A 144,179-nucleotide genomic window follows, 5' to 3' on the forward strand; every position below is an offset into this window, starting at 1 on the left:
TCTTGAAAGCGTTGAGCGGATACAGGCTCTTAATGAAAGCTGTTACCATTCTGCTCTTTTCGAGAAGTACGTCCCCTTATGTGTCACATTTGCCCATAACCTGTCAAGCTTCAAACCAATGGATTTGGTATCAAAATTGTATCAGAAATTTTAGATGAAGCCTTGCTGAACAAAAGCCCTGACTGCATCAGCAATACCGTTTCCACGTGTCACACCAATGTAAGTATACTTCCCCAACTCTAAATAACAGCAATCAGCCAACAACTTCTGCTAACCCAGCAGCCATTAACAGAAGTCAATCAACAACTGACCTTAAAGTTGGTGGATACTATAGTCAGGATTATGGCTGTCTATTATTAATCTTAAAATATACATATGCTGAAAATTCCTGTCTTGTTCCGAATGATTCTCCCGACATAACTAAGGAAAACGCAATAAATACTTTCAGCTATGGAATGATCATCATGACTTCAAAATGCAAAAGCACTTTCAAAGAATCAGCAGGATTAGTATGTAACGAGGTGGTGAATTTTCATACTCCAATCATCCACAAACAGGAATGAAAAAACAGTTTATTTGTTTTATTCAGGATTATGTTGAATAATAAATATTTTTTGTACACCGTGGGAAACTTCCCCAATCTGCATGAAATAGCCGCGGTCTATTCTCTGGTCCAAGATGGCACATGGAACTTTAGTGTAACATTTCGCCTCAAATGAATTTGTATCTGTTTCAATCCGTCATTGTTAGAACAGAAATACTTGCAACCCAGAGTTGGTTGGAATGTACAAACGAAAACTTTAGATCGGCTGGCTTGGTGGATTGAGGGGATAGTGGAATTGTCTTGTTTCGGAAAACTGAACAAAACACTTTGGCTCGGAGGGCTTGAGAGTCTAAGAAGATACTGTGGATATGGGGCTAAGTGGGCTGAAGCAAACATTGTGTTTTGAGAGGAGATAGGTTTTGTGGCTGTGGATAACTGGGCTGGATGGGCTGTGTGGTCTGCTCTGGACAGCTGGGCTAAACGGACTGAGGGGATCGCTGTGAATAAGGAGGCTAGAAGAACAGAGAGCCTCATTTTGAATAACCAGGCAATAAGTGAACACAATGGATATGTGGGTCAGATAGAGTGAAATCATTGTCTCCAGAAGTGAGCTGGATAGCGCAAAAGGAACATCGTGGATGCGTTGGATATATGGTCAAACGTGAATGCTTGGCTACTTGTGCTTGATGAACCGAGGCAATACATCCATGTATTTGGCTAGATGACCTGAGGGAATATTGCGAACAGATATCTTTGATTGCTTGAAGTATTACTTTGTATATGTAGGCTCGGAGAGCATAAAGGAAGATTACTGATTATTTGATTACGTAGACAAAAGGGAAGACATGGATTGTTATCTTCGTGGTCTGTAGGAAAGCCCTTGCTCAGGAAGATAGCTGGGTGGACAAGAACATCGAGGATCGGTGAAGATGTTTTGAAAGGAATTTCATCGGAAAAAGATTAAATATCCTGAAAGGAACACTCCCAATTGTTTGGCAATATAATCGGATGCTCATACCGAGGATCCTGATGGGCGTGCGTGGACCATTATGGAACGTTCTGTCGAGGAGATTAGGTGTACAGAAGGGAATCATGAGTTGAGAACCAAATGGACTAATGGTGAAATCGTGGATAAGTTGTTGAATAGACTACTAAGGGGGACTTTATACAGAATGGACAATGCTGGCTAAGAAAATAGGTGGAGGGAAGGGTAACACTTCAACTAGTTGGGGTAGATAGGTTAAAGGAAACACTATAATTTGGTAAGATGTACGGGAAGAGGGGAATTTTGTAGAGAGTAATTTCAGTCCAGTTTCCGAAAACTATCCACCATCGACAAGGCACAGGTAAGGAGCTTGAGGGTGACTATGACGATGATGCAGATATCCTACAGCATGATCTGAACAGGTTGGGCGAGTGGGCAAGTGAATGGCAGATGCAGTATAATTTGGATAAGTTTTAGGTTATTCACTTTGGAAGCAAAAACAGGAAAGCAGATTACTAGATGAACTGTTACAAATTGGGAGACGGGAGTGTGCAGCGGGGTCTGGGTGTCCTTGTGCACCAATTGCTGAAGGTAAGCATGGAGGTAGAGCAGGCGGTAAAGAATGCTAATGGTATCTTGGCCTTCATTGCGAGAGGTTTCGAGTCCATGAGCAGGGATGTGCTGTTGCAATTATACAGGGCACTGGTAAGGTCACACTTAGAATATTGTGTGCAGTTTCGATCTCCTTTTCTGAGGAATGATATTCTTGCACTCGAGGGAGTGCAACGAAGGTTTACCAGGCTTATTCCAGGAATGACGGGACTGTTATATGAAGAGAGATTGACTATGTCAGGATTGTTCTTGCTGGAGTTCAGAAGAATGAAGGGGGATCTCACAGACCTATAACATTCCAACATGACTAGACATAGTAGATGCAGGGAAGATGTTCCAGATGGTTGGTGTGTCCAGAATCAGGCGTCACAGCCTGAGGATTCAGGGTAAACCATTTCAGACAGAGATGAGGAGACATTTCTTCACCCAAAGAGTGGTGATCCTGTGGAATACATTACCGCAGGAAGTAGTTGATGCTAAAACATTAAACATATTCAAGAGGCGCCTGAATATAGCACTTGGGGCGAATGGGATCAAAGGTTATGGGGAGAAAGCAGGATTAGGCTATTGCGTTGGATGATCAGCCATGATCGTGACAAATGGTCAGCAATCTAGAAGGACCAAATGGTATTCTCCTGACCCTATCTTCTATTTACATGTATGCATCTTACAAGACTTAATAATTTCGACACAATCCAGGGCAAAGCAGGGTTATCTGATTGACACGCAACCACCAGCATCGACAGTCACTTCCTTCACCATCGATGAACGCTGACAGCACCGTGTACCATCTAAAATATGGACATTAGGAAAGCATTAACCCTCCTTCCAAAGCAACTTCCAACTTTCCAACCTCTACACACTGGAACGACAATGGCAACAGATGCACAGGAATACCACCAACTTCATGTTCATCTCCAAGTCATACGCCATCCTGTCCTGGAGATTTTTGACCGTTACGTCATATCGCTGGGTCAAAATCCTGAAACTACCTTCCGAATAACATTATTGGTGGTCCAAAAACATATGTACTGCATAGATTGAGGAAGGCAGCTCACCACCACTCTCTGGAGGACAGTGAGGGATGGGCAATTAAATTCTGGCCCAGCCAGTGAAGCCCACAGCCCCTGACCGGATAATTTATAAATTGGTTTCATGGACTGCAGTTATTACGATGTACAACTGGTGAGATTGGCTGAATGCTACGTTGTTAATTGTTGTGATATTTGTGCTAAAGGGCTGATTCGATATGGACTCGCTAGATGCGTAGAAACGTAAGCTTACAGATAGATCAGATCTGTACAAGACATACTGCAGATATCATACTTGGTGGTTCAAAGGGACAATGTAGATAGATGGAAGAAATGTAGAATAAATTACTTTGGAGATGTAGACGAGATGGAGTGAAAAATATTCAGTAGATATCAGGATAACTGCCCTGAAAGGAATACTGTAGATCGGTGGGCTAAACGGATTGAAGTTAACACTAGGTTGTTCAGGTAGGGTTTGTGAATTGGAAATTTTGGTGGACTCAACGGAATGCTCTGGACAGGCGAGCTAGGTATGGTGAAGAAAACATTGTAACTAAGTGGTCCAGGATGGTTGATGGGTATGCGAGGCTTGCTGCGCTCTGTTGATTAGTTTTATGTTCTGAAGAGAATATCATTTATTGCCGGGCGAGATGAGCTGAAGGGAATATTCTCGACAGATGGTATGACGGGGAGATTGTCATACTGTGGACAAAGGGCACGACAGAATGAAGGGAATACTGTGGATATATTGTATGTCAGGCTAAAAAAAATGCCGTGGATCTAGATAGAAGGGTGATCTCCTTCCGGAAACAACTTTAGAGATTTGTCACCAATTATGATAAAATAATGCCGTTGAATATGCTCTCAGGGCAAACGCTTGCCAAATGAGTTGTGCAAAACCGTAATGTTGACTTCCTCAGCGTCTAATTTTCAAAGCTATCACCAACTTTATTGAACTATAATAATTTGAAATAAGCCATTTCAGCTCTATTGATATCAAGAATCTTCTGCTAAGATGCTGTTCGGGATCCGCAAGTTTTTTTGCAAGAATACATTTACTAGCCAACCCTCATTACCGGGCAGCATTGATTGTTTCTCCTCGAACCGTTGCCGCCGGTAACGTTCTGATGCTGAGGCAATTGCTATATGTATATTCATATCAGGGTGTAGGATTTTATTAGCGCTGTATATTAATGCTCAAATTATTTAAAGCCAACAAGACTAAACGATCATGTTTTCCATGGAGAGCCTGTAAATCAAGTAGGAGTTCAGAGCTGTGCACACAGTCAGTAGCGTGGCTGTAACAGTGGCTTGATTGCTACCGGCACATTTCTTTTTTTTCTGAAGATATGTCAAAACAACATCATTAAATTGAGTCGATGTTTTCCTCGGATTTTTGTTAAATCACTGTAACTAATTTTTAACATTATGTAACCAGTGAACTAATCTCATCAGGGAATTCTCTATGAATAAATAGCGGCTTCTTCAACATGCAATGATATTTAATCAGTAGGAGTTCCGTTAAACTTACCTCACTGAAAATGGGATACTCAGTGATCTTCCATATAGAACGCATCTACTATCCCGTTCTCGCAGCTATTGGCATTATCGGTAAGGCAGTGTTAACGATGTTAACCAATGCTGAAATGTTATTACTCTTGCTATCTGCCTTGCACTGTAAGGGCTTCACGTTGTTCTCTGCGTGAAAACGTCGCTAATTCGGTTTTACAATTTCTACTAAGAATAATTTTACTGCATGTTGTGGGAGGATTATGGACACACTATACATCTTCTTCAGTGCTCAGTATAGTTATTGTTGCTGAAATTCCTCTTTAATAACTTTTGACATTTCCACTTCACGAGCAAATGCTCCAATCAGAGTATAAGTATCGAGGAACGATATTATCCTGTTTTTAATTCTTATATAATGACACGTGGGTTACATGTCCAAGCTAGATCAGTGAACTTAGTATGTTAGTTTGTATTTTGTTGTACAACTGATCTAAATTAATCCCTTTTTTCCTGGCAAGGTGTGATTGAGTGAACGTCCTTTAATTTTCTTGATTAAATTCCTCGGCCACTGATCAGTAAATAGTATAATATTATATGGTGTTATCGTGCACGGAAATGGAAAATTAATTTCAGCACTATTTTGGTGAATCAGTATGTTAGCATTTCCAGTTGAGCTCACGTATCAAATGATGTTTCATATTTTCCGATGAAAAGTTATATTCCATATTTTCTCGATGTTCTGTGTACTTTTCGACTTTGATTGCTGTACGTTTTTCTCAGGCGAGTCTACAAAATTGAAGGTATTGCATCAGCTCGCTGTCAGACGTTGCATTAGATATTTAGGACCACTGCTCTCAATGTAATTGAATAACCGGTATTGCTTGCAGCGGGCGACTGACAGGATAGTGTTCATTTTGTGCTACTGTCTGAGTTCATTTTCTACCCATCAGTATTTAACATACTATAAAAATACATCAATTTTTGCTTAAATAGGGGCAAGGCAAATTAGGAAAATGAAGGTATTCATCTTTATTTAGTGTACATTGTCTATACAAGGACGAGGAACCAAAAATAGAATGTGCATAACAGAGCAGTGTATAGTGCGTAACCACTCCACATTTAGCCAAATACACAAAAGTCAATCGAAGTTGAGATCTACTGTCAATACTCCAATCCAGATTGAAAGCTTTCTCCCCATTGTGACACTAGGTATGACTTTGACAACACACCTCATATCCCCAGTACCATGAGTACAAGTTTCATTGAATTGTGACCTGAATTCAATTCATTTGAATACGTTTGATGTTGCAAATATTACCTCAGTTGATACTTCGCAGTTGTGTCAGCAGTTTATGTATTTTGATCTGAATAGAGGTCTCGGGGACAGAATAAGGGCCCAAATTTCAGTTGGGGATAAACACAAATAAGCACAGGGCAGCGAGTTTTATTTCAGTGATAGGCAAATTATTGGAAAAATATCGGTGGAACAGAATTAATCTCCACTTGGAGAGGCAAGGATTAATATAGGACAGTCAGCATGGCTTTGTCAGGAGGAGGTCATGCCAAACAAACTAATTGATTCTTTTCGAGGGCGTGACCAGTTGTGTAAATGAGAGTTATGTAGTTGATGTGGTCTACATTGACTTTGGTAAGGCTTTTGATAAGGTCCCACCCGGAAGACTGATCACGAAGGTAAGAAACCATGGAGTCCAGGACAATTTGGTAAATTTGATTTTATAATGACTTTGTGGCAGAATGCAGGGGGAATACCGAAGGTTGCTTTTGTCACGGAACCCCGTGGCCAGTGGTTTTCGGCAGGGATCAGTGATTTGTGCCTTGCTGTTTGTTGTGTGCATTAAAGATGTAGATACACATCTGAGTGGGATGATCAGTAAATTCGCACATGACGCGAAAATTGATGGCGTGACAAACAGAGAGGAGGAACCCCTTAGATTACAGCACGATAGAGACCGGCTGATCATCTGGGCAGACCAGTGGCAAAATGAAATGAATCCTGAAAAGTGTGAGTTGATGCATTTTGCGAGGACGAACAAAGCAAGGGAGTATACAATAAATGATAAGGTTCTAGGAGGTACAAAGGACGAGAGGGAATTGGAATGCATGCCAAACGATCTCTGAAGGCAACAGGACAGGTAGATAAGGTGATTAAAAGGCATATGGGATATTGCCTTTATTTGTGGACGCATAGAATTTAAGAGCAAGGAAGTTATGAGCTAGCAATATAACACGTTAGTTTGGTCACAGCTAGAGTACTCTGTGTAGTTTTGCTCGCTACACTATAGGACGAATTTGATTGTACCAGAAAGGTGCAGATGCGATCCACCTGTAAGTTGCCTGGGCTGGAAATTTTCATTTATGAAGGGAGGCTGGTTAGTTGGGGTCGTTTTCAGTAAAGAAGTGTAGGTTGAGCGGGGCCTCATCGAAGTGGACAGCATTTGGGGGGGGGGGGGGGGGGTTGGATAGGGTAGATGGGATGAAACGTTCCCCCTTAGTGCAGGGGTCAATAACCAGGAGTATAGATTTACAGTAAGGAGCAGGAGTCCGAAAAGGGATTTGAGGAAAAAAACATTTTCACCCAGATTGTGGTGGGCATATGGAACTCACCATCTGAAAGGTCGTAGAGGCGGGATTCTTCACAACACTAGAAGCATTTAGATGAGCACTTGAAACGCCATAGCATTCAAGGCTATGGTCAAACTGTTGAAAATGTGATTAGTAGAGATCGATGTTTGATGGCGACAGAGGCACGCTGGGCTGGTGCTTCTTTCCTTGCTGTAAAGCTCGATGACTATTACAGAAAAAGGAAATTTGGTCCATCTCCCAATAGACGAATGGAATAGTCCCGCCCTGCTGACATTTCCCGTAGCCTAAATGTGTCTGTTTTTTTAACGTAAATATTAGGTTCACTTTTGCATTACACATGCGTTTTGGACCATGGCAAAGTGTCTAAGTAAATAGAAAAACATGTCTGATCCTTGCCGTTGATTAAAGTATTTGCCAGTTCTCATCGAACTCTGAGTTGTGTTTCCTGATCCTCGTGCCACAGGGCCTTAACTGTGAAAGCATGCAATCATTTGAAAGACCTCTATTATATAGACTTCAGCATTCTCTACACGAAGAAGAAGAATGCCAGTTTCTCCATATGCTCCACATCGTGGAGATGGTCATGGGTAATTTTGAGGTTTTAGTCCACCTGCTCTTCATCCTGTCCTTGAAGGCCTCGCCATCTTTCCTGAAGCATATTTCCAGAATTCCAAAAAATACTCTTGTTCTTATGTAATCAATTATTTTAAATACTTTCAGATATAAATTTGCATTTATTCTCTGTGTTCATTTGTAAAGCCCATATGTCTTCTTTACTGCTTCTCAACTAGAGCTCCCATCTTCAAAGATATGTGTTCATAAACTGAAGGATTCGACTGTCTCATTTACACGTGTTACACGGAGTTAATATGATCTCTCAGAATGCATGTTCATGATGAATCACCATACTTGCCAATGTTAACTTTTATATGCCATGTTTCTTCAGATTTTCCTCTCAGTCTGTGTCCCATTTTTGTCACATTTTTCCTCCCTTATCACTGCAATTTCCTGCCTGTGCGAATTTTATATATTCAAGTTATTCGCTGCATATTTACATTCACTTGATCAGTCTATATAAACACGATAAGAAGTCTTACAGCACCAGGTTAAAGTCCAACAGGTTTGTTTCAAATCACTAGCTTTCGGAGCACTGCTCCTTCCTATCTTCCTGAGGAAGGAGCAGTGCTCCGAAAGCTAGTGACAGCGAAACAAACCTGTTGGACTTTAACCTGGTGTTGTAAGACTTCTTACAGTGCTCACCCCAGTCCAACGCCGGCATCTCCACATCATATATAAACACGAGTAGTGGTCCTAAACCCCTAGGTGAAACAGCGGCGTACACCTTTACACTTAACAAATTCAGAATGTATTACTATATTTATTACTATTGCCAGCTGTTTACTCACACGATGAAGGTCCGCCTTCAATCTTGTCCTTCGCGTCAGATGTGGTTATCCTCCGGTTTAGTCAGCAACAGACTGCCCTCCTCCTCAAAGGGGGAAGCAGCCTATGGTCATCTGAGATCATGACGTCTTTACCTTTGATGTGGTGATGCCGGCGTTGGACTGGGGTGAGCACAGTAAGAAGTCTTACAACACCAGGTTAAAGTCCAACAGGTTTGTTTCGATGTCACTAGCTTTCGGAGCGCTGCTTCACCTGAGGAAGGAGCAGCGCTCCGAAAGCTAGTGACATCGAAACAAACCTGTTGGACTTTAACCTGGTGTTGTAAGACTTCTTACTGTTCTTTACCTTTAATCACAGCTAAACTCCTGTTCGCCCTACTACACCCCTTTGGTGTCATTGGTTTCCATTCTGGGAACAGGAAGTACTATTAAGCGCACTTTAACTGTGAAACCACCATTAATCTTGGTCAAATCGCAGAAAATAGGCTCCACATAACCTTCCCTAATACATTCCATCAACTGTCCTCAGCCACCTAACAGTAATTCTGAACATACTCACCTCACATTCTGAATTTCTTTATCTGTCCCTTGCTCCAATATTGTCATAATACATGCCCCAGCACTGGAAAAAGGAATGAAGGAGGTGGGGGCGAGGCGGCGGCGGGGGGGGGGGGGGGGGGGGGGGGGGGAGGAGGGGGAGTTAGAAAAAACAAAGGGAGGAAGTTAAGATAGAATAAATATCATAAGGAATGGTGAACAACGGAAAGAAACGGTTAATCGTAATGTTGTTTTTTATGCTTACAATTCTCCTCGAGACCCATCTGAGTATTTTTACCTTACACATTTATCTGTCAGCCCGTTCACGATCTGGTGCTTTATTATTTTGCTCTCGTCCCCCAACCCCCTAGCCGTGCATTTTTGCTTAAACGATGTCGCGTCTCTAACTTGGTTAAGAAGATGAGGAAGATCCCTAATCTTTTCAATTCTCATCCAAAGAGAACGATTTCAGATATGGAAGTCATAGAATCATAGAATTTGGAAAGAGCGCCCTACTTAAGCGTACAGTTCCACTTTATCCCCGTAACCCAGTAACCCAACCTAACCTTTTGGACACTAAGGGTAATTTAGCATGGCCAATCCACCTAACCTGCACATCTGTGGACAGTGGGAGGAAACAGTAGCACCCGGGAGAAGGTGCAAACTCCACACAGAGAGTAACCCGAGGCCGTAATTGACCATAGAGCTGTGAGGCAACAGTGCTAACCAGTATGCCACCGTACCATCCCTCAAGTTAGGCTGACAATTAGATCAGACAAACTCTCTCTGGCTGGCAAAGAGCCTCGAAGTGCTGAGGCACCTACACTTTCCCCTATTTCTGATGTTCTTTGATACACGCAGATCTGCGGAATGCCTGTTATTGTTTGTTTACCCATGGTTTAAGCAAATAATATGTTTTAGGCTGTCAGTATGGATGAAGTGACTGCTTCCTTGTCCTGAGAAGATACGGAACCAGATCTGTTTTTATGTCAAAGCACAGTTGTACAAGTTTGCGTCTCGTTCTACTCCATGCACAGCAACTTTATTTAAGTACTTCTTCCAGCTTAAGATTTGCAAGTACGATCATGACCTGGTGAATTATTCAGCAATGTCATTCTTCAAACAAGATTATTAATGTAATTATAGATCTCTGCAACATTTGATCTAATTATTCCAATTTCTCGATTCCCGACTGACAGGTACTACTAATTTACATTTAGTCCTGTTGATTTCATTAAAGTTCTGTAAGCTTTGTGTTTTTATCACATTACTGTGCATTGCATTGCTTTCCATTTTTATATTGAAACTTGGTGAACTGAATATCCTTTTCTCTGTGAGTTTGCCCACTAACGTATTACTGTTTAATTCTGTTTCCGACAGTTAACACAGTGGCGATTGTGATCCTAAAACGCGGAAAATGTGGCCTCTCCAGATGTATCACTCAGTACCTAGTGGCAATGACGACAGCAGATATATTCCTTGTCATCACTGATGTCATACTGAATCGAATGAATAACATTTATTTCCCAATTAATTTCTTATTTATTACTCCTGTGTGTGCACTGAAAATATCTTTGTTTCTTGCAGCCACAAATTGTTCTGTTTGGTTCACAGTGGCCTTTACGTTTGATCGGTTTGTTGCCATTTCTTGCCAGAAGTTGAAATCAAGATATTGCACAAAGCGAATTGCGACTATAGTTGTGGTAGCAGTTAGCTTTTTCAGCTGTGTGAGGTGCATTCCATGGTACTTCGTTTTTACTCATTCAATGATTATCGATAATGTACCATGGTTTTGCATTGAGAAAGAATTCTATTATACTTCGCCCTTTTATATAGTGTATGAGTGGGTTGACAGTGTACTAACACCGTTGCTACCATTTGCCTTGATTTTGTTGTTCAACACTCTGACTGCCAGGAACATCATAATCGCCAGTCGGCTCCGGCGGCGCCTCATGGGCCAAGGCGGAACAGAGAAACATATTGACCCAGAAGTTGAGAACCGAAGGAAATCCATTATTCTACTCTTTGCGTTGTCTGCCAATTTTATACTCTTGTGGATTCCTTATGTTGTACATTCGTTAACGTGGCGAATTGTGAACTACAATTACACAGACAAAAGTTTTACCAATCCGATATATATCGCCCAGCAAGTAGGATTTATGCTGCAGCTTCTGAGTTCGTGCACCAACACATGCATTTATGGACTAACACAGAGGAAATTTAGAGAGGAGTTAAAGAACGGTATTAAATATCCATTTATTCGAATTGTTAAATTATTTAAACGGCAAACGAATACTGTACCGGAACAGGACCTGCATTTCTAGATTTACAACTCAGTCCCCTTTCAAACTTCATCATTGTCACTTTACAATTGTTGCAGTAAAGCATATTCGATTATGATTGTGACCATGGCAGATGTTTTTCATTCTCACCCTGCGCAACCTTGTAGCCCTAAAAGTCATGTGCACCGCCCATCTGAAACAATTATTTCCCAATGGGTAGCTCAGACACGTGCCAGCCCAGTCTTACATATAGATACAGGGTCAACGTATATCTTTCAATAGCATCTCGTCTCGTCGCTGCAGCTGCGAATTTATCCAATGATCTATACTTCCTCATCAGCAAACTGCAACTGGGCGACATCAACCCAATCAGGGATGATGATACACTGCTGGACACGGCTCTCCATCTCCACCACCTTTCTCAACATAAACTGTCTTTGGGTTGTCGAGCTGTGTGTTAAACATCGGATACTAAATGTCGCTCAATTTATTCCAGTAAAACATTGTAGAGGCAAAGTTAGCGTCCGCTACAAACTCAGTAACCTTACCGCGGATCCTATCTTCTCCATGGCAACGATCTCATGCTGCCCCAGACTGTTTACAAAGGTGGCATCCCGTCTGCCAATCCACTAACATGCTGGTCATCACATCCGCTTCATCACAGAGACTTTCTGCTCTCTAACATTACCTGTACCAGCGTGAGTCCAACTGCTGACTCGCACAAGCTCTTCACTGATGATCTCCGACCTTTATGCTTGATACACAGATAGTTGCAATCTTCTGTAGTACGACAGTCCACACCTAGACCTCAGGCATTCGCTCTTATTTCCTACTTGATATGTTTTCTTGTGATGTATTAAAACAAAAACATATACTGCCGCTGCTGGACATCTAAAACTGAAAGTCCTGGACACCTTCAGCCTGTCTAGCAGCATCTGTAGATGGAGCGGCAGAGTAAACGTTTGGATTTCCATACAACCCGCCTTCAGAACTAAAGAGAGGGAACAACTTGGTGGATTATGCTCTTTATGGAAGGTGTAGAGCTGGTGGAGCAGAGAAGGAGGTTAATGACGAGTGGGGGTAAGAAGAGTTTCCATTAAAGATATGTGAGGCAAATGACGGAAGAATGTCAATGGCAGTAGGAAGGACTGTGGAGTTTGCAGAAAGTGACATAAAGGTGTGATAGAATAGTGTGCTAATAGCACAACAGAGTTCAGTGCTTAGTGCAAACAAAAACATATAATAATTGTCTGATAGCCGGGAGGGATTTTGTGACCACAAAATAAAATAAAGGCGATAAAGGAAGGATAAATATCACTAAATGTTAAGCTCAAAGTTCGGCCCCAAGGTTTGCAACGAGACTTATTGAAAGATGGGGTGCTGCTCCTCCTGTTATTATTGGGCTTCCTTGAAACATTGGAGCCGGCCAAGGACTCGGCATGAGAGCAAAGCATTTGTCTGAAATTGTAAGCACAACGAAACTTGGAGTCATGCTTCTGGTTTGAGTGAATATGTCTTGCAAAGTGCTTGCCAAATCCGTGTTCAGTTTTCCCGCGTAGAGAAGAGCACATTGTGAGCGGGGAATAAGTAGAACAAATTTCTGGAGATGCAAGTGAGATTCTGTTTCACCTGAAATAAGTGTTTGTGGCCTTGACCAGTGAGGAAGGAGAAGCTGAAGGAATAGTTATTGCGCCTTATGTAATTGCAAGTGAAGGTTCATTGGGAAGGAGTGAGGGTTTGGACTGATGTAAAAGTATGCCATGTTGCCAAAAAGGGAGCAGTCCCTGCGGAATACCGAAGGAGCTGGATTGAGAGTGGTGAGGGGAAGATGCATTTCGTAGCGGCATTCAATTGGAGTTGTGGGAGTGGTGGAGGAAGATTCTTTGAATGTGGAGACTCGTGGGTGAAATTCAAGGACAAGAGTGACATTGTCATGGTTCTGGAAGTGCACTACAGAGTCCAGAGCACGCCCTGTGGTGAGAATTAGATCTGCTGGCGTACATTCTTTCAAAAGGTACAGAAAAATAGCTTTATGGTTAGCAGTCTGGATGATGGTTAGCATTGAGTAAAACGATCAAAGTCAGTAACTTTATGGATCAACAAGTTATTTGATGCAGGAAAGTATGACGTGGGCTCCAGTCCTACATGCCCTTTTTCATGGAGGGCTGAGATTACAGCACGCAGTAGTCTGGACAAATCTATTTGGATCAGGTGCTGAACACAATAATTCGTAGCAGTTTCAATCAGTGGGTGGGAGATTTTTAAAAATTCAAATAATTCTGGATTAAGGCAGGGAGGCCCTCTCCCCTCTGCCTTGTTTCTGTGTTGCATAGAGACACACCACTTAGCTGAGTCTATCTGGAAGGATTTACGAAAAAGGGAAGTTACGATTCCAGGCAGTAAAAGCACTCAGTTCAATTCATCCGTGTAATGAGTAATGTCACATCATCTACATACACGCACAGTCTGATGTGCATCTGCGACCAGGTCAAACTTCCCTATTGAGCCTAGAGAAGTCAGGAAAAGAGGGATGCCATTCTCTTTGGGAATAGACGCAGCAAACAATTTTCCCGCCTCATCGTCCAATTAGATTGTCTGAAGGTGCAGGGAATATGGGTTTGAGGGAATGGAACATGCACTGGAAACGAAAAGGAGCGAGCAGCTCTCTTGAATGAAAAGGTGGACATGTGGGACGGCACAGCTTGTCGCCTGCAAGTCGGAACGCAGAGATCAAGTTTCTGTATGTGGCATTGGTCTGACACATTCCACACAAGTACACCGTGGCAATAACCGGAAACGAACTTTCACTTCATCAAGAGTTTGGAAATAGACCATGTTGTAGGGAAACAATGTATAAACCTTTAGAAAAATGGGGAAAACGTATCCAACATCACTCTCAACAGAGGTGTGTGGGTGAATAAAACTGATTGCAGACTTCGCTGCCCATGTACTAAGATTCACGATTTGCTAAGGTTCTACCTACCCCTAGTAGTGGGAACGATGGAAACAATTACGCTGCCGTGGAAGACACTAAGTAGCTGGATGGTCCTGTACCAGCTACCCTCCTGCAAATATTTATGCAGAGAAACATCTTTGACCACAAGTCCATTAGGCAGTTGTCTACACGTAACATACTATCAGCCCTGCGGGAAATGAAGATGGTGGAACCTGTCGATGGTTCCCTGAACTGACTGCAAAGTTAATTGGCAGAATCTCTCATTACCAGACCTTTCAAGCACGCATCAATATATCGTTTGGTTTGTGGTGAGGAAAACCCGTCCCAGCGGTCTTGCCGGCACACCTGGAGTCACATTCCCTCCACAAGTGGGGAGGCCGCGACGTAGTAGTATTGTCGCTGGCCTAATATTCCAGAGACCCAGGATACTGATCTTGGAACCGGTGTGGAATCTCACCACGGCAGGTCGTGGAATAAAGATCTATTAAAATATCTCGAATTAAAATTCTAATGATGACTTGAAACCAATTATCGTAAAAACCCACCTGGCTCACTGATGTTCTTCAGGGAAGGAACATGCCATGTTCCATAGTCTGGCCTACATGTGACTCCAACCCCACAGCAATTTAGTTGGCTCTTAAATTCACTTGTATTCAACCACTACAAAAACGTGAAAAAGAAAGACGCCCAGATGGACCGGAAGTGACAATGGAAAACCCAACACTATCGTCCCTGAAAAGTCCTCCTTACCAATATCTGGGGGTCTGTGCCAATGTGAGGAGAGCTGTCTCACAGAATAGTCAAGTAACGGCAGCGGTAGTACAGTGGTACATTGGGAAGGGATTCCATGGAAGTTCTCAGCATCGTGTCTGGACACCATGAAATCCCAGGTTAAAGGTGAGGAAGGAAACCTCCAGCTGATTACCACCGTCCACTATCAGCTGGTGAATCAGTACCCCTTCATGTTGAATACCACTTTGAAGAAGCACAGAGGACGGCATGGGCACAGAATATACTCTGGGAGGGGGGACTTCAGTGCCCCCCACGAGGAATGGCCGGGTCGTGCGACCACTGACCGAGCTGGCCTGATCCTGAATTACATAGACTACAAGAGGTGTAGAGTGAACAACCAAGAGGGAAAAATATACTTTACTTCATCCTCACAAATTCGCTGCTGCAAATGCATGTCTCTATCACTGTATCGGTAGAAGTGACCAGAGGATAAAAAGCCACGTCTTCACATTGAAGATTCCCTCCATTGTGTTGCGTTGCACTAACGTCGTGCTAAATGGGAAAGACTTGGAACAGATGTTGAAAGTCAAGACTAGGCAGCCATGATGCAACGTGGACCATTTGCAGCAGCAGAATCGTATCGAACAACAATTTGCAACTACGTGGTCCGGCGTATCAGCCACTCTACCATTACCACCAAACCACAGGATCAATGCTGGTTCTATAAAAGATGCAGGAGCGAATGCCAGGAGTAACACCAGGCATAACGAAAAATGATGTGTCAACCTGGTGAAGTTGCAACACTGTGCCAAACAGTATAAACATCAAGTAATGGAAGTGCTGAGCGATTCCACAACAAACCCACAGATCTAAGCTCTACGGTTATGCCACATCCAGCTGTGAATGGAGGTGGATAATTAAACAATTCACTGGAGGAGGAGGCTCCACAAATATTCCCATCCTTAATGATGCAGGGGCCCAGCACATGTGTGTAAAAGACAAAGTTGAAGCATTCACAACGACCTTCAGCCTGAAATACGAAGTGGATGATCCATCGCGGTCTCCTCCGGAGATGTCAGTCACAGATGTCAGTCTTCAGCCAATACGATTTAGTCCACATGATACGAAGAAGCGGCTGAAGGCACTGGATCCTGCAAAGATAATGAGCTCTGACAATATTCCGACAATCGCCCTCAATACTTGTGCTCTAGAACTTGCCGCATCCTGAGCTGGGCACTTTCAGTACAGCCAGAACACTGGCATCTTCTTGGGCAAAATTGCCCAGGTGTATTCTGTACTCAAGAAACAGGACAAAGCAAACCCAGCCAATTACCGCCCTCTCAGTCTGCAGTCTATAACCAGAAAGTAACGGAAGCAGCAATCAAAGGTTATAGCAAGCTGTGCTTACTCAGCAATATCCTGCTTCCAGACGATCAGTTTGAGTTTGGATTGGGACACTCAGCAACTGACCTCATTACAGCCTAGGTTCATACATGGGCAAAATACTTGAATACCAGAGGTGAGGAGAGGGTAGCTGCCCTTTACATAAAGGCCGAATTTGACAGAATATGGCATCAAGGAGTCCTAGCAAAACTGGAGTCAGTGGGAATCAGGACAAAAACTCTCCGTTGGTTGGAGTCAAACTTGGCAAAAAGGAAGATGGTTGCAGTGGTTGGAGGACAATCATCGCAGCTACAGGACATCACTGTTGGAGTTCCTAAGGGTAGTGTCATGGGCCCAACCATCTTCAGCTGCGTCACCAATGACCAGCCCCCCCCCCCCCCCCCCCCCCCCACTTCCATTATAATGTCTCCCAGTGAGCCAGAGAAGACAGAGCCAGGAGTGAGACACAGCTAAGAGTGAGTTTGGGAATTTGAATCTAGGTGGGAGTTGAATTAAATCAGTAAGGCAGCTCCTTTTAAATTTCAGGAGTTTAAATTAATTTAAATTAAGCTAGTATTGTGCAGTGTGGGTTAACAAGGGCTGTCCCACCCACTCACATAACTGGTTGGCAGTTAAGTGTCAGTCACTTAAATCTACCTTGATCTAAAAGCAGGTGGGGGAGGGGAGTCAATTCAGGACAGTTTAAAAAGAGCAACTTGTAAACTCACTCCCAGTGAGTTCTCCCAGTGAGCCAGAGAATACAGAGCCAGGAGTGAGACACAGCTAAGAGTGAGTAGGGGAATTTGAATCTAGGTGGGAATTCAAAGCTGGGTGGGGAGGAAGTGCTTTTTATCCCTGGTAAGTGACTGATAAGTAGTGTTTCTGTTTTTCTGTTTCTTTTCATTGGTATATTTATTTATTTTTTCTTTGTTGTTTTTTTTGTTGAAATTGTAGTTGTTGAAGTTAACCGAAGGTTTAAGACATGGCAGGAGATCTCAGACCCGTGTCATGCTCCTCGTGTGCGATGTGGGAGCTCAGGGACACGTCCACTGTCCCTGGCTCCTTCACGTGCAAGAAGTGTGTCCAGTTGCAGCTCCTGTTAGACCGCTTGACGGCTCTGGAGCTGCGGATGGACTCACTTTGGAGCATCCACGATGCTGAGGACGTCGTGGATAGCACGTTTAGCGAGTTGGTCACACCGCAGGTGAAAGGTACTGAGGGAAATAGAAAATGGGTGGCCAAAAGACAGAGCAAGAGTAGGAAGGCAATGCAGGTGTCCTCTGCGGTCATCGCCCTGCAAAACAGACATACCGCTTTGGATACTGTTGATGGAGATGGCTCACCAGGGGAAGGCAGCAGCAGCCAGGTTCATGACACCGTGGCTGGCTCTGCTGCACAGCTGGGCAGGAAGAAGAATGGCAGGGCTATAGTGATAGGGGACTCAATTGTAAGGGGAATAGACAGGCGGTTCTGCGGATGCAATCGAGACTCCAGGATGGTATGTTGCCTCCCTGGTGGAAGGTCCAAGGATGTCTCGGAGCGGCTGCAGGACATTCTGGGGGGGGGGGGGGAGTTGGGGTGAACAGCCAGCTGTCGTGGTGCATATAGGCACCAATGATATTGGTAAAAAAACGGGACGAGGTCCTACAAGCTGAATTTAGGGAGCTAGGAGTTAAACTAAAAAGTAGGACCTCAAAGGTAGTAATCTCAGGATTGCTACCAGTACCACGAGCTAGTCAGAGTAGGAATGTCAGGATAGAGAGGATGAATGCGTGGCTCGAGAGATGGTGCAAGAGGGAGGGATTCAAATTCCTGGGACATTGGAACCGGTTCTGGGGGAGGTGGGACCAGTACAAACCGGACGGCCTGCACCTGGGCAGGACTGGAACCGATGTCCTGGGGGGGGGGGCAGTGTTTGCGAGAGCTGTTGGGCAGAGTTTAAACTAATGTGGCAGGGGATGGGAACCGATGCAGGACGTTGGAAGGTAGTAAAACAGGGACAGAAATAAAAGGCAGTAAGTGGGAAAGTGTAAGGCAGCGAAGCCAGAGTCAAAAATCAAAAAGGGCGACTGTACAAGGTACTGTGACTGAGGGGAGCTCAGTGAATAGGACCAGGAATACTAAAAGAAATAAAATGGGAAGTGAAAACATTAATGGTAAGTGACGCGGCAGGTTGTTACATGAAGATATGGGTTCAACGGCAAGGAAAATTAGGAGAAAGGTTAAGAGGAAATATAACTTAGGAGGGGTTACTGATTGAGGTGTTAAGATTCAGAACAGAGGTAAAAAAAAGCCAACATAAGTGTACTTTACCTGAATGCTCGTAGTATTCGGAATAAGGTCAATGCGTTGATGGCGCAAATCATCGTGAATGACTGTGATTTAGTGGCCATTACTGAAACATGGTTAGAGGATGGTCACGACTGGGAGTTAAATATCCAAGGGTATCAAACTTTTCGGAAGGACAGAGTGGATGGTAAGGGAGGTGGTGTAGCTCTGTTATTGAAGGATGACACCCGGGCAACAGTAAGGGATGACATTGGTGCTATGGAGCACAAGGTTGAATCCATTTGGGAGGAAATCAGGAATAGTAAGGCGAAAAAGTCACTGATAGGAGTAATCTATAGGCCACCAAATAGGAACATTATGGTGGGGCAGGCAATAAACAAAGAAATAACAGATGCATGTAGAAATGGTGCATCAGTTATCATGGGGGATTTTAATCTACATGTTGATTGGTTTAACCAGGTCGGGCAAGGCAGCCTTGAGGAGGAGTTTATAGAATGTATCCGCGATAGTTTCCTAGAACAGTATGTAATGGAACCTACGAGGGAACAAGTGGTCCTATATCTGGTCCTGTGTAATGTGCTCCACATTCAGCTGCATGAGGCTTAGCCTTCGCAAGAGTTTGCTGACTGCTCACACCAACTTTCGTCCTTACTTCCGTCCCTAATCCATCCTCCCACTCTGCCTTGCTCCGTCCAGTTGTGCTCTCCACTTTCTAAGAGTCGTCCCCATATTTCCCTTTTTCCATACTGTCCACATCCCGTAGCTCCTCGAACATTGTGTCTCTCGCCTCGGGTACCTCGTCAACTCCTTGCCGAGAACATTTTTGATTTAAAGTTTTCGGAGTTCCTGCCCATTCGGTAGTTGCAGCCTCTCCTTCAGCTCGTCTAAGGTTGCAGATCTGTTCCCACGTGCACGTCCCTAATCGCTAACGTCCCACCGTCCTGTTTCCATCTCTTAAAGGCGGCGTCTAGCATGGCTGATGACAACCTGTGGTTTCCGCTGATGGGGGCCATGGTGGTCACCTCCGTTAAGCCAAAGTGTTGTCTCATCTACGTCCAGGTCCACAGGGATGCTACGACCACTAGACCGGATGTGTTATTTGCCGGCGGGGATGGGAATGCTGTCTTGGCGAGGACTTTGAGGGTCGTTCCCAGGAAGACTCTTCCAACATCACCCATTACCTGTTTGGTTCGCTTCCTTTACCCATCCCCTCACCAACCATGCTAGATGCCACTTTTAAGAGTTGGAGGCATGATGGCGGGGCACCAGCAATTAGGAACTTCTACACGGAGAACAGTCTTGCAACCTTAGAAGAGCTGAGTGGTAGTATAACAAGTTCAGAAGAGCCTGACCGCCCAGGCTTCTCCTCTTCTGCAGTATTGCCTTAGGGATTTTTGGACTTTCTAGCCCACAAACCACAATCAGTAATGAAAGGCAACAATAGCTTCTCCACGATCATCCTCAACACCGATGCCCCACAAGGTTCCTACTATACCCAGACCCCTACTATACTCCTGATACACCTATGACTGTGTGGCCAAATTCCCCTCCAACTCGATTTTCAAATTTGCTGATGACACCACTGTAGTGGGTCGGATTTCAAACAATGACGAGACAGAGTACAGGAATAAGATAGAGAATCTGTTGAACTGGTGCGACGACAGTGTTCTCTCCCTCAATGTAAAAAAAGGAAGGCGATTGTCATCGACTTCAGGAAGCGTAGTGGAGAACATGCCCCTGTCTACATCAATTGGAACGAAGTAGAAAGGGTCGAGTGCTTCAAGTGTACAGATAACCAACAGCATGCTGGGGCAGCACGGTAGCCTTGTGGATAGCACCATTGCTTCACAGCTCCAGGGTCCCAGGTTCGATTCCAGCTTGGGTCATTGTCTGTGCGGAGTCTGCACATCCTCCCCGTGTGTGCGTGGGTTTCCTCTGGGTGCTCCGGTTTCCTCCCACAGTCCAAAGATGTGCAGGTTAGGTGGATTGGCCATGATAAATTGCCCTTAGTGTCCAAAATTGCCCTTAGTGTTGGATGGGGTTACTGGGTTATGGGGATAGGGTGGCGGTGTTGACCTTGGGTAGGTGCTCTTTCCAAGAGCCGGTGCAGACTCGATGGGCCGAATGGCCTCCTTCTGCACTGTAAATTCTATGATAATCTATGCCCTGGTCCCCCCCCCCCCCCCCCATGCGGACACTATTGTTAAGAAAGCCCACCAACGATTCTACTTTCTCAGAAGACTAAGGAAATTTGGCATGTCAGATACCACCCTCACCAACTTCTACAGATGCACCATAGAAAGCATTCTTTCTGGTTGTATCACAGCTTGGTATGGAGCCTGCTCTGCCCAAGACCGCAGGAACTATAAAAGGTCGTGAATGCAGCCCAGTCCATCACGCAAAACAGCCTGCCATCCATTAACTCTATCTATAATTCCCGCTGCCTCAGAAAGGCAGCTGGCATAATTAAGGATCCCACGCACCCCGGGCATACTCTCTGCCACCATCTTCCGTCAGGGAAAAGACACCAAAGTTTGAGGTCACGTACCAACCGACTCAAGAACAGCTTCTTCCCTACTGCCATCAAACTTTTAAATGAAACTACCTCGTATTAAGCTGACCTTTTCTCTACACCTTGCTATAACTGTAACATTATATTCTGCAGTCTGCCCTTCCTTCCCTACGTACGGTATGCATTGTTTGTACAGCATGCAAGAAACAATGCCTTTCACTCTATACTAATAGATGTGATAATAACAAATCAAATCAAATCAAATCAAAAGCACTGCTGCCTCACATGTCCAGGGACTCAGGTTCAATTCCGGTTTCGGGATACGATCTGTGTGGAGTTTGCACTTTCACCCAGTGTCTGTTTTGGTTTCCTCCGAGTGCTCCGGCTTCCTCCCACAGTCTAAAGATGTACAGATTAGGTTGATTTGACATGCTGAATTGCCCGTTAGTGTCCAAAAGGTTAGGTGGGGTTACTGGCTTACGGGGATAGGGTCAAGGCGTGTGCTTCAGTAGAGTGCTCTTTCCAAGGGCCGGTGCAGTCTCGATGGGCCGAAATTCCTCCTTCAGCACTGTAAATTATATGACTCTATGTTTAAATTCGTCTGCCAGAATGATCAGATTCATTTTGTGGATCCAAGTCCAGGCGTGCCTTCTGGATCCCCATGTAGCGAAATTTGTTTTGGGTAATTTAAAATGGGAGATATTCCAGATCTGTCTCTCCTCTGTTCCGGTCCACGGGAAAAAAACTCACCTTATCCCAGGCTGACTTCGTATCCCGAAAAGTCCCGAACTCTCACAGGAGCGTTATGATTTCCTTTAATCCGTTCTGCGGGTCCGAGATGTAGAGGTGCAGATCATCCACACAGAGTGCGACTTTGTGCTCTCTGCCTCCTGGTCGGATGCTCTTCCAGCCTATCGCGTCTTGCAGGGTGATCATCAAGGATTCAAGTGCCTGGACAAACATGACCGAGGACAGCGGGCGTCCCCGCCTTGTGCCTCATTGCAACTGCAGGTATTCAGAGCTGAGAATGTAGGTCCGAATGCTCGCCTTGGCGGCATTGAACAGGGGTTTGACGGACGATGTGGTCCCCGTCCCCAGCCCGAGCCGCTTCAGTCGCTCAACGAGGAACTTGCATTCAACTCTCCAGAAGGCCTTTTCTACGTCCATAGAGACAATCACCTCTCGTCGGTTCTCCATCAGCAACCGTCTGATGTTCGCATTTAACCTTGCCAAGCCCAACTGGTCCTGTGTGATCACTTCTAGTACACAGTTCTCCAGTCTCTTGGCCAGCATTTTCGCGTGTATTTTTGCATCTACTTTCTTTATGAAAATGGGTCGATATTTTCTGCTTGCAGTCGGTCTTCAGGGTCTGTGCAGTGGGTGGGAATTTCGTATCTCCCACCTCCCCGGGTCTGACGTTGAGCGGAGGAGGCGGCTCGCCATTCAGCGCGTGCGAGGGTGTGTGTGGCAGGTGTGGCTCTTCCACTGTCATCACTGTCAACGAATTATCCCGTTAATTGCCTCTGCTGAGCACGTTCTGGCGGGTACTTGGGAGGCATCACTAGCCAAAAGCCGTAATATTTCACGCAGCGGATTCCACTCAAAGGCACATCCACCTCTCTACAATATTTTTAAAAATAAATTTAATGCATCCAATTCATTTTGTCCAATTAAGGGGCATTTAGCATGGCAAATCCACCGACTCTGCACATCTGTGGGTTGTGCGGGCGAATCCACGCAAACACTGGGAGAATGTACAAACTCCACACGGACAATGACTGACAGCCGGGATCGAACCTGGGATCTCGGCGCCGGAGGCCGCAGTGATAACCACCGCGCCAGCGTGCTTCTCTACCTCTCTATAATGTTAATTCATTTGCACGTTTGTTCGGAACAACAACAATCATTGTTCGATTATCCTGTCAATTGCGCTAATCTAATTGCCAGACTGCCTACTTTGTACACTGACCATCCAGATTGACAGACTACATGAGCACCCTCCCTACCCCCCCCCCCCCCCCCCCATCTAGAAGACAGTCTACTCTTTCTTGATCACCCATGTCAGATCATGGTGGCACAAGGTACAGATGATCATTGTCATCTCCGGACTAAGTGTAGGGAATTCCCAGTATCGGATAAGCCTCTCGTGTAAAGTATCTGCAAGAGCATGTTCAAATTTAGTGTAAATGTTATACAGTACCAGTGCCATGAATAGATATTCTGCAACTGTTTGGATACGACTAGAAACATTGAAATGCAGTGTCCACTATTACTAAAAGAGGTGTCCTTCGCAGTATTGCAAAACCTATCTAATTGCTTGACTTTGGAGGGCGAGACAATAGGAGTGAATTAAGCGCAGGCCATAGACGTTTCGTGGAAAAGCAGTTACCTTCAGCCGCTCTACAAGAATACTGGGAGATTAATTCATGTATACATTCGCAGAGATGAACATACGGTCTGAATGAAAGTGGATTTCTATTGTACCATATGTAATTTTACTAAAATAAAGCACATTTTATGGACAGCAGACCAGTTAAATGCCTCTTTTTGTAACTTTGAATTTGAAACATGATTACAAAATACTCTTTCAAATTGATAAATAAAATGAATTCTTGGAAAATAAAAATAAATTGTGTATTTTTAACAACCCAATAAAGTGCTAACTGCATCTCAATCTAGTACAAGCTTCATAACTAGTAGCTTGTTTAAATTCATCTTTTAACTGACTAATTACATGCTAACTTGCGCACTTAATCTAACACACCAAGCTAACAAAAAACATTCCCTCTGTAAGCAATGATAAAGGTGGCATAACCAGATTGCACGCCACGAGGTTTGATGGATGTATAAATACAGAATTCCCTCCAGTTTCTCAATCGTGCTTTCCACTTCTGCATTGATTAAGAATTTTAAATCTTGCTGGTGGTCGTATCAGATGCATCTACGGATACCGAAGGGAAGTAAGACTCAAAATTGCTGAATAACTGCCCATAGATTTCCATCGTACAGAGACTCAGTGCTGATGCCAGAAGCGGGAATATTGCAAATGTGGCGCATTTATTGAGAAAAAAAACGGTAAAGATAAGCCCAGCAACGATAGGCCAGTCGGTTGTACATTGCTAGTTGGAAAACTGTTCGAAATTATAATTTTGGACAAATTAATAGTCACTTGGGAAAATGAATTTTAATTAAGGAAAGACAGCGCGGCAATTCCGCTCAAGTACTTTTCTGGTGTGTTTTTTTCTGATAGACTTTCTGAGAGTTACAAAGCAGAGAAGTGATGTTAACCCTGGATGAAGCCTGGACCCAGCCTCGACTGGAGTATTCTCTCCAGTTTTATGGATCGTCTGGAGGATGAAAAGCCATTTTAGGGAGCTTAGAGACGATCACCGAGAATATCTTAGGGAAGTGGAGCTTTAATTTCATAGATCGGTTGGTAAAGTTGGGACTGCTCTATTTAGTCAACAGGTTAAGCTAAGCCTTGCAATGTTAATGGAGGGTGACATGATCGCGGGGTGGCGCCGGAAGGGGTGGGTTACGATTTCACGTAGCAAGTGATTAGGATCTGCGATGTGATGTCTGTGAGAATGTCGGATGAAGCATCAACCGAGGCTTTAGAATGGGAATGGGATTATTATCAGAACGTGTGTGGCGTTACAGGGAAAAAGCAATGAGTGCCTCTGGACGAATTCTTCCTTGAGAGAGACAGGCTGAATGGCCTCATTTAGCACTGTAGCCCCAGACAGGAACATCCGCCAGTTTAGGTCGTTTTGTTCTCCGGCTGACCTTCCATTTTTATAATAGTTTTGCCAGACTTTTAGCTGGACAGGTTTCAGCTGTAGTTCTCGCTTCATTCCCTCCTCCTGGGAATAACTGGTTTTACCACAAGTTCATTCGCACCGCCGTTTCGCTTGAATTTTAATATTCTGTGGGTGGGTTTCCTCTTTTTTGTGAGTGTTCAATTAAGGTTCCCAGTAACAAATGATATTGTAATTTGTTATTTATTGCTGCTAAATGTAGCACAAAGAATCTGGCTGTAATTAACCTAAATTGTGATCTGGTTAAACAGTTAAAGCTGCAAAAGTAATTAAAATAGCCTAAATAACTATGGCTTTTAATTGGGGTATTCAATAGCTTCCAATAAACAATTGTTGGGATTAAAATGTAATCATCCACTGCTCGTGTTGGTGCAGGCACATGCAACGTGGACCACCCTCTACTTGTTGGCACCTGGTGTTGAACAGGTATCCCCAGGGCATAGCTGTGTACGTGGATTGCACTACCTCCAAGCAGGGTGCCCCTCTGCTTGCGTATCTGTAATTTTGCCAACATTGCCTCACTTTTAGAATCCTAGTGTTGTTTAGTAATCTCACATATTCTACCCCCTCCCTTCCTGTGAAATCTCTTCCACACTTTACCACCCCTCGAGGTTCTGCTCCTCTAATTGTGCCTCATTTATACTCCTGATTCTGAGGTCTTTACCATCCACGGTTGTGTGTCAGCAATCTCTGGACCCTCTCTCTGGAGAGTTCTTTGACGGTGCCACATTGACACTGAGTTGGAAAAGGTGAAATTGATGCCACCGAGATCTCAGGTCCTACGTTTCTCAGTATCAACAGAAAGTGAACCCGCTATTGTGACGGCTGTAAATCAGGGCCACCATTACAATACAGTCCAGCAGAGTTCAACATTGGGTGATAGCAAAAGGGCGATTATTTTAACATTTCAAACAATACAATTTTTTGAGCCAATTCAGGCAAAAGGAAGCATACGAGATCATGTTTCAAACCATGTTCCTTTCTTCTATCAATAAGACAATTGGTTATGTGTTATGGGTCAGGGTTTAAAAACTTCAAATTGTATTATGGTGTTCACCTGACGTATAACTCTTTATGTTGAATTTGGCTAGGGTGAGCACTAGAGCCGAACCTCCAAGTGTTATTTAACAGTCTTCCCAGACACTTTAATCAAAATAAGCTTTATTCTAAGAACTGAGTTAAGATTTATATAAACACACAGCAAAATTGTTATCAATTACAAACATAAAAGCACACGCAGCTACAGTAATCTATATACAACACTGAATGAATTCTCCCTTAACTGTTGAAATTCAAAAACAAAATCCCCTAAACCAAAATCCCCTTTCCAAGAGTGGCCCAGCACTCTGCATTCTTACTTGAATACGACTGGCTTCGCCTGAGATTATGACCCCGTCTCACAAGCAGGTTTACCCCGTCCAGAAAGAAAACTATATATTTTAAGTTACCAAAGCAGCGGGTAGTTATAATCAATGCGTTTTTACTGGAACAAATATTTAAAATTAAAATAGAGAGACAGGCCAAAACACTTCTTTCTCCAGTCTGAGTCCTCAGCAGCCAAATACGAAAGCGAAACCAAAAAAAAGCCGCACAGCCTCAGCTCAGCCCCACCCACAAAATGACATCACTGAAGCCATGTAATAAGACAAAAATCTTTCTTAAAGGGACACCCCCATCACACCTTCCCCAAGGAAAAAAAACCCCATCGACTTCAATGATGGTTTCATTATTCACCTTTTCGCTTGCCCATTCCTGACACTTGACAATAAACATACATACATTTTAGAACATCAACCGGGCAAACATTTACTGTTAAACAGTCCATTTTAATTGTTTGTCTTACACCATCGAATCTGCTTCTCATCATCACATTCGTCACAAAGCAACGGCTATCACGTTTTCTCGTCCTCCCACATGTATACATTTTAAATGAAATGGCTGCTCTCATAAACTCCATCGAAACATTTCGGCATGTTATTCCTGAATCTCTACAAAAAAGTCAATGGATTATGATCAGCACATATAATTGTTTCAGATGAATTGCTGGCAACATAAATGGTAAAATGTTGCAAAGCCAACACCAAGCTCAAAGTCTCCTTTTCAATCGTCGAATACTTTCTCTGGTGATCATTTAACCTTTTGGAAAAATATCCATTTTGCCATTATCTATTCCTTTGCCGTCTTTTTCAGGAATATCTATTCCTTAGTCGTCTTCTTGCAAAAACACAGTACATATGCCCACATCCTTCACAGTGATAGCCACCTTGAATGGTTTTGTGCACGTTGGGGTGGCCAACACAGGAGCAGTGGTTGGCATAGCCTTAAGCCCGTCAAATGCCTGTTCACACTCTGCCGTCCACTGAAATTTGCTACGCATCATCAGCAAATCCGTCAGTGGAGCAACCACGCTGCTAAGTTTTGGCACACATTTACGGTAAAAATCACTCATGCCAAGTAATCTGATTATTTTCCTCCGTATCGAGGGGATTGAAAACTCCCCAAAAACTTTTATTTTCACATCCCGTGGGACAATGTGTCCATGTCCACTTGTATGGCCAAGGGACGTGTCTTGGACTTTTCCAAACTCACTTCTCGTAAGGTTTACCATCAAACCCGCCCCCTGAAGTCGATCGAATTACTGCATCAGATGCTTCAAATCTTATTTCCATGTCTGACTAAAAATGGCCAGATCGTCCATGTACATCGCACAATTGGTAACCCTGAAATGACTTTGTTACTTAACCGTCGAAATGTGGCTGGGGCGTTTTTCATGCCAAATGGCAGAACGTACAATTGGTATGTACCATTGGAGTCACAAAAGCTGAAATCTCTTTCGCCCTTTCGGATAAAGGTATCTGTCAATAACCTTTAAGTAAATCCAGTTTGGAGATAAAAGCTGATTCTCCCACCTTCTCAATGCAGTCCTCCAAGTGTGGAACAGGATAAGAGTCTGTTGTTGCAACTGCATTAACATTTCTGTAGTCCACACACAACCGTTGGGTACCGTCGGTACCATCACGATGTGTGAGCTCCATTGGCTGCAACCCACTTCAATTATGTCATTTTTAAGCATACTTTCAATTTCTTTCCGAACCTGTGCCAAATTTACAAGGTGAAGTCTATATGGATGTCGTTTAATTGGAACAGCATTTTCCACATCTACATCATGTATAATCATTTTACTACTTCCCAACGTAATTCCACAAACTTGCCCATTTGATATTAATAACTCTTTCAGGTCAGTTCGTTTTTCCTCTGGAAGGTAACTCAATAATTTATCCCAATTTTTAAGGACATCCTCGATATCCAATTTAATTTGAAGAATGGTAAATTCAGAGTTGTCTGATTCGGTTCTTCACTTTGAGTTAGAATCAAAATACCTTTTAAGCATATTCACATGACACACTCGGTGAGATTTCCTTCTATCTGGCGTTCTTACCAAATAATTCACCTGGCTCAATTTCCTTTCAATCTGATATGGGCCACAAAACCGTGCTTTTCAAGGTTCACTTACCACTGGTAGCAATATTAAAACGTTATCTCCACTGGCAAAACTACGAACTTTTGCTTTCTTGTCCACTACCTGTTTCATCACATGCGGTGCAGCTTTGAAATGTTGTCTAGCCAATTCACCTGTTCTATTTAATCGTTTCCTAAAATATGACATGTAATCCAATAGTGTAATTTCAGACTGCTCACTTACCAATTGCTCCCTAATCAATTCGAGTGGTCCTCTTACCTCATGACCAAAACTTAGTTCAAAAGGGCTTAATTTGGTTGACTCATTAGGTGCATCCCTAATTGCAAACAGTACGAATGGAATTCCTTTATCCCAATCCTCTGGATAATCTTAACAATAAGCCCAAAACATTGTCTTTAACGTATGATGCCACCGTTCTAACGCTCCTTGTGATACTCGTTGGTAGGCAGTTGATTTAAATTGTTTTAATCCGAAGCTATCCTTAAACTCCTTGAATAACTTCGAGGTAAAATGTGATCCTTGATCCAACTGAATTTCTGTGGGTAGTCCATATCTAGAAAGAAATTTAAGGAACTCCGCCACAATCTTTTTAGCTGCAACATTTCATACTGGAATCGCCTCTGGAAACCGAGTAGACACATCGATTATAGGCAAAAGATATTGATTCCCATTTTTCGTTTTAGGAAGCGGTCCAATTAAGACCCTTGTAAATGTTTCTTCAAATGCTGGAATGGGTATTAAGGGCGCTGCTTGTATCACCACTTGAGGTTTCCCTATCACTTGACATGTGTGACATGATCAACAAAATTTAACTACATCTTTATGTAGTCCATGCCAATCAACATTTTTGGTTTTCAGCTTGACTTTTGATTAGTCCCAAATGACCTCCTTCTGGTACATCATGTGCTATTCGCAACACCTCCTTTCTACACCCTGCCGGTAATATCACTTGATGAAATTCTGCCCACTTTTCATCCACCTGCAAATGTAAATGTCTCCATTTTTTCATTAAGACATAATGTGTAAGATAATAACAGTCTGGGATATACTCAGATTCCACTTCTGTGAATTATTTTTTGATACGTACATTTTATTTCTGTATCTTTCTGTTGTAACTCCGCCAATTCAGTTGTTTGATTTCCACTGGCTTAACAACCACAGTAGGCATCATTCCCAGCTGCGATCCATCAAAATCCTTACCCGAGATAAACTGTATTCATGGACAAGATAGTTTCTCATTACTCCTACTGCGACTTCACCAGTCTTCACTGGACACTCCAACCTCACCTTATATAACGGAACACTACTCTTCTCACCCTGAATTCCATATATTACCACTTTTTCGGGCATCATTCCTCACAGACTACATAAATCCTCATTTCGTGCATCAAAGATTGACTTGCTCCTGTATCTCTTAAAATGTTTATTTCTTCCCCTACACCTTCTGGTACACATGAGTAAACTTTACTCACACAAGTAAATTATTTAAAGAGATCTGGCACCTTGAGATCAGGCTGTACATTCTTTTGCAACTCCTTAGATTCAATTGGTTTTTCTTCACCACTTTAACAAACCACACTGGCGTATCCCGTTCTATCATATCAGCCTTCCCAGTGGTTTTATTCAACCCCCAACACTGGGACTTTACATGGGCTAGTTTATTACAGTAAAATCATATGAAACTTTTCATTTCTCATCCACCCGCTTGGATTTCCTTTTTAATCTGAGGGGCACTATCCTTATTATCTGCCATCAGATCCCCTTTACCTTTGCCACTTGAGTATTTCTCTTTTCCCCAGTTTCGATTCTGCACATTCTGGAACTAATGTCGAAAACACTTTGATTTGTTAACTAATTCATAATCACCTGCCATTTCTGCTGCTAATCGCACAGTTTTAACGCTCTGCTCTTCCAAATGAGTTCTCACTACATCAGGAATTGAATTTCTAAACTCCTCCAACATTATCATTTCTCTGAGAGCTTCATATCTTTTGTCCATTTTCAATGCCCTGATCCACCTATCAAAATTACTGTTTGATCCTTTCAATCTCCATGTATGTTTGACCAGGTTCTTTCCTTAAATTTCTAAACCTTTGTCTGTGGGCTTCAGGCACATTTCATATGCACCGAAGATGGATTTTTTTCACCCCTTCACACGTCTCAGATACCTTCTCTGATAGTGATGCTAACACTTCACAAGCTCTACCTACCAATTTTGTTTGAATCAGTAATAGCTACATATCCAGTGGCCATTTCATCTGTTTAGCAATCTTCTCAAATTAAATGAAAAAGGCTTCTACATCCTTCTCATCAAATCTTGGCAATGCTTGGAGATATTTAATTATATATCCACGAAGCCTTCGACTATGGTGCTCATGCTCACTATCTTCATCACTATCCTCAGACTGTGCGTTTATCTTTACCTCCGCCAATTTTAACTGACATTCATATTTCATGGCCATTTTCTGAAGTTCAAAGTCTCTTACTTTTTTCGCTGATCTGTACCTCTCTTTCTCTCGCCTTTTGTTCTCCTAGACCTATTCTTTCTTTTCCTCTCATTTCGAATTCAAGGTGCTTCGAATATTTTTCATGTTCAAGCTGTTTTAATTCTTTTTCATGTTGAAGTTGCTGGGTAAGTAATTGACTTCTTATCATTTCCAATGATTCTGACTGTGTGTCAGGCAATTTTAAATGCTCAGCTACTTCTTCTTTTCGACTTTTTCAGGCAATGTTAACTGTAATATTTTTGCCAAATCTAAAAGCCCTGTTTAAATCTCCATTTGTAAGGTACTGCGTTTGAACTTCCTTATTCTAAGAACTGAGTTATCATTTAAATAAACACACATACATATTTTTTACCAATTATAAACATGAAGCCACCCCACAGCTACAGTAATCTATGTATCACACTTAATGAATATCCCCTTAACTCTTCCAATTCAGAAAGAAACTCCCATAAACCAAAAAACCCTTTTCAAGGGCGTGGCCCAGCACACTGTATTCTCACTTGATTAAACCTGGCTTTTCCTGAGATTCTGACCCCGTCTCACCAGCAGGTGAACCCTTCAGAAAACAAACTATATATTTTAAGTTACCAGAACAGCAGGTTGCTATAAGCAATGTTTTTTTCTTACTGGAACAGATAAATAATATGAAAATAGAGAGAAACAGGACGAAGCATCCTTTCTCTTGTCTGAGTCGACAGCAGCCAAATGTGAAACCAAAACCAAAAAATAAGCTCACAATCACAACTCAGCTCCACCCACAACATGACATCACAGAAGCCATTTGATAAGACAAAAATCTTTATTAAAGTGACACTCCCAAGCCATATGGCTTAATTACCGAAAGTATCAAAGTAACAGAAATTAATTTAAATAAAGGAAGCTCAGTCGATGTCATTGACCGGACTATGATGCTCTGTGCTGGGGAATTCCCACTTCATTCTGTGTTGGGGAAGGTGTCAGGGAGCAAAACCGACATTTACGCCTCTACATTCTCACCTTGTAAGAATGGGATATTGTGAATGTAAACGATAAGAACTACAGAAATTGGATCGGTGTAGGCTATAAGATGACAATTTTAGAAAATCCAAATATTATATGGGAACTTGTATTTGCAGAGAGCTGGGCTCTTCTTACTGGACACTGGTAAGTTATAATGAGAACCTGGGGGCGCCACACTGGTCAGCAGTGCTGCCTCATGACTGCGAGGACCGGGGTAAGATCCCGGCCCCAGGTCACTGCCTGTGTGGAGGTTGCACATTCTCCCTGTGTCTGTGAAGGTCTCACTTCCACCACACAAAAGATGCGCACGGTAGGTGCATTGGGCATGCTAAATATCCCCTTAAAAGAAAATAATTGAGCACTCTAAACTAAAAGAAAAGTTGCAATGAAAAACATTTCTGAAGTAATCATATTTCGCGAATTACATACAATGTAGTTAACATTCAGCTCGCAATAGGGCTGTTTATACTGCGCTCTGCTATATATTTGTCTGACCAGATTATTTAAACATATTCAATTCAATTCGCACACATATTGCGAAAACTGCAGGCAGTGTGATATTAGTAGTAATTGAGATTACGTGCGACTCCAAAGAAGGCAGTAGCTCGGGGGCATCCTCTTCATTGACGGCTGCATTTAAAATCAAAGCTGTTCTTCGCTCCTGCGGGCTTATGACCAGCACAGTTGGCTAAACAGCTGGCTTGTAATGCAGAACAAGACCAGCAGAGCGGGTTGAATTCCCGTACCGGCCTCCCCGAACAGGCGCCGGAATGTGGCGACTGGGGGCTTTTCATAGTAACGTCATTGAAGCCTACTTGTGACAAGCGATTATTATCATTATTATTTTACTTGGGACCACCTTGTACTCCTTGTGGACAGCAACAGACTTTTGCAGTTAAGGCAGTCTGGTTTACAATGCTGATGGGGCCAATGTGTAACAAAGGGAATACCGATCGTTTGATGAGAAATCGAAACATATCTAATGTCCTGCACTGATCAAAATGACCATGCATTCAATAAATCAGGTCCAGCCTTGTAAACCATTCAATGGTCAGAATCGCGGACTCATAATTAAATAATAAACAGTCTGAATGTTTAAGTTTAATCTCAGTCATTACTGAACTCAAAACGTGCTAACTGAGCAAATTACCACAGATGTTAGAAATCTGACATAAAAGCATGTGTTGGGACATAATCAGCAGTTTTGGAAAAAATTGTGAAACGAAATTCAGTCAGCATGTTTGGTCAACGATGACACGTCTTCAAAACATATGATGTTGGTTTGCTACTTCTGTTTTTAGTTAATCTCAATGCGTGAGATCCACAATGTCAGTCTTTCTCACACTGGGCCCCGAAAAGGTCTGCCGTCTGTTAAGCCTATCCGGCGGATCTGAAAGTTTTGTCAACTTTCCGGCAGTCGACTGAGAAACGCAAGATAAGGAGAGAATGAAACAAAAGACGACATACTCCTTTGTACAATTGCCTACAGTAGCTGACGCGTTGCACATCGTAAAACGTCTGAGTCGTCACCCTTCTTCTTACTGATCGACAAATCGCCTGCCAAGGTTTTCAGCGGTGAGTCTCATAGTTGTTTTAGGGTAGGGGAGATAAAATATTCCTGGATTAATAGGAGGATATATTCAATTTGGACTCACACAGCAAGTAGGTGAGATTACAATGACGCGTGACCTGCTGAGTGGTCGAACATTTTCTGTTTATATCCATTTCTTGATCCTAGTAAAGGTGGAAAAACTATCAGTTTGATTTGCATCGTCATTACAAAATTCTGGAAGATATCTGGCAGTCACCTGAGGCCTGTTAAGGGGCACAAAGGTACACATTGTATTCTTCTCTTTGAAGTTTTAGTGTGAGTCATCCTAAAGTCGGTATAAAAGACAGACAGAAAGTGCACTTAGTAAGCATTGCGCTGGTCAAGGAGACACAGCCTGAGTGAGCGAGACACAGACAGAGTGAGAATTTGGTAATTTCGTGCAGTGAGGTAATTCGGTGCAGAGTGGGAGAAGGTGCTTTATCCCGACTGTTTTGTTCTCTCTCTTTCTCCGGGTCTAATTTCGGGAGCCGTTCGGAGGAGGAGGAGCAGTCTCTGTGAGTATAAAAACCTAACGGTAACATCCTGTTTTCCAGTTTTTCCCCTAAAAGTGACGTCAGAGGGAAGCTGTGAACTGATTGGTTGATAGCAAATCTGCCCCAAATTAAAAAAAAACACAGCTAAACTCGTAAACTTAAATTAAACTAATTAATTAATTAGTGATGGCTGGTCAGGTGATGTGCTTGAGCTGCTTGATGTGGGAGCTGGCAGATCCCATTGCGAGCTGCAGTGACCACATCTGCAGTAAGTGTTGGCTGCTCGAAGAGCTCCGGCTCAGAGGTGATGAGCTGGAGTCTGAGCTTCAAACACTGAGGCACATCCGGGAGTGGGAGACTTACCTGGACACTGTGTTTCAGGAGGCAGTCACACATGTCAGAGTAAGTAGTTTAAATCCTGCCAGTGGCCAGGGACAGCAGGGTGTGATTGCAAGTCAGGCAGATAAAGGGAACCAGCAGTCAGGAACTCAGGAGCCTCAGCCCTTGATCCCGTCCGACAGGTATGAGGCACTTGCTCCCTGTGTGGATGGCGAACAGAGCTGCAGGAAGGATGAGTCAGCTGACCAAGGCACCATGGTTCAGCAGGCCATTCAAGGGGAGGGAGTAAATAGGCAAGTTGTAGTTGTAGGGGAGTCTATTATCAGGGGGATAGATAGTATTCTTTGTGAGCAGGATAAAGAGTTCCGCATGGTATGTTGCCTGCCTGGTGCTAGGGTGCGGGGCATCTCTGACCGGCTTGAAAGGATACTGGAGAGGGAGGGGGAGGATCCAGTTGTTGTGGTCCATGTCGGTACCAACAACATAGGCAAGTCTCGAAAAGAGGATCTGTTTAGAGATTATAAAGAGCTAGGATTCAAATTTAAAAAACAGGTCCTCAAGGGTCATAATCTCCGGATTACTGCCCGAGCCACGTGCAAATTGGCATAGGGAAGCAAGAATAAGGGAAGTTAACACGTGGCTCAAAGAGTGGTGTGGGAAAGAGGGGTTCCTTTTCATGGGACACTGGCATCAGTTCTGGGACAGGGGGACCTATACCGTTGGGATGGTCTCCACCTGAACCGAGCTGGGACCAGTGTTCTGGCGAAAAGAGTAAATAGGGTGGTCAATAGTACTTTAAACTAGAGATTGGGGGGGGGGGGAAGGGAAAGTCAGGGAACCAAGAGGTGAAGTAATGAGTGGGAAGCGTAGCTGCTTCGGAATACAAAAAAGCACGAAAAGACAAAACTCAGGAGAGGTTACGATAGTCCCAATCCCACAAAATATGACACAGTGTATGGAAAGGCTCAGTAAACCAAGGTCCACCACACTAAGAAAACAAAAAGGGACGGTCAATAGAGAATTAAAGGTGCGATATTTAAATGCGTGCAGTGTACGGAACAAGGTAGATGAGCTTGTGGCCCAGATTGTGACTGGCAGGTATGATGTGGTAGGCATCACAGAGATGTGGTTGCAGGGGGTTCAGGACTGGCATTTAAACATCCAGGGATTCACAACCTATCGAAAAGACAGAGAGGTGGGCAGAGGGGGCGGGGTTGCCTTGTTAATTAGGAATGAAGTTAAATCAATAGCACTAAACGACATAGGGTCAAATGATGCGGAGTCTGTGTGGGTAGAGTTGAGGAACCACAAAGGCAAAAAAAACATAATGGGAGTTATGTGCAGGCCTCCTAACAGTGGTCAGGACCGGGGGCACAAAATGCACCACGAAATAGAAAGTGCATGTCAGAAAGGCAAGGTCACAGTGATCATGGGAGACTTCAATATGCAGGTGGACTGGGTAAATAATGCTGCCAGTGGACCCAAGGAAAGGGAATTCATTGAATGTTTACAGGAGGGCTTTTTGGAACAGCTTGTGATGGAGCCCACGAGGGAACAGGCCATTCTGGACTTAGTGTTATGTAATGAGCCAGACTTAATTAAAGATATTAAAGTAAGGGAACACTTAGGAGGCAGTGATCATAATGTGGTAGAATTCAATCTCCAATTTGAAAGAAAGAAGGTAGAATCAGATGTAAAGATGGAACAGTTAAATAAAGGTAACTACAGGGGCATGAGGGAGGAACTGGCGAAAATCGACTGGGAGCAGAGCCTAGTGGGAAAGACAGTAGAACAGCAATGGCAGGAGTTTCTGGGAGTAATTGAGGACACAGTACAGAGGTTCATCCCAAAGAAAATAAAGGTTATCAGAGGGGGGGATTAGGCAGCCATGGCTGACAAAGGAAGTTAGGGAATGCATCAAAGCAAAAGAGAAAGCCTATAATGTGGCAAAGAGTAGTGGGAAGTCAGAAGATTGGGAAGTCTACAAAAACAAACAGAGGATAACAAAGAGAGAAATAAGGAAAGAGAGGATCAATTATGAAGGTAGGCTAGCCAGTAACATTAGGAATGATAGTAGAAGTTTCTTTAAATACATTAAAAACAAACGGGAGGCAAAAGTAGACATTGGGCCGCTCTAAAATGACGCTGGTAATCTAGTGATGGGAGACAAGGAAATAGTTGAGGAACTAAATAAGTACTTTGCGTCAGTCTTCACAGTAGAAGACAGGAGTAATATCCCAACAATTCAGGAGAGTCAGGGGACAGAGTTGAATATGGTAGCCAACACAAAGGAGAAAGTGCTAGAGAAACTAAGAGGTCTAAAAATTGATAAATCTCTGGGCCCAGATGGGCTACATCCTAGAGTTCTAAAGGAGATAGCTGAAGAAATAGTGGAGGCGTTAGTTATGATCTTTCAAAAGTCACTGGAGTGTGGGGAAGTCCCAGAGGATTGGAAAATCGCTCTTGTAACCCCCCCTGTTCAAGAAGGGAACAAGGAAAAATATGGAAAATTACAGGCCAATTAGCCTAACCTCGGTTGTTGGCAAGATTCTAGAATCCATTGTTAAGGATGAGATTTCCAAATTCTTGGAAGTGCAGGGTCGGAGTAGGACAAGTCAGCATGGATTTAGTAAGGGGAGGTCGTGTCTGACAAACCTGTTAGAGTTCTTTGAAGAGATAACAAATAGGTTAGACCACGGAGAGCCAATGGATGTTATCCATCTTGACTTCCAAAAGGCCTTTGACAAGGTGCCTCACGGGAGACTGCTGAGTAAAATTATATATACTAACATGAATTGACGATTGGCTGTCAGGCAGAAGGCAGAGAGTTGTGATAAAATGTTCTTTTTCGGAATGGCAACCGGTGATGAGTGGTGTCCCGCAGGGTTCAGTGTTGGGGCCACAGCTGTTTTCTTTATATATTAACGATCTAGATGATGGGACTGGGGGCATTCTGGCTAAGTTTGCCGATGATACAAAGATAGGTGGAGGGGCAGGTAGTATGGAGGAGGTGGGGAGGCTGCAGAAAGATTTAGACAGTTTAGAAGAGTGGTCCAAGAAATGGCTGATGAAATTCAACGTGGGCAAGTGCGAGGTCTTGCACTTTGGAAAAAAGAATAGAGGCAGGGACTATTTTCTAAACGGTGACAAAATTCATAATGCTGAAGTGCAAAGGGACTTGGGAGTGCTCGTCCAGGATTCTCTATCGGTAAACTTGCAGGTTGAGTCCATAATTAAGAAAGCAAATGCAATGTTGTCATTTATCTCAAGAGGCTTGGAATATAAAAGTAGGGATGTACTTCTGAAGCTTTATAAAGCATTAGTTAGGCCCCATTTAGAATACTGTGAGCAATTTTGGGCCCCACACCTCAGGAAGGACATACTGGCACTGGAGCGGGTCCAGCGGAGATTCACACGGATGATCCCAGGAATGGTAGGCCTAACATACGATGAACGTCTGAGGATCCTGGGATTATATTCATTGGAGTTTAGGAGGTTGAGGGGAGATCTAATAGAAACTTACAAGATTATGAATGGCTTTGATAGGGTGGACGTAGGGAAGTTGTTTCCATTAGCAGGGGAGACTAGGACCCGGGGGCACAGCCTTAGAATAAAAGGGAGACACTTTCGAACAGAGATGAGGAGACATTTCTTCAGCCAGAGAGTGGTGGGTCTTTGGAATTCATTGCCACAGAGGGCGGTGGAGGCCGGGACGTTGAGTGTCTTTAAGACAGAAGTTGATAAATTCTTGATTTCTCGAGGAATTAAGGGCTATGGAGAGAGAGCGGGTAAATGGAGTTGAAATCAGCCATGATTGAATGGTGGAGTGGATTCGATGGGCCGAATAGCCTTACTTCCGCTCCTATGTCTTATGGCCTTATGGTCTAATTTCGGCATGGTTTTGCAAACTTGTTTGCTAAATTCAAATTATAGTCTGCTCAAAATAATTTTGTGTGCCCAAAGGTTTGCTAGCAGTGATTCGGGCAATAGCTGTTTCCATTGTATGCGATGGTGTGAGGCGAATTGTATAATTCTGATACAATGATCAGCCATGTTTAAAATAGTTGTTTTATAATCTGTGAGAGCTGGCATTGAGATGAGTGGCATCCACCTTTCATGTAAAAACAAATGGTTCAGTTACCATTGGCGATGCCGCGAAATTCATGCAGACGTTTGGAAGAAAGTTCATGAAATGAGTGAATCCATGTGAGTTTATCCTTTTCCAGTCAAATTGTCACCTTAACACTGGGTTTCACGTAAATTACAGCGTCAGCAAATTTGAAGAAAATATTTACATGGGTTTTAATCTGCCTTCACCACACAATGAAAACAGGTGACTTGAACAAGGGTCACTGTTGCAAAAACTATTATCAGTGCCACGAACGAAGTTTATTCTGTGGACTGCTTAGAACATAATATTACTCTTCTCCGTCTAGCCTGAGCTCAGGATTACCATTCCCAAAGCCCTGGACCGTCTGAAACTCAATTCAGTAATATATTCATTGCTATGTTGCTATTGGCATTTTATACTCTTCATTATAACAGACTGATTCATGCCACGAGAATGCTAGTCTTGCCATACATACACTTTATCTCTGCCTTATTGTGTCCATTTTATCACTCCTAAACTAGTAAATTGATCCACATCTAAACAGCATTGCTTACTTTCTAAAATAAAACATGATTAAAACCCTTTATATATAGCAAGGCTTCACTCAATATTCAGGATCAATTACCTTCTTAACTTAAGTAAGAACATGTGATGCTGGATTTGTTACTTCCCCTTTCAGTGTTTCACAGTGAGTGAGCGAGTTCCTCTATTTCTAACGTCACGGTCTGCCAGGTCTTCGCACCAGCCGCATTGCTTCCAATTTATCTTTGACGAATCGTGAAACTGAGAGATGGGTTCGCTCAGAATGATATCACAAGGAAGTAAAATATTGATAGGGCCAGAGACAGGGGGAAGATATTTCAGTGTGTTGACTCTGAGAGGTTGGAGAGCAAATCAGCATCGGGCTTGTACAGGGAAAATAGGGGAACTCAGAGGAATGGGACAGAGGGCGATTTATTTTTACTCCGAGTGCACAGGGGTGATCGCGAAACGAATGGGAGTCAGCGCATACATGTTTCAGAAAATGGACAAAAGAGGAAATGGAGAAACGGGAGTAGGACGGAGGACACAGTTTATTCAGAGAGCGGGCACAATGAAGAGGTTTGTTTCGATGTCACTAGCTTTTGGAGTGCTGCTCCTTCCTCAGGTGAATGAAGAGGTCTGTTCCAGAAACACATATATAGACAAATTCAAAGATGCCAAACAATGCTAGGAATGCGAGCATTAGCAGGTGATTAAATCTTTACAGATCCAGAGATGGGATAACCCCAGGTTAAAGAGGTGTGAATTGTCTCAAGCCAGGACAGTTGGTAGGATTTTGCAGGCCAGATGGTGGGGGATGAATGTAATGTGACATGAATCCCAGGTCCCGGTTGAGGCCGCACTCATGTGTGCGGAACTTGGCTATAAGTTTCTGCTCGGCGATTCTGCGTTGTCGCGGGTCCTGAAGGCGCCTTGGAGAACACTTACCCGGAGATCAGAGGCTGAATGCCCTTGACTGCTGAAGTGTTCCCCGACTGGAAGGGAACATTCCTGCCTGGTGATTGTTGCGCGATGTCCGTTCATTCGTTGTCGCAGCGTCTGCATGGTCTCGCCAATGTACCACGCTTCCGGACATCCTTTCCTGCAGCGTATGAGGTAGACGTTGTCCAAACATCTACCTCAATCTCCAAAATCCTACCAACTGTCCTGGCTTGAGACAATTCACACCTCTTTAACCTGGGGTTATCCCATCTCTGGACGTGTAAAGATTTAATCACCTGCTAATGCTCGCATTCCTAGCATTGTTTGGCATCTTTGAATTTGTCTATACATGTGTTTCTGGAACAGACCTCTTCATTCACCTAAGGAAGGAGCAGCGCTCCGAAAGCTAGTGACATCGAAACAAACCTGTTGGACTTTAACCTGGTGTTGTAAGACTTCGTACTGTGCTCACCCCAGTCCAACGCCGGCATCTCCACACAATGAAGAGGAGAATGGGACTCAGGTGGAAGGACTTCCAGAAATAAAGCAGTTGACAATAGGAAAAGAATCGTGATTGAGGAGTGAATTTTTCTGACGAGAGATCACATGACCCATATGCCAATTGCAAACTTTAACAGACAAAGTATGTTTTCAGATAGATGGCACAGTCAATGGTGGCGAATTGGACTATGGGTCGAGTTTTCTCTATATGGAGTATAGGGGCGTTTGAGCTGAACGGAGAAAGAACGTGAGGGAAAGCTCTTTCGGTGACATGCCACAAGAGAATGTTCTTTCAGGAAGAAGCGAGGAGGCAATTGCAAAAATAGAGAATATGATTGAGTGGAGGGATTTTCAGCAAGTATGGGGATGATCCGTAGGGAACTGAAAGTAATCGTGAGCAATTAAGTGGTACAATCAACTGTCACGGGTATGATCGGCATCCTGATTTTCTGTACAAATTAATGATTCTGATATGATTGGATACCATACAATTAAGACATAAATAGTGTAAAGTTAAATAAATCATGAATCTTTGTATCTTTGGTCAGTTTCCAGTCAGGTTGCCAGATTGCCTCTGGGTTTCACTTCTCCTGTAGCGTTCGGAACTGTGTTGGAATGATTTCTGACCACTTATTGTCTGCCTTCACCACACACCACAATCGTCTGACTTGAACAAGTAAGCCTGTTACAAAAACTATCAGCAGTGCACAAATTAAGTTCCTTCCCTGGGCTGCTTCGAACAGAATGTTGCTGACCTCCTGGACTGAACACAGGACAACTATTCGCCCAAATCATGCGACATGGCTGGGTCATGCCATTGAAAGTCCCGTCTGTGTTGTCGTTGTGGCCTTTAATGTTATTACCCAGAATTGGGGCAGCACGGTAGCATAGCGGTTAGCACAATTGCTTCACAGCTCCAGGGTCCCAGGTTCGATTGCCAGCTTGGGTCACTGTCTGTGGGGAGTCTGCACGTTCTCCCCGTGTGTGCGTGGGTTTCCTCCGGGTGCTCCGGTTTCCTCCCACAGTCCAAAGATGTGCAGCTTAGGTGGATTGGCCATGATAGATTGCCCTTAGTGTCCAAAATTTCCCTTAGTGTTGGGTGGGGTTACTGGATTGTGGGGTTATGGGGATAGGGTGAAGTTGTGGGCTTCGGTAGGGTGCTCTTTCCAAGAGCCGGTGCAGACTCGATGGGCCGAATGACCTCCTTCTGCACTGTAACTTTTATGAATTGGACCATTTAAGTTATTGGCCAATTTAGTTTCTACATTCTCAGTAATGTAGCAGGAATCAAAATCATACGCTAAACCAACTATTGGTGACGCAGCTAAATATTTTTTAGAAATAAAACTGCTGAGATCAACTCCACAGTTTGTAAATTCAGGAAATGTTTAAACGAACTGGCACATTTGCTGTGAGGTAAATATTTCACATCATGCAAAACTCAAATTAATGAACATTTGTATTTCCTCAGGTAAATTGTTGCACGATAATAAACGAGATAGTTGTTCAAGAATGATTGTTCACTGCGATTAATAAATTAATGGGAGTGTGGATAGGCTGAGGAATGACGCTACAGTTTAGTGAAATAGGCTGAATTGTTACAGATTGAACACAATGCGTAGAATTGTGAACTGATAAACTCCATCGACGTTAAAAATCAGGTTAAAAATCATTGGGGTTTCGTGTACAATTGTAGGCCTGTACTTCAGTAAAGAGGTAAAGGCATCAGAAAGCATACAGAAATGTCCCGAAGGCTATTCAGGAGAAGAGACTAACTTTATGAGTGTGGTTTGGAAAACGTTAGGACTGAACTTCTTGGAACAGGAAATGTTGAGCTTTTTAAGTTCAAGCGAGTTTTTCCAATAGCCAGATGCTATCTACGCCAAATTATTCGCAAGGATCGAAAGCTGGAACGAGGATCAATTTGTTTCACTAAGTTTTTGGACATAGAACGTTTTGTGTGAAATCGTGGTACAGGGTAAGTTTTCTATTACTTCTTAAAGGACGTCAAGGTGGCGCAATGGTTAGCAGTGCTGCTTCACAGTGCGGTGGTGCCCGGCTAAATTGCGGCCTTTGGTTACTGTTTGTGTAGAGTTGCACATTCTCCCGTGTCTGCGTGGGTTTCTTCCGGGTGATCCGATTCCCTCCCAGAGTCCGACGATGTGCAGGTTAGGTACATTGTGCATGCTAACTTACCCTTTAGCATCCAATGATGTGTACATTAGTTAGGGGTGGGGTTATGGAGAAAGGTCGGGGTACTGGGCCAATAGAGAGAGGGCGGAGAAGTGAAATTGCAAAAGGTAGCTGCAGGCTCGATGGGCGGAATGGCCTCCTTCTGCACTGTACACATTCTGGGCAGAATTCTCCGATCCTGAGACGTGTTGATGCCGGTGCAGGATTCGTGGAGTTCCACGATAGCAAACCTGGCGCTGCACCTGGACCGATTCAATTACTGTTTAGGGTTTTGAACACTGGTGCCACTTGGCACGCAGTTGATTCAGATGAGAAGCAGTGCCGGATTCGCCAGGTGAGAAATTGACTCAGGAGGCTGAGAAGCAGCAGCTGCATATACACAATACATTCCCCACACACACCATCCCAGCCAACAACATAGCAGTAAGGTGAGCGGCACCAAGATTTACGTACACTGAGCTAGAGAACGTCCTGAATGCGGTGGAGGAGAGGATATTGACCACTTACCCCAGCCCAGAAGGAGGGTGCCAGGGCACAGGTGGTCAGGGCCGTGAGCAGCACCATCTGGACTGACCAACAGTGCTGCAAAAAATGTACAACATCCTCAGGACGGCCAGGGTGAGAGGGAAACACTGTGCCCCTGGCAGTAACCGGCGGCACACACAACTGTAACCCAAACCTCCACCCCGCACCCCCACCCGGAGGTGGCGGAAACCCCACCGGGCACTACATGCCTGGATTTGTATGGGCCGCCATGACCGCCACTGAGGCGACCAGCAACCCAACCCTGGACTGCATGTGTAGGACCGTCTAACACTGTCATCTTTTGTTTCTGCCCCCGCCCCTCACCCCCACCCTATCAGAAGGCCGTTCAGAACCACCGGGAATGGGAGAAACTGTAGCGGGGCCTCTGAACCTACAGCCCCTCACCGTGGCAGAACAGAGGGCCCTGGACATGGTCAGTGGCCTGGAGGAAAGGGAGATCGCCGGAGTGGAGGTCGTCAGTGGGCAAGGAAGTGAGCCCCTGCTGAATTGCGGTTCTCCATACAACGAGTCAACGCCCCCCCCCCGCCCCCGACACCACCCCCACACCAACCTCACCCTCACCCATGCCCCCCACACACCCCTCACTCCCACACCACCCTCACCATTTGGTGTCCCCTGCCCTCAGTCAGTGCCACAGCCGCCTTGAGCCAAGAAGTGGCGACGAGAGCAGCTCGGACGGCAGCACTCGATCCGAGACTGAGGACACCCAGAGCTCGAGCCGATGTTGACACAGGTTTCATGTCACACCTGTCACCAACACCCTCCACCATCCAAAGACGCTCAACTCGGTTGGGTACTTTAGTGAAGAGACTTCTGGCACACTATCTGGTGCCCACCATGCAGTTAGTTCCGGGCACCCTGAGGGAGGAAGAAATGTTGGGGCCAATGCTGGCGGCACCCGCATCAGAGGTGCCAGGTCACTGCCGCACCTCTACTGCCCTCCCTCCTGTCCTTGGCACATGTTGTGGGAAGCGGGCAGAATAGGATGGCTCCATGATACATGGGACAACAGAGCCCCATCCGGGCCCACCCAGGCCTGGTCAACACAGAAGGCAACCGCTAACAGGGACCCAGGTCGCAGTCCGGTATCATAACCAGCCGCCTCCACCACTGATGTGGGGATTCACCAAGACGCAGAGCTAGAGCCCATAAGGTCAGAAAATCAGACACCAATTATGATTGTACGGGTGCATGACACAGATTAGTGATTGGGGCGAGGAAGCAAATCGCTACATAGGTTGTCATAATAAACACCTGCTCACACTGTTACAACATGTCTCTGTGCTCTGTTACATGTGTGTGAGGTGTGAGCAAGTCGTGTATGGCCACAAAGGGGTTGCTAGGGGAGGTGAATGTCCGGCTGTTGTGGGTGGCCAGGGCTCCGCCACTCCCGATCGTCCCCCCAGAGGTTCGATGGGACGGTGTGATAGAATCCCTACATACATGCAGGGGTCACTCAGGTGGATGGTGAAAAGTGCTGCCATAGGCAGGAGATAGACTTTAGAACATAGAACATTCCAGCGCAGTAAAGGCCGTCCGGCCCTCGATGTTGCGCCGACCTGTGAAACCACTCTAAAGCCCATCTACACTATTCCCTTATCGTCCATATGTCTAGCCAATGACCATTTGAACGCCCTTAGTGTTGGCGAGTCCACTATTGTTTCAGGCAGGGCATTCCACGCACTTACTACTCTCTGAGTAAAGAACCTACCTCTGATAATCGGTCTTATATCTATCTCCCCTCAATTTGGATTGGATTGGATTGGATTGGATTTGTTTATTGTCACGTGTACCGAGGTCCAGTGAAAAGTATTTTTCTGCGAGCAGCTCAACAGATCATTAAGTACATGAGAAGAAAAGGGAATAAAAGAAAATGCATAATAGGGCAACACAAACATATACAATGTAACTACTTAAGCACTGGCATCGGATGAAGCATACAGGGTGTAGTGTGAATGAAATCAGTCCATAAGAGGGTCATTTAGGAGTCTGGTGACCGTGGGGAAGAAGATGGTTTTGAATCTGTTCATGCGTGTTCTCAGACTTCTGTATCTCCTGCCCGATGGAAGAAGTTGGAAGAGTGAGTAAGCCGGGTGGGAGGGATCTTTAATTATACTGCCCGCTTTCCCCAGGCAGCGGGAGGTGTAGATGGAGCCAATGGATGGGAGGCAGGTTTGTGTGATGGACTGGGCGGTGTTCACGACTCTCTGAAGTTTCTTGCGGTCCTGGGCCGAGCAGTTGCCATACCAGGCTGTGATGCAGCCCGATAGGATACTTTCTATGGTGCATCTGTAAAAGTTGGTAAGGGTTAATGTGGACATGCCGAATTTCCTTAGTTTCCTGAGGAAGTATAGGCGCTGTTGTGCTTTCTTGGTGGTAGCGTCGACGTGGGTGGACCAGGACAGATTTTTGGAGATGTGCACCCCTAGGAATTTGAAACTGCTAACCATCTCCACGTCGGCCCCGTTGATGCTGACAGGGGTGTGTACAGGACTTTGCTTCCTGAAGTCAATTACCAGCTCTTTAGTTTTGCTGGCATTGAGGGAGAGATTATTGTCGCTACACCACTCCACTAGGTTCTCTATCTCCCTCCTGTATTCGGATTCATCGAGATCCGGCCCACTATGGTTGTATCGTCAGCAAACTTGTAGATGGAGTTGGAACCAAGTTTTGCCACGCAGTCGTGTGTGTACAGGGAGTAGAGTAGGGGGCTAAGTACGCAGCCTTGTGGGGCGCCGGTGTTGAGGACTATTGTGGAGGAGGTGTTGTTGTTCATTCTTACTGATTGTGGTCTGTTGGTCAGAAAATTGAGGATCCAGTTGCTGCGTGGGGAGCCAAGTCCTATGTTTTGGAGGTTTGATATGAGCTTGGCTGGGATTATGGTGTTGAAGGCGGAGCTGTAGTCAATAAATAGGAGTCTAATGTAGGAGTTCTTGTTTTTGAGATGCTCTAGGGATGAGTGTAGGGCCAGGGAAATGGTGTCTGATGTGGATCGGTTGAAGCGGTATGCGAATTGCAGTGAATCAAGGCGTTCTGGGAGTATGGAGGTGATGTGCTTCATGATCAACCTCTCGAAGCACTTCATTACGACTGAAGTCAGGGCCACTGGTCGCTAGTCATTGAGGCACGGTGCCTGGTTCTTCTTTGGTGCCGGTATGATGGTGATCTTCTTGAAGAAGGTGGGGACCTCGGAGTGGAGTAGGGACAGGTTAAAGATGTCCGTGAATACCTCTGCCAGCTGGTCCACGCAGGCTCTGAGTGCACGACCAGGGATCCCATCTGGGCCCGTCGCCTTCTGAGGGTTCACTTTCAGGAAGGCCAATCTGACTTAGGAAGCTGTGATGGTGGGTATGGGTGAATTATGGGCTGCTGGGGCACTCGCCAGCGGATTGTTGGTTACCTGCTCGAACCGAGCATAGAATGCATTGAGTTCATTGGGGAGGGGTGCGCTGCTGCCAGAGATACTGTTCGGCTTCGCTTTGTAGCTGTAATGTTCTATGTTCTATGATCCATATTGCTGTATGTGGGTGCTATCTGAGTGCAAGCTGGTCACTGCGTTTAGAATATGGAACATAGAACTGTACAGCACAGTACAGGCCCTTCGGCCCACGATGTTGTGCCAAACTAGTCTGAAACTAAGATCAAATCAACCTACTCCCAATTATTCTAGTGCACTCCATATGCCTATCCAATAACCGCTTGAAAGTTCCTAAAATGTCCGACTCCGCTACCATAGCTGGGAGTGCGTTCCACGCCCCAAACACTCTCTGAGTAAAGAAGCTACCTATGACATCCCTTCTATATCTTCCATCATGAACCTTATAGTTATGCCCCCTTGTAACAGTTACATCCACCCTAGGAAATAGTCGCTGAACGTCCACTCTATCTATCACTCCCATCATCTTATACACCTCAATTAAGTCACCTCTCACCCTCCTTCGCTCTAATGAGAAAGGCCCTAGCTCCCTCAACCTTTCCTCATAAGACCTACCCTCCAATCCAGACTGCATCCTGGTAAATCTCCTTTGCACCCTTTCCAATGCGTCCACATCCTTCCTATAATGAGGTGACCAGAACTGCGCACAATACTCCAAATGTGGTCTAACCAAGGTCTTGTACAGTTTCAGCATAACCTCACGCTCTTAAACCCAATTCCCCTGTTAATAATAGCGTACACACTATAGGCTTTCTTCACGGCTCTATCCACTTGGGTTGCAACTTTCAGAGATCTATGGACTTGAACTCCGAGATCTCTCGGCTACTCCACAACCTGCCGTTAACCGTGTAATCCGCATTCAAAATTGTCCTACCGATATTAATCACCTCACACTTATCAGGGTTAAACTCCATCTGCCACTTTTCAGCCCAACTCTGCATCCTATCAATGTCTCTTTGCAGCCTACAACAGCCCTCCACATTATCCATTACTCCACCAATCTTGGTGTCATCAGCAAATTTACTAACCCAACCTTCAACTCCATCATCCAAGTCATTAATAAAAATCACAAATAGAAGAGGACCCAACACTGATCCCTGTGGTACACCGCTGGTGACTGGGCTCCAGGTTGATAATTTACCATCTACCACCACCCTCTGTTTTCTATGTGATAGCCAGTAACTGATCCAATCGGCCAAATTTCCCTCTCTGCCATGCCTCCTTACTTTCTGCAGGAGCCGACCATCGGGCACCTTATCAAACGCCATGCTAAAATCCATGGATACGACATCCACTGTTCTACCTTCATCTATGTACTTGGTTACCTCCTCGAAAAATACAACAAACTTGTGAGGCAAGGGTTAGCCCTCATAAATCCGTGCTGACTATCCTGGATTAAGCTGTATATTTCCAAATGATTATAAATCCTGTCCCTCAGGGCTCTTTCCAATGAATTACCAATGACCGAAGTGAGACTAAACGGCCTATAATTCCTAGGGTAATACCTGTTCCCTTTCTTGAATAAGGGGACAACATTCACCTCTCTCCAGTCTTCTGGCACTATTCCTGTAGACAGCAAGGACATAAAGATCAAAGCCAAAGGCGCTGCAATCTCATCTCTCGCCTCCCAAAGAATCCTAGGATATATCCCATCAGGTCCAGGGGACATATATATCCGCAGGCTTCTCAAAATTTTTAATATATCTTCCTTCCGAATATCTACCTCCTCCAGCCTACCAGCCTGTATCGCACTATACTCCTCAACAACATGGCCCCTCTGCTTTGTGAAAACTGAAGAAAAGTATTCATTTAGGGCCTCTCCTATATCTTCAGACTCCATGCACACGTTCCCACTACTGTCCTTGAACGGCCCTAACTTCACCTTGGTCATTCTTTTATTCCTCACATAAGTGTAAAAAGCCTTGATGTTTTCCTTGATCTTACCCGCCAAGGACTTCTCATGCCCCCTCCTAGCTCTCCGAAGCACTTTCTTGAGCTCCTTCCTAGCTATCTTGTATCCCTCAAGTGCCTTAACTGAACCTTGTTTTCTTATCCTTACATAAGCCCCCTTCTTCCTCTTGACAAGACATTTAACCTCTTTTGTAAACCATGGTTCCCTCACTCGACCATTTCCTCCCTGCCTGACAGGGACATACATATCAAGGACTGGCAGTATTTGCTCCTTCAACAAGCTCCACATCTCAATTGTGCCTATCCCTGACTGTTCCTGTTTCCATCTTATGCTCCCCAATTCTTGCCTAATCGCAATGTAATTACCCTTCCTCCAGTTATAAACCTTGCCCTGCCGTATGTTCCTATCTCTCTCCATTGCTATAGTGAAAGTCACCGAATTGTGGTCACTATCTCCAAAGTGCTCTCCCACAACCAAATATAACACTTGGCCCGGCTCATTACCCAATACCAAATCCTATGTGCACCCGCCTTTTGTCATATAGTGTGAGGAAAACTCCTGCACAGATTGGATAAAAACAGCTCCATCCAAACTATTTGTATTATAGTGGTTCCAATCAATATTTGGAAAGTTAAAGTCACCCATGACAACTACCCTGTGAATACCGTACCTATCCAAAATCTGCATTGCAATTTTTTCCTCCACATCTCTGTTACTGTTCGAAGGCCGATAGAAAACCCCTAACAAAGTGACCACTCCTTTCCTATTTCTAACTTCAGCCCACACGACCTCAGTAACAGATCCTCATCAAACTGCCTTTCTGCAGCCATTATACTATCCTTGATTAACAATGCTACTCCTCCACCTCTTTTACCACTTTCCCTAATCTTACTGAAACATCTAAACCCCGGAACCTCCAATAACCATTCCTGCACCTGTTCTATCCACGTCTCCGTAATGGCCACAACATCGTAGTCCTAGGTGCCAATCCATGCTTCAAGCTCACCAACCTTATTCCTGATGCTCCTCGCATTGAAGTAGACACACTTCAAACCACCATCATGCCTGCAGGTCCACTCTTGCGATCTTGGTACCTTCCTCAGTACTGCACTAACGTCCTGAACTCCTGCAACGCTATCTCCTGGACTACAAGTCAGTTTCCCATCCTCCTGCCAAATTAGTTTAAATCCCCCCCGAAAAGCTGTAGCGAATTTCCCTCCCAGAATATTGGTGCTCCTCTGGTTCAGGTGTAACCCGTCCTGTTTGTACAGGTCCCACCTTCCCCAGAATGTGCTCCAATTATCCAAGTAACTGAAACCCTCCCTCCTACACCATCGTTGTAGCCACGTGTTTAACTGCACTATCTCCCTGTTCCTCACCTCGCTAGCACGTGGACGTGGCAGCAAAGCAGAGATGACAACACGGTTTGTCCTGGCTCTCAGCTTTCACCCTAGCTCCCTGAATTCTGTTTTACATCACCGTCCCTTTTCCTACCTATGTGGTTGGTACTGATGTGTACCACGACTTGTGGCTGCTCCCCCTCCCCCTTAACGATCCTGAAAACACGATCAGAGATGAGGTGCACAATGGGACAGTGAAAGTAAAATTGAAATGAATGCGTTGAATTATCTAAACAATCTCGGAGGACAGCCACTAGTCTGCATGAATTACATCTGCGTTTGAAAAACAAATGAATACTTTGTCATGTTTAGTCATTGCAAGGGCAGCACGATGGCGCAAGTGATTAGCACAGTTGCCTCATGGCGCCAGTGTCCCGGTTCGATCCCGTCTCTGGGCCACTGTCCGTGTGGAGTTTGCACATTCTCCCCGTGTTTGCGTGGGTTTCGCCCCCACTAACCAAAAGATCTCCAGGGTAGGCAGGTGGATTGACCACGTGAAATTGCCCCTTAATTGGAAAAAATGCATTGGATACTCTAAATATATATTTTTTAATGTTTAGTCATTGCAGAAGCAGCGGCACTGCAAGAATTGTCTTCTAACAAATGCTATTCCTCGATTGAGGATGGGGAACAGCAAACATTCAGAGTACTGTAGACCTCTCAGCTTAGTATAATGGCAGGAATCATGAACAAGTGATAACAAAATGTGCATAATGAAGAACAAGCGTGGATTTCAAAAGGTAAAATCTTCTTTGATCAACCTCCTTGATTTTCTTGAGAGCGTGATGGTTTTGCAGCAGATGTAATTTTCAAATGGCCAATGATAAAATGTTCAATGAAATGGTTAGCAATACTGTCTCACAGCACCAGGGACCCGGGTTCGATTCCGGCCTTGGGTGACTGTGGAGTTTACTCCTTCTCCCCATGTCTATGTGGGTTTTCCTCCAGGTGTTCTGATGTCCTCCCACGGTGCAAACATGTGCAGCTTAGGTGGATAGGCCATGCTAAATTGCCCCTAAGTGTCGAACGTTTAGGTGGGGCTGCAGGGATGGGGCGGAGGATTGGGCCTAGGTAGGGTGCTCTTTAGAGGGTCGGTGCAGACTCGATGGACCCAAGGCCTCCTTCTGCACTGTAGAGATTACATTATTCCAAACAGGCTAGCGATTCAGGGACAAGATGACGGAACAGATTTGTGGCTTCGCAGCAGAAAGCAGCGAATCAAAATAAAGCGCAATTATTCAGGGAGATACATGGTGGGTAATGACCTTTCACATGGGGACGTTCTGCCATCACGCTGTTTAATTTTAAATTTGGACCTGTAGATCAAAACTACAATTCCTAAATATGCAGACCATGCTAAGCCTCATGAATGTCGAGGAAGACTACAATAAATACATGAGTAACTTTATAAACTTCCAGAATGGGCAAGTGATTTGCAATTGAATCTCAACACAGATAAATGTCTCGTTGTTCGTTTCTGTGTTGAAAATATCGAAGTAATTGTTAGTTGGATGGTGCACATTACATGCATTACTAAATATTGTGCACAAGCTTTACGACGGCCTTCGTCAAAACAAACACATCGCAAATCAGTCTTGTCTCTTACAAGGTATTATCGCTGTTGTAATATTGATCGGTTACTCTGCAGTTCGCTGTGATTTCGGCAGTACTCTTTTGAAGAGTGGAGAATGCTCAAGGATCTGGTGACAGATTCGAAAATAGTTAAATTAAGTTGATATAACGATGTAAATCCCTCTATGAAGTTGCGAATTGGAACAATTGTATAAAGTAAATACAATGGCAAATTAGATGAGATAGTGTCTCAAAATGGTAGATGCCAGTACTGAGAGGAGACAGCCTCCAACCCGAGGAGAATGACGTGAGTGACATGAGACAGCGTGTGATCTGGGGAGGATGGAGCCAGTGAGATCAGCCAGTGTATCACCCGGGGAGGATGGAGGCAGTGAGATCAGCCAGTGTATCATCCGGGGAGGATGGAGCCAGTGAGATCAGCCAGTGTATCACCCGGGGAGGATGGAGCCAGTGAGATCAAGCAGTGTGTAACCCAGGGAGGATGGAGCCAGTGAGATCAGACAGTGTGTAACCCGGGGAGGATGGAGCCAATTAAATTGAACAGTGTGTAACCCGTGCGGGTGGAGCCAGTGAGATCAGATAGTGTGTAACCCGGGGAGGATGGAGCCAGTGAGATCAGACAGTGTGTTACCCGGGGAGGATGGAGCCAGTGAGATCAGACAGTGTGTTACCCGGGGAGGATGGAGCCAGTGAGATCAGACAGTGTGTAACCCGGGGAGGCTGGAGCCAGTGAGATCAGACAGTGTGTTACCCGGGGAGGATGGAGCCAGTGAGATCAGACAGTGTGTAACCCGGGGAGGATGGAGACAGTGAGATCAGACAGTGTGTAACCCGGGGAGGATGGAGCCAGTGAGATCAGACAGTGTGTAACCCGGGGAGGATGGAGTCAGTGAGATCAGACAGTGTGTAACCCGGGGAGGATGGAGCCAGTGATATCGGTGAGTGTATATTCCGGTATGATGGAGGCAAGAAATGCATTGTGGAAATTAGCTGGTCTGATTTGATTGCACTGGATAGCTCTCTGTGGTGCGTTGGTCGACCAATTCAATCCCAGAGCTACACGTTTTTTGAAGAAAGGGCAATGGAAGACGTATTAAGTCTAACAAGAACACAATCTTCTGCTTATTTTAACATTCCGTTTAATCTTTTTATTAGTGCTATAGGCATTACAGAACATCAGAATTCGGAACGTCTGTCACCACCATGGCTGAAGGTACAAATTGGGAAGAAGAACCAACATCTTCAGTACGAAGTAAAACGGACACAGGTATTCACAAAATAGTTTAAACACTATATCTGTCGTGACAAAAGTCTAGATATCGAATAAGCACCTTTACCTAACAGCAAAAGATAGCAGGACGAGGGGTTTAATCGAAAGAGGGGAAACAGCGACATTCGACAGAGACATCACAGCCGCAGGTGGAAGAATTGCCTAAGTATAGGAACAATCCAGTACTTACTTGTTATTGGGGACTGCAAGGTGAATAGATACACAGACTTGGAAGTTTCTCCCTGAAGACCACTGTGACAACAGTGAGTTGGAAGCTACCCAGAGTGGGGCAAGGGTGACAGGCAGGTGTGCTGAAGAAAGGGAGCGTTATGTTACGGGGACATTCTGCTTAACATAGAACATACAGTGCAGAAGGAGACCATTTGGTTCATCAAGTCTGCACCGACCCACTTAAGCCCTCACTTCCACCTTATCCCCGTAACCCAATAACTCCTCCTAACCTTTGTTTTGGACACTAAGCGCAATTTAGCATGGCCAATCCACTTAACCTGCACGTCTTTCGACTGTGCCAGGAAACCGGAGCACCCGGAGGAAACCCACGCAGACACGGGGAGAACGTGCAGACTCCGCACAGACAGTGACCCAGCGGGGAATTGAACCTCGAACCCTGGCGCTGTGAACAAACCGTCTATTCTACTACTCTGAGCACCTTCCGAAAGCTAAGTTACTTCTAGTCAGAGGAGGTGAATGAAGCAGAAGGAATGTTTTTAGCTGATGTCACTCAAGGTTTGGAAGAAGCAAATGTGAGAATCGAGAACCGATTAAACAAACAAAATGATGAAGCAAAAGCTGCTCGAAAGTAACATGATTTCGACTCTGTGAAGGTGTATGAACAATATATCTCCTATTCCGGAAGGTGTGTAATGTGCTCGGCACAGTTTCATGTTGGAGAACCCATGCATCTTTTGCCCTTGTCCTTTTGAGTGGAGCAAAGTATTTGTTTTACTTTCAACAGAACCTTGAGCAAACTGACAACGATTGTACCATTTCCAGGATCCAGGAGGATGAAAGTCTCTGTGGTGTCCAGAATTACCTAAACGTAAAATGGGACTTGAATAACACAAAGTTGTTCCGGTGGGATATAATGAAATAGAATCTCCACATATAAAGTTATGGATTGGAAGAGACAGAGCGCCTTTTCTGATCGGGTTCAAAGTTTAGTGAGGAGGCTACTTTCCAGCGAAACTTCTAAAATGTGTTGCAAGCGGCCAAGTTAGTGATTATTTGGAGGTACAGGGGTGATTATGGATGGCTGGAACAGATAAGCAAAGGAATCTTTTTCAGGAATAGTGAAAGGCAGTTCGTACAAGTTTAAAGACAATATTTGATACTGTGGTTCGCAGCAGGATTCGGTTATTCTTTATAAGAGGAAATGGCGCCTTCTGTGTAAAATGGTTGACAGCGTCTTTACTTTTCATTTTCACAGGTCCGAACTCCACAATTATTAATTTCTTCACTAAGTGTGAGGATTACCAGCTTTTCCTGTTGACACAATTCTACTGGGACGAATTAGAACAGGCCGTGGAAAAAGGGGTGGATGAACTAAGCTCATTGTTAACAGATCAGAGGGTTTTCAGTGGACAGGAACATCGGGTAAGGGACAAAATTAGTTTGTATTATTTAAACACTACACGTATGACTGAATAATAATTCATGAATTCTTGCATGGAGAAAAGACCAATGTTTATTTCGATTTTGTTTTCTAACATCCTGAAATTTGTTTGCAGCAATAATATTTAAAGTAGACATTAAATAAAGTGTAATATAAACGATAAGTGCAGAAAATAAAAGTTCATAGAGGAGGCTTACTTATTAGCATGCATGGAAATTGGCGCCCTAAGAGGAAACAGCGACTAAGCTTATCCATTTTTTCTTATTTCTTTCTTCCTTTGCCATCCCCATTTCTATCGGTTTTTGCTGTATTTTCATTTGTTTCAATTAAGTTGCATTCGGACCAATTCTAATGGGTTCGAATGTATCACTGGCACGTTCAAATATTGAGCAATGGCTTGTATTATTTCTGCCTTCTTTGTCCCTTTTGGCAGGGCCAACTTTAGTTACTCTGACAAACTCACAAGCTTTGCTTTAGACTCCGTTTCTATGTCCTCCCGAGTGATTTCTTCCATCACAAGGACATCTGTAGGATCCATCTCCAGTCACTAACTATTCAGTAGTTCAAACCCAGAGACAATGCAATTGATCACTGGCAATATCACTGCCTTTAAGTTCAATACGCCCAAATCAAACAAAGAATTGCACGTAAGCACCCCAACCATAAGCCAGGTAAGCTCCCAACAGTGGCAAGGACACTGGACCAGAACCATAATATATTAAAGCTTTTGAGGTGGTGCGGAAAGATAGATTTGTTCCAGCAATAATATCATAAGATATAGGAATTGGTAATTTTAGAAACAAACTATATTAAAACAAAAGACAGATAATATTTAACATTTTAAACTTCAACCCGAACAATTACAGGTGACAGGTAGTTTCTTACCCTTAAAACACGAGTTCTCATTCACCATCACTTCAAATGAACATGCAGCTCTCATTCCACTTACGTAGGCAGGCAAAGATGATTCTTGTGTTTAGCGAGCAATTTTCTGCTGTTAGCCAAGTTCCTTTAAAATCCTTTCGAAAGACTACCTTTAGGACAGTTCTTCATGATGCCTAGTATTGGCTCTTCAAATCCAACTCCTCGCCTGCTCAGAAACAAGATTATTTCTCTCTGTCTCTTTCTGAGCTCCTCCCAGTCCCTAAAATACATGTTATTTCCCGGTGTCTCACATTTGAACCCATCAGCGTTATATTGTCTATTTTATTCCCCACTCATGTTTATACAAAAGAACAGAGCCATGTTCCTGATACGTGCAGGTTCAATCGGCACTTAGGAAGGCAAATTCAACGTTTGCATTCATATCAAGAGGGCCAGGATACAAGGCCAGAGATGTACGTCTGAGGCTGAATAAGGCTCTAGTCAGACCCCATTTGGAGTACTGTGAGCAGTTTTGGGCCCGTATCTAAGAAAGGTTCTACTCGCCTTATAAAGGCTCCAGAGCAAGTTCACAAGAATGATCCCTGGAATGAAGAGCTTGTCGTATGAGGAAGGGTTGAAGATTCTGGGTCTGTGCTCATTGGAGTTTAGAAGGATGAGAGCGGGCCGGTCTTATTGAAACTTACAGGATACTGCGAGGCCTGGATAGATTGGACGTGGAGAAGATGTTTATACTAGGAGGAAAAACTAGAAACAGAGGACACAATCTCAGATTAACGGGACTATCCTTCAAAACAGCGGTGAGGGGGAATTTCGTCAGCCAGAGGGTGGTGAATCTGTGGAGCATTTTGCCACAGAATGCTGTGGAGACCAAATCACTGAGTGTCTTTAAGACAGAGATAGAAAAGTTCTTGATTAATAAGGGGATCAGTGGTTATGGGGAGAAGGCAGGAGAATGGGGGTGAGAAAATACCAGGCATGTTTGAATGCCGGAGTAGACTCGATGTGCCGAGTGGCTTAATTCTGCTCCTATTGTTTATGGTCTTATTGTCTCATGATATGCAAGTAACTTCTCATTGACGGACAACGAGGCCATCAGACTCTGTAAATGACTAGTCATACAGGAGTGTCCCGAAAGACAATGGATCTCGAGTTAGTCAATCAGGTTGACGAGGGGCGTCGTCTGAATGCGCACTAACGAGTTTAAGCCTGAACGATACAATGTAACCCAGGTCCGGTGTGGGTGTATGCCTTTGACACCGTGCTAGCAGTTTTTTTCCTCAGTCTGTTTAACTTCAGAATTGCTTGCTATACCTTCCATCCCATTTCTCTACCGAATTCCTAAGAGCTCCCTCTCGCAACAACCACAGTCAAAGTAGTACAGAACATTATAGACTACTATGAGTGGCAGCTCGTTGAATTAGTGCAGGCTAATCGATGGCACAATAGGCATGGCATTGCAGAGGAGGGAGGTGCCAAGAATAGGAATTGATTCATCACAGGGAATTCCACATTTAGGACATCAACCAGGCAATTATGCAACCATCATTGTCCTGCTTAGTCTATTGCTGCCCTTGAAACAGATTAGATGACATCATGGACAGTGTGCAGAATATTATTTATGGTGAAGGAATCAACTGTTATTTATGCTTCTCTGTACAAAGAGAAGAAGGCAGATATTTATTGTCCATGTCCAGAGATCTGAAGCTAGGAAGGAGTTTGAATGCAAATTGAGCCACAGACCCAGAGAGCCACAGGTTGCTCTCCATTTGAGAACTGACTGGTCGTGATTTCACTTCATGAAAATCTCAGCCACTACGGGAATTGAATCTTCTTGGCGTAGCTCCGCATGAGGAAGCAACCATCCTGTCAACTGAACTAACGGGAACCGTGGATTCCTTCATTTTGTCCTCAGGAGACCCATCAAAATCATCACTCAGGCTTGGGTCAGAGCAGAGTTGATTAGTGCCAACGCTACACATAGGATAGGCCAGCGAGTACAGAAAAGAGAGGAATAATCTCTTCCGTGCCTCCAGTATAAAGCGACCATCTTTCACTCTAAACTCACACACGCAAATCCACATTCAGTGACATCTTACACTTTGCCCGTTGAACGGGCATCGCTGTAAGTTGCAGGTAATTTTTGAACTCAAATTGAAATTGTGTTGATTTAGAGTTTAGCAAAAAGAGGCAACAGGGGACAGGGTCTTGAACAAAGTCAGGAATTATGAAGAAGTTGTAAATTAATACTGATCAAAATAACGCAAGAGTTCACTGGTATACCATGGTTATTGCTTCCCAGTTCAGCCTTGGCAGAAGGTTGACATTCGGCCCATGTCCTCTCACAGCTACATTTGCTTCCCTTTCGACAGCATGTTCTGTGAACTTCACTTTCAAATTTGCTGCCCACCTTGCACAGTAAAAGCTGTTGTTTGTTACGTCTTTGAAAGCCACAACCAACAGTGTGTTCGCTGATGTTATTGTATTCTGCTAGGCCTAGACGAGGCCAGACGTTTTTCTAATTAATAATAATACTAATAATCGCGTATTGTCAAAAGTTGGCTTCAATGAAGTTACTGTGAAAAGCCCCTAGTCGCCACATTCCGGCGCCTGTTCGGGGAGGCCGGTACTGGAATTGAACCGTGCTGCTGGCGTTGTTCTGCATTACAAGTCAGCTGTTTAGCCACGATGTGAAACCAGTCCCTAATTGGCTTAAGTGGAGCATCATCAATCTGTGATTGACTTATCTAGGATGATGCCATCTACTATTTTTTAAAAAATTAATTTAGAGTACTCAATTCATTTCTTTTCCAATTAAGGGGCAATTTAGCCGGACCAAAAGATCTACTCTGCACATCTTTTGTGTTGTGCTGGCGAAGCCCATGCAACATGGGGCGCATGTACAAAGTCCACACGGACAGTGACCCATAGCCGGGATCGAACCTGGGACCTCGGGGCAGTGAGGCAGCAATGCTAACGACTGCGTCACTGTGCTGCCCTACCAGCTGCTGATTTAATTACCCATTTCCCTCTGACTGGAAGTCTAAAGTGTCAATTTCTTGTGAGACCATCCATGTCTGAAATATTATCTTTTTAAAATTAACTTACTTATTTTTGAGATAATCAATGTTTTATATAATCATCCTTGCCCGTTTGTTCAACGTGGGGGAAATATGCCGCCATGCCTCATGAGTTATACATTGAGCTCAACATCTCAGAGTTCGTTGCATTGATATTATATCGGACCATATCAGTGATTGTTTTTCGAGGCCATTTGAGAGATTATGCTATTTCGTGGTCAAGTGAAATTAGTTAATTAGTTTTTAAAACAAAGCAAAAGGTAGTACGGTTGCTTATAACCTTCAAACTAATAGCGAAGATTACAAAGTACCCCCCAAAGAATATTACAAAATGGGCAGCACTTTAAAATACTATACAGAGAATGATGGATTCCCCCACCCACCACTTATTTGTTTATTGGCAGCTCGCCGTTCGGTGCCAGCGGCATTCGATACTCTCGTCCCTTATCTATGGGATTTCCCATGGAAGCCACCCCACACCATCTGGAAACCCCCGGGCGGGCATGCACTGCAGGTGGCAAAATAGAATCGCTACAGCCTCTTGCACTGAGAGTCATATGTTTTTTCCGACTTGACAAATGTTAGTGTAATGCTAAGAAAGGTAAAATAATGTAGCTAATGTAACTCCACTATTTCAAAAGTGAGGTGTAGAGGAAACAGGGAATTATTGACCAAGACGCCTGACGTCAGTTGTGGGGAAAATTCTCAAATCCACCATCAAAGACTTTACAGCAGAACACTTAGCAAACAGTGGCAGGATCGGGCAGAGTCAGCAAGGATTTATGAAGGGGATAGCATGGTTGACAAATCTACTGGAAGTTTTCGGGGATGTAACTGGTAGAATTGACGAGGGGTGCCAATGGATGTGGTATATTTTCAAAAGTTTTTGACAAAGTTTTGCATAACAGATTAGTGTGTAAAATTATAGGACATGCGATTAGGGATAATGTATTGAGGTGGATAGAAAACTGGTCGGCAGACAGGAAACAAAGAGTAGGAATTAAACGGGTATTTTTCAAATTGGCAGGCAGTGACCAGTGCAGTACCAAAGAGATCGGTGCTAGGACCGAAACTATTCACAATATATATCAATGATTTAGATGAGGGAACACAATGTAATATCTAAATATTTGGAGATGACACCAAGTTGGGTGGGTGGGTCAGCTGTGAGGAGGATGTAGAGATATTTCAGTGTTATTTGGACAAGTAGATTGAGTGGGCAAATGCATGGCAGATTAAACATAATTTGGAGAAATGTGAGGTTACCCACATTGGTAGCAAAAACGAGAAAGCAGACTATTATCTGAATGGTCATAAATAAGGAAAGTATAATGTACAATGAGATCTGGGTGTCCTCGTACACCAGTGACTGAAGGTAAGCACATAGCTACAGCTGGAGGTAGAGAAGAAAGAGAGTCTTAATTGCGAGAGGATTCGAGCACTGGAGCAGAGATGTCCTGCTGCAATTATACAGGGCCTTGATGAGAAATTTTGTGTGCAGCTTTAGTTGTCCTTGCTTTAGATGGAGTGCAGTTTTATTGGATTTATTCCTGGGATAAGAACACATAAAATTACAGCTCAGGAACAGGCCCTTCGACGTTCCCAGCCTGCGCCGATCCAGATCCTTCATCTAAACCTGTCTTCTATTTTCCAAGGATCTACTTCCCTCTGTTCCCCGCCCGTTCATATATCTGTCCAGATGCATCTTAAATGATGCTATCGCGGCCGCCTCTACCACCTCCGCTGGCAAAGCGTTCCAGGCACCCACCACCCTCTTCGTAAAAAACTTTCCACGCACATCTCCCTTAAATTCGCCCTCTCACCTTGAAATCGTGACCCCCTTGTAATCGACGCCTCCACTCTTGGAAAAAGCTTGTTGCTATCCACCCTGTCCATACCACTCATAATTGTGTAGACCTCAATCAGGTCCCCCCTCAACCTCCGTCTTTCCAACGAAAACAATCCTAATCTACTCAACCTTTCTTCATAGCTAGCACCCTCCATACCAGGCAACATCCTGATGAACCTCCTCTGCACCCCCTCTGAAGCATCCACATCCTTCTGGTAATGTGGCGACCAGAACTGCATGCAGTATTCCAAATGTGGCCTAACTAAAGTCCTATACAACTGTAACATGACCTGCCGACTCTTGTACTCAATACCCTGTCCGATGAAGGCAAGCAGGCTGTATGCCTTCTTGACCACTCTATCGACCTGCGTTGCGACCTTCAGGGTACAATGGACCTGAACTCCCAGATCTCTCTGTATATCAATTTTCCCCAGGACTTTTCCATTGACCGTACAGTCCGTCTTGAATTAGATCTTCCAAAAGGCATCACCTAGCAATTGCCTGGATTGAACTCCATCTGCCATTTCTCTGCCCAACTCTCGAATCTATCTATATTTTGCTGTATTCTCTGACAACCGTCCTCGCTATCTGCAACTCCACCAATCTTAGTATCATCTGCAAACTTGCTAATCAGACCACCTATACCTTCGTCCAGATCATTTATGTATATCACAAACAACAGTGGTCCGAGCACGGATCCCTGTGGAACACCACTAGTCACCTTTTTCCATTTTGAGACACTCCCTTCCACCACTACTCTCTGTCTCCTGTTGCCCAGCCAGTTCTTTATCCATCTAGCCAGTACACCCTGAACCCCATACGACTTCACTTTTTCCATCAACCTGCCATGGGAAACGTTATCAAACGCCTTACTGAAGTCCATGTGTATGACATCTACAGCCCTTCCCTCATCAATTAACTTTGTCACTTCCTCAAATAATTCTATTAGGTTTGTAAGACATGACCTTCCCTGCACAAATCCATGCTGCCTATCACTGATAAGTCTATTTTCTTCCAAATGTGAATAGATCCAATCCCTCAGTATCTTTTCCAACAGTTTGCCCAGCACTGACGTCAAGCTCACAGGTTCATAATTCCCTGGATTATCCCTGCTACCCTTCTTAAACAATGGGACATCATTAGCAATTCTCCAGTCCTCCGGGACCTCACCCGTGCTCAAGAGTGCTGAAAAGATATCTGTTAAGGCCCCAGCTATTTCGTCCCTCGCTTCCCTCAGTAACCTGGGATAGATCCCATCCGGATCTGGGGACTTGTCCACCTTAATGCCTTTTGGAATACCCAAAACTTCCCCCTTCCTTATGCCGACTTGACCAAGAGTATTTAAACATCCATCCCGAGTCTCAACGTCCGTCATGTCCCCCTCCTTGGTGAATACCGATGCAAAGTACTCATTAAGAATCTCACCCATTTCCTCTGACTCCACGCATAAATTCCCTCTTTTGTCTTTGAGTGGGCCAATCCTTTCTCTAGTTACCCTCTTGCTCCTTATATACGAATAAAAGGCTTTGGGATTTTCCTTAACCCTGTTAGCCGAAGATATCTCATGACCCCTTTTAGCCTTCTTTATTGCGCATTTGAGATTTGTCTTACTTTCCCGATATTCCTCCAAAGCTTCATCAGTTTTCAGATGCCGAGGTCTTATGTATGCTTCCTTTTTCATCTTAGCTAGTCTCACAATTCCACCCATCATCCATGGTTCCCTGTTCTGGCCATTTCTATCCCTCATTTTCACAGGGACATGTCTGTCCTGCACTCTAATCAACCTTTCCTTAGAAGTCTCCCACATTTCAAATATGGATTTACCCTTAAACAGCTGCTCCCAATCCACATTCCCTAGCTCCTGCCGAATTTTGTTCTAATTGGCCTTTCCCCAATTTAGCACTCTTCCTTTAGGACCACTCTCGTCTTTGTCCATGAGTATTCTAAAACTTACGGAATTATGATTGCTATTCCCAAAGTAATCACCGACTGAAACTTCAACCACCTGGCCAGGATCATTCCCCAGTACCAGATCCAGTATGGCCCCTTCCTGAGTTGGACTATTTACATACTGCTCTAAAAAAAACTCTCCTGGATGCTCCTTACAAATTCTACTCCATCTACTCCTCGAACACTACATGAGTCCCATTCAATGTTGTGGATGTTAAAATCTCCCATCACGACCACCCTATTGCTCCTATATTTTTCTATAATCTGTCTACATATTTGTACCTCTACTTCACGCTCGCTTTTGGGAGGCCTGTAGTAAAGTCTCAACAATGTCACTGTGCCATTCCTATTTCTTAGCCCTACCCATATTGCCTCAGTGCTCGAATCCTCCATCGTGCCCTCCTTAATCACAGGTGTGATATCATTTCTGTCCAGTAATCCAACTCCTCCATCCCCTTTTGCCTCCCTCTCTATCCCTCTTGAAGCATCTATACCCTGGGATATTCAGTTGCCAGTCTTGCCCTTCCCTCAACCAAGTCTCAGTAATACCAATAACATCATATTCCCAGGTACTAATCCAAGCCCCAAGTTCATCTGCCGAAATGCATTGAAACAAATGCACCTCAGACCACCTGTCCCTTTGCGTTCATCATGTCTTCCCTGTCTACTCTTCTCCTTAGTCACATTGAGTTCATTATCTAGTGCCTTACTGGCTTTACTTGTTGCCTCTGTACTGACCTCTAACATCCTAATCTGGTTCTCATCCCCCTGCCACATTAGTTTCAAACCTCCCCAACAGTGTTAGCAAAAGCTAGGACATTGGTTCCAGTCCTGCCCAGGTGTAGACCATCCGATTTGTAATGGTCCCACCGCCCCCAGAACCGGTTCCAATGACCCGAAAATCTGAACCCCTCCCTCCTGCACCATCTCTCAAGCCACATATTCATTCTGACTATTCTTAAATTTCTACACTGACTGTCTCGTGGTACTGATAGCAATCCTGAGATTACTACCTTTGAGGTCCTACTTTTTAACTTATCTCCTAACTCCCTAAATTCTGATTGTAGGACCACATCCCGTTTTTTTTTAACCTATATCGTTGGTGCCTATATGCACCACGATAACTGGCTGTTCACCCTCCCCCTTCAGTATGTCCTGCAGCCGATCTGAGACATCACTGACCTGTGCACCCGGGAGGCAACATACCATTCGGGAGTCTCGTTTTTGACCACAGAAACGCCTATCTACTCCCCTTACGATTGAATCCCCTATGCCTATAGCCCTGTCAGTATTGTTACCGCCCTTCTGTGCAGCAGAGCCAGCCACGGTGCCATGCGCCTGGCTACTACTGCCTTCTCCTGGTGAGTCATCTCCCCCAACAGTATCCAAAACGGTATACCAGTTTTGGAGGGAGATGACCGCAGGGGACACCTGCTCTGTCTTCCTACTCTTTCTCTGCCTTTTGGTCACCCATTCCCTGTCTCCCTCACCAATCCTAATCTGCGGTGTGACCAACTCACTGAACGTGCTATCCACGACCTCCTCAGCATTGCGGATGCTCCAAACTGAGTCCATCCGCAGCTCCAGAGTCGTCATGCGGTGTAACAGGAGCTGCAGCTGGACACACGTCCCGCACGTGAAGGAGTCAGGGGCATCGGCCACGTCGCTGAACTCCCACATTGAGCATGAGGAGCATAACATGGGTCTGGGATCTCCTGCCATTTTTACACTTTACCTTAACTGATTACAAATATAATATCAAATAATGAATAATTGAAAGGAATAAAGATTTTACTTACCAATCACAATACTTACCAACACACGAAGAGTTAAATTTCTCCCAGCTACTGCTAATTGGAGCACTTTCCTTACCAGCCAATCAGGTCACTGCTTTGCTGTGTCACTCTTCAAGGTAAGTTTTTAAAGAGGTAAACTTCGCGCCGTAAATCTGAAGGCCGCTTCTCCGGCAGCTGTGTCCCCGCCGCTCCCCTCGCGCTCTTTTATCCTGTGTCCCCGCCGCTCTCCTCGCCGTCTTTTATCCTGTGTCCCCGCCGCTCTCCGCGCGCTCTGTTATCCTGAGTCCCCGCCGCTCTCCTCGCGCTCTTTTACTGTGTCTCCGCCGCTCTCCTCGCGCTCTTTTATCCTGTGTCCCCGCAGCTCTCTGCGCGCTCTTTTATCCTGTGTCCCCGCTGCTCTCCTCGCGCTCTTTCACTGAGTCTCCGCCGCTCTCCTTGCGCTCTTTCACTGAGTCCCCGCCGCTCTCCTCATACTCTTCACTGTAAATATAGGTAAAAATAAAACACTTAACCAGCAACCACTGCGCCCCACACGAGAACAGCAATCAGCGGTTTTGGGTCTGTGCAAACAATTTAAATATTTAGTACTTACCCAGCAGTCACTCTGTCCTCAATCCGACCTGATTCAGCTGAAAACTCCCAACAGTAAGTTTTTTTAAAAAATTACTCCCCTTCTCAGCAAGCACTCACTCAACAACCACTGCGCCCCGCAGGGTAACACCTCAGGGAAAAGAAAAACTACTTACCAGTCACCAGTCAATCACTTACCTGCAGGCTGTGATGTCACGGTTGAACTTCTTTCTACTTCTACCTGCCCTTGGGTCTCCCTCTTGGTCTTTACCCGGCTGGGATCCTTACAGTGATTGTCTTATTATTTTGGTTAGAGGAGGAGGTAGGGAGGGAAAGACTAAAGAAGTGTTTCGGGTTTAACTGTCACTTGACAACAGCTCCTCCGCAAACAACCTTCAAGATACGGTGACCGCAATGCACTGATGCAAATGTTCCCCGCAACAGCCAATCAGCAGCTCTTCTCTACTGCCCTCTGTTGGATTCTTGCCTTGACTTGAACACCGACGTTGTCTTTCTCAGGTACACTTTCTGGATGCAGTGACTGCAAAGCACTGATGCAAATTTTCCCCGCAACAGCCAATCAGCAGCTCCGCTCTACTGCCCTCTGCTGGAGGGTCTGATGTATGAGGAAAGATTGAATGTATTCGGATTACTTTCGTTCGAGTTCCGAAGAATGAGGGCTATCTCATAGAAACCTATAAAATTCTAACGGGATTAGACAGGGCAGATGCAGTAAGGATGTTCTCGATCGTGGGTTAGTCCAGAACCAGAGGTCGCAGTCTGAGGATATGGGTAGACCATTTCGGACAGAAATTCGGAGAACGTTCTTCACCAAGAGTGGTGAGACTGTGGACTTCGTTACCACAGGAAGCAGTTGAGGGCAGAACGTGGTATGTTTCAAAAAACAGTTCAAGCATTTACTGCGAAGGGAATGAAGGGATATAGGGGAAAGCGGGATTAGGCTCTTGAGTTGCATGATCAGCCATGATTATAATTAATGTCTGAGCATGCTCCAAGTGTCATATTTTCCATGGTTCTGTTTCTAACTGATGGGTTGCTGTCCCACAATTTAACATTAAAGTATGGGTTGACATATATCGATTATTTTACCAATGTTCATAACTAAACTACACTCTCATTGTAAATGATTATGAAAATGTAACGCTTCTACATCATCACTCACTCTCTTTCTTAAACGCACACGCATCTCCATCTGGCTTCATCGTCTTTGGAGGCTGCTGCCTCAAAAATGGCTAAATTGCGGCCCTTCACAAACCCTGGGATTCTCCTCTTCCCCATTACAATCCTCAGCTTGTGGGCACTTACATTGCCCGAGGCTCTTCTCCTCCTCCCTCAAGCTAGGTCGAGTTGGGAAGCTGTTGAAATGTCAATCCACCTTGGGGCTAGTCTGATAGGCAGCGACATGCCCGTTGGTAGCCGTACACGTGATGTGCTGCGCCATGCAAAGCCTGGTTGAACTGCCCGCGGGTGCTGCCTGAAGCAAGGTAAAGACGAAACATGAAAGCCCCAAGGTACATTAAACTGACCAGGTGCACATCACCTGTTGTGCACTTGTGAGAAATGATATGCTGGCCTTCCCAGACCATCCCGCGTGACAGTATGTTCCAGGCCAGCAGAGTTTGTAATGAGATGCAAAAGTGCTAATTTTAAAAAAAAATTAGAGTACCCAATTATTTTTTTCCAATTAAGGGGCAATTTACCGTGGCCAATTCACATACCCTGCACATATTTTGGGTTGTTGGAGCGAAACACATGCAAACACAGGGAGAATGTGCAAACTCCACACGGTCAGTGACCCAGAGCCGAGATCGAACCTGGGACTTCAGCGCCGTGACGCAACAGGGCTAAGCAACTGCGCCACCGTGCGGCCCTCAAAAGTGCTAATTTGACGTTCCAGACGTGTGGTGGCTGGAAACTTTGCTCGGCGTTGAGATGGAATGATTGATGGCAATGTGGTTACACGATAGTTTGAAACTGATTTTTGGTCATTACGCTATATTGCTGCCACCCACCCCTCCTTTAACGCTCGGCATCAAGAATGCTGTAGAAATCCGGCCAGATTCTTTGAAGCATTGATAGTGTTGCATCGTGTTCGAGAAGAATGGGACTTTTGTTCTTTAATGTGATCTGAACATCATGAGCTAGATCTGCTTTTGCAGTTGGCCCGGGGTTGTGTCTGAGGCAGGAGTGGTGAGCCGTCATCTTGAACTTCTCGTGAAGTAGATGGTGCCAAAAAGGAAGTTATAGGATTTTTGCACATCAATCGTGAAAAAAAATAGTTTTGTACAAAAAAGGGTTATGAAATGCCTGTAGAGAAACGTGAAATTGGTGGTTGCATCATCTGTCCTTGTCTTGTTTGAACGTAGAGTTTGCGAGATTAGACGGTGATGCTTTAGGAAGCTTGGTGAGTTTCTGCAGTGCGTACACTGTGCGCGGCTGGTGCATGCAATGAATGGCTAACGTGGTTGATTGGAGTGCGAATGAACTGGGATGCGTGCACAATGTGGTATGGATCTATGATGGATCTATGCACGTATTTCATCGCACTGGGCTTTATTCTGAAGCGTATACATGAGAGGACAAGCAGATCTTGTTGAACTTGTGCAAGACAGTATCAGACCTCAACTGTAATATTGTGCACAGTTTTGAGATCGCCACAAGAGGAAGGATGCCAACACATTGGTGGAAGTGAAGAAGAGGTTTACAAGAATGCTTTCACGGATGATAAACTTCAGTGATGAGGCTAGTTTTGCAGATGTTGGTACCGTGAAGAGAAGAAGGCTAAAAGGAGATTTGATAATGATGTCCACATTTAGGAACGAGATGGACAGAGTATACTGACAGAACATATTTCTACCTGTAAAATAACAAGGAGGAAAGGGCACAGATTATGTGATTCGGAAAAGCAGCAATCGTGATGTTGAAAAAAAACACTTTTTTCAAACAATGAATGGTTTGGTTCTGGTGCATACTGTCCTGCAGTGTGCCGCGGGCAGATTCAATCCAGACATTCAAGAGGATATTATATGCTTATTTGAATAGAAACAGGAGTGCGAGCCAGCATTATTCTGTAAAAGGCAGAAAACTCTTGACTAATCTAGTTTAATATTCTTATGAAACAGCAGAGTAAGTTAATAACAGAAAAACAGTCGATATTACCTGCATGGAATGTAAGAAAGTGTTTTAATTATTATTCACCATTCATTGGTTAATCCCGCCAGGAACTAGGTCAACATTTGTTGTCAATCTCTAATTGTCATAGAGTAAACGTTGTGTACTGTGTCATTGAACTGCTGAAGTCCATTTCGTGTCTTTGCACCCACAGTTCTGTTAGGGACAGGGTTCCAGAATCTTGATGTACCGACCGTGCAGGAATGACGATATATTTCAAAGTTACTGTGAACATCCTGAGGGTTACATTTGACGATAGCAATTACATGGCTCGCCCAGTTCAGTTTATTCCAGTGACACGGCCTATCTACGTCCCTCTCCTTCTCTCTATTCTGATCACTTCTACTCATACCTCTGTATTTGTTTCAGTTGCATCATCTGACTTCACCTCTTCAGAAAACATGGCATGTTTTTCCACACGAAAATCGCTGTAGACTCATTGTGTGAAAAATAATAGTTTTACACATTTCAAATGTTGATGGGAACATTTATTCGATTGTGTGGATTCCTTGATAAACACGGGGGGGGGGGTGTAAAATGTAGGCAGGCGTATGGAGTTCAACGTTCAGGCAAATCAGTCACGATCTTATTAAATGGCGGGGCAGCTCGAGTGTCTCAGTCGTCTACTCCTGCTCTTCGGCTGTGTGTACCTATGTTCGTGTGCCAATGTTTTCAAACTGCTTCTCTAACTTCATAATTGCCTCTTCTCTGTCACTTGATTTCTGATTGGCTGCTGCTTTTACCTCTGAGAAAATCAAGACGTCTCCTGGGGAGAGGCGTGAGAAACAAGTGGATCATATGACCAATCAATCATCTAATGGCATTTTAAGCACAGATGGATAGAAATAAATAATCCCGTTATAGCTACTGCGGAATCTCAATGATTCCGCAATCTCCTCAAAGTAAACTGATTCGTGGGCAGCACGGTAGCACAATGGTTAGCACAGTTGCTTCACAACTCCAGGGTCCCAGGGTCGATCCCCTGCTTGGGTCACTGACTGTGTGGAGTCTGCACGTTCTCCCCGTGCTTGCGTCGGTTTCCTCCGGGTGCTCATGTTTCCTCCCACAGTCCAAAGATGTACAGGTTAGGTGGATTGGCTACGCGAAGTTGCTCTTAGTGTCCACAAAAGGTTAGGTGGGGTTACGGGGATAGATGGAGGTGTGGGGATAGGGTGGAGGTATCGGCTTAGGTAAGGTGCTCTTTCCAAGGGCCGGTGCAGACTCGATGGGCCGAATGGCCTCCTTCTGCACTGCACTACGATAAATTCTATGATTTGCATTTCAGTGCCTTCACTATTAATATTTATTGATGGCAATAGAATAAGGATATTTAAATGACATTCTCTCCACGTCCACCATGGATCAGGGCCCGATTCAGTGATTATTGAACGTTCTCAAAGCAATTTTGAAATCCTATCTCTGCTCAGAATTATCCAGTTCATACTCAATACGCTCTTCAATCTATTCATTTTTATTCACGACAGCAAATCATTAACTTGGAGGAGAAAGGAGATATTTCAGAGAGCTGCAAACTTCTCCTGAGTCTGGTGATGGAGAAAGGATCTGGAGCCCGACTTGTGATGTGGGAATCCTTTGTGAAAATGCGCCATGGGGTCCCAAAGTTGGATAAAATGCTGAAAGAAATACAGGAACATGGTACAGTAAAATCACACAGATTAATACTTCGCAGATATTGTTATAATACTCCACAGATCTAATTTCCCAAATGTAATTTCTTTAAACAGGTCCTGATCCACTTGATTCCATGAGAATGTGCCGAAGTAAATCCAAGGCACCCAGTCAGCTGAAAGGTAAATGAAAAACTGAAACATTTCAAAAGTGGCGAACATCACTGACCGCGCTGTCACATGTTTCCCGACGGCGCACCGTTCGCTGGCGGCAGGATTCGATCCTTCTGCCACTTGTCAATGAGGTTCTTGTATTGTAACCACCCACGTCGCTGCCGAACCCGCTGGCAGCACATCCCCGCCGGAAAAGTGAATCACACTGAAACGGGCCTGGGGGACTGGAGAATCTAGCCCTGGAATTAAAAAGCTCCGATTTCTTATGTTTCCTGGATATATGCAAGTTTGCATGACGTCTTATGCTCTAGTTAAACTTTCATGTGATTCGTGGCAATTTCGTACTCCTAGACAATTCCCCCGAACTAGCTGTCTTGCTCGGCGATTTGTGGCGGCAGTCATTGGGCAACTTAATTGCCAAGTTGCTGGAGACACATTCACTCCAGGAAACGGCGGCAGTTTCCCTTTGTTGAAGGACATTATTCAAACAGATTTTCCTTCAGACAGCAAATGACCATGTCACACTCAAAATTACTGAGACCAGAATCCAATTCGAGATTTATCGATTACATCAATGGCATCCAGCAGCTGCTGTGATTAGATTTTTAACTGGATCAATAGTCATGATATGGCCCCACATGCTCACCATCTACACACCTGCAAGGAAACCCGAAAACACATGACAGTATCATGATACAGTGTGAAACTCCATTCACACCTGTCAGGATCCTGATATACTGTGATAACTTGGATACGTATGACAGGATCCAGCTTCACTGTTACACCCATACGCACGTGGCAGGATTCCGATACACTGTAAAATCTTTTACACCGGTGGCAGGATGCTGATACACTCAGAAAACCTGCACACACCTGGCAGGATCCAATTACACTGTAAGCCCTGCACACACCTGGCAGGAGCCTTATACAGTGTAAACCCCCGAACCTACATCGAACAGAACTGATACACTGTGAAACACACCTGTCAGAATCTTGATACACTGCAAAACCCTTTCCACACCTGGCAGGATCCTGATACACTGAGAAACCCCGTACACACCTGGCAGGATCCTGATACACTGTTAAACACTGTACACACGCGGCTGAATCCTGATACACTGTGAAACCCGGTACACATCTGGCAGGATCCTGATACACTGTGAAACCCCGTACACACCTGGCAGGATCCTGATACACTGTGAAACCCTCTACACACCTGGCAGGATCCTGATACACTGGGAAACACTGTACACCCCCGGCTGCATCCAGATACACTGTGAAACCCCGTACACACCTAGCAGGATCCTGATACACTGTGAAACCCTGTACACACCTGGCAGGATCCTGATACACTGTAAAACCCCAACACACATGGCAGGATCCTGATACACTGGGAAACACTGTACACACCTGGCAGGATCCTGATACACTGCAAAACCCTTTCCACACCTGGCAGGATCCTGATACACTGAGAAACCCCGTACACACCTGGCAGGATCCTGATACACTGTGAAACCCTGTACACACCTGGCAGGATCCTGATACACTGTGAAACCCGGTACACACCTGGCAGGATGCTGATACACTGTGAAACCCTGTACACACCTGGCAGGATCCTGATACACTGTGAAACCCTCTACACACCTGGCAGGATCCTGATACACTGGGAAACACTGTACACAGCCGGCTGCATCCAGATACACTGTGAAACCTCGTACACACCTGGCAGGATCCTGATACACTGTGAAACCCTGTACACGCCTGGCAGGATCCTGATACACTGTGAAACCCTGTACACACTTGGCAGAATTCTGATACACTGTGAAACCCGGTACGCACCTGGCAGGATCCTGTTACACTGTGAAACCGTGTACACACCTGGCAGGATTCTGTCACACGGTGAAACCCAGTACACATCTGGCAGGATCCTGTTACACTGTGAAACCCCGTATGCACCTGGCAGGATCCTGTTACACTGTGAACCCCGTACAAATCTGTCAGGATCCTAATGCACTGTGAAACCCTGTGCACATCTGGCAGGATCTTGATACAGTGGAAAAACCTGTACACACCTGGCAGGATCCTGATACACTGTGAAACCTCGTACACACCTGGCAGGATCCTGATAGACTGTGAAACCCCAACACACCTGACAGGATCCTGATACACTGGAAAACACTGTACACACCCAGCTGAATCCTGATACACTGTGAAACCCCAGACACACCTGGCAGGATACTGATACACTGTAAAACACCATGCACACCTGGCAGGATGCTGACACACTGTGAAACCCTGCACACACGGCAGGATCCTGATACATTGTAAAACCCCAACACACCTGGCAGGATCCTGATACACTGGAAAACACTGTACACACCCAGCTGAATCCTGATACACTGTGAAACCCCAGACACACCTGGCAGGATACTGATACACTGTAAAACACCATGCACACCTGGCAGGATGCTGACACACTGTGATACACGGTACACACCCTTCAGGATCCTGATACACTGTGAATCCCCGGACACACCTGGCAGGATTCTGATACACTGTGGATCCCTGAAAACGCCTGACAGGATCCTGATACACTGTGAAACCCTGTACAACTCGCAGGATCCTGATACACTGTGATACCCCGTACACACCTGCAGGGTCCTGATACACTGTGAAACCCCGTATATACCTGGCAGAATCCTGATACACTGTGAAACCCCAGACACACCTGGTAGGATCCTGATACACTGTGAAACCCCGTACACACCTGGCAGGATACTGATACACTGTGACACCCCGTACACACCTGGCAGGATCCTGATACTCTGTGATACCCTGAAAACACCTGCCAGGATCCTGATACACTGTGAAACCCGGTACACACCTGGCAGGATCCTGATACACTGTGAAACCCTGCACACACCTGGCAGGATCCTGATACACTGTGAAACCCTGTACACACCTGGCAGGATACAGATACACTGTGACACCCCGTACACAACTGGCAGGATCCTGATACACTGTGAAACCCCGTGCACACCTGGCAGGATTCTGATTGTGTGTGAAACCCTGTACACACTTGCCAGAATCCGGATACACGGTGAGACCCCGGAAACACCTGGCAGGATCCTGATACACTGTGACACCCCGTACACACCTGGCAGGATCCTGATACACTGTGACAACCCGTACACACCTGGCAGGATCCTGATACACTGTGACACCCCGTACACACCTGGCAGGATCCTGATACACTGTGAAACCCCGCACACACCTGGCAGGATCCTGATACACTGAAACCCTGTACACACCTGGTAGGATCCTGATACACTGTGAAACCCCGTATACATCTGGCAGGATCCTGATACACTGTGACACCCTGTACACACCTGGCAGGATCCTGATACACTGTGAAACCCCGTACACACCTGGCAGAATCCTGTTACACTGTGACACCCCGTACACACCTGGCAGGATCCTAATGCACTGCCAAACCCCGTACACACCTGCAGGAGCTTGATACACTGTGAAACCCGGTACACACCTGGCAGGATCCTGATACACTGTGAAACCCCGTACACACCTGGCAGGATCCTTATACACTGTGACACCCCGTACTCACCTAGCAGGATCCTGATACACTGTGAAACCCCGTGCACACCCAGCAGGATACTGATACACTGTGACACCCCGTACACACCTGGCAGGATCCTGATACTCTGTGATACCCTGAAAACACCTGCCAGGATCCTGATACACTGTGAAACCCCGTACACACCTGGCAGGATCCTGATACACTGTGAAACCCTGACAGCACCTGCCAGGATTCTGATGCACTGTGAATCCCTCTACACACCTGGCAGGATCCTGATACAGTGTGAAACCCTGTACCCACTTGCCAGAATCCGAATACACGGTGAGACCGCGTACACACCTGGCAGGGTCCTGATACACTGTGAAACCCGGTACACACCTGGCAGGATCCTGATACACTGTGAACCCCGAACACACCTGGCAGGATCCTGATACAGTGTGAAACCCTGTACCCACTTGCCAGAATCAGAATACACGGTGAGACCGCGTACACTTGAAGAGTCGTGATACGCTGTGAAACCCGGTACACACCTGGCAGGATCCTGATGCACTTTGATACCCCGTACACACCTGGCAGGATCCTGATACACTGTAAAACCCCAGCACACCTGGCAGGATCCTGTTACACTGTGAAACCCGGTACACACCTGGCAGGATCCTGATACACTGTAAAACCCCAGCACACCTGGCAGGATCCTGTTACACTGTGAAACCCCGTACACACCTGGCAGGATCCTGATACACTGTAAAACCCCAGCACACCTGGCAGGATCCTAATGCACTGCCAAACCCCGTACACACCTGCAGGAGCCTGATACACTGTCATACTGTGTACACCCCTGTCAGGATCCTGATACACTGTGACACCCCGTACACACCTGGCAGGATCCTGATACTCTGTGATACCCTGAAAACACCTGCCAGGATCCTGATACACTGTGAAACCCCGTACACACCTGGCAGGATCCTGATACACTGTGAAACCCTGACAGCACCTGCCAGGATTCTGATGCACTGTGAATCCCTCTACACACCTGGCAGGATCCTGATACAGTGTGAAACCCTGTACCCACTTGCCAGAATCCGAATACACGGTGAGACCGCGTACACACCTGGCAGGGTCCTGATACACTGTGAAACCCGGTACACACCTGGCAGGATCCTGATACACTGTGAACCCCGAACACACCTGGCAGGATCCTGATACAGTGTGAAACCCTGTACCCACTTGCCAGAATCAGAATACACGGTGAGACCGCGTACACTTGAAGAGTCGTGATACGCTGTGAAACCCGGTACACACCTGGCAGGATCCTGATGCACTTTGATACCCCGTACACACCTGGCAGGATCCTGATACACTGTAAAACCCCAGCACACCTGGCAGGATCCTGTTACACTGTGAAACCCGGTACACACCTGGCAGGATCCTGATACACTGTAAAACCCCAGCACACCTGGCAGGATCCTGTTACACTGTGAAACCCCGTACACACCTGGCAGGATCCTGATACACTGTAAAACCCCAGCACACCTGGCAGGATCCTAATGCACTGCCAAACCCCGTACACACCTGCAGGAGCCTGATACACTGTCATACTGTGTACACCCCTGTCAGGATCCTGATACACTGTGAAACCCCACACACACCTGGCAGGATCCTGATACACTGTGAAACGCGGTACACACCTGGCAGGATCCTGAAACACTGTGAAACCACGTACACACCTGGCAGGATCATGATACACTGTGAACCCCTGTACACACCTGGCTGGAACCTGATACACTGTGAAACCCCGTACAAATCTGGCAGGATCATGATACACTGTGAAACCCTGTACACACCTGGCAGGATCCTGATACACTGTGAAAACCTGTACACATCTGGCAGGGTCCTGATACACTGTGAAACCCTGTACACACCTGGCAGGGTCCTGATACACTGTGAAACCCCGTTCACACCTGGCAGGATCCTGATACACTGTAAAACCCCAGCACACCTGGCAGGATCCTGATACACTGTGAAACCCCGTACACACCTGGCAGGATCCTGATACACTGTGAAACCCCGTACACACCTGGCAGGATCCTGATACACTGTGATTCCCTGAAAACACCTTCCAGGATCCTGATGCACTGTGAAACCCTGTACACACCTGGCAGGATCCTGATACAGTGTGAAACCCCGTACACACCTGGCAGGATGCTGATACACTGTGAAACACCAGCACACCTGGCAGGATCCTGATACACTGTGAAACCCCGTAAACACCTGGCAGGATCCTGATACACTGTGAAACCCCGTACACACCTGGCAGGATCCTGATACACTGTGATACCCTGTACACACCTGGCAGGATCCTGATACAGTGTGAAACCCCGTACACACCTGGCAGGATGCTGATACACTGTGAAACCCTGTACACACCTGGCAGGATATTGATACACTGTGAAACACGGTACACACCTGACAGGATCCTGATACACTGTGAAACCCTGTACACACCTGCCAGAATCCTGATGCACTGTGAACCACTGCACACACCTGGCAGGATCCTGATGCACTTTGATACCCTGTACACACCTGGCAGGATACTGATACACTGTGACACCCCGTACACACCTGGCAGGATCCTGATACACTGTGACACCCCTTCATACCTGGCAGGATCCCGATACACTCTGAAACCCCGTACACCCCTGGCAGGATCCTGATGCACTTTGATACCCTGTACACGCCTGGCAGGATCCTGTTACACTGTGAAACACCGTACAAACCTGTCAGGATCCTAATGCACTGTGAAACCCTATGCACATCTGGCAGGATCTTGATACACTGTCAAACTTTGTACACCCCTGTCAGGATCCTGGTACACGGTGAAACTTGGTACACACATGGCAGGATCCTGTTACACAGTGAAACCCCGTACAAATCTGGCAGGATCCTAATGCACTGCCAAACCCCATACACACCTGGCAGGAGCCTGATACACTGTCAAACTTTGTACACCCCTGTCAGGATCCTGGTACATGGTGAAACCCGGTACACACCTGGCAGGATCCTGATACACTGTGAAATCCCGCACACACCTGGCAGAATCCTGATACACTGTGAAACCGTGTACACACCTGGCAGGATTCTGTTACACTGTGAAACCCAGTACACATCTGGCAGGATCCTGTTACACTGTGAAACCCCGTACGCAGCTGGCAGGATCCTGTTACACTGTGAACCCCGTACAAATCTGGCAGGATCCTAATGCACTGTGAAACCCTGTGCACATGTGGCAGAATCCTGATACACTGTGAAACCTCGTACACACCTGGCAAGATCCTGATACACTGTGAAACCCCGTACACACCTGGCAGGATCCTGATACACTGTGAAACCCTGTACACACCTGGCAGGATCCTGATACATTGTAAAACCCCAACACACCTGGCAGGATCCTGATACACTGGGAAACACTGTACACACCCAGCTGAATCCTGATACACTGTGAAACCCAGTACACACCTGGCAGGATACTTATACACTGTAAAACACCATGCACACCTGGCAGGATGCTACACACTGTGAAACACGGTACACACCCGGCGGGATCCTGATACACTGTGAATCCCCGGACACACCTGGCAGGATTCTGATACACCGTGGAACCCTGAAAACACCTGACAGGATCCTGATACACTGTGAAACCCTGTACAACTCGCAGGATCCTGATACACTGTGATACCCCGTACACACCTTAGGGTCCTGATACACTGTGAAACCCCGTATATACCTGGCAGAATCCTGATCCACTTTGAAACCCCGTACACACCTGGCAGGATCCTATTACACTGTAAACCCTGTACACGCCTGGCAGAAGGCTTATACAGTGAAAACCCGGTACATGCATGGAAGGATCCTGACGCACTGAAACCCGGCACACACCTTGGCAGGATCCTGATGCACTGTAAAATCCCATCACACCTGGCAGGATGCTGATACACTGTGAAACACTGTGCTCACCCGGCAGAATCCTGATACACTATGAAACCCTGTACGCACCTGGCAGGATCCTGATACACTGAAACCCTGTACACACCTGGCAGGATCCTGATACACTGTGAAACACCGTACGCACCTGGCCGGATCCTGATACACTGTGAAACGCCGTACACACCTGGCAGGATCCTGATACACTGTGAAACCCCGTACACACCTGGCAGGATCCTGATACACTGTGAAACACCGTACGCACCTGGCCGGATCCTGATACACTGTGAAACCCCGTACACACCTGGCAGGATCCTGATACACTGTGAAACCCCGTACACACCTGGCAGGATCCTGATAACTGTAAACCCTGTACACGACTGGCAGGATCCTGATACACTGTAAAACCCTGTACACACCTGGCAGGATCCTGATACACTGAAACCCTGTACACACCTGGCAGGATCCTGATACACTGTGAAACACCGTACGCACCTGGCCGGATCCTGATACACTGTGAAACCCCGTACACACCTGGCAGGATCCTGATACACTGTAAAACCCCGTACACACCTGGCAGGATCCTGATACACTGTGAAACCCCGTACACACCTGGCAGGATCCTGATACACTGTGAAACCCCGTACACACCTGGCAGAATCCTGTTACACTGTGACACCCCGTACACACCTGGCAGGATCCTAATGCACTGCCAAACCCCGTACACACCTGCAGGAGCTTGATACACTGTGAAACCCGGTACACACCTGGCAGGATCCTGATACACTGTGAAACCCCGTACACACCTGGCAGGATCATGATACACTGTGAAACCCCGTACACACCTGGCAGGATCCTGATACACTGTGAAACCCCGTACACACCTGGCAGAATCCTGTTACACTGTGACACCCCGTACACACCTGGCAGGATCCTAATGCACTGCCAAACCCCGTACACACCTGCAGGAGCTTGATACACTGTGAAACCCGGTACACACCTGGCAGGATCCTGATACACTGTGAAACCCCGTACACACCTGGCAGGATCATGATACACTGTGAAACCCTGTACACACCTGGCAGGATCCTGATACACTGTGAAACCCCGTACACACCTGGCAGGATACTGATACACTGTGATACCCTGAAAACGCCTGCCAGGATCCTGATGCACTGTGAAACGCTGTACACACCTGGCAGGATCCTGATACAGTGTGAAACCCCGTACACACCTGGCAGGATGCTAATACTCTGTGAAACACTATACACACCTGGCAGGATCCTGATACACTGTGAAACCCGGTACACACCTGGCAGGATCCTGATACACTGTGAAACCCGGTACACACCTGCCAGAATCCTGATGCACAGTGAACCACTGCACACACCTGGCAGGATCCTGTTACAATGTGAAACACCGTACAAACCTGTCAGGATCCTAATGCACTGTGAAACCCTATGCACATCTGGCAGGATCTTGATACACTGTCAAACTTTGTACACCCCTGTCAGGATCCTGGTACACGGTGAAACCCGGTACACACCTGGCAGGATCCTGTTACACTGTGAATTCCCGTACTAATCTGGCAGGATGCTGATACACTGTGAAACCCCGTACTCACGTGGCAGGATTCTGTTACACTGTGAAACCCAGTACACATCTGGCAGGATCCTGTTACACTGTGAAACCCCGTACAAATCTGGGAGGATCCTAATGCACTGTGAAACCCTGTGCACATCTGGCAGGATCTTGATACAGTGGAAAACCCTGTACACACTTGGCAGGATCCTGATACACTGTGAATCCCTGTACACACCTGGCAGGATCCTGATACACTGTGAAAACCCGTAAATACCAGTCCGAAGCTGATAATTTATGAAGCCATGATATAAACTGCGGGTGGCATGGTGGCGCACTGGTTAGCACTGCTGGTTCACAGGGCGGGGGTCACTGTGGGGGGAGTTTGCACGTTCTCCCCCTGTCTGCGTGGGTCTCACCCCCGCAACTCAGAATATATGCAAGTTCGTAGAATTTACAGTGCAGAAGGTGGTCATTCGGCCCATCAAGACTGCACCGGCCTTTGGAAAGAGCACCCGACCTACGTCCATAGCTCCAACGTATTCCTCCCCCCTGTCTCCGTAACACCAGCTAATCATTTTGGACACTAAGTGCAATTTAGCATCGCCAATTCACCTTACCAGTACATCTTTGGACTGTGGGAGGAAACCGGAGAACCCGGAGGAAACCCACGCAAACACGGGGAGAACGTGTAGACTCCGCACAGACAGTGACCCAAGCCGGGAATCGAACCTCGCATCCTGGATCTGTGAAGCAACTTTGCTAACCACTATGCTATCGTGCTGCCCTACGTTTGATGGATTGTTATTTCTAAATTTACCCTCAATTGAACAAAATAAAAATTAGTAAATAAAAACACTGGGAAGCTTCATATATACCTGACAGAATGCGAATGCTCTGTGAAATCCCATACACACCCTTCAGTATCCTAGTAAAGTGAAACTCTATACATTCCGAGCATGATCCTGATACATTGCCGAACCCCATGCTCGTGTCAGTTTCCGATCACAAAGCCCACGGCCCAGCCGCATGCACACTGAGTATTAATGCAAATGTTTTCTGTGTAACACATCCTTTCTCTGGTCAAAATTACAACAAAGGTGTCTTGACACAGTCGTAAAGTTTTATCTGTTCCTCACTAAACTGATTTACTTTAAACTTTAAGGTAAAGCTCAATGAAATTGGAAAAGCATTTTCTTATTTCACAGGTCAATATGAGTGTTCAGAAAATGTTCAATCGATTTGGATTGGATTGTATTTGTTTATTGTCACGTGTACCGAGGTACAGTGAAAAGCATTGTTCTGTGTTACAGTTCTGGTAGATCACTCCATACATGAAACAAAACATAGGGAAAACATAAGATCCACAATGTAATACATGGACACATGCATTGGGAGAAGCATTCAGGAGTGCAGTACTACCAGTAGAGAAGATGTGTGAAGAGATCAGCTCAGTACACAAAGAGAGTCGTTTAGGCTTCTGGTAACTGGAGAGAAGAAGCGATCTTTGAATCTGTTACAGCGCGTTCTCAGACTTTTGTATCTCCTCCAACGGAAGAAGTTGAAAGAGTGAATAATCCGGGTGGCAGGATTCTTTGATTTTGCCACATACTTCCTTTTGTTCTCTTTTTTAATAAATTTAGAGTATCCAACTATTTTTTTCCAATTAAGGGACAATTTAGCGTGACCAATCCACCTATCCTGCACATCTTTTGTGTTGTGGGGGCGAAACCCACGCAAACACGGGAAGAATGTGCAAACTCCACACGGACAATGACCCAGAGCCGGGATCGAAACTGGGACCTCAGCGCCGTGAGGCAACCATACTAACCACTTGCACAACCGTGCTGCCCTGCGGCATACTTTCTAAGACAGCAGGAGGTGCCGACACAGTCAAGGAAGAGGTAGGTGGGTTTACGTGATGGGCTGTGTGTTCACGACTCTGTAATTTCTTACGGTCTTGGGCTGAGCAGTTGCCATACCAGGCTGTGATGCAGCCAGATAGCATGCTTGCTATGGTGCATCTGTAAAGGTTGGTAAGAGTCAATGTGGACATGCCGAATTTCCTGAGTTTCCTGAGAAAGTACAGGTGCCACTGTGCTTTCTTGGTCGTATCGCCAACATGGGTGAACTAGGACAGATCTTTGGTGATGTGCATGTGGTATTTGAAGCTGTCAACCATCTCTACCTTGGCCCCATTGATGCAGATAGAGGTGTGGACGATACTTTGCTTCCTGAAATCAATAATCAGCGTTTTAGTTTAGCTGACAGCGAGGGACAGATTGTTGTCGTTACACCACTCCACTAGGTTCTCTATCTCCCTCTAGTATTCTGACTCATCGTTGTTCGAGATCCTACCCACTACAGTCGTATCATCAGCATACTTGTACATGGAGTTGGAGCCACAGCCGCGTGTGTATAGGGAGTATAGTAAGGGTCTAAGTCGCAACTTTGCGGGGCCCCGGTAGTGAAGACTATAGTGGAGGAGGTGTTGTTGTTTTCCCTTACTCATGGTTGGCTATGAAGCAGGATGTCGAAAATCCAGTTGAAGAGTGTGGTGCCAAGTCCTAGGTTTTGGAGTTTTGATATGAGCTTGGCTGGGATTATGTGCTGAAGGCGGAGATGTAGTCAACAAATAGGAATTTGACGTAGGTGTCTTTGTTGTCGAGATGTTCCAGGGATGAGTGTAGGGCCAGTGAGATAGCATCTGCTGTGGACCAATTGTGGTGGCATGCGAATTGTAGTTGATCTAGGCATTCTGGAAGTATGGAGTTGATATGCCTCATCACCAACTTCTCAAATCACTTCATAATGATCGATCTCAAGGCCACCAGACTATAGTCATTGAGGAACGTTACCTGACTCTTCTTTGGCAGCGGTACGATGGTGGTCACCTTGAACCAAGTGGGGACCTCGGAACGGAGCAGGGAGAGGTCGAAGATGTCCACGAACACATCTGCCAGCTGGTCCGCGCAGGTTCTGAGTGCCAGCCCAGGGACCCCGTCAGGACCCGTTATTTTCTGACGGTTCACTTTCAATGAGGTCGATCTGACTTCGGAAGCTGTGAAGGTGGTACGGGTGCATCCGAGACTGCTGGGAATGTTGACAGCGGGTTGATGGTTTCCTGCTCGAATGAGCATAGAATACATTTAATTCATCGCGGAGGGATATGCTGTTGCCGGAGATTCTACTCGGCTTTGTTTGGTAGGCCGTTACGTTTATAAAGCTTAGCCACAACTGACGAGAGCCTGTGACTCGAACTTGGTCTGATATGATCTCTTGCCATCCCTTATGACTTTGCGGAGGTGGTACCTGGATTTCTCGTATCGGTCAGGATTGGCTGTCTTGACCACCTCAGACCTGGCCTTCAGTCGGGAGTCAATCTCCCGATTTAGCCATGGCTTCCGGTTGGGAAACGAACGGTATACCTTCTTTGGCACGCAGTCTTCTGCACATTTGCTGCCAACGTCTGTGACAGTTGTGGCGTAGTCGTTTTAGTTGTTTACTGAGTTTTTAAATCTGAGCATTTCACTGACTCCAAACAGTCACGTAGGATTTCTGCTGTTGCCTCAGACCAGCACTGCATGGCTTTCTTAACATTATTCTCCCGCTTCTGTTTCTGCTTGAACGAAGGAGAATAATATTTTTGGATATTCAACAATCAAAATTGCATCCACAAAAAATATGTTGGAGAAATCACTGTTCAGGGTAGTCATAACTACACTGGGTCCTGAATGTCAGTGAAATAGAACATAATTCCTGCCCTTTAATGAACGATTTTAAAAAGTCAAATTTAATGGCTATTGGAAAAGCATTTGTACTTTCGAAATCTTCATTCCAAAAGGTGTATATACTTTTTGTTCAGCTCGAATTCTGTGAAAATGTTTCATGCCCTCGCAATAAAATTGTGCGGTGCAGTGGGCCAGATTTCTCTCAATCATTGCAGTCGCTGACATGACAGGGTTGTTTTAAAATGTGCAGAATATGGCACTTTGAAAATAGGAGCAGTGGGTCCATTCTAGGATCCAGGTTCATAGGTCATCAAATTATGTCCAGCCCTACAGAAAATAACCGAAACTTTTAATGGAATGATGGCTTTTATGATTTGAGTACCGATATATTAAGGAGCAGCATTTATGTTTCAGTTGTACAAATCACTGTTTAGATGACACCTGAGTGTGACAAGCAAAAGTGTGTGAATGCAAACAGCTTAGGAAGCAAAACTTTACACCGAAGCGTGCATCTATTAGATTTAGCATAATGATTTATGAACTGCAAGGATGTATTTATACAATTAGTTTACGCAAATTAAGCTTGCATTTCTAGCAGTTTAAAAGGTGAAGTCATGATTTTGAATAAATATTTCAAGATAAAGAAATGCTTTACAAAATGATGATTGATGATTAAAACATAATGATTTAAAAACACTATTTACATTGATGGGGGTCCAGGCCTCGGTAATATAGTTTGAGTTTTGGTTTGATTTCATTTATTGTTACATGTCCCGAAGTATAGTGAACAGTATTTTTCTGCAACCAAGGGAACGTGCATAGTAGACAAAAAAGAATAATTGACAGAGTACATTGACAAATGGTACATCGACAAACTGATTGGTTACAGTGAGGAACCAGGGGCCAAAAAAACCTAATACATGAGCAAGAGCAGCAGAGCGTAGTGAATAGTGTTCTTACAGGGAACAGATCAGTCCAATGGAGAGTTGTTGAGGAGTCTAGTAGCTGTGGGGAAGAAGCTATTCCTAAAGCTGGATGTGCGGTTCTTCAGACTTCTGTATCTTCTGCCTGATGGAAGGGTCTTCTGCCTGGTTGGGAAGGGTCTCTGATAATGCTGTCTGCGTTCCTGAGGCAGCGGGAGGTATAGACAGAATCAATGTGTGGGTGGCAAGCTTGTGCGATGCGTTGGGCTGAGTTCAACACGGTCTGTAGTTTCTTGAGATCTTGGGCAGAGCAGTTGCCATACCAAACTGTAATGCAGCCGGATCGAATGCTCTCTATGGCACATTTGTAGACATTTGTGAGAGTTGATGCAGACTTGCCGAATTTCTTTAGCTTCCGGTTATATTCATAATAATGAATAGTCTTTAGGACGTAGAGACGTTGCTGGGCTTTTTTGACTGTTGCATCAACGTGAGTGGACTAGGACAGACTGTTGGTGATCCCCAGGAACCAAAATCTATAGACCATCTCCTCTTCGGAGCCATTCGTGCAGACGGGGTGGGGGTGGGGTGTCGTGCTACGCTTCCTGAAGTCGATGATCAGTTCCTTGGTCTTTCCGACATTTAGAGAGAAGCTGTTTTCGGTACACCATAAAAACAAGTGATGGATCTCTTTCTGTAGTCTGAATCGTCGTAGTTTGAGATACGACCGATCACAGTCGTATTGTCCGCAAACCTACAGATTGATTGGAGTTAAATCTTGCCACAGAGTCATGTGTGTATAGGGAGTATAGTAGAGGACTGAGCACACATCCTTGCGGGGTCCCGGTGTTGAGGACTATTGTGGAGGATGTGCTGCTGCCTATCCTGTCAGATTGCGGTCTATTGGTGGGAAAGGCAAGGATCCAGCTCCACACAAAGTGGCCAAATCCAAGATTGCAGAGTTTGGCTATGTCTTGCCAGGATAGTGGTCTATGAACAGCAGTCTCACGTAGATATCCTTGTTGTCGAAGTGTTCGAGCGTTGATTGTAGAGCCAGGGAGGTAGCATCTGCTGTGGACCAATTGCGGTGATAGGTGAACTGCAATGGATCCAGACCACCTGGGAGTCAGGCGTTGATCCATTACATGACTAGCCGCTCGAAGCATTTCATGATAACTGAGGTCAGGGCCACCTGTCGGTAGTCGTTGAGACAGGCTACCTTAACTTCTTTGGTACTGGTATTGTAGTGGTCTTCTTGAAAGAGGTGGGTACGTCGGAGCGGAGAAGTGAGGTTTTCAAGATATCTGCGAATACATTCGCCAGCTGGTCTGCGCAGGCCCTGAGTGCTCGGCCAGGGACTCCGACGGGGCTCATCGCATTACACGGGTTCACTTTCAAGAAGTCAGCTCTTACCTCTGAGGCTGTGATAGTGGTTATGGATGTGTCCAGGGCTGTTGGGGTGGGTGGCACTGATGCCTTGGCTGACTGTTCAAAGCGGGCATAGAACTTGTTCCGATCATCGGGGAGGGTTGCTCGAGCCCCAGATACTCTGCCTGGCCTTGCTTTGTAGCCTGTGATCTCGTGGTAGTCCTGTCATAGACGTAGTGGGTTTGTGGCATTGGCGTGGTACTCTAGTTTGATGCAGTATTGTCTTTTGGAGTCCCTGCTGGCTTTCCGTATGTTGTACCTGGACTTCCTATATTGGTCAGTTCAAGTAATAGAGTAAAATCTACCAGAAGATAAATTGGGGAATGCATCAATAAGCAAAACGTTGACAGATACTGAGTCACTGCAGCAATTGCCAACTGTTGGTAGATAAAAGAGGAATGTTAAATGTGACTTTAATTTTGTGAACAAAATTTAAAACATGTGCAATCGTCAGAGGAAGTGTATATGCAATACATAGAAGTTGACAACTTCATAGGACATTACGGCATTCATATTCGGGTATTAAAATATGTGACTGATCAGATGGTAGATGTATTCTTTATCATTTTCCACAAATGACGAAAACGCATGTTTCCATCAGATTGGAAAATAGAGAGTGCAACTGCTGTCGCCAAGAAAGCAAGTGGAATGAAAGCAGGAAAGTGTAGGCGAATTCACTCTTCTGACCTGGACACGTTTGATTTTATTACTAAAGAAGGTATAGCAGGACACTGATAAAATCTTGTTACAATCAACAAGGTTTTGTAAAGGAAAAATCGTGTCTGGCTAATTTAGTAGTGTAATTTGAGGAAGTAAGAAACAATATGGATAGAGAAAATTTGTAGCAGTGGTGCACTTGAATTGTCAAGGAATTTGATAAGTGATCCATCGGTAACCATAATAAACGTTCATTGTGTTGCAATCCGAGTTGATTTTACGACTGGATGGGAAAGTCACAGAACTGACCCTGGCTAAAAAGGCCATAACTTTTATATATATATTGACATAAAACTTGGTTGTACAGAGTCACAGGGCGGCCAAAAGTATTTCTGAAAAGAAATAAATTGTTAAACATTTGACTATAAATGAATATTCTTTCAGTTCACCTGCACGTTCACAAACGTAAGCATATTTCAAGAATAACAGAGGCCACAACATATATCTTAATACTATACCGTTCTCAGGAAATGGTGTGCCTCAAAAGCAATTGGCCATCTGTGGTAGGGTAAACTGCACCTCTCAAATCGCATCCTCCAGGTGATTATCACATGAATGTTTCCAAACTCCACTCTCGAAGACGCACACCTTAAATATTCCAAGCAACGTTTTTCTCCATTGCTTTCAGCAAGAATCCACTTCCAGGATTTCTAATCCTCTTTCCGCATCCCTCTGCCTTGATTTGTCCCGTGCGTTCAAGCTTTCACACAACCTCTCAGGCACTCAACCGTGCACATAAATGCCCCTGCTTCAAATGCTGCAGTAAGAGGGCACCGACATTCGATTTAACTCTGACGTCTGTTTCTTCACTTTAATTCTGGTTAATGCAGCTGCCTCTTCAACTCAGAGCCCTGGCTCTGCATTAAATTGCAATGAGCAATATCTCGTTCAGGTTTCCAGTTATTTTTGTCCCTTTGATTTCAATCTTCCTGGGACTTCTCTTTTCACTTTTCCTTCTCCAGAGCAATCTGTTACTTAGAATTCGGGACTTGTCCTCCCCCCCCCCCCCAATTCTCTATTGCTCTGCTTTGCTGTTTTTAGGTATGACAGGGCAGTGAGAGGTGCTCTTGTCTCTCACTACGCAGGTCCATCTGCCTTGGGTCCTATTAAAATAAAAGTCCGAAGGTTTTTCTAACGTAAAATGGCCGTAGGTTCCTATGCAACAGCTCAGTCCTTTTCTAAGCTCTATTTGCGTTTCGTGTCAGGAAGTCTCAAGTTCCAATGTAGACGAAGTTTGAACTGAAATAAAACCCCTGCACAAGCAAACCTTTTTTATTGTGAATATAACTGGATACTTGCCATTCCCGACACAGAAAGTGAATGAAACTCACTTAAATCTATACCAAATATCCAATAATACAAACGCAGATCGTTTAAAACTGCCTCTACTGCCTGATAATTATTTGGAAGGGAAACATTAGCTTGGATAGAACATTGGGAAGCTCGATTCAAGCAGGGAGTAGAATAATGCGTCATTTTTGGGTGGTGATCGGCAGGTAGCGAAGTGCCAAAAGGAACAGCTGTGAAATATCAACTGCTCACAATATATTTCAATGAAGGTGCCGAATTTACAGATGATACAACTATACGGAGGAGAGTAAGATGTGAATATGGCAATAGGAGTCTGAAAAGTAATGCTAATAAATAGTTGAAGTGTCATTTGTCAGTATAAAAACTTGCCGCTTTTGCAGGAAGAATAGAAAAACAACGTAATAAAATTGCGAGAAAATGCAGAACTATGTGGCAGATAGTCTTCGTGTGATTTTAAAGGCATCACAAAATGATGTTGTTGGCAAGGTGTTGGCAAGATAAAGTGAAGGTGATTTTTAAAAAATTAAGGGGAACAGAATATAAAGATCGAGGACGTTGAGCATGACGTTAGTGAGACCAGATCCGTGTCGACGTCTGGTTTCTCATTTTGCAGGAGAAATTACAGACATGCCTCAGGAGCCATTTGGAGAACATGCACTCCAATGATTGCAGGGATGAATGAGCTAACTTATGACACAAAATGTGGAGAGTTTGGTCCTGCATCCGTTTGACTTTTCTTCTGTCTTAAGTGGTCATTAACCTGTGGAAATATCTGCCCCAGAGAGAAATGGAGGGTGGGTCATTGAACTTTGTTAAGGCTATGCTAGATAGGCTCTTGATTTACAAGGGAGTAAAAGGTATAGTGAGTAGACAGGAAAGTGGATTTGAGGCTCCAATCAGATCAACCCATCAGATGTCAACCAATGATGCAGCAGACGAGAGAGGGAGTCGCCTAATGTTTCTTATTGGCATGCCTGTATGTACGCAGGAACTTGGGGCAAAGCAGGCGGCTACAGGAAATTAAGTTGTAGATCAGGCCATATGTCATTGAATGGCAGAAGCAAATCAAGCGATAAGTAGCTTACTCCTGATTATGTGATGTTAACTAACGTGTGTAAGACTGCTGACAAGCAGTGCATGATCGGAAGAATAGTATAGAGATGAACCAACTTACGTCTCTCAGTATAAGAGAAAGTTGTCAAGGCACCACTACAGCCCATTCACCATCCACCGACCCCCCAATAAAGTTGGGGGAATAAAAAGTTTGATTTTCTTTCGTCTTACTCCAATGAATTATGTTATCATCTTGTTGTCGAAATTGTGAGCTTGCCTCTTGAACTGTTGTTGCGATTTCATTTTCAAATTATACAGATTTTCTCCCAAACAAGATTAATGAAAAACCCTTGCCTTTCCCCTACCCTCAACTTTAAATAAATTAATATTGACTCATACCAGAGTACACAAATGTGTCTGCTGGAAATCACAATCAAATACACAATATGCAGAAACACTGAGGAGGTCCGTCAACATCTTTGGAAAGAAAAATAGAGTAGGCAGCCCAGATTCCGCAATCAGCAGGCGAGGTGACTGGTACTGCATGTGTATTGGGAAGAGCTGTGAGGCAGGTGTCCCAGTGGAGCCGGTAGTCAGTGAATACGGCATTGCAGCGATGGCTTGAAATTCTGCACAGGGTCTTGGAAACGTGGGTAGGGCGGGTGCGTTTAGGTAACTAAAGTGAGTGTTACTTGGTGAAAGATAGGAGATGGGAGAGGGAGAACTGAAATACAAAATCATGGATGGAAAACCCATTTATTAATATCAGCAGCAGATGAACTATTACAGGGTAGACGACCTTGGAAAGGTGGCATGAAGCATTGTTGGTGTTGGAGAAGATATGGGGTAGGAAGTCGGTTAAGGGTTAAATAGAATGTTATTTGAAAGATGAGTGAATTCGCAACCCACCCCTCACCCAGCATAAACAATACCCCAGAGAAATTGTTTCACTGAAGTTCTACCCACTCGGCGTTTGGCCATCTCGCACTTCCCAATACTCCCAGAAAAACAACCCAAGATTTGTTATAATAACTGTTGAATTCCTAACTTTTCAGGGCATGTTTCCTCGTAGATGATATCGAAGGTCCTATATCCCAGTGTGCGTAACAATAACATAAATGACTGCTTAAAAACAGTATTTACAAACCATGTATTGCTTTTTAACCAGGATCATATGAGAAAATATTTAGATTCGCCAGGCCAAATAATATCAACAATCATGAGGAAAGTAACATCTCAGAAAAATCTTCATGTTCATTACATATAGTTCAAGTGAGAATATGGAACTTGGCCAATGTTAAATGGCAGGATGCCAATAACGTGTTTTGAATTTTAGATACACTTCTATTGAAACTATTAATTGAATCTTGCACCATTCTATTGATTATTCATTATTATTGAAATCTTGTGCTAACGTCAATACAACTAATATTTTGAGCCATTTATATCTCTTCCAATTCAAGTTGTTCAACAGAAACACAAGCAGACACTTTGGGTACAAACTGAAACACTGAGAGTGAACACTATCCAAATAAAGGACAAGGTTAAGATTTTCCAGCTGGTTGATCGATATGCTGAGCTAACGATACATTCAATTGTTCGGGACCGGACACTTGGGGAACATGAGCTCCTGGCAAGTGGCCGAGATAATGAACAGTGGAGAGAGACACACCTTCTCCGGAAAGAACTGGAAACAATCCAAACAGATCAGTTGTTCCAGGACAGTTTTTGTGAAAGAATGGCGAAACGCTTCCGAAAAATCTCTGGGAGTTCAGCAGCAGTGAGTGGAATCCCGGGAATTGGAAAAACAACAATGGTACAAAAGATTGTTTATGACTGGGCCACTGGGAAAATATACCCACACTTCCAATTTGTTTTCAGTTTTAAATTCCGTGATTTGAACACTATTGACTGTAGAATAAACCTGAGGAATCTGATACTAATTTTCTATCCTTACTTTGGGAATGTTGTGAAAGAACTCTGGAAGAACCCAGAGGGATTGCTGTTTATATTCGATGGTTTGGATGAATTCAAGGACAGGATTGATTTTTCCGACAATCGGAGAATTACAGAACCTCAGTCCATGTGCACAGATCCCGAATGCTGGTGTGAAGTGTCTGACATTGTGTACAGTTTAATACAGCACAAGCTGCTCCCAGGATGTTCAGTGTTGGTGACCAGCCGCCCCACTGCGTTACATTTATTGGAAAAGGCTGAGATCAGTGTCTGGGCTGAAATCCTGGGATTTGTTGGTGATGAACGGAAGGAATATTTCAACAGGTTTTTTGAAGATCAAGCAGTGGCATCAGCTGTTTGCAATCACTTGGAGGAGAACGAGATCCTGTACACCATGTGCTACAACCCTTCTTATTGTTTGATGCTCGGTCTGTCACTAGGTCCCTTCTTTACACAAAGAGACAGGAAACAACAGGAAGTTCCCAAAACTATCACCCAACTATATTCCTACTATATTTACAACATTCTGAAAAACCATGGCCGGGAGATTGAAAACCCCCGTGATGTGTTACTGAAGCTTGGTGAGATAGCCTTCACAGGAATCTCCGAGAAAAAGAGTGTGTTTGGAAATGGAGATTTGATCGAGTACAATCTGCAACCTTCCCAGTTCCTGTCTGGGTACCTGATGGAAATTTTGGAGAGAGACGTTTCTCTCCAGAGTGGGGTTTACACATTCCCTCATCTCACCATTCAACAATTTATAGCTGCTCTCGCCCAATTCCTGACTCCAGATCCCGCAGACATCCGGAAACTCCTCACTGAAGCCCACAGCAAGAATGATGGGCAGTTTGAGCTATTTCTCCACTTTGTTTTTGGACTCTCATCCCCAGAGGCGGCTCAACCATTGGAGGAATTACTGGGCCAATTCCTTCATCAAACAACCTATCAAGTGTTTGACTGGGTGAAGGAAAGGTTTATTGGAAGTATTGGGAACAGAGTGAATGAAACTGAAAAAAGAAACCTCCTTAACACATTCCAATATGTCATTGAGTCTCAGAATGAAGCATTGACTCAGGCCACAATGGGATCTGAAAGAACACTTACACTTTGTGGATTGCGACTAACCCCAATTAACTGCACGGTCCTATCGCATGTCATTGGGCTCTGTGATAAAATAAGGCACCTTGACCTGGAGTACTGCTACATCCAGTTTGAAGGACTCCAGAGACTGGTGTCCATTCTGCACAAATGCCGAGAACTGAGGTACCTTCTTATTTGGTCACATTTCTGGAATTTTCATTGCTTGAAGGTCATTTATTGCATGATAACTGGGGAAAAACTATTTCCAGCTCAACTAGAGTCAGGAAGAAAATGATGAGAAAAATGAAAAATCACAAAGTGAAATAAAAGAATGATGCCTTTGCGACAAAATAGTTGTTGGCATATTTAGTGGCATAATCTTTGGCAGTAGATTTTGTGTTATGCATTCGGCCTTATGGAGGAAACTAATGGGGCTAAAGACCAATACGTCCCCTAGACCTGATGAATTGCATCGAAAATTATTATAGGAAGTAGGTACAGAGGTAATGGAATGGCAAGTAGTAATCTTCCAAGATTCTGGAAAAGCCCAAAATTCCATAATAACTGCCAATGTTATTCAAAAAGGGAGGCAGACCAAAAGAAAAGAAGGAACTGTAGGCCATTTGTATTAAATTATATCATTCAGAAAACGTTAGAGTCGATTATAAAGAATGTAACAGCAGACCACTTAGGCACATATAATACAATCAAAGAAAGACAGCGTGGCTGCATGAAGAGAAAATCATTCCTGAAAATTTGATTAAAATTGTTTGACAACCTGCAGCAGAGATAAAGAGGATGAGTAGATGTCATGCAGTCGGATTTTGAAAAAGGTAGTCGTTAAGGTACCACACAATAAGAACCAATGGTTTCGCGGCTAGTACGTTAGCAGGGATAGAGGCCTGATTACCTGATAGAAGACAGAGTGTTTGAGACAAGAGAGGCATTTACAGGATGGCAACCTCTGACTAGTAAATTGCCACAGAGATCAGTGCTGGGGCAACAATTATTTAAAACGACTTGGATGAGGGTAGTGAAGTGGTATCATTTCCAAGTGTGTGGAAGAATCAAAAATATATAACAAGGCAATTTGGGATAATAACACAAATGGTTTACGAGGGGAGGTAGAATAGTGTATGGGCAAAAGATCTGGCAGATGGAAAACCTTATCGAAAGGATCAAAGAACTGAATATTATTGAAATGGAGAAATACTGCAAAAAACTGTAGCTCTGAAGGATTTAGGGATCCAATGCATCATCCACATAATGCTACCATGCAAGCTCAGCAAGAAACAGGGGAAGGAAATTGGAAGTCGGCCTTCATTTCGAAAGGAATGGAGTACAAAAAAGAGAAGTCTTGATTTAAAAAAATGTTTTTTTTTAAAACTCGTTGGACAACACCAGGGAAACTGTGAACAGTATTGGTCTCCTTATCTAAGGAAAGATATACTGATTGCAGGCTGCCCATAGAAGGTTTACTAGGTTGATCCCGGGTATGAAGGTATTGCCTTATGGGGACATGTTTGGTAGGATGGGCTTGAACTTATTGGAGGTTAGAATGACAGGTGGACTTTTTGAGACATATAGGTTTCTTAGGGGCTTGATAGGGTTGATACTGAGAGGATATTTCCTCTTCTTGGAGAGACTAGGAAGGAGGGCTTAATCTCAGAGAAGGGTCGCCGATTTACAAAAAACAATGAGAGGGGACTACTTCTCTCAGGTGGTAGCGAATCTGTGAAATTCTTTACCAAAGAGCATTATACATTCTGGTTTAGCACAGTGGGCTTGTAATGCAGAACAAGGCCAGGAGTGGGGGGTTCAATTCCCGTACCGCCCCCCCCGAACAGGCGCCAGAATGTGGCGACTAGGCGCGTTTTGCAGCAACTTCATGGAATCCTACTCGTGACAATAAGTGATTATTATTATAGGTATTTCAAGGTGGAGAAGGACAGATTTGTAATCAGTAAAGAAATCAAGGGTTATGGGGTTGAGTCAGGAAAGTCAAGGTTAGTATTATCATTCTAGATGAGCCATGATCTCATTAAATGGTGGAGCAGACTCATTCGGCCAAATGGTCAACTTCTGCTCCTCCATCTCACAGTCCTCTGGTACATGAGAAACACAATGCCATGTAAAATCAGGTCTCCCCGACGTGGAAATATTTGCTTAAATTAGTTCCTCTCTAATATTTTGTTTCTGACCCGAAAGTAATCCTGTTTGCTGTTTCTGATTTAGGTGGCGGAATTTCAGACTATTTTAATATGTTTCGTACTCTGAATGTTTAGATTGAAGAAAAATAATCTGGGAGATCCAGGGGTGAAACTATTATGTGTGGCTCTGAGGAATCCTGACTGCAAAATACAGGATATTGGGTAAGCACCAGGCTCTTTGCGATTGCGCCTCTTTTGTCCATTAACTTCCGGCTAGCCACTAACCTGCGCTTAGATCATCCGATGAAATTTCCTCTTCGTGCGAGTTTCCTCCGAGTGCTCCGGTTTCCTCCCACAGTCAAAATAAGTGAAAGTTAAGTGGATTGGCCATGCTAAATTGTCCCTTAGTCTCCAAAGATGTACAGGTTAGTTTCAGGGAATAGAGTCGGGGATTGGGCCTGGGTAGGATACCTTTTTGGAGGGTTAGTGCAGACTCTAAGGGGCGAATGGCCTCCTTCTGCACTGTAAGAATTCTATGGTTCTTTCCTTCTTTTCAGAAAACCCATGCAGACATGTGGACAATGTGCAAACACCACACAGTCACCCGAGGTCCGATTTTAGCACGGTCCCTGGTGTTACACGCAAGCAGTGCTAACTATTGTGCCACCGTGTTATTATGATTCTGCCTTGTTTTCTTCAATTATCGTATTCATTTATAACGATCTCATAGCTAAATGTTGTGCTTTCATGCTTCAGTAAGACATTTTAGAAGATTGTAAAGTTTAATGTAAAACATTTATGAACAAAAATAATTTTGTAAACACGTAACTTTGAAACCTGATGACATTTAACTTAACATTTAACTTTATCACCTGAAGAGTGACGTTGAACTATCTCAATTTTTACATATTTCTTGCAACAAAATATATTTTCTCATTGAGAAACACAACGGTCGACATTTCACTGCATATTTCACTGCACAAAGACAACCCTTCTGTCTATTTTTGAAGAAGGAGGGGGAAGGGGAGTGTTTTGACATATCAATTGTTGATGTCACAAGCTGAAAGTCCAAAAGCAGCAGTTGCTGAAGTGCAGTGTTCTGGCACATATCTCCTCTGATATCACTTCGGAAGTACTTTGGCAATACTTAGGGGTGGGTAATTGATTCGCTGCAACACCTGTCAGAAAGATAGCTCACTTAAACTTACAGGAGGCTTGCATATGTCAACTCAGGCATTAAAGTTTGTTAAAGCATTTGAAGTACTCACCGAGGCTTCTAAGGATGATCATTACATTTGGGAGACTTGTAAACAACACAGGTTAAAACACATTGCAAAATCCAAATGTACTTTAGCTCTGAAGCAGCTGGGAGGAGAGGGCTGCTGACATTAGTGCCCTTGAAGAAGTCAATAACACCAGTATGGAAGCTATGACCACCCAAAACCAACTCTGCTGGGCCACCCATATGCTTAGGCTATCAGAGTCCGGACTGCCCAAGCAAATCTTTTATATCTAGCTCAATGATGGATCCCGAACAAAAGGAGGGCGATGGAAGCTCCTCAAAGCCATCTTAAAGGCTTACCTGACGAAAATGAACATAAACGTTAATGCCTTTTCTCAGAAGACCTTTGCTCAGAAGAGTCCGACTTGGAAGTATCTCGATGAAGGGTCGCAATTATTTGTGAACACCGGAAGGGAAGAGGAGGCCCGGAACAGGACCCTGGTGAAGGAATACACACGTCCTAGCATCCATGGGCCACCTTTTGGAATCTCCTGCCAAGTGAGTGATTGAAGATGCGACTCTCGGATCGGGAACATCAGCCATGTTCGCACAGAACCTGTGACGAGTAACACAGAGTATCTTAGTTGGACAATTATACTCGTAAGCGAGTGGTCACTGCATTCCACGCATTGGAATTCCTTTTATGAAATTAACATCCTCATGACAAACCAAAGATAAAAAATATATTTTATTTCACTTACTGTGACTCAAAACTCACAGTAAAATGCCCTTTTAATGGAATTACCAGCCTCATGAAAACCCAAAGTTTAATTCATATCTATCTTCCTTTCTCTTTATTTTCATTTTAAACATATTTATAAAAGCACTGATCATATAAAACATTAACCTACCAAAACAAACATGACTCCCGAAGTCTCCTGCCTCTGCTAGACCGAAAAAAGAAAAATATGCAAAAATTCAGCAAACATCGGGGCAAGTGGTCCAAGTTACCGCTGTCCCTGGGTTTTTCATTCAGTCGCTCCAGCGCAGCGCAAGGCTTCCAGTGGGGGATGAACAACGTCTGGGAGTTTAATCGCCGTGCGCTTCAACGCGCATGCCCGGACGCACGCACTTCCGGGTCGCCCCGCATGTGCGGTTGACCAGAACTGAAGTCCCTGACTGCAGAGAAAATTACGGAACAATAAATGGGTGTCTGACGCTCTGAAATTATTGGAATCAGTAATATTATCATTAATAAATACTGCACATTCTCATTCCAATTAGTAGCAGTGTTATTATTAAACGTCACAGATTTAAACCCATGTCGTTTCTGTCTCCGAATCCCAGGCGTTTTGACAAGAGCTTCGTAAATTCTCACCACATCTCTGCACAAGGGCAGGTAGTGGTGTAGTGCTCTTATCGCTGGACTGGTAATTGGGGGCACAGGGTAATGTATGTGGTGCTTCCAACACCCGCACGCCAATAGGTAGAATTTGAATTCCATCTTGTATGCCAAATGGCCATGAAGGTCTCTGTTATTCAACTACTTTAGGAACGTGTGCATACATTCCAGCAACAGTCCTGCAATCATTTGCTCTAGAACTTTCCCGTCCCCAAGGAAGAATGTCGCAGTAGAGCTAGAATAACCCCGGTTTCCCAGCTGTGTGGACAATTGTCCTGCACACTAAAAGGTAATCTACACTTGGTCGTCAGTAAAGTGATGGAATGAGTCTTCAACAGTGCTGTAACGACCTTGCTGAATAACCTGCTCACTGCCGCACAGTTTTGGTTCCTCCAGGACTACTCAGTTGGGGACCTCACAGAAACCTTTGTGCAAACATGGGCAACAACGATGGACACCCGGTCAGTTGAGTGTAACTGTCATTGATAGCAAGGCAGCATTTCGTCCATTGTGGCAATCCAGGAAAAACAAATATATGTCAATCCTCTGGTGGAGTTATATCGAGTACAATGTAAGATGGTTATGGCTGGTAGATTTCAGTCATATCCGCTGCACGCCATCACTGCAGGGGTTCGTCAGAGTAGTGCCCTGGACCCGGCCATCGTCAGCTGCTTCGTCAATGATCTGCCTTCCATCATATGGTCAGAGTGGGGATGTTCACTGATGACTGCACAATGTTCAGCACATTTCGTGACTCCTCGGTCTATGTGCAAAGCTTGGACGATATACAGGTTTAAGTTTACAAGTGGCAACTAACATTCGTGCAAGACAAGTGCAAGAGTGTAAGACAATGGCCATATCCAACCAAAGAAATTCAATGACATTGCACCACTGAACCCCCACCAACAATATCCTGGGCCTTACTTTGATCAGGAAGCAAACAGGACAAGCCAACTTAATACCATGGCTACCAAAATGAGTTAAAGACCAGGAATCATACTGTGAAAAACTCACCTCATCGCTCATAAAAAGACTGGCCACCATTTACAAGGCACAAATCAGCAGTGTGATGGAATATTCCCCAGTTCTCGATGAGCGCAGCTCCAATAACACAAAAATATCCGGGACAAACACTTCACTTGATTGGTACATCAATAACATTCAATACCTCCATCGCCCACAGACAGTGGCAGCAAGGCTCCTTAGACAAAACAGTTCAGAAGCATTATGTTATAAAATATAGCAAATTGCATTGAAAAGGTGCCTAAACACTGCAAAATGCTTCAAGGCACTTTCCAGTATTGTATCCAACAGAAGATGGCACGATGTAATTTATGGGCTATTAGGACAGATGACTAAAAAATAAGTCAACGAAGTAGGTTTTAAGTGGTGTCGTAAAGGAGAAGAGAAATGCAGAGAGCATGAGGGAGTAAATCACAGATTTTGAGGCCCAGAAGCTTAAGAAATGGCGTTCTATGGCAATTAGTACCATAGAATATCAGTGAAAGTCTTAATCAACACTATTGATTAGTATTGAATAGTAGACTTCCGGTTGCGGCTATGCAGAGCTAAGTCGCACGTTCGGCAGCTCCCGCTTGGAACGGACTTTTGGGCTTTTTTCAGGGCCCCAAACGGCATTTTTTCGACATTTCCCGGTGTGGGAAGAAGACTGCAACATTCCCCCAACAGTGTATGGCTTGGATCAGGAGCGGGGCAACTAAATATGTGGTGGTGAAGCGAAAGAAAGTGCAAGGGAAGAAGAGCAAGATGGCGGCGGGTGGGGACCAGGCAGCATGGATGCAGTGTGCGCAGCAGCAGCAGGAGGTTATCCAGCGCTGCTTCAGGGAGCTGAAAGCGGACCTGCTGGAGCTGATGAAGGCTTCTATTGATAAGCTGCTGGAGACACAGACAGCCCAGGGGGTGGCATGTTTGCCTTCGGCCCCCGGTGATCGGGTACCCGACCTGTCAGTTCTATTATTTGTGTGTGGCTCCCTGATATTGGAGCATTCAGTGGCATGCTTGCGGTCCTCCAGGAGCGACCTTCCTTTTGCTGTTTTGGGCATCCTTCCCAGGCTATCCTCCCATCCTGGCCCTCTTGGCCTCTCTGACCGATTTCCCCTGTGTTTTGGATGGTGTCTTTTCCTCCCCCTACTTAGATCCCCCACGCCATCATCCCTCCCCACGACCCCCCCCCCCCCCGCCCCACCCCCCCCCCCCCCCAAGCCCCTCCTGCTCTCTCTCCTACTTTGTCTATGTCGGTCACTCCCTCCCGCTTCCGTTCGCTAGTTGCGAACAGGCCTTCAAACAGGACTGAAGGCGAATTTTATGTTTTGCAATTTGAGGAGTTTGGCGAGGTCAGGCAGCCAGTCCAAGGCCTTAGGTGTCGCTGCTGATCTCCAGCTGAACAGGATTCTATGATGCCGACTAGGGGTACAAAGGCGAGGCAGTATGTGCCTCTCCCTGTGAAGCGTTCAGGCTGTTCTGATACCCTGGAGACCTCCACTTTTGGCACAGCTCCACTCTCACCCCACAACCCTGGACATGGCCTCGAAGAAGGCTTTCTAGCACCTGATAAATCTGGGACATGCACTGAACATGGCTTGGTTGTCTAGGATCCCCTGGTACCATTCACATGTATCTTCTACCTCCACGAAGAACCTGCCCTTGTGTGTTCTTGTCAAGTGCACCCTGTGCAGCACATTTAGCAGCATTAGGCTCATCCCTGCGCATGTGCAGGTGAAGTTGCCCTGTGGTGCCTCGATCCAGTGTCCTCCCCATGTCTCTATGCCTGGTTCTTCCTCCCATTTTCTCTTGTCTCGTCCATTCGTGACTTATAATAATAATATGTTATTATTGTCACAAGTAGGCTTACATTAACTGCAATGCATTTGCTGTGAAAATCTCCTAGTCGCCACACTCTGCCGCCTGTTCGGGTACACAGAGGGAGACTTCAGAATGTCCAATTCATCTAACAGCACATGTTTCGGAAGTAGTGGGAGGAAACCGGAGCACCCGGACGAAATCAACATACACATGGGGAGAACATGCAGATGATCTCCTACAGCAATCGTTTATTCATGTCAGCACAGTTACCCTCCCTTTGCACGGCTGTGGTTAAGAGTCTGTCTTGTCGGGAGTGTCCTGGCCGTTGGGGCACCATTTCTGTCTCCTTGCAAAGGAATTTCCTCAGTTGCATGTATCGCAACTCATTCCCTTTTGGGAGCTGGAAGCGTGTCCGTCTGTTCCCCCAGGATCGCTATTCTACCGTCTACATATAGGTCCACTACAATCAGTGTCCCTTCATCCTGTCTGCAGCTTTTGAAAGAGGCGTCAAGTGTCATCGGGGTGAATTAATGATTCTCACAGACAGGGGCCATGGCGGACAGTGCTACAAATCCAGTGTTGTCTTAGTTGATTCCACATTCTGAGCGTGGCCACTGCCACCGGGTTTTTTCAAGTATTTGGCTGGATTGAATGGGAGTGCGGTCTGGCCATTGCTCGGCCGGATGATACCAGGCAGAAACATTCTTCCATTTTTACAATTCTGCCCTTGGGTATTTGAACCAGCCTCGTACACCCTTTGCGGTGGCCACCCAGTGGTAGAGATGGAAGTTCAGGATGGCTAGCCACCAAACGCCTCTCCTTCTTTGTAGGATACTCTCTCGGATGCTATGTTTTGTTATCCCCCATAACGCCTTGACTCATTTGTCTACGTTAGCGAAGAGGGCCTTGTGGATGAAGGTTGCTATGGGGCGTGGGGGGGGGGGGGGGCGGGGGGGGATGGGGGGGGGATCTGCATCGGAAAAGGAATCTAGGCAGAACTTTCATTTTGATCATCTGTACTCTTCGTGCTAGGGAGAGCAGGAGTGCGTCCAACCTCGAGGTCCCTCTTTACCGCCACCGTTAGGGTCGACAGGTTCCATTTGTGGACCCATCTCCATTTGTGGGCTATTTGGATCCCAGGTATCGGAACCTGCTTCGGGCAAGCTTGAACGGCATTTTACCCAAAATTTCCATTATACCTTCATGCTTCCTCGGGGGTTTGAGATGTAGATGTGCAGGTGATCTGCATGGAGTGACACTCTGTGCTCGCTATTTCCTCTCTGGATGCATCTCCATCACTTCTCTGAGCTGAGGCCGATAGCCAATGTCTCGATTCCCAGAGCAAATAGCAGCAGGATCCCCTGCCTAGTGCCTCGGTGTTGCTGAAGAACCCAGAACCTGTGACGTTCGTCCTTATGGTTACCATGGGAGCACTGTACAACAGATTCACCAATTGGTGAATCCTAGCCCGAATCCAAACCGTACTAGAAGCTCCATGAGGTATCTCCATTCAACCCTGTCGATTGTGTTCTATGCGACAATGGAGTTGATGACTTCTGGTATCGTTTCCCGGGTGCTGTAATCAGCATGATCAACAGGCGTCTGATGTTCGCTACTAGGTGCCTCCCTTGGTAAAGCCAATCTGATCCTCCATAATTACCTCTAGCATGAAACTCTCCAGTTGTTCGCCAGGGCCTTCACCAGCGTCAGTGTTTAGGTGCGCGATGGGTCTGTATGACTAGTACTCCAACGGGTCTTTGTCCTTTTAAGGGATCAGCAATATCGAGGCCTGTGCCAGCATAGTCGTCAGAGCCCCCTCGATAGCGAGCCAGTGAACATCTCCCACAGGTAAGGGACCAGTGCTCTCGCAATGTTTTTTGAGATTCCCTCCGGTTTTCCCGGCGGCATAGTGTTGAAATGAAAAATGAAAATCGCTTATTGTCACAAGTGGGCTTCAAATGAAGTTACTGTGAAAAGCCCCTAGTCGCCACATTCCGGCGCCTGTTCGGGGAGGCCAGTACGGGTTGATGCTCTCCATGACCCCGCCCTGTGCTGGTGGTGTATCCAGCTCATGTTCCCTATCGTTCCTCATGACTGCTATTTCCAGCCCATCGAGGAACTGTTTCAACTTCCAGCCCCCCTCGGGAGGTTCAGAGATGTACAACCCCGCATCGTATGTCGCAAATGCCTCATTCATCTTGTCTAGATCTGTGACTTCTCCACTGTTCTTATCTTTTACCTGTGATGTTTCACTTATGGCTGCTTGCTTTTTCAACTGGTATGCCAGGAGGCGGCTGGCCTTGTCTCCATTTTCGTTGAAGGTTCCCCGTGCCTGGCGGAGCTGGTTCACTGCTTGCCCGGTGGAGTGCACGTCACACTCCACTTGCAACTTTTTCCTCAATGTCAGTAGTTCAATGGTCGGGGCTGTGGATTATCTGGAGTATCGCCAATCCATCTGTAACAGGGAGTCAATTAGTTGCTACCTAGCCACCCCTTCCGTTCTGTCCTTCTCTTCCCTCTGTACGATTATTTCCTCCCTTATCACTGCCCTCAGCGCCTCCCAGAATTTGGAAGGTGAGACCTCCCCGTTTTGGTTGCAGGTTACGTATCCCTCGATTGCTTACGACATTTTCCCCCTTAATGCCTTGTCGATGAGGAGAGCCATTCCCAGCCCCCGTATGGGACGCTCGGCACGGCCCGCTTCCAATCTCACATCCATGTAGTGTGGAGCGTGGTCAGAGATTACTATAGCAGAATGTTCTGCGCTTACTATTCCTGGAAGCACCGACTTCCCAACTCCAAAGATGTTGACGCGGGGGTACACTTTTAGGTTTGGGAGAATAAGGAGAACTGCCTCTCATCGAGTGTGTGAATCTCCATGAGCCCACCTCCGCCCGCCACCCACCAGCCCAGCCTTTTCCATAAAGGTGTCCCATTCTCTCATCATATCGGATTGTTTTGTTCATTTGGAGTCTGTAGTTGTTTCGTCCGTGGGTCCTGTACGTCTCCCAGTGGCTATCCTCCTGGGGGGAGTTCCCTGCTACCATCGGCCCATTTTGTTCCTCTCCCCAATCTTCTTATTGCTTCAGTGTCAATTTTTCCTACTCCCCCGCCGCCACTCCCCTGGGACGCACGGGTGATCGTTCCAGTGAGTGTCCTGGACATATAAATAAAGGTAGATCAGGCATGGAAATAGAAAGAGCATGATCCGCGGTCTATTTATGCACAATGCTGCTGCCTTCCCAGTCCGTTTTTCTTGACAAGTTCCTCCGCTTCACCCGACGTGTTGAGGTAAAAGTCCCTGTTGTTGCATTTTACCCAGACTTTTGCAAAGTATAGCATCCCGAAGCGTATTTTTCATTTAAACAGGGCTGCCTTAACTTCATTGAACTTGGCCCGGTGCTTGGCCAGGTTTTCCCCAATGTCCTAATATATACCCTCCCTTCCTGGGTTTCCAATCACTGCTCCGTCTTTCGCAGGGACTCTTTGAAGGGGGCCAAAGCGAGTGCTCTGGTTGCCTTCAGGGTCTCCATGACGTATTTGCTTATGGAGTTCCTCAGCTTTAGGTGCTCCTATCGCAGGAACTCCATCCATTGCCCCATTGGTGGCTGGGTTGGTGCTGATGGTCATGTGGACGATCTCTCCAGGTGGAAAATGCTCTGTTCGGCTTCGCTCCTCGCGTCTTCCCTTTGCATCTTCTATCCTGGCTCTTACCGCTCCTACTGTCGCTTCTATTTTTGGCGGATCTGATGGTATTTTCTTGGGTGGATTTCGTTCATTCTGTTGCGGCTGATGTTGGGGAGGAAGGGGGGCTGGTAGGGGTGGGGGGGGGGGGGTGCTTGTCGGTTTCTTGGTCGATCTTTACTTTAAGGCCCAACATTAAGGTTTCCAGAGGAAAGCCACCTTTCGTGCTACTGTTCAGCAGAGGGCCAGAACCGGAAGCTGGGGATGATCTTTCTGCCAATTTCAATTTCATCACTCTTCACATTAGTTTTACTCACCTTGGTAAAACATAGAATTGCAGCCTTATATCAACACAAAAGAAGGCCATTGGGTCTCTTGTGTCTGTGCCACTCTCAGCATGACCAATGCTGTAGTTTGAAAACCCCAATTTCTCCCCTTAACACGCCGTATTGTCCAATTCCCTACTGACTGCCTCAATTGAACCTACCTCCACCACTTTCTCAGGCGGTGCCTTTCAGTAGTTAAACACTCGCTGCTTTAAAACGTTTCTCCTCATATCTCCCTTACTTCGCTTGCCAATAAAATTAAATCTGCTCGATATCCATCCTTCCACAATTAGGAACACGTTGTGTTCCTACCTGATCTGCTGCTGTGTGCAGACCCCACAAGATTTTTCAAAACTTCATAGAATTTCCCCTCAATTTGCTCACCTTCAAGGAACTCAATTCCAACTCCTCCAATCTATACAATTAACTGGAGTTCCTCATCGCTGGAATGATTGTCGTGAATCATTCTGTACTCTCACTCAAGCCGCCTCATCCTTCAAAAATCATGTCGAACAAAAATGGAAACATTGATGCTGTCGAGGCCTTAGCAATGTGTTGTATAACGTCCTTGTTCATGTACTCTAAGACCGTAATAAAAAAGCTTCGGCCATTTCATCACATTCATCCGTTCTGTTTCTCCCCTCACAGATACTGCCTGTCCTGTTGACCATTTCCAAAATATTTTATTTATATTTCAGATTTACAGCATCACCAGTATTTTGTCTTCTCTGTTCACAGGGGCTGTGTTTCTGCAAGTTTCCGCACTGTGCATTATTATTTTTGGTCACCTAGAATTTTGTTGTTCATTTTTCTGACCACAGACTGGAAGAAAACGAACTCACAGATTCGTGTGTCGAGGATCTCGCTTCTGTACTCATTACAAACGTGTCGCTGACAGACCTGAAACTAGGTTACAATAGACTGGGGGATTCAGGGGTGAAGCAGCTGACTATGGCTCTGATGAATCCTAACTGCAAAATAAAGACACTGGGGTATGTAGCAGACTGTGTGAGATGGTATGTGTATTTATATATATATCTGCACAATATTTTGACCACGGTCAGCAATATAATAAATACGAATTGTCAATGGTTATGAGGGCCAGTAGTCGTGCTATTTATAGAAAAACGCAGTCCATCTGAATAACTAGAATTGTGCACTTTCCTGCGAAGCAACACTCAATCAAACTCAGTTAAATCTGTCTTTATTTTCCCATGTCCAGCAAAAGAAATCTGGATTATTTAAAACCACCTGTGTTTCCTAACACCTCACCATAGAAAGAAAGAAATCATTCTAACCATGTTGATTTCTTTAATAGGATACTACATACACTTCACACAACCGTCAGATCACCAATATTTATGAACCTACCTTATTGGATCTTACAAGTAGATGTCTCGTATTTCACAACTACATGAGTCTTATTTTATGTTTACAACGATTGAACAAAAACAAAGAGAATGCATTTAGCAGCATTGTCCTATCGCAACTTCGTGTTTCCTTTTCTTTTGGTCTCCAGTTTTTAACTAGACAATATATCTTATTTATCAGTCAGCAGTACACTTGTCCTCTTCAATACGTCTAGGTATAGTTCCACTCACAGACCCATTTCTCAAATTCACATGTGATAAGTTTCATTTCGAGTTTACGAAGTAAGAATGGCATTTTTGTGTAATAACACCTGATTTAAGCTTTTGCCAAAATTTATATTTGCGGTTTCAAGGATGCTTATTTTCAGTTTGAATGCTTATGTTCAGTCAAATTGAACATAGCGTGCAGAAGGAGGCCATTCGGCCCATCGAGCCTGCATCGACCCACTTACACCCCAGGCCCGTAACCCAATAACCCCTCCTAACCTTTTTTGTCACTAAGGGCAATTTATCATGGCCAATCCACCTAACCTGCACATCTGTGGACTGTGGGAGGAAACTAGAGCACCCGGAGGAAACCCACGCAGTCATGGGGAGAACGTGCAGACTCCGCACAGACAGTGGACCAGCGGGGAAGCAAACCCGGGACCCTGGCGCTATGAAGCCAGAGAGCTATCCACTTATGCTACTGTGCTACAAATTGAATTTGTACTTTTGCTTTGTTTGTACTTTGAACTGTCCAAGATCTTGATGTTTGTGCCAATCCCATTTCAATTGGGACATTTTCAATTCAGTTGAGCCATATCAATGATTTTCTCCCTCTTGGGATTCATAGTTAATTCTAACCGATTAACAGTTCGCACAATTTATTAATTATCTCAGTCCCGTTCTCAGCAAATTTGGAATGGTATTTTGCACGCTGTTCACGTATCTTTATTCCAATTGCTACATCCTGTGTAATATTACTGACAAGCAGTTTTAAATCAGTGTCACTGGTCATTGACCGAGAAAGATAATTTGCAATTTCAAGGGAAACATGGTGATCAAGTGGTTAGCCGGTCACCGGTGCCTCACGGAGGACCCGGGTCACTGCCCCTGTGGAGTTCGCACATACGGGTTAAGCCACACAAACCAAAACAATGTCCAGTGTAGGTGAGTTGGCCACGCTCAATTGGGCCTCAATTGGATAAACAAAATAGTTGGGTAACTTTTTTTTTTAATTGCAATTTCAGCTCTTAATGACATTGTTTAATTTCCATTTATGTAAGTCCATCAGTTGTTTCATGATTGTCCGTTGCTAGATTAATACATCAGTAATATTACTTGGCTCAATTATTTGCAAACTGTAGCACGGTTCAACAATGCGTTCATATTCACAGAAACACATTTAGAATTGTAGAACCCCTCATCACTCGGCTTCTCATTAATTTCTCCAGTTTTCTTCCAAGTTCGATAATCTCCTGGCTCCTTTCCCGATGAAATTCTAACAATTCGTTAGTTTTGCCATTTAATGCCAATTATTCTGATTCACCAACAAGTTATTTTCCTGTTCAAGGATTTTTAAAAAAATGTAAAGTACATGATTCATTTTTTTTTCCAATTAGGGGACAATTCAGCATGGCCAATCCACCTAGCCTGCACATCTCTGGGTTGTGGGGGTGAGACCCACGCAGACAGGGGAAGAATGTCCAAACTCCACACAGCCAGTGACCTGGAGCGAACCCTGAACCACGGCGCCGTGAGGCAGCCGTGTTAACCACTGAGCCACCCTGACGGCCCCTATTCAAGGCTTTTTTTGCATGATAAGTTTAGATATTTTAATTTCGTCAAGATTTAAGTCAAGATCTGCCTTTTACAAGTTTGCTATTTAGGCAGTTCGTGTCCTGAGTCAGCTGTTCCACTTTCCATAAAATTCAATTGTTGTTCCTAATTTTCTACTTTCATAAGCAAGCTCCTCGTTTGCAGTCAAATTAGTTTTTCTATGTGAATCGGGTTTACTTCAGTTGCTCGTTATCTATGTGTCTATTATAAATGTCTATTTTTTGTCTGCAGACATTTTCAAAAGTTTTTTAAAATAAATTTGGAGTAGCCAATAAGTTTTTTCCAATTAAGGGGCAATCCACCTACTCTGCACATCTTTTTGTTGTGGGGATGAGACCCACGCAAACACGGGGAGAATGTGCAACCTCCACACGGACAGTGACCCAGAGTTGGGATCGAACCTGGGATCTCAGCGCCGTGAGGCCGCAGTGAAAAGTTGGTTAAGATCAACATCATGAATGACATGTTTCCAACAGTTCTCACGAGTTACTTTCACCACTTGCAAAATCATTACGATAATGAAATCTATAATAGGTGATTTTGAAGTCATCCACACATAAAAAAATTAATTTACAAAGTCACTTCTTGAATTAATTTGACACAAAGAAACAGGTTCATCTGTACACATCATATCTGTTATTAATGCCTTTTATTTCATAAAATGTTCTAGAAAGCAAATTGTGCCATCAGCCACAGTCAATAATCCTCCCCCGTAAATCTAAAAATTCTACTTTGTAGAGATGAGTGTTTACTCATTTGTTGGACGAGTAACGGAACACTTCTCCCTTCCAAACAAAAGATCCAGTCTCTCTAACAACCTGACTTCCTCCACCAGTACTCAACAAAATGGTTGGAACTATCTTGAACTCTATCCCCATTTCTCAAGTTCTGAGGAGCACGTTTCACCTCTACCAATGCAATGTTTTTAACAGCCATTTCCTTTTATTGTGCTATATTTCCTTCTACTACAACCATGTCGCCAAATTATTTTCCAGCCCCGACATGTCCCAAGTTGTTAAAATGGAAACGCTCGGGCCTCCGAACATCAACTCCATCCTCAGCTTAGCTATGCTTTCAATTATATCAAACTACTTGCAAGTAATCCCAATTGCAATAGCCAGTACAGTTAACTTGATTTGGGTTATTATTTGTAAATAAGACAGTGTTACATATACCAACTTTAGAACAGTCCTATTTTCAACGCCATTTTCTATTTGAACCTGGACAATACACCTCACGTCAACACATTTTTTATGTCATGCATCTCAATACACTATGTTACTTTCAATTAAGGATTGGCAGATCCACCGTATAGCAACAAATCCCAAATCAAGTGTTACTATTCAGCCTCCAGTAATTTGCCTACCACTTTTTAAAATTTCCCAACAAATTATTACTAATCAGTATCCAATAACATTTTCTCCACGTTTACAATTCAACAAGAGCCCCCACTTTCCTTGCGTTTACAGTTGATGTTACTGCTGGATAAGAAGGTGCCAGAATGGATCCCTGACTTAAAAGGCCATAATTTTTACCTTGTTTTACGAAAATGTGGATGCCCAATCGCAGGACAGCCAATTAGCTTTTGACATAGGAAAACAAGCATTTATTGAACCGTAAATGTTTGTGGATAATGCAATACACCTTCACCCCATAGATAACTTCACAAATGTACTTAGACTTTAAGGGTAACTCAGGTTACAAAATATATCTTATGCTAAAATCTTCTAAATAAGTGCCTATCAACCAATAGACCAATTGTGGCAGTGACACTCTACTCTGGTGCCAGTAGCAGATGCCACGCACTCGAACTCCTGTGGACACCGCCTCAAATACCCCAGCTGATTATCACACGCAGGGTTTACTGGTCTCACGGGACGTCAGCTTCCACACAAGTGACGACACGTCTTATAACGTTCCTTTCCCAAACCGAATCTTTCAGTCAGATGCTTTCAACTAGGCTCCACTTCCAGGTTTTCCAACTTTCCTTTCAGTATTCTACTGTCTTGCGCTGTCACTAGCATTCAAGCTTTCACGCAATCTACAAGGTACCCACCAACGCTAGTAGGACACTACAGCTTAGAGTCATTGATTCATAGAACCTTCTAGCACAAAACTGGCAATTCGGCCCAACGTGCTTCATAGGCTGAACGAAGATCATCAACCTTACGATTGCTGCAGATATCTGCATTCTCGCTTTCTCACCTCTCGAGGACTGCACATTTTAGCTCTGTCGTTAACTGAGAGCCTCTCTTTCTCTGCCCTTTTATTTAACTTCACTACAAAATACAGTTGTTACGCTTTTAGCGCTTTTGTCCCTTTGGCAACTGTTTTCAGGCGCTTCTTTCTTTCATTCCGTAGCATCTAGAACTTTTCTCCAGTATCTATGATTTTTTTTCTTACCATTACTATGTTGTCCTTTCCATGTTTCTGCTTTTGACAGAATTGTGAGATCTGCCTTCTCTCTCTTTAACTAACTCCTTGGGTGCAGTAAGAAAGTAAACTCAGAAGGAATTCCTAACTAAATGGTGGCTCGCGGTTTCTAAACAGTCCAGTCTTTCTCGACTCTCTGTTGCTTTTCATGTCGTAAACTCTCTAATCGCAATGCAGACACAGTTTGAAGTTAAACCAGAATCCCTCGACATGAACACATCATGGTTTAAAATGAAACTAACTAGATTTTACCTTTTCATACACCGAATTAAACTAGATTTAACGGACTTAAATCTGTATCTGTATTTCTAATATCCAACAATGCAAACATAAATTACTTAAAATTATCTTTGTTTCCGAGAGGCTCCAACGCAAAACCTGATTCAAGATGGGCTGGATTCTCCGGCACCCCAGCTGCGTGTTTCTCGGTAGCGTGCCGCTCACTGGCGGCGGAATTCTATACTCCCGGAATTTCCCATTGAGGGAAACCCATGGGCAGTGGTGCACTGCCGGTGGGAAAAGTGAATCGCAACGTCATTGACTCGCTAAGCACTCCCGATCAACTAAGAACTAGAGCGCATGTTTTTTATGTTATTCAGCATCATCTTTTGTGCCATTTCATCAGATTTTATTTATATTTCGGATATACAGCATCAACGGTATTTTGTATTCTATGCACATCTGGACTGTGTTTCTTCATTGCAACACACTATACATTATTATTAGTAGCAGTATTTAAAACATCAGAGATTTACCTGTGTTTTTGTTATTTTTGTTTCTGATCTTCAGTCTGGAAGAAAACAGACTCACAGATCATTGTGCAGGCGATCTCGCTTCTACTCTCAGTACAAACAGGTCACTGACAGATCTGAAACTAGGTTTCAATAGACTGGGAGACTCAGGAGTGAAAATACTGTGTGTAGCTCTGAGGAATCCGGACTGTAAACTACAGACACTGTGGTAAGTAGCAGCCTGTCAGAGATTGTGTTTATTATATATCTGACAAAACATTTTGGGCGCTGTTAACAGTATAACAAATACGCTTTGCGAGTAATCATACGCTTTGCGAGTTGTATCACCAATGACAAAAATGCATTTACTGGTTCCTGGTATTATTCTGTCTGATACCTAGGCTATATCGTAATGATATCACAGTTTATTCTGCCAAAGACCTTTTCGCTACTCTAAATACAAACCAATCACTGGAAATTCTGAATCTGAATCAGAATGATCTTGGAGGTTTAGGGGTGAAATTGTTGTCTGAGTTTCTAAGGAAGCCAGAATGTAAAATACGGAAACTAGGGTAAGTACTTGAATGTTTGAGATTTAATTTAAAATGTGATGTTGACATTTTGCCGTTATCAGTGCCATTAGGAGTTTTATTACTAACAATGGAGATTTTCAGACTCTCATGGTATCTCTCCTTGACTCCCAGTCTATCGGCTGTGGGTCTCACTGACTCTTATGTCGAGGATCTCGCCTCCGCTCTCAGTACAAATCAGTTACTGACGGATTTAAACCTTGGTTACAACAAAGTCGGAGATGCTGGAGTGAAATTATTGTCTGTGGCCCTAAAGAATCAAAACTGTACAATACAAGAACTGGGGTAAGTACTGGAATGTGAGAGATGGGTTTAGAATAAGATTGCACATTGTTATTCGTGCCAGGAATAATGTTATCAATAAACACTGTAGATTGACCCTGATTCCTGTTATTCCTTTTTCTGATCTACAGGTTGAATAATAACTCTCTCACAGATTCGTGTACCGAGGATCTTTCCTCCGCTCTCAGTAGAAATCGGTCAGTGAGAGTTCTGGACCTGAAATCAAACTCATTCACAGACCGATCTGTCCCTGCTCTGCGCTATCTAATACTGACCTGCAGGAGTCTAAAGAGCATCAGGTGAATGTCTTTGTTAATGTTTCCGATATCAAGTGAAGAATAAATGTGATTCAGTCATTCATGAATAATATTGTTACTGTAAATATTATTTTAAAATCGATTTCAGTTTCTCTGCTATTTTCAAATTTGTTAAATCTGTTTCTTTCCCCCTTAAATTTCAGACTGTGCGAGAATAAGTTCCGTTCCAAGGGGAAACGACACCTAGAGTTGATGTGGGGATCCAGACCCGGAATGAGTGTGACATTGTGAACATTTCAATACATAAACATTGCTGCTCTCATTTTATGAACACTTCTGTCTGATTCTCTGTCCCTCCTGTTTAACCGGCAGGTTCCAGGTTGAAATCCTATTGACCGTTTCCCAGTTGCAAGTTCAAGTTGGAGTGTGTGTCATCTCCCATTGGGACGTCACATGCCAAGCAACAGGCTCACAAGACTTTTAAAATTAATTTTGGAATATGGACGTTAGGCCAACATTTATTGCCCATCCCTAGCTGCCCTTCACAAGGTGGCGGTGATCTGCCTTCTTGGACCGCTGCAGTCGCTGATGTGTAGGTACAGCCACAGTGCTGTTAGGGAGGCAGTTCCATGATTTTGCCCCTGTGGCCGTGAAGGAAGGGCGATATATGTTCACGTCAGAGTGGTGAGTGACTTGGAGGGGAACCTCCATGTCGCGGGGTTCGCAGGTAGCTGCTGCTCATTTCCTTCTAGATGAAAGGTGCTGTCTGAAGAACCTTGGTGAGTTACTGGAGTGATATCGCAGATGGTACACATAGCAGCCGCTGTCTGTCGGCGGTGGAGGGTTTGAATATCTGTGGAATTGGGAGCAATCAGTTGGGCTGCTTTGCCCTCGATGGTGTTGAGCTTCTTGAGTGATCTTGGAAGTGCACTCATCCAGGCAAGTGGAGGACAGGCTTTGGGGGATCAGGAGGTGAGTTACTGGCCGTAGGATTCCTAGTCCTGGCCTGCCCTGGTAGCCACAGTATTAATATACGTGGTCCAGATGAGTTTCTGATTAATACTAACCACAAGGATGTTGACTATGGAAGATTCAGCGATGGTCATGCCATTGAAGAGCCAGGAACCGTGGTTAGATCCGATCTTGTAGAGGTTGGCCATTACCTGGCACTTCTGTGGCGCGAATGTAACTTGCCACCTGTCAGCCAAAGCCTGGATATTGTCCACGTCTTGCTGCATTTGGACATGGACTGCTTCATAATCTGAGGAGCCACGCATGTTACTGAACATTGTGCAGTCATCTGCAAACATCCCCACTTCTGACCTTACAATGGAACGGTGATCATCGATGAAGCAGCTGAAGATGGTTGAGCCGAGGCCACAACACTGAGGAAAACCTGCAGTGATGTCCTGGAGCTGAGATTATTGATTTCCAACCACCACAACCATCTTCCTTTCTGCCATGTATGATTCCAATCAGCCGAGAGTTTCCCCCAATTCCCATTGACTACAGATTAGCTAGGGGCCCAATGATGCCTTGATGTCAATGGAACACACCCTCACCTCACGTCTGACATTCACCTCTTTTGTCCATGTTTGAAGGAAGGCGTTATTGAAATCGGGGTTATTAATACCCTGTTTGAAGTTTGGAACAGTTAATGCACTGAATTCGATCTTCAATCATCATTGAATCCTTCTCACTCTGGGCACAGTCCAGCTGTGATCGCACCAGGAACCCGATACTGAAGTTTGGATCATTAGCTATCAGTTCATCCAGTATTAAAATACTGGGATCGGGCGGAATTGGGGCCAGGACATTTCCTGGGAGACCGAGTCCTCGCTAACAGTCCGGGAGCTGGAGAGTCAGGGAGAGAACAACTGTGGCACTCTGATCTGTTCACGGAGTCTCCATCTATCTCGGTGAAACCAGTGCCGGGAACGGTTGATTTTAATGGGATCATAAACAGAAAATATTCTGCAGGGAATGATAAAATCTGGGAACCTCGTCTTCAAATCTTTAAACCGCATTCTTTTGCTCCAGCTTGGGACATTGTTTTCAACGTCTGATGGCAGTGGAATTTGGCAGGCCCACCTTAATATGATGTTCCAGAGACACCGACGCAGTCACATTACCAATATTAAACAACAATGTCTGACACTGCATCCAACTCGCCCCAAAAACCTCTAATTAAACTGGATGATATTAAACGGGCTGACAGAAATTGGTACGGTGAACACATTGTACTTCCAGATCCTACACATCCTCCAACTCCAAACCTGCCTTAGCTCATCTGCTGCGGAAACCCTCATCCACGCAGTGGTTCACTCTGGACTTGACTATACCAATGTTCCAAAGGTCGCTCTCCCATCTTCCACACTATGTATACCTGTGCTCATCCAGAATTCTGCTGCCTGGAACTTCATCTGAACCAAGTCCAGTTCACAATTTGCCTTGGGGTTGCTGACCTGCACCGGCTCCTGGCCCGGCGGTGCCTCCATTTGTATATCCCCGTCCTTTATTTTAAATCACTCCATGACATTGCCACTCCCTTCTGGATCCCAGTTACCAGTGGCGTACCGCAGGGATCAGTTCTGGGTCCTCTGCTGTTTGTGATTTTCATTAATGACTTGGATGAGGGAGTTGAAGGGTGGGTCAGTAAATTTGCAGACGATACGAAGATTGGTGGAGTTGTGGATAGTGAGGAGGGCTGTTGTCGGCTGCAAAGAGACATAGATAGGATGCAGAGCTGGGCTGAGAAGTGGCAGATGGAGTTTAACCCTGAAAAGTGTGAGGTTGTCCATTTTGGAAGGACAAATATGAATGCGGAATACAGGGTTAACGGTAGAGTTCTTGGCAATGTGGAGGAGCAGAGAGATCTTGGGGTCTATATTCATACATCTTTGAAAGTTGCCACTCAAGTGGATAGAGCTGTGAAGAAGGCCTATGGTGTGCTCGCGTTCATTAACAGAGGGATTGAATTTAAGAGCCGTGAGGTGATGATGCAGTTGCACAAAACTTTGGTAAGGCCACATTTGGAGTACTGTGTACAGTTCTGGTCGCCTCATTTTAGGAAGGATGTGGAAGCTTTGGAAAAGGTGCAAAGAAGATTTACCAGGATGTTGCCTGGAATGGAGAGTAGGTCTTACGAGGAAAGGTTGAGGGTGCTAGGCCTTTTCTCATTAGAACGGAGAAGGATGAGGGGTGACTTGATAGAGGTTTATAAGATGATCAGGGGAATAGATAGAGTAGACAGTCAGAGACTTTTTCCCCGGGTGGAACAAACCATTACAAGGGGACATAAATTTAAGGTGGAAGATATAGGAGGGATATCAGAGGTAGGTTCTTTACCCAGAGAGTAGTGGGGGCATGGAATGCACTGCCTGTGGAAGTAGTTGAGTCGGAAACATTAGGGACCTTCAAGCAGCTATTGGATAGGTACATGGATTACGGTAAAATGATATAGTGTAGATTTATTTGTTCTTAAGGGCAGCACGGTAGCATTGTGGATAGCACAATGCTTCACAGCTCCAGGGTCCCAGGTTCGATTCCGGCTTGGGTCACTGTCTGTACGGAGTCTGCACGTCCTCCCCGTGTCTGCGTGGGTTTCCTCCGGGTGCTCTGGTTTCCTCCCACAGTCCAAAGATGTGCAGGTTAGGTGAATTGGCGAATGATAAATTGCCCTTAATGTCCAAAATTGCCCTTGGTGTTGGGTGGAGGTGTTGAGTTTGGGTAGGGTGCTCTTTCCAGGAGCCGGTGTAGACTCAAAGGGCCGAATGGCCTCCTTCTGCACTGTAAATTCAATGATAATCTATGATTAATCTAGGACAAAGGTTCGGCACAACATCATGGGCCGAAGGGCCTGTTCTGTGCTGTATTTTCTATGTTCTATGTTCCCCTGTACCGTGCTCCAGCCCAACACACTTTCCATAATTCTTCTGCTTTCTTGCACATTCTCGATTTTAATCTCTACAGCACCGACAGGCGTGCTTTCAGCTAACCTGGTCTCTACCCCCAGCCCCAGCCCGCCCAAACTTCCTCACTTCTTTCGTTCCTTCTGCTCTTTAATATGCTCCGTAAAATCGAAGCTTTGACCAATCATCTTTGCCCTGACCTAATTTGTCTCACTGTGTCCCAGCATCCGCTTTTTAAAAATGTTGTTGCTCTGCTTTTGTTAGGATCCCTCGAGTGTGTTACTCCATTGTGGCGTTTGCATGTCAGCAACCATGGTAAACTGGTGAGCATGGCCCTCTTCCAAAGCGTTGACCTCGGTGCGATTCCCGGCTTCCGCCGTTTGTGAATTGTTAAACCTCTCAAATCAGCAACACCAACTCGGAGCTGAATTCGACCGGTTTTCCTGAGATTTTTTATTTGAATATTTTTTATTTGAATATCGATTCCCGTATATCGATTGATTTGTTGTCCAGAAAGTGAAGTACTGCGCTTGCTGGGAATTTGAAATAATGACAGAAGATGTTGGAAACACCCAGGATGTCAGGCAATATCTGTGGAGAGAGGTAGAGAGGATTAAGATTGCAGATCTATAAAAAGTTGAAAAGAATAGACCCGCTATCCGAAGGCTGAAAACTGTCAGAGCTGCTGAGTCGTCCCAGCAATTTCGTTCTCGTCTGAGACTAATTTTTTTGTGTGTTTCATCCCTTCCCCAGTTCAATTGTTTACATGAAACGTTCAAAGCTTCACTCAGTTCTTTGCATATTTATGTTTTGTTTGAAGAGATATAGATCATGTCCCGGGAAATCATGCTAAAGTCCTTCCTGTCCAGGAGTAAAATGTCACTGGGAAAATTTACAAATATTCAAACAATATTGAAATCGCGTGATTTTTTTAACAAAAACTGCTTGTTTTATTTTGCAATATAAGATATGCAACAGTATGAATGCAGAATTTACAGAGAAAATCCATATCCTGACATTTTATTTTCCTTAAATATTGACAGGGAATTCAGTTTAACAGCACAAAAACATCCACCCGATCCCCCCTCATTCTTATATAGTAAGTGGAATACAATCCAGGAGCAACACTAAAAAGGATTTATGTGCAGAGACCAGGCTGGCGTGTGACGCTGGGTGAATTGCTAAAGAGAGAGACAGCACAGACAGGACGGAACAAGTAGAATATTATTGGGTTTGCCGAGGTGGCGGGACGGGGCGGGGTGCTACGTGCTGAAGGTTGGCCATAGTCCTCTTCATCCTACTGTGGAGTCAAAAACAATTGCCGTTATGCTACAGAATCTAATTTGCTGAGAAAATTATGAGTCGATATATCACCAGTCACATCAGACATCTGCCAAATGAAGATAAAAGCAAAACTGCTGAGATTGCCCAATATGTTCTGTATCTGTCAAATGAATGTGGCAGCCATAAATTAAATCACTGTTTATGTCGCAGTGTTGCTATAATATGTCCACTGGGCATTGACAACGTTAAATATGAAAGCTGTACGTTGGAAGGGCATCTGGGGAGCTGGTAGATCTGGAAATCATACAGCACAGGCAACATTGTGTCATTGCTGGTCCAGCCATAGGGAGCACTGCAGCAACTCACTGAGGCTGACTTAGCACCATCTGCATCCCGTATGATCCTCGAACCCTAAGAAGGAAATACGTAACGTTGTACATATGCCACTGCATCCAATTTCCCTTCCTAGTCAAATGCACTGACGTGGACATAGACACTGATCACTGGGTCAAACTAACGGAACTCCCTGGTACAATATCCAAGAATAGGGATATTTCATCCAAACATCATTGTGGCAGGAGCACAAAGTATATCTCAAGGAAAAATTCCATTATTATTTTCTGCAGGCACTATTGGAAAATTCATTCAAAATCGGTATTCGCATCCAGACCCTGTGATCAAATGAAAGAAATTGCCCAAGTGCAGAGTAGGCAAGAATTACTTGAATGGACGAGCCGGACATATAGCGTCCATTTATTATCATGTCCTATGAGAGAACTGTATGTATGTATTGCTTAGCTTTGGAAAAAGTCAACTTAAGTGCAAAGTTAGAGCAGGGATCGGTCATACTTTCCACCAAGGAACAGTAGGTTGCTGATCGCACCTCAATGTTTTCTAACCCACCAAATCTGCAGTTTTTGTGTGGTTCTGAAAGTGTCCTGTCTTGTAGCACAGTCAAACGTAGAATTAGTTTAATCTTTACAACAAACCCCATAAAATGTTCATAGAAGATTTTCTGAAATAGAGAGTGAAGAATGCAAATAGACCCAAGAAAATATTGAAGAGGCTTCAAGTAACAAAGCAGAAATGAACCATAGCACAGCGTTGTATTCTCAGGCCCCTTCCAGAATGCTGCAATCTGATATACTGCCTGGAGGATGTATGTGCCGTTTTGGTATTTTGATTCTCAATCTCTACTTAATGTCTGTACATCTTTCCAGATACTTTCTTGGCTCCAGACTTGGTGTTCTCAGCGCTGTCATTTTTCAACGAGAAGTCCTTTAAAGGTAGTAGTGGTAGCAGAACCAATTCTCTGTCACAAGCCTAACTTTGGAAATAGTAATCCTAGAAAGCCAAGATACACAGCGGCAAGTCAGCATGAATGTTAGCTCATAGCATTTTGGACTGGTAAAAGTAGCTGGTGAAAACCAAATACCCATATTCGGATTTGAAAGAACCTCCACAGAATTGCTGAGCTAATTTTGTCACGCAGATTTCAAAAAGTGAATGTTAACAAAACATGCGACATCTTCGAGGACATTGAGGAACCTGTCAGTAGACTTCCTATAAGTGTATGAGGAGATCAACCGACACATGACGGAATGCTGAAGAATAGCCTGCAGAACCAACAAATAGTTTTGGAAAGATTAAAATTCCAGGGGCATTAAGTTATTTATGCAGCAATAAATTTTTAAACTGTACAATCACACAGTTACACTTAAGTGTGAAGTCTTTAAGCATCAGGTTATGCGGCCATTCTGCATCGAATAGCTTGGCGTCTGATGCCTCAAAGCCTATGTAAAACATAAAACGCTCATATCATGGATGTGATGGAGCATTCTCCAATCACCTAGATGAGCACGCATTAATGAACAGAGAAGAAACCCCATGCATTTCCAGATAGAGTACTTTGCTCGATTGGCATCCCTGTCACCAGACTGAACTCACAATCATCCTCCATTACCAGAACACTGAGGTATCAGCATGTAGAGGTCACAATAAAAGATGCAGGAAGTCAACGAATTGACTTCAGCATAAGACTTCCTCCCCCCAACCGCTGGTCCCTGCCCTCGCCCGCCACCACTCACCATCCCCTCTCCCCACCACTGCTTAAGTGTACTCTGATTAAGAGCAGAAATACGAGTGGCAAATATTTCTACAAGTTGCCTTCCAAGTAATTTTCCAAACAACACACAACTTTGCTTTGCAGATATATTGGCCATTATTTCATCTTCACTGGATCAATATCATCGGTCCCCGTCCCAATGGACAGAGTGTGATTAGCATCGCCACATAAACTTCAGAGTTACACCATCTTCTCAGTGTCACTAGCTATGCATACATTCCAACATTGCCAGCTGCACCTAGAACAAAGAAAGAAGAATAAAGAAAAGTACAGCACAGGAACAGCCCCTTCGGCCCTCCAAGCCTCTGCCGACCATGCTGCCCGTCTAAACTAAAATATTCTGCACTTCCGGGGTCCGTATCCCTCTATTCCCATTCTATGCATGTATTTGTCAAGATGCCCCTTAAACGTCACTATCGTCCCTGCTTCCACCACCTCCTCCGGCAGCGGGTTCCAGGCACCCACTACCCTCTGTGTAAAAAACGTACCACGTACATCTCCTCTAAACCTTGCCCCTCGCACCTTAAACCTATGCCCCCTAGCAATTGTCCCCTCTACCCTGGGAAAAAGCCTCTCACTATCCACTCTGTCTGTCCTCCTCATAATATTGTACACCTCTATCGGGTCACTCCTCAACCTCCGTCGTTCCAGTGAGAACAAACCGAGTTTATTCAACCTCTTCTCATAGCTAATGCCCTCCATACCAGGCAACATCCTGGTAAATCTCTTATGCGCCCTCTCTAAAGCCTCCTCATCCTTCTGGTAGAGTAGCGACCAGAATTGAACACAATACTCCAAGTGTGGCCGAACTAAGGTTCTATACAGCTGCCACATGACTTGCCAATTTTTATACTCAATGCCCTGGCCAATGAAAGCATGCATGCCGTATGCCTTCTCAACTACCTTCTCCACCAGCATTGCCCCTTTCAGTGACCTGTGGACCTGTACACCTAGATCTCTCTGACTGTCAATACTCTTGAGGATTCTACCATTCACTGTATATTCCCTACCTGGATTACCTCACATTTGTCCGGATTTAACTCCATCTGCCATCTCTCCGCCCAAGTCTCCAAACGATCTAAATCCTGCTGTATCCTCTGACAGTCCTCATTGCTATCCGCAATTCCACCAACCTTTGTGTCGTCTGCAAACTTACTAATCAGACCAGTTACATTTTCCTCCAAATCATTTATATATACTACAAACAGCAAAGTCCCAGCACTGGTCCCTGCGGAACACCACTAGTGACAGTCCTCCAATCAGAAAAGCACCCTTCCATTGCTAATGTCTGCCTTCTATAACGTAGCCAGATTAATATAATCAGTAGCATGAGCAACTACACTGTTCAATAAAACTGTGATGGTTAGAGTAACTCCTATTAGAACTAAGACTTTACAATGGTGATCTGTTAAAATTGTTTTAGATTGACTTCCGGGTGCGGCGATGACCAGCTAAGTCGCACGTTTCGGCAGCTCCCGGTGGAACGGACTTTTGGGCTCTTGATAGGAGCCCCAACGGCAATTTTAACGGCTAAAAACACCGTGCGGTAAACCAGAAGGGAATTCCCCCTGGACACGGATGGAAAAAGGAGAGGAAAGTGGCCGGATTGCAGCGGATCCTTTGGAACAGCGGCAAGGAAGGCAAGCAAAAACCAAGATGGCGTCGGAAGGTGGCAGTTTCACATGGGGCCCTGAACAACAAGAGTTCTTGAAATGCTACGTGGAAGAGATAAAAAAGGAAATGAAGAAAGAGCTGTTGGCCCCGATACTACAGGTGATCGAAGGGCTAAAGGAGGAACAAAAGACCCAGGAGCGGGAGCTTCGGGTCGTGAAGGCGAAGGCAGCCGAGAATGAGGACGATATACAGGGCCTGGTGGTGAAGACGGAGATACAGGAGGCACATCAGAAACGATGTGTGGAGAGGTTGGAGGCACTGGAAAACAACGCAAGGAGGAACAACCTGAGGATTCTTGGTCTTCCTGAAGGTGTGGAGGGTGCGGACGTCGGGGCATATGTGAGCACGATGCTGCACTCGTTAATGGGAGCGGAGGCCCCGGCGGGTCCGTTGGAGGTGGAGGGAGCATACCGAGTTATGGCGCGAGGACCGAGAGCAGGAGAAACTCCCAGAGGCATAGTGGTGAGATTCCTCCGTTCTAAGGACAGAGAAATGGTCCTTAGATGGGCGAAGAAAACTCGGAGCAGTAAATGGGAGAACGCGGTGATCTGCGTTTATCAAGACTGGAGTGCGGAGGTGGCGAGAAGGAGGGCGAGCTTTAATCGGGCCAAGGCGGTGCTTCATAAAAGGAAGATAAAATTTGGAATGCTGCAACCGGCAAGACTGTGGGTCACATATCAAGGAAGGCACCACTACTTTGAGACGGCGGATGAAGCGTGGACTTTTATTGTAGAAGAAAAACTGGAATGAGTGGACTATTAAAAAGAACGTTTGGACAAAGTGGTGGGGCGAATGTGGGGGGTGAAGAGGGGTTTTATGTTCTAATCCTGCGGTGTGGTAACTTTTCTCTCTCCCACAGGGGGTGATGGGGGGAGGTGGGGAGGGAGAGGAGATGGGGCGTTGGCCATGGGGGGCGGGGCCAAGGGAGAAGCGCGGGCTTGGCTCCCGCGCTATGATAATTATGGCGGGAATAGAGAAGCAGGAAGGAGGGGGCGTCGCACGGTGCGAGCCGTGGTCACGGGGGGAAGCCGAGGTCAGCCAGAGTTTGCTGACTTCTGGGAGCAACATGGGGGGAGTAATTACGCTAGCGTGGGGTCTAGCGGGGGGGGGGGGGTGGGAGGGGGGAATTACTGGGTTGCTGCTGCTGGGGAAAGGGGGGAGCGGGTACGGGAGAGGATGGGCGGGGGGGCACCGCCTGGGGGAGATACAGCTGCGTGGGAAATGGGTGAGAAGCTGGAAAAAGATGATGGCTAATCGGCAAGGGGGGGTGGGGTGGGAAGCCCCCCAACCCGGCTGATCACGTGGAACGTGAGAGGGCTCAACGGGCCGATAAAGAGGGCACGGGTACTCGCACACCTTAAGAAACTTAAAGCAGATGTGGTTATGTTACAGGAAACGCACCTGAAACTGATAGACCAGGTTAGGCTGCGCAAAGGATGGGTGGGGCAGGTGTTCCATTCGGGGCTAGATGCGAAAAACAGGGGGGTGGCTATATTAGTGGGGAAGCGGGTAATGTTCGAGGCAAAGACTATAGTGGCGGATAACGGGGGCAGATACGTGATGGTGAGTGGCAAATTACAGGGAGAGACGGTGGTTTTGGTAAACGTGTATGCCCCGAACTGGGATGATGCCAATTTTATGAGGCGGATGCTAGGACGCATTCCGGACCTAGAGACGGGAAAGCTGATAATGGGGGGAGACTTTAACACGGTGTTGGAACCAGGGCTGGATAGGTCGAAGTCCAGGACTGGAAGGAGGCCGGCAGCAGCCAAGGTGCTTAAAGATTTTATGGAGCAGATGGGAGGTGTGGACCCGTGGAGATTCAGTAGACCTAGGAATAAGGAGTTCTCGTTTTTCTCCTATGTCCATAAAGTCTATTCGCGCATAGACTTTTTTGTGCTGGGTAGGGCATTGATCCCGAAGGTGAGGGGAACGGAGTATACGGCTATAGCCATTTCGGATCACGCCCCACACTGGGTGGACTTGGAGATAGGGGAGGAAACAGGAGGGCGCCCACCCTGGAGAATGGACATGGGACTAATGGCGGATGAGGGGGTGTGTCTAAGGGTGAGGGGATGTATTGAAAAGTACTTGGAACTCAATGACAATGGGGAGGTCCAGGTGGGAGTGGTCTGGGAGGCGTTGAAGGCGGTGGTTAGGGGGGAGCTGATATCAATAAGGGCACATAAAGGGAAGCAGCAGTGTAAGGAACGGGAGCGGTTGCTGCAAGAACTTTTGAGGGTGGACAGACAATATGCGGAAGCACCGGAGGAGGGATTGTACAGGGAAAGGCAAAGGCTGCATGTGGAATTTGACTTGCTGACTACAGGCACTGCAGAGGCACAATGGAGGAAGGCACAGGGTGTACAGTATGAATATGGGGAGAAGGCGAGCAGGTTGCTGGCACACCAATTGAGGAAAAGGGGAGCAGCGAGGGAAATAGGGGGAGTGAGGGACGAGGAAGGAGAGATGGAGCGGGGAGCGGAGAGAGTGAATGAAGTGTTCAAGACATTTTATAAAAAATTATATGAAGCTCAACCCCCGGATGGGAGGGAGAGAATGATGGACTTTTTGGATCGGCTGGAAATTCCCAAGGTGAAAGAGCAGGAAAGGGTGGGACTGGGAGCACGGATCGAGGTAGAAAAAGTGGTGAAAGGAATTAGGAGCATGCAGACGGGAAAGGCCCCGGGACCGGACGGATTCCCAGTCGAATTCTATAGGAAATATTTGGACTTGCTCGCCCCGGTACTGACGAGGACCTTTAATGAGGCAAAGGAAAGGGGACAACTGCCCCCGACTATGTCTGAAGCAACGATATCGCTTCTCTTAAAGAAGGAAAAGGACCCGCTACAATGCGGGTCCTACAGACCAATTTCCCTCCTAAATGTGGATGCCAAGGTCCTGGCCAAGGTAATGGCAATGAGAATAGAGGAATGTGTCCCGGGGGTGGTACACGAGGACCAAACTGGGTTTGTGAAGGGGAGACAGCTGAACACGAATATATGGAGGCTGTTAGGGGTAATGATAATGGCCCCACCAGAGGGTGAAACAGAGATAGTAGTGGCGATGGATGCCGAGAAAGCATTTGATAGAGTGGAATGGGATTATTTGTGGGAGGTGTTGAGGAGATTTGGTTTTGGAGAGGGGTATGTTAGATGGGTGCAGCTATTGTATAGGGCCCCAGTGGCGAGTGTGGTCACGAATGGACGGGGATCGGCATATTTTCGGCTCCATAGAGGGACAAGGCAGGGATGCCCTCTGTCCCCATTACTGTTTGCACTGGCGATTGAGCCCCTGGCGATAGCGCTGAGGGGTTCCAAGAAGTGGAGGGGAGTACTTAGGGGAGGAGAAGAACACCGGGTATCTTTGTATGCGGACGATTTGCTACTATATGTGGCGGATCCGGCAGAGGGGATGCCAGAAATAATGCGGATACTTGGGGAGTTTGGGGATTTTTCAGGGTATAAATTGAACATGGGGAAGAGTGAGCTGTTTGTGGTGCATCCAGGGGAGCAGAGTAGAGAAATATAGGACCTACCGTTGAGAAAGGTAACAAGAGACTTTCGTTACCTGGGGATCCAGATAGCTAAGAATTGGGGCACATTGCACAGGTTAAATTTAACGCGGTTGGTGGAACAGATGGAGGAAGATTTCAAGAGATGGGATATGGTAGCCCTGTCAATGGCAGGGAGGGTGCAGGCGGTTAAGATGGTGGTCCTCCCGAGATTCCTCTTTGTGTTTCAGTGCCTCCCGGTGGTGATCACGAAGGCGTTTTTTAAAAGGATTAAAAGAGCATCATGGGTTTTGTTTGGGCCGGGAAGACCCCGAGAGTGAGGAAGGGATTCTTACAGCGTAGCAGGGATAGGGGGGGGCTGGCACTACCGAGCCTAAGTGAGTACTATTGGGCCGCTAATATTTCAATGGTGAGTAAGTGGATGGGAGAGGAGGAGGGAGCGGCGTGGAAGAGATTAGAGAGGGCGTCCTGTAGGGGGACTAGTCTGCAGGCTATGGTGACAGCCCCATTGCCGTTCTCACCGAGGAACTACACCACAAGCCCGGTGGTGGTAGCTACACTGAAGATTTGGGGACAGTGGAGACGGCATAGGGGAAAGACTGGAGCTTTGGGGGGGTCCCCGATAAGAAACAACCATAGGTTTGCCCCGGGGGGAATGGATGGGGGATATGGAATGTGGCAAAGAGCAGGAATAACGCAACTGAAAGATCTATTTGTGGATGGGAAGTTCGCGAGTCTGGGAGCGCTGACCGAGAAATATGGGTTGCCCCAAGGGAATGCATTCAGGTATATGCAACTGAGGGCTTTTGCGAGGCAACAGGTGAGGGAATTTCCGCAGCTCCCGACACAAGAGGTGCAGGACAGAGTGATCTCAAAGACATGGGTGGGGGATGGTAAGGTGTCAGATATATATAGGGAAATGAGGGACGAAGGGGAGACTATGGGAGATGAACTAAAAGGGAAATGGGAAGAAGAGCTGGGGGAGGAGATCGAGGAGCGGCTGTGGGCGGATGCCCTAAGTAGGGTAAACTCGTCGTCCTCGTGTGCCAGGCTAAGCCTGATTCAGTTTAAGGTATTACACAGGGCGCACATGACTGGAGCGCGGCTCAGTAAATTTTTTGGGGTGAAGGATAGGTGTGCGAGGTGCTCGAGAAGCCCAGCGAATCATACCCATATGTTTTGGTCATGCCCGGCACTACGGGGGTTTTGGATGGGGGTGACAAAGGTGCTTTCAAAAGTAGTGGGGGTCCGGGTCGAACCAAGCTGGGGGTTGGCTATATTTGGGGTTGCACAAGAGCCGGGAGTGCAGGAGGCGAGAGAGGCCGATGTTTTGGCCTTTGCGTCCCTAGTAGCCCGGCGCAGGATATTGCTAATGTGGAAGGAAGCCAAGCCCCCGGGGGTGGAGACCTGGATAAATGACATGGCGGGGTTTATAAAGCGAGAGCGGATTAAGTTCGTCCTAAGGGGGTCGGCTCAAGGGTTCACCAGGCGGTGGCAACCGTTCGTCGAATACCTTGCGGATAGATAGATGGAAGGGGAAAAAGAAGGCAGCAGCAGCGGCCCAGGATTTGGGGGGGGGGAGGGTTGGGGGGGTGGGCGGGGGGGTGTGTAACTTGTGACAAGGCAGTTGCCAATTAGGGCTAGTTTTCATTTTTGTTATTTAATATTTATTTATTTTTTGTTTTTTGTTTATATAAAATAGGTCATTGTTATTTGTGCTGTTATAATATTGTGTAAAGCATGCACAATGTACTGTGTTGGTTGACCAAACATTTTCAATAAAATATTTATTAAAAAAAAAAAAATTGTTTTAGATTGTGAAGGTGTTTGATTAAGAGAATCGGATATTAATTCCAATATCTTACGAGAGCGAATCGAAAGGGGATAGATAAAACTTTCTTGGAAAAAGAACGAAAGAACAACTATTTGCATCCAGAGGTTCGCTAAGGCATAAGACGAACAAAGTTATAACCATGCAAAATTTGGGGGAATTTGATCAGTTGTTTATTTTTAAGGGACCTGGCGCGTATGTGCTGGGTAAATAAATATTTTCTGAGCAGTAAAAGGCAAAAGTACGAATAGTAATAAAATAATACAAGAACAACTTGCATCATGAACCACTTTTAATATAGAAAATAAAAGCATCATCCAATTACAACTCATAGACCCTGTCCAATATGAATGAATGCCAAGTCAAAGGAAAATGCATCAGCAGGGTTGGCAAGAAAACTCGTTTGGAAAATTGAGTATTAAGGAGGATTTTGTTCCACAGGAAGCGAATCGATCAAGAGGGGAAAGTGTCTGGGGAAGGGGGCTTTTCGAGAACCCTGGTCACGTGATTGGCCTGGCAATAATGTGTCAAGGGCTATAGAGTCAGAGAGTCAAAGATGCTTACAGCATGGAAACAGGCCCTTCGGTCCCGCTTATGCATACAGCCTAGTTTCTATCACTAAGCGAGTCCCACTTGCCCGCATTTGGCCCGTAGCCCTTTCTACCCATCCTGCGCATGTAACTGTCTAACTGCATTTTATAGTGAAGAAAACAATGAACTCTCAGAGTAGGGGTATGGTGTAGGACTGGGACATAGGTTACAGGTTGAGGAAGGGACAAGGACATGAAATAAAAACAATGGTATGAGTACGTTATTAGAGACAATGTGGGAACTAATTCTCAGTGTAGGTCAGCAAGCTCAGAAATGATTTGTCAGTGCGTCTGGTTCCTGAAAAGTATGACCAGGAGAACACTGACTTCGACTCATCTACAGGTTCAATCTCCATGGATAGGTGTTTCAGTAGCAGACGGACTGACAGACGGACTGGCGATTTTACACATGAGCAAGTGGGCTTTGTGCGATGGAATGGATATGAAGGACTAATTTACAAGATTCCAACGTTGGTCCTTTGGCAGATGAGAAGGGAGATTTAATAATAGGAGACGGGGAAATGGCTGAGGAGCTGAACAGGTTTTTTGGGTCAGTCTTCACAGTGGAGGACACAAATAACATGCCAGTGACTGATGGAAATAAAGATATGATGGGTGAGGACCTTGAGATGATTGTAATCACTAAGGAGGCAGCATTGGGCAAGCTAATGGGGCTAAAGGTAGACAAGTCTCCTGGCCCTGATGGGATGCATTCCAGAGTGTTAAAAGAGATGGCTAGGGAAATTGTAAACGCACTAGTGATAATTTATCAAAATTCACTAGACTCTGGGGTGGTCCCAGAGGATTGGAAAGTAGCAAACGTGACACCACTGTTTAAAAAAGGAGGTCGGCAGAAAGCGGGTAATTATAGGCCGGTAAGCTTAACTTCGGTTGTAGGGAAAATGCTGGAATCTATCATTAAGGAGGAAATAGCGGGGCACCTGGAGGGAAATTGTCCCATTGGGCAGACGTAGCATGGGTTCACAAAGGGTAGGTCGTGTCTGACTAATTTGGTAGAATCTTTTGAGGACCTTACCAGTACAGTAGATAACGGGGAGCCAATGGATGTGGTATATCTGGATTTCCAGAAAGCTTTTGACAAGGTGCCACACAAAAGGTTGCTGCATAAAGTAAAGATGCATGGCATTGAGGGTAAAGTGGTAGCATGGGTAGATGATTGGTTAACTAACAGAAAGCAGAGAGTGGGGATAAATGGGTGTTTCTCTGGTTGGCAACCTGTAACTAGTGGGGTCCCTCAAGGATCAGTGTTGGGCCCGCAGTTGTTCACAATTTACATAGACGATTTGGAGTTGGGGACCAAGTGCAATGTGTCAAAGTTTACAGACGACACTAAGATGAGTGGTAAAGCAAAAAGTGCAGAGGATACCGGAAGTCTGTAGAAGGATTTGGATAGGTTAGGTGAATGGGCTAGGGTCTGGCAGATGGAATTCAATGTTGCCAAGTGTGAGGCTATCCATTTTGGGAGGAATAACAGCAGAATGGATTATTATTTAAACGGTAAGATGTTAAAACATGCTGCTGTGCAGAGGGACCTGGGTGTGCTGCTGCACGAGTCGCAAAAAGTTGGTGTGCAGGTGTAACAGGTGATTAAGAAGGCTAATCGAGTTTTGTCTTTCATTGCTAGAGGGATGGAGTTCAAGACTAGTGAGGTTATGCTGCAATTGTATAGGGTGTTGGTGAGGCCGCACCTGGAGTATTGTGTTCAGTTTTGGTCTCCTTACCTGAGAAAGGACATATTGGCACTGGAGGGAGTGCAGAGGAGATTCACTAGGTTGATCCCAGAGTTGAGGGGATTAGATTATGACGAGAGGTTGAGTAGACTGGGACTGTACTCATTGGAGTTTAGAAGGATGCGGGGGGGATCGTATTGAGACATATAAAATTATGAAGGGAATAGATAGGATAGATGCGGGCAGGTTGTTTCCACTGGTCAGGGAAAGCAGAACTAGGGGGCATAGCCTCAAAATAAGGGGAGGTAGATTTAGGACGGAGTGTAGGAGGAACTTCTTCACCCAAAGGGTTGTGGATCTCTGGAATTTCTTGCCCTGTGAAGCAGTTGAGGCTCCTTCTTTAAACGTTTTTAAGAAAAAGATAGATGCCTTTCTAAAGAATAAAGGGATTCGGGGATATGGTTTACGGGCCGGAGAGTGGAGCTGAGTCCACAAAGATCAGCCATGATCTCATTAAATGACAGAGCAGGCTCGAGGGGCCAGATGGCCTACTCCTGTTCCTAGTTCTTATGTTCTTATGTTGTGAAGAGTGAAGAGAAACGACCGTCGAGGAGGATAGAACGAGCGGTAAGGATAGGACGAGCAGGAGCCAAGGTTCATAGCTGTCATCACTTCATTTTTAATCAGAGAATATTGCATCACGTTGAGTGTTCGACATCAAACAATTAGCTCGACAACCCAAAGACAGTTGAAAGTTTGGAAAAGATTCTGAAGACGGAGAGCTGTGTCTATCAGTGTATCTGCTCCCCGATTGGGATGATATCGCCTAGTGGCAGCATGTATATTAGCAATAAAAAAGTATAGATCAGTGGATTAATCCACAGCTAACAGTGCAGGGATGAAACGGGAAGCTATATGTGGATATGCTCTGTCTGTGAATGTTCATGTAAGAATGGACCCAGGCGAGTGCAATCACACTGAGCTGGTCAATGGAAAAGAGGTGATTCAGATGAATTGTTAATGGATTGGGAGCCCTCAATGTTGTGCAGGGGCAGAATGAGAAATTCACCTTGGTAACAGCTATTATAATGTACCTCCTATTGTAATGACCGTTAGCGAAAAATGGGATTACATTTGAAAGTGGACTGAGTTGCAACGTTATAAATGCAGCTCTTGTTGTATTTCAGTTTTGCTTCTTCGTCGACCAAGTAACTTAAGAATTAGAACAAATGGATATTTAATCCCGTTCTTTAACTCCTCTCTAAATTTTCTCTGGGTTACTGCATAAATGCAGGTATTGGTGCACGAACTCAAAAGCCGTAGCATGTAGCCACATTGTTGAGCAATATATACAGGATTACTAAAATATTTGTCTGTGTAAGTGTAGTTTACAATTTGCCAGTTTAACGAATGTACAACATATGGAATCCACAACAGTAAAAAATTGGTGGACAAAGCAAAGAGTAAAATAATTGATTTCTTTCGGTTCTCCAGTTCGGGGTCACTTTGATTCTCTGATTTGCTTTGGTCCCGGAGGCCTCTCCGGAGCCGATTTACAATTATAATGTTTCTGGCAGTCAGAGTGTTGAAAACCAAAATCAGAACAAATGGAAGTAACGGCGTTAGTATACTATCAATTCGCTCACACGCTATCCAAAAGGATGAGGTATAATAGTCGTCTTTCTCAAGGCAGTACCAGGGTACATTGTCGATAATTACTGAAGGAACAAAGGCAAAGTACCAGGGAATGCCCCTCAAACAGCTGATAACGGCTAAAATTCCGATAACCACAGCTGCAGTTCTCGTGGTGCAATATCTTGTTTTTAGCTTCTGGCAAGAAATGGCTACAAACCGATCAAACGTAAAAGCCACTGTGAACCAGACAGAACAATTAATGGCTGCAAGAAACAAAACTATTTTCAGCGCGCACACTGGGGTAATGAATAAGAAATTAATTGGGAAATGAATATTATTAATTCGATTCAGTATGACATCAATGATGACGAGGAATAGATCTGCTGTCGTCATGGCCATTAGGTACTGAGTGATACATTTGGAGAGGCCACATTTTCCTCGTTTCAGGATCACAATTGCCACTGAGTTAACTGTCGGAAATAAAATTAAACAATGGCATTTTAGTGGGAAAATTCACAGAGAAAAATGATGTCAGTTTAACAGGATCTAGTGTCAAAATTACAAATTTACATAAATTGTAACAAACTTATTTTCTTTATCCAGAACAATACTTTGCAAAATGACATCTTTACATAACAGATTACAAAACTTTAATGCAATAAATGGAACACGAACTAGTTTACTCATAGTCAACAGTGAATCGAGAAATTCTAATAAAGAGATGCAACGTCACAATAATCTACAATGGAATTAAATGTTCAGCAGGAGGTTGACATTTCTGAATAATTCACAGTACCAGGGTTGCGATTGTAAATCCCAAACTGTAAATTAAATTCACTGAAGCTGTTAATGTGTGGCGTGCAACCAGAAACAGTCCTGGAAATTGATACCTTTACAGTTAAAAATGGCTTAGCACGAACTTAGGACAAGGAACCAGTCTCTTTATCTGAAGTGACTACCTGAAACAAATTATCAAGGTAAATGGTGATAACTTTCATCAGCATTTCATGAGCATAGGGAGAATACTAATCAGAGCACGACTGTGCTCTTTTGCCGCTGTAGTCTGCTCTGCCATTAAATAATATAATGGCTGATCTGACTGTAGCTTCAGATCCACTTGACTGACCTTTAAAACTCTCAACTCCCGGTTTAATCAAAAAGCTGTCCGAAACAGCTTTGGATATATTCCATTGTTCTTTGCGGGAGAGAAGTTCAAAGACTCTCTGAGACAACAAATTCTTCATACACTTAACCGAGTTAGAGATGAATCGTATTCAGCAGATGCACGGGGAAAGGCCGTGATCAGCTTCTGCGGCTGATGGTTTGAAAGGACAGACTTCGAGCAAGTGCGTAATCTGTTAGTTTTTTCATCGATCAGGAATTACACAGTGCTATCTGCCGGGGTGTGGGAACGGCGCCTTGTGCTGATGTGGATAATGTGAATTGTGAAGAAGAAGAATTTCAACTTTTAAAAATGACCCAAGGCGTGGAAATACAATACATAACGAAGAGAAAGGTAACGTACTGTGGGAAGACTCTGATTGAGAGGTGAACGGTGCGAATACGGGGCAGCTGAAAGTTGTATGGATAAGTGTGGCAATCCATCTCGGAGGAACAATTCTGACAGGTTGCATTAAATTCAGAATATGATTCCAGGTGCAGAGACCCTTCTAGCGGCCGTACACAAATCATTGTGGTGGCAGCTTAAACTGACAAAGCTCTTACAAAGTAGACAGATTTTAGATGGAGACATAGAGAAGAAAACAAGGAAGAAATAATTCTAAATCACTAGTTAGACGTGATCTAGAATACTGAAAATGTGCTTCAAGAAAATAGTGAGTCCTCCAGGTAGAAGGTGCAGAGGAGTAGACTAGAGCTTCACCAGTGCTGATGGACCAGTTATGCGGAGTCTACAGAAGCTGGGATTATTATTTTCGAACGGGTTATTATAAAGTAGATATAAAAGAGGAGTTCAATATGTTTAAGTGCTTTGTTAATTGAAGTAATTAGAAAGGATATCCGCTGGCACGAAGGTCAGTAAGCAAGAGATACAGATTCATGATGTTCGGTGTTTAAGAAAAATAGACAGGGAACAGGTAAAAACTGTTTCTTCTCACTTACTCAGCAAATTGCTACGATCAGAAATGCCTGCTATATTTACTGGAGAACACAAATTATTTCGAAAGGGACCTAAATCTCTGCTTAAAAAGGAAATGTTTCCGGTTTGGGGGAAAGTGAAGGAGTGCAAGAATATTAGAAGATAGGTCAAATGCCCTCTTTATGTCCTTTAGGACATAATGAACTAAACAGCTATTAATAATAAAAGTGGCCTTATCGCTTTTGGATTGTCGGAAAGACCCAATAGATTATCTGATGTCCTTTAAGTGAGCGATAAGTATTCACACTGGTTGACTCTTAACTATCTTCCGAATTTGTCACGCAATCCATTCAGTAACGTTAATGGATGAAATAGCCGCAATGTGGGAAAAAAATCAGTTAAGAATTAGTGTCACAAGGAATAGATCATAACTATCAATCCTGCTCTTGATGAGTGTATCCCCAGGTCGAACCAACACGAGAGTTTTCAAATTACTAACTAATATATTCAATTAACAAGCAAATAAACCATTTTGTGCTTGAGAAGCCAGATCATCTTTTAAATGCCGATTAATCCTACTTAGTATATTAGCCACCGATTAAACCTGATCAGTGTTTGAAAATAAACGAAAGATTTATACTTACAAAGCCCATTTCATCAAGCCAGGAATTCACAACCATATGTTGCCACTGTTATACTTTACGAAACGCAGCAGCAACTTGTGTAGAATAAGCTCTTACAAAATCAAATTTAAAATGTCAAAATAATCTGTTTTTCTTAACGTTTATTGGGGATACGTTTTGGCTTCGACCTGGGATAACTTCTTGTTCGTGAACTATCGCAATGCGATTTTTAACAACTAATTGCGACAGTAGAAGGGGACTCAGTTTACCACTCTTTCGAAATACACGGACACTGGAATGCTTCATCAATACTGTAGTGAAGTGTGGGAGGTTATTTTTGTGTCCAAGACCTGAGGTCAGACTTCAATACGTAAGCGTCCACACAAAGGCGAGACTGCTACCAACGGATGTACCGTTGATTGTGTTAGTTACAATATCATAGAATTTACTGTGCAGAAGGAGGCCATTCGACCCATCGAGTCTGCACCGGCTCTTGGAAAGAGCACCCTACTTAACCCCACACCTCCACCCTATTCCCGTAAACCAGTAACCCCACCTAACCAAAGGGCAATTTAGCATGGCCAATCCACCTAACCTGCACATCTTTTGACTGTGGGAGGAAACTGGAGCACCCGGAGGAAACCCACGCAGACACGGAGAGAACGTGCAGACTCCGCACAGGCAGTGACTCAAGCTGAGAATCGAACCTTGGACCCTGGAGCTGTGAAGCAACTGTGATAACCACTGTGCTACCGTGCTGTCCCTATGAAAGAGGTTTATAATGAATTAAATACAGGTAATAAGGTAAATAGTTTATCGATATACAGTGAGCTGTGGTATCAATTACCAGATCTGGTGTTCAAATTGGGAGATATTTCAGGGTGTATATTTCTCCAGATGTAACTAAGAAGTAATAAATAATTGTTTCAGCGACCATCCAGAATGGCTTAGATCACGGGCGGAACTACTCATTTGCAATTGAAATATTAGGGAGAATCGATCGATGTCCAGCAAGACTCAATAGTTAGTTACAACACTAGTTACAACACTTGGATTATAAAAAGCTGAATGGCGGTCAGACCTTCAGTTGACCGGGAGCCATTAGACAAGATGTAGAGTGATTGTGTACAATATCCCGCTCTATGATATACATTATAGTTTTAGTTTCCACTGATTGTACAGGTAATGCATGATGTATAACGCTGAATAACTTCATTTACTTAATATGATTTTGACTTGCCTTGTTCCTATTTCAGCAAACTAGGTGTATTTTGAGCAGCATTAAACAATAAGTCAAACATCATCTCGGACGGTAGCCCAACATGAGCGGGTATCGGGGAATTCGCTAGCTCAAAGCAATGCCTGGCATGTAATTGCATTGACTACAATGGTCCTGAAAATCAAATGCTGCGTACGATAGCGGACTGATCCAATGTTGCTACTCGAGCACTACTACCTGACATAAATGTCTATCTCTCGGGATCTAAAATTGCGCAGCACATAATTATTAAAAATATGGACTATAACATTTCATAGGAAATAACATGACATATAACAGCCTCCCCGAACAGGCGCCGGAATGTGGCGACTAGGGGCGTTTCACAGTAACTTCATTTGAAGCCTACTTGTGACAATAAGCGATTTTCATTTTCATTTCATTTCATTCATTATACAATGCTCTGTGAATACAACTGGAAATGGCAATTCTCATTTCTAAAGTTCGACGTGTTCGTGTCGGTTGTTATCAAATAATATATAATTTTATTTATCATTTTTCAAAGAATTCAATTAAGCACACCACAAAAATGAGAGGATGTCCTTAAATGTCCTCGACCACCTTAAATGGAAACAATATTAAATATTAATTTATAACATTCAAGAAAAAATAATAATTTATAAAGACAAAGTTAAAGAAGACGTTCATGGACCTAGTTTGAACATTTAATCCACTTACTGTTGTATCAGAATTAAAAAGCAGCATGACATCGTTGATAAATATTTAGACTGACTGCAGCGTGCGCTCTGGAACTGAAACTGCAAGAATCAATAATGGGAAGGCAGCAGCGACACTAATTTTAGCGACAACTGAAGAAAACAAAGTGCGATTATCAATAATCCGCCATAGCGAAAAGCAAAACTACTCTTGTTTGAAGTGGGAACACTGAAATTGTGACTTTATAACTCATCGAGAAATCTGAGTATTGCTGTAGTACAAGGCAAGCAAGAGTTCAGCATTGGGTAACACCATTAATATCGGATTACAGTCCTTACCAATAACGCCAGCAGTTCCGAGAACAGGATAATAGATGCTCTCTATCTGAAAGATTAAGGGATATCCCATTTTCAGTGCGTTACGTATAATGGTGACTCCGCTGATTAAATATGAACGCTTGTTCGAAGAAGCCGCTATTTACAATGGAGAGAACTCTCCAGTGAGACAATTACACTAGTTACATAAGAAACAATATTAGATACAGTGATTGAACAAACAATCAGGAAAAATGCATACCAAGATAATGATATATATTGTTTTACATTTCTTTAAAAGGGGAAAAAAATGTTGTCATCAATACATCTGTTATGTATATATTGTCGGATGAGGATACACCGCCCTCAGCTCCTATTCGGATGCAGATACTCTGCATGCAGGTATATCATTTACTCATGGGGGACTGTGCTTTTCAAAATAACTTGACCTTTTCTATTGAAGTCACAAACCATTCTAATATGGATGTATATGTTATTGTTCCTTCACCGTCTTCAGACAAATCTGTGCAAATTATTTCTAACATGATCTTGACTGCAGGAGTTTTAAGAGGAAAGAGCAAATACTGCCCGGCAACAAGGGATGAGTAATAAATGCCACCATTCTAACATCACCGCACACTAAGCCCCAGTTTAAAATAAAATACTTGGCATGGGTCAAGCGGAAATTGTTCCCGCTTTTCAAAATGGTGATAGTTCATTAAAACAAAAGAAAGGATTAGATTCCAGTCTGTAACTCACTCCTGGGTATCTGTTATTCTATATTCTATATATAAACCATCCTGAACCCCTCGATTAGATTCCAGTCTGTAACTCACTCCCGGGTATCTGTTATTCTATATATAAACCACCCTTCACCCCTCGATTAGATTCCAGTCTGTAACTCACTCCTGGGTATCTGTTATTCGATATATAAACCATCCTGAACCCCTCGATTAGATTCCAGTCTGTAACTCACTCCTGGGTATCTGTTATTCTATATGTAAACCACCCCGAACCCCTCGATTAGATTCCAGTCTGTAACTCACTCCCGGGTATCTGTTATTCTATATATAAACCACCCTTCACCCCTCGATTAGATTCCAGTCTGTAACTCTCTCCCGGGTATCTGTTATTCTATATATAAACCACCCTTCACCCCTCGATTAGATTCCAGTCTGTAACTCACTCCCGGGTATCTGTTATTCTATATTCTATATATAAACCATCCTGAACCCCTCGATTAGATTCCAGTCTGTAACTTACTCCTGGGTATCTGTTATTCTATATATAAACCATCCTGAACCCCTCGATTAGATTCCAGTCTGTAACTTACTCCCGGGTATCTGTTATTCTATATATAAACTATCCTGAATCCCTCAATTAGATTCCAGTCTGTAACTCACTCCCGGGTATCTGTTATTCTATATATAAACCACCCTGAACCCCTCGATTAGATTCCAGTCTGTAACTCACTCCCGGGTATCTGTTATTCTATATATAAACCATCCTGAACCCCTCGATTAGATTGCAGTCTGTAACTCACTCCCGGGTATCTGTTATTCTATATATAAACCATCCTGAACCCCTCGATTAGATTCCAGTCTGTAACTCACTCCTGGGTATCTGTTATTCTATATATAATCTATCCTGAACCCCTCGATTAGATTGCAGTCTGTAACTCACTCCCGGGTATCTGTTATTCTATATATAAACCATCCTGAACCCCTCGATTAGATTGCAGTCTGTAACTCACTCCCGGGTATCTGTTATTCTATATATAAACCATCCTGAACCCCTCGATTAGATTGCAGTCTGTAACTCACTCCCGGGTATCTGTTATTCTATATATAAACCACCCTGAACCCCTCGATTAGATTGCAGTCTGTAACTCACTCCCGGGTATCTGTTATTCTATATGTAAACCACCCTGAACCCCTCGATTAGATTCCAGTCTGTAACTCACTCCTGGGTATCTGTTATTCTATATATAAACTATCCTGAACCCCTCGATTAGATTGCAGTCTGTAACTCTCTCCCGGGTATCTGCTATTCTGTATATAATCTATCCCGAAGCCCTCCATTAGATTGCAGTCTGTAATTCATTCCCAGATATAATTTATTCTGTGTATTAACCAACGATATGCCGGACTGAGATGAGGAGGAATTTTGACACTCAGATGGTGGTGAATCCTGGGAATTGTCTATCCCTCGATGTGTCCCCCTCTCTCTGTCTCTCTCGCTGTGTCCCCCCCTCTCTCTGTGTCCTTCGCTCTCTGTGTCCCTCGCTCTCGCTGTGTCCCTCGCTCACTCTGTTTTCCTCGCGCCACGTCTCCCTCGCTCCCCGTGTCCCTCGTTCCCCGTGTCCCTCGTTCCCCGTGTCCCTCGTTCCCCGTGTCCTTCGCTCCCCGTGTCCCTCGCTCTCTGTGTCCCCCGCTCTCTCTGTGTCCCCCGCTCTCTCTGTGTCCCCCGCTCTCTCTGTGTCCCCCTCTCTCTGGCTCTCTCGCTCTGTCCCTCTCTCTCTGACCCACTCTCTCTCGCTGTATCCCTCCCTGTCTCACTCTCTCTCTGTCCCACTCTCACTCTGTCCCTATCTCTCTGTGTCCTTATCTCTCTGTGTCACTCTCTCTCTGTGTCCCTCGCTCTCGCTGTGTCCCTCGCTCTCGCTGTGTCGCTCGCTCTCGCTGTGTCCCTCGCTCTCTCTGTGTCCCTCGCTCTCTCTGTGTTCCTTGCTCTCCGTGTCCCTCGCTCTCCGTGTCCCTCGCTCTCCGTGTCCCTCGCACTCCGTGTCCCCAGCCCTCTGCGTCCCTCGCTCTGGGCGTCCTTCGCTCTCTGCATCCCTCACTCTCTGCGTCCCTCGCTCACTGTGTCCAGCGCTCTGTGTCCCTCGCTCTCTCTGTGTCCCTCACTCTCTCTGTGTCCCTCACTCTCTCTGTGTCCCTCGCTCTCTCTGTGTCCCTCGCTCTCTCTGTGACCCTCGCTCTCTCTGTCCCTCGCTCTCTCTGTTCCCCTCGCTCTCTGTGTCCCTCACACTTGGTGTGTCTCCCGCTCTCGCTGTGTCCCTCGCTCTCGGTGTCCCTCGCTCCCCGTGCCCCTCGCTCCCCGTGTCCCTCGCTCCCCCTGTCCCTTGCTCCCCGTGTCCCTCGCTCTCCGTGTCCCTCGCTCTCTGTGTCCCTCGCTCTCTGTGGTCCTCGCTCTCTCTGTGTCTGCCTCTCTCTCTGTGTCCCCCTCTCTCTCTGTGTCCCCCTCTCTCTCTGTGTCCCCCGCTGTCTCTGTGTCCCCCGCTGTCTCTGTGTCCCCCGCTCTCTCTGTGTCCCCCGCTCTCTCTGTGACCCCCGCTCGCTCTGTGTCCCTCGCTCTCTCTGTGTCCCCCTCTCTCTGGCTCTCTCGCTGTGTCCCTCTCTCTCTGACCCACTCTCTCTCGCTGTGTCCCTCTCTGTCCCACTCTCTCTCTGTCCCACTCTCACTCTGTCGCTATCTCTCTGTGTCCCTATCTCTCTGTGTCACTCTCTCTCTGTGTCCCTCGCTCTCGCTGTGTCGCTCGCTCTCACTGTGTCCCTCGCTCTCTCTGTGTTCCTTGCTCTCCGTGTCTCTCGCTCTCTGTGTCCCCAGCCCTCTGCGTCCCTCGCTCTGTGCGACCTTCGCTCTCTGCATCCCTCACTCTCTGCGTCCCTCGCTCACTGTGTCCGGCGCTCTGTGTCCCTTGCTCTCGCTGTGTCCCTTGCTCTCGCTGTGTCCCTTGCTCTCGCTGTGTCCCTCGCTCTCGCTGTGTCCCTCGCTCTCGCTGTGTCCCTCGCTCTCTCTGTGTCCCACGCTCTCTCTGTGTCCCACGCTCTCTCTTTGTCCCTCTCCTGCTATGTGTCCCCCTCCCTCGATGTGTCCCCCTCTCTCTGTCTCTCTCGCTGTGTCCCCCCCTCTCTCTGTGACTTCGCTCTCTCTGTTCCTCTCGCTCTCTGTGTCCCTCACTCTTGGTGTGTCTCCCGCTCTCGCTGTGTCCCTCGCTCTCTGTGTCCCTCGCACTCGCTGTGTCCCTCGCTCACTCTGTTTTCCTCGCGCCCCGTCTCCCTCGCTCCCCGTGTCCCTCGTTCCCCATGTCCCTCGTTCCCCGTGTCCCTCGTTCCCCGTGTCCCTCGCTCCCCGTGTCCCTCGCTCCCCGTGTCCCTCGCTCTCTGTGGTCCTCGCTCTCTCTGTGTCCCCCGCTCTCTCCGTGTCCCCCGCTCTCTCTGTGTCCCCCGCTCTCTCTGTGTCCCCCTCTCTCTGGCTCTCTCGCTGTGTCCCTCTCTCTCTGACCCACTCTCTCTCGCTGTATCCCTCTCTGTCCCACTCGCTCTCTGTCCCACTCTCACTCTGTCCCTATCTCTCTGTGTCCTTATCTCTCTGTGTCCCTCGATCTCGCTGTGTCCCTCGATCTCGCTGTGTCCCTCGCTCTCGCTGTGTCCCTCGCTCTCGCTGTGTCGCTCGCTCTCCGTGTCCCTCGCTCTCCGTGTCCCTCGCTCTCCGTGTCCCTCGCTCTCCGTGTCCCCAACCCTCTGCGTCCCTCGCTCTGTGCGTCCTTCGCTCTCTGCATCCCTCACTCTCTGCGTCCCTCGCTCACTGTGTCCGGCGCTCTGTGTCCCTCGCTCTCGCTGTGTCCCTCGCTCTCTCTGTGTCCCTCGCTCTCGCTGTGTCCCTCGCTCTCTCTGTGTCCCTCGCTCTCTCTGCGTCCCTCGCTCTCTGTGTCCCTCGCTCTCTCTGTGTCCCTCGCTCTCTCTGTGTCCCTCGCTCTCTGTGTCTCCCTTGCTCTCTGTGTGTCCCTCGCTCTCTGGGTGTCCCTCGCTCTCTCTGTGTCCCTCGCTCTCTGTGTGTCCCTCGCTCTCCGTGTCCCTCGCTCTCCGTGTCCCTCGCTCTCCGTGTCCCTCGCTCTCCGTGTCCCTCGCTCTCTCGCTGTGTCCCCCTCTCTCTCGCTGTGTCCCCCTCTCTGTCGCTGTGTCCCCGTCTCTGTCGCTGTGTCCCCCTCTCTCTCGCTGTGTCCCCCTCTCTCTCGTTGTGTCCATCGCTCTCTCTCGCTGTGTCCCTCTCTCTCGCTGTGTCCTTCTCTGTCTCGCTGTGTCCCTCTCTCTCTCTCGCTGTGTTCCTCTCTCTCTCTCGCTGTGTCCCTCTCTCTCTCTCGCTGTGTCCCTCGCTCTCTCTCGCTGTGTCTCTCTCTCTCTCTCGCTGTGTCCCTCGCTCTCTCACACTTTGTCGCTCGCTCTTTCTCTCGCTGTGTCCCTCCCCCTCTATGTGTCCCCCTCTCTCTGGCTCTCTTGCTGTGTCGTTCTCTCTCTCTGACCCACTCTCTCTCGCTGTGTCCCTCTCTGTCCCACTCTCTCTCTGTCCCACTCTCTCTGTGTCCCTCTCTCTCTTTGTCCCTCGCTCCCTCTGTGTCCCTCACTCTCACTGTGTCCCTTGCTATCTCTGTGTCCCTCGCTCTCTCTGTGTCCATCGCTATCTCTATCCCTTGCTCTCTATTCTGTGTCCCTAGCTCTCTCAGAGTCCCTCGCTCTCTCTGTGTTCCTCGCTCTCTCTGTGTCCCTCGCTCTCACTGTGTCCCTCGCTCTCTCTGTGCCCCTCTCTCTCTGTGCCCCTCTCTCTCTGTGTCCCTCACTATCTGTGTCCCTCGCTATCTGTGTCCCTTGCTCTCTGTGTCCCTCGCTCTCTGTGTCCCTCGCTCTCTGTGTCCCTCGCTCTCTGTGTCCCTCGCTCTCTCTGTGTCCCTCGCTCTCTCTGTGTCCCTCGCTCTCTCTGTGTCCCTCGCTCTCTCTGTGTCCTCCGCGCTCTCTATGTCCCCCGCTCTCTCTGTGTCACCCGCTCTCTCTGTGTCCCCCGCTCTCTCTGTGTCCCCTGCTCTCTCTGTGTGCCCCGCTCTCTCTGTGTCCCCCGCTCTCTCTGTGTCCCTCGCTCGCTGTGTCACCCTCTCTCTTGCTGTGTCCCTCTCCGTCCCCCTCTCTCTCTGCCCCCCACAATCTCGGTGTGTCCCTCACTCTCTCACTGTGTCCATCTCTCTCACTTTGTGCTTCTCTCTCTCGCTGTGTCGCTCTCTCTCTCGCTGTGTCCCTCTCTCTCTCGCTGTGTCCCTCTCTCTCGCTGTCCACCGTCTCTCTCGCTGTGTCCCCCTCTCTCTCGCTGTGTCCCTCTCTCTCTCGCTGTGTGCCTCACTCTCTCGCTGTGTCCATCTCTCTCACTGTGTCCCTCTCTCTCTCACTGTGTCCCTCTCTCTCGCTGTGTCCCTCTCTCTCGCTGTGTCCCTCTCTCTCTCGCTGTTTCCATCTCTCTCTCGCTGTGTGCCTCTCTCTCTGACTGTGTCCCTCTCTCGCTGTGTCCCTCTCTCTCGCTGTCCACCGTCTCTCTCGCTGTGTCCCCCTCTCTCTCGCTGTGTCCCCCTCTCACTGGCTGTGTCCCTCTCTCTCTTGCTGTGTCCCTCGCTCTCGCAGTGTCCCTCGCTCTCTGTGTCCCTCGCTCTCGCAGTGTCCCTCGCTCTCTGTGTCCCTCGCTCTCGCAGTGTATCTCGCGCTCAGTGTCCCTCGCTCTCGCAGTGTCCCTCGCACTCGCAGTGTCCCTCGTTCTTGCAGTGTCCCTCGCTCTCCCAGTGTCCCTCGCTCTCACAGTGTCCCTCGCTCTTGCTGTGTCCGTCGCTCTCGCAGTGTCCCTCGCGCTCTCTGTGTCCCTCGCTCTCGCAGTGTCCCTCGCTCTCTGTGTCCCTCGCTCTCGCTGTGTCCCTCGCTCTCGCTGTGTCCCTCGCTCTCGCAGTGTCCCTCGCTCTCTGTGTCCCTCGCTCTCGCAGTGTACCTCGCGCTCAGTGTCCCTCGCTCTCGCAGTGTCCCTCGCTCTTGCAGTGTCCCTCACTCTCGCTGTGTCCCTCGCTCTCGCAGTGTCCCTCGCGCTCTGTGTCCCTCGCATTCGCTGTGTCCCTCACTCTCGCTGTCGCTGTGTCCCTCGCTCTCGCTGTGTCCCTCGCTCTCGCTGTGTCCCTCGCTCTCGCTGTGTCCCTTGCTCTCCCTGCGTCTATCGCTCTCGCTGTATCCCTCGCTCTCGCTGTGTCCCTCGCTCTCGCAGTGTCCCTCGCTCTTGCTGTGTCCCTCGCTCTCGCTGTGTCCCTCACTCTCGCTGTGTCCCTCGCTCTCACTGTGTCCCTCGCGCACTCTGTGACCCTCGCGCACTCTGTGTCCCTCGCGCTCGCAGTGTCCCTCGCTCTCGCAGTGTCCCTCGCTCTCGCAGTGTCCCTCGTTCTCGCAGTGTCCCTCGCTCTCTCTGTCCCTCGCTCTCTCTGTCCCTCGCGCTCTGTGTCCCTTGCATTCGCTGTGTCCCTCGCTCTCGCTGTGTCCCTCGCTCTCGCTGTGTCTCTTGCTCTCCCTGCGTCCCTCGCTCTCGCTGTGTCCCTCGCTCTCGCTGTGTCCCTCGCACTTGCTGTGTCCGTCGCTCTCGCAGTGTCCCTCGCGCTCTCTGTGTCCCTCGCTCTCTGTGTCCCTCGCTCTCGCAGTGTCCCTCGCGCTCTCTGTGTCCCTCGCTCTCGCAGTGTCCCTCGCTCTCGCAGTGTCCCTCGCTCTCGCAGTGTCCCTCGCTCTCTGTGTCCCTCGCTCTCGCAGTGTACCTCGCTCTCTGTGTCCCTCACATTCGCTGTGTCCCTCGCTCTCGCTGTGTCCCTCGCTCTTGCTGTGTCCCTTCCTCTCCCTGCGTCCCTCGCGCACTCTGTGTCCCTCACGCACTCTGTGTCCCTCGCGCTCGCAGTGTCCCTCGCTATCGCAGTGTCCCTCGTTCTCGCAGTGTCCCTCGCTCTCTCTGTCCCTCGCTCTCTCTGTCCCTCGCGCTCTGTGCCCCTCGCTCTCGCTGTGTCCCTCGCTCTCGCTTTGTCCCTCGCTCTCGCTTTGTCCCTCGCTCTCGCAGTGTCCCTCGCTCTCGCTGTGTCTCTCGCTCTCGCTGTGTCTCTCCCTCTCGCTGTGTCCCTCGCTCTAGCTGTGTCCCTCGCTCTCACTGAGTCCCTCGCTCTCGCTGCGTCCCTCGCTCTGCGTCCCTCGCTCTGCGTCCCTCGCTCTCTCTGTGGTCCTCGCTCTCTGTGCGTCCCTCGCTCTCTCTGTGGTCCTCGCTCTCTCTGTGGTCCTCGCTCTCTCTGTGGTCCTCGCTCTCTCTGTGTTCCTCGCTCTCTCTGTGGCCCTCGCTCTCTCTGTGTCCCTCGCTCTCTGTGTGTCCCTCGCTCTCTGTGTGTCCCTCGCTATCTCTGTGTCCATCGCTATCTCTGTGTCCCTCGCTATCTCTGTGTCCCTCGCTCTCTGTGTGTCCCTCGCTCTCTGTGTGTCCCTTGCTCTCTGTGTGTCCCTCGCTCTCTGTGTGTCCCTCGTTCCCCGTGTCCCTCGTTCCCCGTGTCCCTCGTTCCCCGTGTCCCTCGCTCCCCGTGTCCCTCGCTCCCCGTGTCCCTCGCTCTCTGTGGTCCTCGTTCTCTCTGTGTCCCCCGCTCTCTCTGTGTCCCCCGCTCTCTCTGTGTCCCCCGCTCTCTCTGTGTCCCCCTCTCTCTGGCTCTCTCGCTGTGTCCCTCTCTCTCTGACCCACTCTCTCTCGCTGTATCCCTCTCTGTCCCACTCGCTCTCTGTCCCACTCTCACTCTGTCCCTATCTCTCTGTGTCCTTATCTCTCTGTGTCCCTCGATCTCGCTGTGTCCCTCGATCTCGCTGTGACCCTCGCTCTCGCTGTGTCCCTCGCTCTCGCTGTGTCGCTCGCTCTCGCTGTGTCCCTCGCTCTCCGTGTCCCTCGCTCTCCGTGTCCCTCGCTCTCCGTGTCCCCAGCCCTCTGCGTCCCTCGCTCTGTGCGTCCTTCGCTCTCTGCATCCCTCACTCTCTGCATCCCTCGCTCACTGTGTCCAGCGCTCTCTCTGTATCCCTCGCTCTCTCTGTGTCCCTCGCTCTCTCTGTGTCCCTCGCTCTCTCTGCGTCCCTCGCTCTCTGTGTCCCTCGCTCTCTCTGTGTCCCTCGCTCTCTCTTTGTCCCTCGCTCTCTGTGTCTCCCTTGCTCTCTGTGTGTCCCTCGCTCTCTGGGTGTCCCTCGCTCTCTCTGTGTCCCTCGCTCTCTGTGTGTCCCTCGCTCTCCGTGTCCCTCGCTCTCCGTGTCCCTCGCTCTCCGTGTCCCTCGCTCTCCGTGTCCCTCGTTCTCCGTGTCCCTCGCTCTCTCGCTGTGTCCCCCTCTCTCTCGCTGTGTCCCCCTCTCTGTCGCTGTGTCCCCGTCTCTGTCGCTGTGTCCCCCTCTCTCTCGCTGTGTCCCCCTCTCTCTCGTTGTGTCCATCGCTCTCTCTCGCTGTGTCCTTCTCTCTCGCTGTGTCCTTCTCTGTCTCGCTGTGTCCCTCTCTCTCTCTCGCTGTGTTCCTCTCTCTCTCTCGCTGTGTCCCTCTCTCTCTCTCGCTGTGTCCCTCGCTCTTTCTCGCTGTGTCTCTCTCTCTCTCTCGCTGTGTCCCTCGCTCTCTCACACTTTGTCGCTCGCTCTTTCTCTCACTGTGTCCCTCCCCCTCTATGTGTCCCCCTCTCTCTGGCTCTCTTGCTGTGTCATTCTCTCTCTCTGACCCACTCTCTCTCGCTGTGTCCCTCCCTGTCCCACTCTCTCTCTGTCCCACTCTCTCTGTGTCCCTCTCTCTCTCTGTCCCTCACTCCCTCTGTGACCCTCACTCTCACTGTGTCCCTCGCTATCTCTGTGTCCCTCGCTCTCTCTGTGTCCATCGATCTCTGTATCCCTTGCTCTCTATTCTGTGTCCCTAGCTCTCTCAGAGTCCCTCGCTCTCTCTGTGTTCCTCGCTCTCTCTGTGTCCCTTGCTCTCTCTGTGTCCCTCGCTCTCTCTGTGCCCCTCTCTCTCTGTGCCCCTCTCTCTCTGTGTCCCTCACTATCTGTGTCCCTCGCTATCTGTGTCCCTCGCTCTCTGTGTCCCTCGCTCTCTGTGTCCCTCGCTCTCTGTGTCCCTCGCTCTCTCTGTGTCTCTCGCTCTCTCTGTGTCCTCCGCTCTCTCTATGTCCCCCGCTCTCTCTGTGTCACCCGCTCTCTCTGTGTCCCCCGCTCTCTCTGTGTCCCCTGCTCTCTCTGTGTGCCCCGCTCTCTCTGCGTCCCCCGCTCTCTCTGTGTCCCTCGCTCGCTGTGTCACCCTCTCTCTTGCTGTGTCCCTCTCCGTCCCCCTCTCTCTCTGCCCCCCACAATCTCGGTGTGTCCCTCACTCTCTCACTGTGTCCATCTCTCTCACTGTGTCCCTCTCTCTCTCGCTGTGTCGCTCTCTCTCTCGCTGTGTCCCTCTCTCTCTCGCTGTGTCCCTCTCTCTCGCTGTCCACCGTCTCTCTCGCTGTGTCCCCCTCTCTCTCGCTGTGTCCCGCTCTCTCTCGCTGTGTGACTCACTCTCTCCTGTGTCCATCTCTCTCACTGTGTCCCTCTCTCTCTCACTGTGTCCCTCTCTCTCGCTGTGTCCCTCTCTCTCTCGCTGTGTCCCTCTCTCTCTCTCGCTGTGTCCCTCGCTCTTTCTCGCTGTGTCTCTCTCTCTCTCTCGCTGTGTCCCTCGCTCTCTCACACTTTGTCGCTCGCTCTTTCTCTCACTGTGTCCCTCCCCCTCTATGTGTCCCCCTCTCTCTGGCTCTCTTGCTGTGTCATTCTCTCTCTCTGACCCACTCTCTCTCGCTGTGTCCCTCTCTGTCCCACTCTCTCTCTGTCCCACTCTCTCTGTGTCCCTCTCTCTCTCTGTCCCTCGCT

At 45.7% G+C, this 144,179-nt stretch overlaps 1 protein-coding gene across 1 annotated transcript; it reads left to right on the forward strand.

The window, feature by feature from the left end:
- The first annotated feature begins 33,559 nt into the window (after window positions 1-33,559).
- On the forward strand, window positions 33,560-113,262 carry LOC140410260 (NACHT, LRR and PYD domains-containing protein 3-like). The gene is made up of 13 exons (XM_072498227.1): window positions 33,560-33,762; window positions 52,923-53,034; window positions 54,485-54,651; window positions 69,474-69,645; window positions 69,735-69,800; window positions 89,575-91,330; window positions 93,433-93,519; window positions 103,576-103,746; window positions 109,168-109,338; window positions 109,511-109,681; window positions 109,814-109,984; window positions 110,113-110,280; window positions 110,442-113,262. The coding sequence occupies exons 2-13, from the start codon at window positions 52,971-52,973 to the stop codon at window positions 110,527-110,529; spliced, it is 3,252 nt and encodes a 1,083-aa protein (XP_072354328.1). The 5' UTR covers window positions 33,560-33,762; window positions 52,923-52,970; the 3' UTR covers window positions 110,530-113,262.
- The last annotated feature ends 30,917 nt before the right edge of the window (window positions 113,263-144,179 follow it).

The sequence above is a fragment of the Scyliorhinus torazame genome, chromosome 4 (assembly GCF_047496885.1).
Source record: "Scyliorhinus torazame isolate Kashiwa2021f chromosome 4, sScyTor2.1, whole genome shotgun sequence".
In the NCBI taxonomy this organism is placed as follows: Eukaryota; Metazoa; Chordata; class Chondrichthyes; order Carcharhiniformes; family Scyliorhinidae; genus Scyliorhinus; species Scyliorhinus torazame.

Bases quoted from the DNA above. Each gene is read 5' to 3' on its own strand.
- LOC140410260 (XM_072498227.1), top strand. From the start codon at position 52,971: ATGGCTGAAGGTACAAATTGGGAAGAAGAACCAACATCTTCAGTACGA. The intron at 69,646-69,734 runs GTACAGTAAAAT...TTCTTTAAACAG, and splicing joins GAAAGAAATACAGGAACATG to GTCCTGATCCACTTGATTCC. The intron at 91,331-93,432 runs GTACCTTCTTAT...CTGAATGTTTAG, and splicing joins CACAAATGCCGAGAACTGAG to ATTGAAGAAAAATAATCTGG.